The 144,179-nt window shown below is 36.2% G+C and overlaps 1 protein-coding gene and 1 non-coding gene across 6 annotated transcripts; both read right to left on the reverse strand.

Moving 5' to 3' along the window:
* Positions 1-4,682: 4,682 nt before the first annotated feature.
* Positions 4,683-113,130, reverse strand: ZMYM2 (zinc finger MYM-type containing 2). 5 transcript variants are annotated; one of them, XM_045567693.1, is made up of 27 exons: positions 112,831-113,009; positions 111,660-111,728; positions 92,429-92,557; positions 85,747-86,248; positions 85,392-85,485; positions 78,272-78,557; positions 76,737-76,902; positions 75,743-75,955; positions 61,531-61,602; positions 52,506-52,656; positions 51,915-52,030; positions 48,614-48,730; positions 46,318-46,468; positions 43,665-43,837; positions 36,821-36,986; positions 36,122-36,156; positions 28,694-28,823; positions 27,558-27,673; positions 26,875-27,046; positions 25,460-25,585; positions 24,286-24,380; positions 21,417-21,585; positions 21,040-21,191; positions 9,108-9,222; positions 8,217-8,468; positions 7,767-7,887; positions 4,683-5,561 (listed from the first exon to the last, which is right to left on the reverse strand). In XM_045567693.1, exons 4-27 carry the CDS (start codon positions 86,236-86,238, stop codon positions 5,369-5,371), a joined length of 3,873 nt encoding a protein of 1,290 aa, XP_045423649.1. In that variant the 5' UTR covers positions 86,239-86,248; positions 92,429-92,557; positions 111,660-111,728; positions 112,831-113,009; the 3' UTR covers positions 4,683-5,368. The 5 variants fall into 5 exon arrangements, 4 of the variants coding, with proteins under 4 accessions (XP_045423649.1, XP_045423648.1, XP_045423650.1 ...); XM_045567692.1 differs by having other exon boundaries at positions 85,392-86,248; XM_045567694.1 differs by lacking the exons at positions 92,429-92,557; positions 111,660-111,728; positions 112,831-113,009 and adding an exon at positions 86,986-87,153.
* Positions 113,131-120,538: 7,408 nt separating this feature from the next.
* Positions 120,539-120,646, reverse strand: LOC123649544. Its single transcript, XR_006739051.1, has one exon. It is a non-coding gene; the product is annotated as a U6 spliceosomal RNA (small nuclear RNA).
* Positions 120,647-144,179: the final 23,533 nt, after the last annotated feature.

Below are 144,179 nucleotides of genomic sequence, written 5' to 3' on the forward strand. Positions count from 1 at the left end.
GCGGTTTATTATATTTATGTAGAATACTTAAAATGCCACAAATATTGAGGCCACATGGAAAGTAAGTGAAGTTATTTTCAAGTGTTTCAGAATTCAGTGGTTCTAGAACTGCCATTTATATTTGTGCCTATTCTAAGCATCTCATGTATTTTTGTAAAATCTAATATGCCAATTTTACAGAAGAAAGCCGTCAGCAGTTTCCTCTACCAAAACTGAGCAATAAAAAAAGAGAAAAACTAAGTATTTTATTAGAAGGAAAATACTAGATCTGATATTAGTTTTCTTATACAGGTCAGCAAACTCTTATCAGCAATTCTGAGATACAGATCAACTCTGAAAACCTAGTTTTTTCCTAAGTCTGTGACAAAAAATTGACCTCAACTATATAAGGCTATCTAGAGATAGGCTTACATAGCCTATTCTGGTTATGATGAATGTCTAATTTATAACTGCAGAAATATTAACCTTTTTGAATTGTGGGGTGCTGCCCCAGACCCCATTGAGGGTGTTATGTAATCTACAGGATATATGCTATATTATCTTTGAAAAGGAGAAAATTCTGAATTCTAAAACCCCCAAGTGTTTTTAGTATATTTATAAACAAAGAAAAGCAACTGAAGCCTTGTGCTGTATAATATTGCCATCTGCTGACATCAATTTAGAACTACAAACGCATAATCAAAATGGAAAGGTTTCATCTTGCTGATAGGGTTAAGAGTTTTCCCATGACTTGGAAAACAGTTGAGAGATTATGTCTATTTTCAAAAGTTAATTGTTATGAAAAAAAATCCTTAGTGAATTTTTAAAAAACATACAATATATGGTGAACTTTATGTGTTCCATCCATCCTACATAACCCAGAAGCTGGACTACTTGTCGACTTCAATGCAGAAGACCTTATCTCTAATGCAGGGTGAGGGTGCTCTAGCTGCCCCTCTGGGTACTATTTTTAACCACTCCTGTATTGAGTTGGACTGCAAGTCAGGGACAACTGAGGCTATCAAAACCGTAGCATCAAAATATTCAGAAATTGCTCTGCTGACCCTTTCTAACAGAGCTAAAAGCAGTATCAAGGTTACAGGGATCCCATATTTTATACACTGTATAATCACAGATGATAGTAATGCTCTCTATGAAACCTAGTCTGGGCCATACAACCCTTTTGGAGTATTTCTGCGTGTCCACAATTACCTCTATTGTCAACTATTAATAGCATGAATACATTCTCTATACGTTCCCTAGGACTTAAATGTACAGTATACCAGTATCCCAAAAGATGTAAGCTTTGGAACACTAATGTCTTCTTAATCTTTTACTTTCTCTTTCTCCCTAACTACCATGGTTAGCAGTTCTTTGGCACAGAGGAAATATGTAACAAATATTAAGTTTTGTGATAATGAATTTTAGTATGCTGAGTTTACTTCTGAAGAGTTACTTGAATTTGACTTTTAAATATTAGGTATAACATGTTCTCAGTGCTAAGGCTATTTTAGAAAAGATCTTTTCCCTCTTCAAAAAAAACCAAAATGTGCTTCTAAATAAATCAGAAAGATTCAAATATAAGCCTCTATGAAATTTACTATTAACCATGCTCCATTTAAAACTCCAGAATCAGAAATCAAGGTAATGCTTTCATTTTGCAGATAAAGAAACTGAAGTCCAGAAAGGACAAAGTACCTAAAATCCTGAAAGGAGCTATAATTGTTCTTTTCAATGTACAATAGAAACTATACTCATTTAAGATTTACACCTCCTAACTTATGTTCTATTCTTAATATTTTATTTATAAGTTAAATCTTAGCTTCTCTTTTTCAAAATGCCTAAATTCATGAACTTGCTTAACTCAATAATTAATTAGGGCATCACCTGTCCAGACTGTAGTGACAACTGTCTTCTTCCCAGTTCTTTACAAGGCCTAAGACCAGAGCCACTTATTTGGAGTGTCCCTGTAACGTCTAACTTCCAAGGAAAGAAAAAACAGTATTAACTGAGACACTACTTTAGGTGTTTCTATTTTCAGATCCAGACTGATGCAGCTAAGCTCTTCTGCACAGCAACTTCTAAACTGACAAGATTTAGTTAGTAGTATCAAGTACAATACACCCAGAAACAAAAAAAAGTACCTGAATAGTAGAAAACAGCATTAAAACTGGTCTAATCCTAAGAATATAGTAGAATTAAATAAATGAAATTCAAAATCTTCTCTAAAAATGAGTAAAGGACTTATTAAGGGGGAAAATCCAAAAGTACTATAATTTAAAGAAATTTATTCTTTAAAAATATTTTCATGTACATGTTCATGACTATTTCGTTTGAAGGGAACAAGAGAGATTACCCTAACAGTCGGTGTTAGCTTTGAACATAAGTGACATATGTATAACAATACATTTTGGGAATACCTGACAAAATAAAAATGTAAATGTTTATAGTAACTTAAGACTGCAAGATATTTAATATCTCAGATTAAATGGACCCACATTAGAGTATCACAAACCAAAACTTACAATTTTATGACTTCTCCATTACTGTAATCCTAATACTATGCATAAACAAGTTAACCCCATTCCCAAATCACCACTGGCCAGGACACAGGAAAAGTCCATCAGAAAAACAGTGACAAATTTGAATGCATAGTATAATATGATATGCACCCTCCTCCTATTTCAATGCTTAACACACTGGTACAACTCCATTTAATAAAAGGAAAACATGAATTACTATTTAAGCAAAAAGTATTTTATGGGAAAAAAAAAAGTTGAGCTTCTTGCCTAGAAAAATTCTTTAATATCTTATGTTCTCTAATACAGTAAAAAGCCTAAAAAAATGCGTTAATGAAGATTCAATTTTCATGGGAAATCCACTTTCTGCAATATGGATAAATGTTTTTCATTGGATCATTTCAAATGGCAAAATCTTCTTCAGAACAGAAAAATATAGCATCTTAAATAGACAATAAAGACAATAAAGTTGTATTTACAGGATGCTATCTATAATCAGAGATCACCAAGAACCAAAAAAAAATTGCTATCATTTCATTGTCCTTTTTCTCAGCAGTCAGCTATGACATATAAACTAAGAAGATCCAAGAATCAATGAAATGTGTTCTAGGTAAGTTTCACAGAACAAACAATTCTCATAAAATAGTTTTTTTTTCTTTTCCCCCTGAGAATCAAGTTAATCTATCGTTGGACTGCAATCAAGATAAAGACAAGAGCTCTAAATCCTCAATCATGTCAAGATCAGAATTATGTAGACATTTCCGCTTAGAAAAGCCAAAACATACAAATGAAGAAAATGTAAATAGCAAGACAAGGTGCTTAATAGTAGTACTATCGCAGAAACTTATGGTATTTGGTAAAATATACATTAAGTGACATTTGGGAAAAACTTTATTGCTCTTGATGAAATATAGCACCACTTTGAAGAATAAAAGATGGTTAGGATTAACCACCTTTTAATCAACAATAGGCATTAATAGGAAAAGTGCTTAAAGAATTAGTTCTGGAAAAAGGTAAGTTTGAGGAAATTTTTATATTATATATTTTAAATCTTATCCACTTGTCTTCATTAAATAGACAACCGGCAACCGATTTTAGTAATGTAGTATCAGATTTGCTGTCAGTCTGATTATCACTCAACAAATATAAAATCAAGGGACAAAAGTCATTCAAACTTATAAAACAAGTTAGAACATTATAATTTTTTATGCCAAAAACATTTCAGATAATTATTGCTTAAATATACAGTGATCACACCTGTGAAATTTTCTAAATTATGATTGAGAAAATTTCTTTGTGTGCTAACATTTATCCTAAGTGAGAGAGAAATATCTAAAGAATGTGTAGACATTGCCTAACAACTGTGGAAAATAGCCCAATTTCCCCCTGAACAATTTTTAAAAACTAATGTCACCATGACTCAGGAATTAGAAACAAGAAAACATGATTACACACATGCTATATGAAGTCAGCCAAATGATTTATGATAATTTGCAGCTAGCACTTTGCTTAGTCTTCAGGAAGTAGGATTTTAAATAAATTTCCTTATTCTAAAAGAAAAATGTGAATGGATAAATTGCTATGCAGAAGCACAAAGTTTTTTAATGCAATCTTCTATAAGAAGTAATTAAATTTTAAAAGCCAAACAATCTAACATCGAATTCGATTTCCTCTAAGATAGATTTTATCCATCAGTTTCTTTGTCCTTCAATCATCTGAAATATCAGAATTACTACACTGATAATCATCATAATAAAATGTGATACTATCTTATTTAAAGTAGCTTGACTTTCTATAACAACTATTTCAGGAGTGGCATTTCTAAAAATAATTTTATCTAATGTATGCATCAGTCACATTTGGAAGCAGGCACAAGAATTCTAACAAAATTGGTAAAGTTTTAGAGTACTACACAGGTAACATTGCAGCATGATCTGTATCCCTAAGGAGGAAAAATAAATAAATAAAAAAAAAATCAAACCTCTACAAATGAAAGGGATTTCAGATACTTATGGCTGACACAGAAGAAAACAGAATTTTATACTTTCATCAGACATTTTTACAAAGAAAATGTCTTGATGGTCTTGTTTCCAACTTATAGTCATTCTTTATATATATATATACATATATATATATATAATGTTTTTTTTATTTATTAGGGTGATGCAGAAAGCCACAAATGAGAAAAGGACACTAAGGTTTTAATAAGGGAAACAAAAAGTTGTTTTCACCAGTATAGATTCACATTACAGTACACCAATATTGACAGCATTCTCTTGTCTATTTTTGGTACAGAAGATGGTTTCTCTCTACATAACCTTGTAAGGCTTCAGTAACTAAAACGTAAAACAAAACAAACAAACAAAAGAAACCCCAAAACAAAACAAAAACCCCAGCCTATTAGTTTACAGTTTATTTTAAAAATTCTGAAAGACACTGCAAGTTCTAAACTTTTAGTAGTGCTACCCATACACAACCATCTGGTTAAGAACCCAGTAAAACAGCCCCCTTTCGAGGAAGCTTTGCAACAGTAGAGTTGTGCAATATGGATGCTTCTTACTACAAGAAAAAAAAATTATACATGGCACATTCTCATTCATATTTTGTAATGTAAAAAGTTACAAACATACCTAATCAAATAAATAATAATAAAAAAAGAATTTGAATGTATTTGTTAAGTATCCTAAAACCACTACATAGAATAATGGCAACTTTCACTCACAGATTATTTACATGGTAATACCCTGTGTGGGTACACTGCTACAAAACTCGAACAGAAGGAGTAAACTTGAAATGTTTTCCATAATAAAGATCTAGCAGCATGACTATCTAATGCTGTTTTATCCCGATTGCTTCTGAAATGTTCCTTTTTAGTCTGTGTCTTCATCCAGTTCATAATTGTCTTTATCATAAATATCTTTTACTAGAAGAACCCGTACAAGCATATTTTCCAAGGTGTTTCGGTCCAGTGAAGTAGATGTGTACCAGATAGGGCTATCTGTAGACCCAGAACATTCTGGTTGCAAATAAAAAACATCCATTCTCTGATTAAGATTCTGTGGACTTTGGAGGAAAGGAGAGAAAAAGTCAATTTCACAAAACACATACAAAATTTCTCACAACTTTCTTTTTTTCTTTCAAGAACAATTTAGATCCCACTAATCACATTACGTGGCCAGACCCTAGGCCTCATCACCCACATTAAATATTGTCATTAGAATATTCTCAAAAGTTATTTTCTGTAATAAAGAGATTGCTTCCCACCATAATTTAAACTCTCTGTATTTCACTGAATCCAAGACACTATCAAGAGATACACTATTTCTTATTTTAATGTTACCACTAAGCAGGCAAAACACTGCCAATTGTATTTCTTTTTTTTTTTTTTTTCTTTTGAGACAGAGTCTCGCTTTGTTGCCCGGACTAGAGTGAGTGTCATGACATCAGCCTAGCTCACAGCAACCTCAAACTCCTGGGCTTAAGCGATCCTACTGCCTCAGCCTCCCGGGTAGCTGGGACTACAGGCATGCGCCACCATGCCCGGCTAATTTTTTCTATGTATATTTTAGTTGTCCAGATAATTTCTTTCTATTTTTAGTAGAGACGGGGTCTCGCTCTTGCTCAGAGCTGGTCTCGAACTCCTGAGCTCAAACGATCCGTCCGCCTCGGCCTCCCAGAATGCTAGGATTACAGGCATGAGCCACCGCACCTGGCCCCAATTGTAATTTTAAGATGCATCAATTTAAACAGGTATACCAGTTTCAGAAATAGTGAGATGTGAAAAAAAAAACATGTCTTAAAATCGATGAACTATGGCAGCACATAAAAAACCTTACAGCATTACACAACAGAAACTTAATTTTTAAAATACCAATAAGATAATACCAAGATAGGAATTTCCACCTAACAAATAGTTACTATCGTTGGAAGAACCCCGATACTGTTGCAGCCGAATAGGGCTACCCTAAAACCATGGTGAGAAATACAGGTTGAACATACCTAATCCCAAAATCCAAAATCTGAAACTTTTTGAGCACCAACATGACACCACAGTGGAAAATTCCACACATGACTTCATGTGAAACAGTCACAGTCAAAATGCAGGCACATAACACATAGTTTTTTCAGCATCCCCAAGGAAAAAATAAAATTACCTTCAGGCTATAGATATAAGGTATATATGAAACATAAATGAATTCTGTGTTTAAACTTTGGCCCCAGGCAGGCACAGCACAGTGGCTCACACCTATAATCCTAGCACTCTGGGAGGCTGAGGCAGGAGGGTTGCTTAAGCTCAGAAGTTCTAGACCAGCCTGAGCAAAAGGGAAACCCCCCCTGTCTAGAAAAGATAAAAAATGAGCTGGGTGTTGGTAGAGTGCACCTCTAGTCCCAGCTACTTGGGAGGCTGAGGCAGGAGGATCGCTTGAGCCTGGGAGTTGGAGGTTGCAGTGAGCTGTGATGATGCCACTGCTCTCTAGCCAGGGCAACAGAACAAAAGTCTATGTCCCCCCTTCCAAAAAAATCCGTGGCCCCATCCCTGAGATCTCTCATTATGTATATGCAAATGTTCTAAAATCTGAAAAAAATCCAAAATCCAATACACTTCTACTCCCAAGTATTATGGATCATGGACATTCAACCTGTACCACTATCACCCTACAGGTGACAATTATTGTTCTTACAAGTTCTTGAGGGCCATCCTGGGGACCTAATTGTCATTTATAGAATTGTTTATATAAGGAAGTACATTCTGAGTTCATGATAAGCTTTTGAAAATTAGGGAGTGCTTACTTAAAACAATGGACAAGCATAAAATAATCTATGGTCCCTAAACATTTCATTTCATTGGCTTAAATTTTTAACAATGCCTGTTAGTCTCAGATGGGGAAAAACAGCAATGGTAAATTGAAAAGTATAATACTTTCAGTACACTATTGTATCTTTCAGACCTTCTTAAAAGGCTACTTTCTCATGTTTGTGTCCCTGCTTTGCAGAGTCACTGAAACTGCCATAATTTAAAAGAAGATGACAGCAGTAGTAATTTCATTAATAGAGAGTGATTTCTTAGTATATGCTTGAATCCTAAAGTATGAAGTATATGCTAGGTATTTCATATAAAAAGTTATAACTGAATGGACTTGGATATAAGTGAGAAGAGAGAAAAATCTACAAAAAGGATCAGTAAAAAAATGACACCTCTTGCTAGTGTTAAATTCAAATCAACTTTATACTACCATTAGAAAAATTTAAAGTATCATTAATACTCACCTTTTAGACAAGTAGCATTCAAACATTTTCACAGGACATCTAGAAGGATTGGCTGTGTTTTCAATTTGTTCAAATACTGGCTCATCATCTTCATGTTTTCTTTTTCCAGCAGTAATTTTATCTTAAAAAATAAAAATTAAATAAACCTCCTAAAACTAATCTTGAAGAACAAAAGAGAAGCAAACATCCAGATAGTACCATTCGTTCCTAGGATCTGTCATACCAAAAGAATGGGACTAGGTGTCCTTCAGAGTTCTAAGTTACGGCTTTCAGTAATACATAATTTTCCAAACAGAAGGAACTAAGACATCTTAAGAAGACATAGTTTGCCTTATTTTATAAAAATGACAATCCTTAGGCTCTTAACAAGTGACCCAGGTAATCTTTAGTAAGGCAAGATTTGTATATCCCCACCGCATACAATCTGAAAATAAAACATAAACACACTACCTTCATTATCTGTTCCACATAAGGAAGACACTTGGTATCGAAGACACGCTTTGTTTTCCATTGTTAAAGGATTTTTTTTCCAATGCCTAAACACAGTGCCAAAGGAAAGTCTTAAGTGTTGTTCCACTGTTTTCAGGCCAAAATACTTAGTGTTAAAGTAGAACAGTGTATTCAGAAGAGCTACTGGAGAGTGTGATCCTAGTTGTTTTATCCTCCAGAGATAGTCTTCTTCAACTCGAGAGAATATTGACCCTTAAATAGAGAGAACTATTTTTAAAGAATTATAATCAATAAAACAGTTTTCATTCAACCATCTAGAAATAGATAATGTTAACTTAGGAACAAACCTATTATCAATTCTCCATTCACACCAGGTCAACTAGAATGATTTTGGAATTACCTACACAGCTCTTTAACAACACAGAGGGCTAGGAAACACACCAGACTATGGAACTATCATCTCTGGAATAGGGACTAGATGTTTGCTTCTCTTCTTCAGTAGGAGAAGCAGACAATGGTCAGAATGGAATTTAAATCTGTAGAATTCCTGAAAAAACAGGTGATCTCATATACATATACATTTTCTTCACACATCTAAAACAGTGGTTTAAGAGAAATTTACATCAGCATCTCCACTGTAGACCTTAAAACACAACATCCAGTCTCTTACTCCAGATAAAGCAGGTCACATTTCTTACAAAGTTCTTCATAAAGACTAGTTAATAACCACATTCAATTCTAATTCAACAAGAGGTGAACATCAGATGAGCTCATAAGTACTCAGAAAAATAAGCTATCTAATTTAAATGACTTCCTAATTATTTTAACATACTCTCTGTAAAAATAATCCCAGTATCTAGTTAGCAACACCTTTATTTAAAATAGCATTACCATCTGGAAGTATGCTTGGTTGCCAACTTCGGAGTATTTTATTCAATTCTTGCTCAAATGTCTGGTATCCTGGATCAATAAATATGTTGTCTTTTCGATTACTACCACACAAGTACTATAAGAAAAACAAAAAAATTATTGAATGAAAACCAGCCGATTTTAAACAGTGAACATACTATATTCTGTATTTCTTAAGAAAAAAAATAAACGAAGATTTATGTCTAAGAAAACCAAGTATAATAAATAAAACATGAGAGATGACTGGTTTTATGTATGTACCTAGAAATCATAAAGAACCAAACATTACCAACTAATCTGTTGCTCAAAACACTCAAAGCTAAAATATACACTCCAGAATCCAGAATGTAAAAACTGGATGAGAATCTTCAGTCTTTCAGAAAAACAAAATAATATCTGACTCCAATGTTTATTATATAGTGCATGGGGAAAATTTAAAGAGTAATTAACGATTAAAGAAAAACATCAAGTATTAAGGATGGGATGAAACGTCCCTCTGTAGCAATCAGAAGCTCTCTTCTAACACTCTGACTTTGGCTAACGTTTTTTTCTTATTGTCTCTATATGCTTAACTCTCTACCTGTGAGCCTGTACTAATTTATGAATCTTATAATTTACTGTCACAACCTTGAATCTTAACAGTGAAGGCTGTTACAGAGTAATTTAAACACTAAAGTTTAAATACTAGTGGGACTTAAAAATAAAATAATATAGAAGTAAATACTATGGTAACAACAGCACAAAGAATGGGAGACAGAATTGGGAGTATACTGAGTATACTGTTGTAAGGCTCTTTTACTCCATGTGAAGTGGCATAATATTATTTGAAGGTAAATAATGATTAGTTAAATATGTATATTGTAAATCCTAGAGCAACCAATAAAAAAAATTTTAAGAGGTACAAATAATAAACAAGAAGTGGAGATAAATTCAGAAGAAAGCGAAAATGACCAAAAAAAAAGAACAGAGAGAATACAAAACAAGGCCGGGCGCGGTGGCTCACGCCTGTAATCCTAGCACTCTGGGAGGCCAAGGCGGGTGGATCGCTCGAGGTAAGGAGTTCGAGACCAGCCTGAGCGAGACCCCGTCTCTACTAAAAATAGAAATAAATTATCTGGACAACTAGAAAAGTATATATAGAAAAAATTAGCCGGGCATGGTGGCGCATGCCTGTAGTCCCAGCTACTCGGGAGGCTGAGGCAGTAGGATCGCTTAAGCCCAGGAGTTTGAGGTTGCTATGAGCTAGGCTGACGCCACGGCACTCACTCTAGCCCAGGCAGCAAAGTGAGACTCTGTCTCAAAAAAAAAAAAAAGAATACAAAACAACCAGCAGGACAACAGATTTTAATTCAATGACAGCAGTAATTATATTAAATGTAAAAGGTCTAAGCCAGGGTTGGCAAAGTAGAGCTCTTGAGCCACATCTGGCCCACTGTAAATAAACAAAGCTTTCTTGGAATACAGACACACTGGCTCATCTGCTTAGGGTCTATGCAGCTTTCATGCTATAGTGGCAGAGTTGAATGGCTGCACAACACAAACATGGCCTATAAAACCTAAAACATTTACCATTTCGTCTTTTATTTAAAAAGTTTGTTAGTCTCCAGTCTAAACGTATCATTTAAAAGACAGTATCAGGTTGAATTTTTTTTTTTTTTTTTTTGAGACAAGGTCTCACTCTGTTGCCTGGGCTACAGTGCAGTGGCATCATCATAGCTCTCTGCAACCTCAGACACTTGGATTCAAGCAATCCTCCTGCCTCAGCCTTTCAAAGTAGCTGGGACAACAGGTATGTGCTATCACACCTGGTTAATTTTTTTATTTTTCATTTTCTGTCAAGATGAGGTCTTGCCATTGCCTAGGCTGGTCTTGAACTCCTGGCCTCAAGAGATTCTCCTGCCTCAGCTTCCCAAAGTGCTAGGATTACTGGCATGAGCCACCACACCTTGCCCAGATTGGATTATTTTTTTAAAAGTAAGGCTCAAAGTGAAAAGTAAAAGAAAAATATATACCATGTATACATTAATCAAAACCTAGGCCAGGCATGGTGGCTCACACCTGTAATCCTAGCACTCTGGGAGGCCAAGGCGGGAGGATCGCTCAAGGCCAGGAGTTTGAGACCAGCCTTAGCAAGAGTGAGACCCCGTCTCTACTAAAAATAGAAAGAAATTAGCCAGGCAACTAAAAATATATAGAACAAACTAGCCAGGCATGGTGGCACATGCCTGTAGTCCCAGCTACCCGGGAGGCTGAGGCAGGAGGATCACTTGAGCCTAAGAGTTTGAGGTTGCTGTGAGCTGAGCTGACACCACGGCACTCTAGCCCGGGCAACAGAGCGAGACTCCGTCTCAAAAAAACCAACCAAACAAACAAAAAAATCAAAAATCAAAACCTAGACTAGCTGGGTGTGGTGGCTCATGGCTACAACCCCAACACTCTGGGAGGCTGAAGTGGGAGGATCGCTTGAGGCCAAGAGTTCAAGACCAGCCTGGGCAACACAATGAGACCCCCACCTCTATAAAAACAGTAATAATAATAAACCCTAGACCAGAGTTTCATCATCTGGGTTGATCTAATGTTACTCCTACTAGTCAGAAGGAATATTAGCCAGCAAGATTCCAAAATAGAACAAAAACTCCTAATTAATGCCTTTCAAACAGGATGACAGACCAATTGATAAAAGCCTGGCAATCAATGAAGTGATAATGCCAGCTCCCTTCCCTGTTTTTGGGCTAGTCAGAGGGTAGGAGTTCTAAAATACCATTTCCTAAACTCTGGAGATCCTCACTGTTATATGGATAGCACTATTGGTTAAAATACAGTATATCATGATTCAATCTATTTAACGTTGACTAAATTTTTGTAAAGTATCATCTCTAGATTTTTTAAAAATGGAAACTTAATTGCACATTATATAAAACAATCACTAAAGTAAAACCTCCAAGTTTAGAATAGCAATTTATGTGTTGTTCTTACCATAAAGCAAGATAATAAAAAAATGAAATGGTCCAGAAATAATTATTTTCATCTGTGAGTCTAGCAACGAAGGGAAAATAATTTCTATGTATTTTCACAACTTTAGCAATAACAAGCCAAAACCTACTTAGATCACAACTCAACTCTACTAAAAGTAGTTCCTAAACAAAGTGCCTGCCAATACTTATTTATTCTGAAAAGGTTTCTCTAGGCAATCCAGGATAAATTCAATGATCTGCCGCGCTTGTTGTTAACAGAATGGATTACAGTATACTTTATCAGTCACTGTGGTAGTGTGGGGAGCAACGCCATATGATCGTTGCTGTTACCTTCCGTTATAGGCAGTCCCAATTCACAAACACCTCATCTACACATGTATGGCTGCCCTATCACCAAAGCCCTTGTGATCAATGAAAATCTACAGAATAAAAGAGAACCCATGGTTTCAGAAACAGAGGCAAAGGAGAAGCTGTGAAGAACAGCAGCAACTTATAGGAACTAACCCCAAAGAAAACTTCCTGATAGGACAGGCTTGTCTAAACAGCAGCACTCTTAATAAAAACTTATCTTCAAAGAAAATCTTCAGTTACAGAATTATTTGAATAAGTATCTTGTTTTTCAAATACAAATTCCTTTGTAAGAATTACTGAACTCACACTTAGGTTTCTTTGGAGCTATACATGAGAACACTAAAGTTCTCTAGATAATTTTGGAATGACAATATAGAGCAGTATTGAACAATAAAAATATAATGTCAGTTATACATGTAATTTTAAATATTCTAGTAGCCACATTTAAAAAATTAAAAAGAAACAAGTACAATTAAGTTAATATTTTACTTAGCCCAATATATCCAAAACATGCAATTTCAACATATAAAAATAAATGAGATATTTAACATTTTAAAATTCATAAATTTCTTTGAAATCGTGTATGTATTTTATTCTCAGAACACTTCTCATTTCAGGCTAGCCGCATTTCTTTTTTTTTTTTTGAGACAGAGTCTCACTTTGTTGCCCAGGCTAGAGTGAGTGCCGTGGCGTCACCCTAGCTCACAGCAACCTCAAACTCCTGGGCTTAAGCGATCCTACTGCCTCAGCCTCCCGAGTAGCTGGGACTACAAGGCATGCGCCACCATGCCCGGCTAATTTTTTGTATATATATATTTTTAGTTGTCCAGATAATTTTTATTTCTATTTTTAGTAGAGACGAGGTCTCGCTCAGGCTGGTCTCGAACTCTTGACCTTGAGCGATCCTCCCGCCTCGGCCTCCCAGAGGGCTAGGATTACAGGTGTGAGCCACCGCGCCCTCAGGCTAGCCACATTTCAAGGGCCCTGTTTTTTCTGGTTTAATAATGCTTTGTAAGTCAAACTGGCACATTTGATAGATATCTATTTACTTAAATAGAAATGATGGTACTGGTATTTGAGAAGCACAATGGAAGTCCCATATAACATAGCTAATAGGTGAAAAACATGTATTTTAGATAATATGTTCAGACCATTAACATGTTTGTTTAGCCATGTATTGTCACTAATATGACAAATATGTATTATCAAAGAATGTTTTGGAGAGATAGCTAAAGCAAGAAACCAATTATGTCTAAAATATACATAAGAATTTATGAAATTAAAATAAATATTAGGAATATAAGACATTCATAATTTGAGGGCTATTAAGAGATTTTACTTTTAAGATCCTAAAATCAGTTTTAGTTATTTGAACAAAGCTTCATTAAGAACAACGTAAAGTAACCCACCATTACTTTAGCTACAAATCAGTAGTTCTGCACAATAATTTGGGTTTCAATGAAAATATTCCAGCCTTCAGTTGCCTACATCTAAGAAAAAAAAACAAAACCGAGTGTGATCTTTAAAACTATTTAAAACCTTTTCATGTTTCACCCTAGATAAAACATGAAGTCTAAACATCTGATCACGGAATACAGGCCCTCTGTGGTATGACTCTGGCCTACGGTGCTGCCCTCCCCCAATCACCCCAAAGCTCTCTCCACTTCACATTCTACACTCCAGCCATGCCAAGCAGTTCCTGGAAAACATGCCTTTGTTTATATGTTTATCTCTTCTTGTAATGCCATTGTCCTTCCCTCATCCTTTCTGCCTAGAAGATTTCTGTATGTACTTCAAAATTCATTGTTTTCTACATTGCTGTATTTTTTCATATTAGGTACAATTAATCCCAGTTCTGTGCTACCAACATAAAATGTTTAAATATTATTTGTCTATATATACATTTCAAATCCTTTAGTGGAACATATATATTTTTTAAGTCGAACTGCTCACCAGATTCAAAATTTATGAGCTATGTAACTTGGACAAGTTACTTAACTTTACTTCCTTATCAAAAAATGGTGATAATTATAGCAAGGTTGTTGAGAGGATTGACTGACATGTCAATCACGTAGCAGTACACAGAAGGCAATTAACAGTAAATGTAAGACATCAACACACTTATCTCAAAGCATATTCCAATGTCCAGTGTCTAGCATACAACAGTACCTTAATGCTTGCTGAATTAACCAATGAAAGAAGGATTAGCAAAACTCTGAATCTACCTCATCACTGCTATAAAATAAAAGCAACTTCTTAAGACCCTCTGAATACAGAGATTAAATAAGTTTAGAAATGTTCTATGTATTTTAATAGAACTATTTGAAAATTATTCATTTACACACAAATTAACAAGCTACATAAGTGACTTTACTTTTTGAATTTAGTAAATGGAGTTCACTCTTCTTAAAAAACACATTCCTACATTCTTACAAACAAACAAAAAACCCCACATTCCTCCATATAAGAAGTAAAATATAAAAATTCCAGAGAAAAATTTCGGAAAATGACAAAGTTACCATCTATAATAAATAAGAAACTCACACAAACTAAAAAGGATAAACCAACTGGACAATGAGACAACTCACAGAAAAGCAAATGCAAATGGCCAATAATCACAAAAAGCTCCTCAACCTTTCTGGAAAGAAATCTGATGACATCTTTAAAAATCAAAAATACACTTTTCTTGTGATCCAGTAATACCCTTTCCAGAATCACATCTCAGAAATAAAACCATTAGTTCTCTAGGATAATTATACAAGACTTACGGGAGAGAGGAAGGAGAGTATACACTGTCTTTAATAGCAATATTTTATAAAACAAAGGGAATGCTCATTTTGGAAATGACTAAGTTGTGCTATATCATACAATGAAATATTATATACACAGTTAGGTCTGTTCCAGCTGACTTAAAGGAGCTACCACAATGTATAAGAAAGTAGAGGGAAAGTGAGATGTTTAAGTATATAATACGGTCTCATGTTCTTAGATGGAGAAATGTCTTATCTTTTGCCACGTTCATAGAAAACATAGAGAAGTATACACATTTAGCTAACAATGATCAGGTGGGGGGCATCAAGGAAAAAGGGTATGTACATTTTCATTTATGATAAATTTGAAGCGAGGGACACATGTTCACATATGTAAAACAGTGCATGAAAGAATGATATTGAAATCTTAATGATGGTTACTGTAGGATTCTGAGATTTCACATATTTCCTTCTTCCTCAAACATTACTATATTATGTGAACATTTAAGAATAACCATCATTCCAATCAGGGGGAAAATTCAGCTATTTTGTTGTGACGGAGAAAAAAAAAAGCTGTGCTCCCCTTTTATACAGCATCAGTTAAATGTTCACGATCATATTCAGATTTTCAATGTACAAAACAGAAGTAGCTACTTAACTCTTGTATACATTCACAAGACTTAGCCCTTAGAAAAGATGTTATTCTTTCTATAGATGTATTGAAGAAAATCATACTTCCTTTTCAACAGTATGTTAGTTTTATTGTCAGACATGAACAAATATTGCAATAAATGCAACAGACAGAAAAACATGGCGCACTCTTCCAAAAATAGCTTCTATTTCTGTGCACAACCTTGAAGTAACATTAAACAGCACTGATTTCTGGAAAGTATATTTTAGATACCTTATCTTCACACTGAGTTTTAGGATTATTTTTAAAGCTGCTTATAAATACCATAGTCTTTGAAAACAAATCAAGTCTGTGAAAATGTGTCCAATGATGAGAAAAAATAGTATGCCATTTTTAAAAATTGTGGTAAACAGAACATAAAAATTACCATCTTAACCATTAAGTGTAAAATTTTTTTCAGGTAACATTTATCATTATATAACAAACCTATTAAAAAAGGAAGGAAATTCTGACACATGCTACGACATGGATGAATAAGCCAGATGCAAAAGAACAAATACTGTGATTCTATTTTTATGAGGTATTTAGAGTGGTCAAATTCAGGGATAGAAAGTAGAATAGTGGTTGCCGGGGCTTGGTAGAGAAAGAAATGGGAAATTATTGTTTAATGAGTACAGAGTTTCCATTTTACAAGATGAAAAGAGTCCTGGAGATGGATGGTGGGTGAATGTACTTATTGCAACTGAAATGCACACTTAAAAACAGTTAAAACGGTAAATTTTATGTTATGTAGATTTTACAATAACAAAAATGGAGGGAAAACCTATTTAAAGATGTAATTAAAAAAAGATATAATTCATAATCATTCATTAGGCAATCCATTTAGCTCTCAACTCTCTGATACACAGTATTTGGAGCTCAAGATATTTATTAATCCATCCCACAAAAAAACAATCCAAAGATTCAATTTCCTCTGACAGCGTTTTCCTTACTTGAGAGTAAAGGAAAATGAAAACACAACATAAAAAAGTTTGTGGAATACTGGTTATTTTAGAGGAAAATTTATAGCTTTAAATGCTTTCCTAGAAAAGAAAGGTCTAAAACTAATGATCTAAGCTTCCATCTTAAGAAGCTGGAGGGGGAAAGAGCACATTAAGAGAAGAAAAAATAAAGATCAAAGATTAAATAAAAAACAAATAAAAACAATACACCTTTAATTAAGTAAGTGGGCTAGGCAAACTACAGCCCTGGCCCCACTGGGCTCAATCTCACCAGCCACCTGTTTTTCTGTACAGCCTATGAGCTTTGTTTTGTTTTGTTTTGTTTTGTTTTCATTTATAAATGGTTACATTTAAAGCAGATTCTAGATTTTCACCTCTTGTTCTGAAAAGCCTAAATTATTTACTATTTTGCCCTTTAAGAAGAAGTTCCTAAGCTAGACTGTTCAATAAACAAAAGGTACAAATTACCAATACTAGATACAAAAGAAGGATAAAAAGGGGAATACTATCAACTTATGCTAACAAATTTAACAGCTTTAATGAAATGTATAACTTCTCGAAAGACAAAATTGCCAAAACTGGGTCAAGCACAGAAAATCAAAATAGTCGATATCAACTAAAGGAACTGATTTAGTGATTTTAAACCACACCCACTCCCCCACCCACCTACCCCTACACACATACACACACACACCTGCTCCCCAATCCCAGGCCCATGTGGCTTCACTACTGAATTCTATCAAACACTTAAGGAAGAAATAATACCAATCCTTACAAATTCTTTCAGAAAATAGGAGAAAGGAATATTGCTCAATTCATTTTACGAGGCCAGTATTGCCCCAAAACAAAACCCAGATAAAGACAAAAAAATTATGAACTATTATCCCTAATGAACATCTCTAAAAATTATAAACTATATTAGCAAATCTAATCTGGCAATATATAAAAACAATAATATATCAAGTATAATTTACCCAAGGAATGCAAGAAAAATCATATGATCATCTCAATAGATGCAGAAAAAGTAGCTGACAAAATTCAATAACCATTTATGATAAAAATTCAATTCTCAGTCAACTAGGAATAAAAGAGAACTTCCTCCACCTGGTAACAGCTACAAAAAAACCCTAGAGGTAGCATCATACTTAATGGTGAAAGATGGAATACTTCCCTCCTAAGGTTAGAAATAAGGCAAGGGTTTCTGCTCTCACTACTTCCATTTAACACTTACTGGGGGAAACGGACCTTAAGCAATGCAATAAAACAAACGAAAGAAATAAAAGACATGCAGACTAGAAAGAAGACTGTCTTTATTCATAGATGACATATCTGTGTACAAGATACCTAAGATGTAAAAAAAAAAAAAAAAAAAAAAGCACAAAACAAAACCATCTACTAGAACTAACTGTGAATTGGTACACAACAGAAGACAAATATATTTCTAGTGTATTTCTATACATAAATAATGCCAGAACAAATAGCTACAACAACAAAAAGTAAGGCCGGGCATAGTGGCTAACGCCTGTAATTCTAGCACTCTGGGAGGCTGAAGCGGGAGGATCGCTAGACGTCAGGAGCTCGAGACCAGCCTGAGCAAGAGCGAGACCCCATCTCTACTAAAAATAAAAAGAAACTAGCTAGACAACTAAAAATATATAGAAAAAATTAGCCAGGCATGGTGGTACATGCCTGTAGTCCCAGCTATCCGGGAGGCTGAGGCAGGAAGATGGCTTGAGCCTAAGAGTTTGAGGTTGCTGTGAGCTAGGCTTGATGCCACAGCACTCTAGCCCAGGCAACAGAGCGAGACTCTGTCTCAAAAAAAAAAAAAAAAAAAAAAGTATTTGACTTTAGGGAGAACTAGTGGACTAAAGATGGGTAGGACAGAGAAGCCCCCATTTTGTTGTGTTTTGGTACTTGTTGATGTAAAAAGTTATATTATCGAGATACTAAGTTTTTAAGCTATGTTTCTAGCAGAAGCCTTTTTTAAGTGGAATTTTATACAGAACCCCAAAATATAGCAAAAGAGTGGAGTTGAATTACAAGAGGAGGAGCCTAGAACTCAATCTCTCTCTTTCTTACTGAGTAAACTCGGAAGAATCCTAGTACCCTCTATAACATTTTAAAAAATAGTTGAAGCTGATCTAGACAACAGAACTATGTCTAAGATAGAGATACAAATGTTCTTTTTAAAAAACATTGTTCTGGCCAGAGGCAGTGGCTCACACCTGTAATTCTAGCACTCTGGGAGACCAAGCCTGAAGGATCACTTGAGCTCAGGAGTTGGAGACCAGCCTGAGCAAGAGCAAGACCCCGTCTCTACTAAAAAATACAAATATTAGCCAGGCGTCCTGGCACACGTCTGTAGTCCCAGCTACTCAGGAGGCTGAGGCAGGAGGATCGCTTGAGCCCAGGAGTTTGAGGTTGCAGTGAGCTACGACACCACTGAACTCTACATGGGGCGACTGGGCAAGACTCTGCCTCAAAGTAAATAAATAAATAAATAAAAATTTTAAAAAGGTAAGGAAAGGAAAAGAAAATGGGGTTTATAGGTTTGTTGTATAAAAGTCATGACAACCATCAGGCTCAACAAATGCCTGCCTACTATGTGGACAGCCATGGCGCAAGAAAGGGAAGAGTAAGACCTAGTTCCTATTGGCTTTTAAAAGGATGTATATGTAATAAATAACTTGTTCAAAACCAGAGGATTGAGATGACTTCTCTTACACTCAGTACAATATTTATAATAAAAGAGGAAGGGGGGAAATGTACACACAGATATAGAGCTGGGGTCATATGTTTTAGAATTCATAGTATTTTAGATTTTACAGGGGAAATACCAGGGAATATACATAATTACATAATGGTCCCACAGTAGTCTGGGTAAATACCCAGTACTTGTTTAGAAACATAAACAATTTTCTAATAAATTCTGTAGTTCATAGTCTGTGAATGGAAATTAAGTGTAATAAATAAAGATAATAGCTTCACAATTCTTCAAGTCAGGTTTTATTGTCAATGCGTTTTCAGGAAAAAATATGTTTCATGTTTGGAGATTTTAGAATGGTGGACCTATATTACCATCTAAGCCTGAGGCTTAAAGTACATGTAAATCTATCAAAGGGGAATAGGAAAAAGTAAAACCTATTATATTTCTTTGAGGTTGCTACTTAAAATTTGTGGTGGTCCTTGAATACACAGTAATTTACATCCATGCACGATTTCCCTACCACCACTTACATAATCTTAGGCTACTTTCTATCCTGAAGAGAGAGTAAGTAAAATACAAATTAAGACAATTCTAGTTTTCTTCAGTAACTTGTATCATTATTTAACACCTGTTGACAGAATAACATTAAATTTTAGGCATGTAAACAAAACTCTAAAGAGATCTCCCCTGTGATCTACCATATTTCAAAATACATACGATGTGAAGCTGGAGATCCTTTCCGACCTCTGGGCTCAAGCCTACAGAACTTGTTCAGAACTAGAGGTCATTACTTAAAGTTGATCTTCATGTTTGTTGTAGAAAACAGGCTTACTCAGATTCATAGACATGTCAATGAAGTTTATTTAAAACCCCTAAAGAATGACCTATTTTTATGAGATGATTCCAAAGAATTAATGAATAGTTATACTATTTAACAAGTTAGTAACACATCAGAAGCCATATATGGTGAAATAGACCTAATATTCATAGGTAAGACATATTTGTTTACATGTAGATTAGCATGATCTATAGCCAAATGTAGCTACACATCATGTCTAATAATGTGAATTCACTTATTTGCAATTGGTAAGGAAGGAATGATGTCATCATTTATATAGTATCATTCATAATATGGTGGCAAATATACAACTTTGTTAGACCTGTTACAAAAGATGCATGAATTCTGAGTAGCCTGCCCATACCCTATTTTTCCCATAAATTCTTTCTGGTTTTGGTACATCATTTTGGAGAACTTGAAGGTTTTTAGGAATATATATATCTTGCACTATAGCAAAAATACAAAGTAGCTAAGGAAATCCTTTATAACATTCTAGCATTTCCAAATAGATTAAATTCTTTGTTGTCTTTCTTAATAAGCCAATAAAGGTTCCATAAAGTTACCTTAATATTCTGGAAGCACAACATTTTTCTCTCCAAGAACTACCACAACAACTTTTCTTACACATGTTGTATTTGAAAGCAGCCATCAAAATACTAACCTCCTGTATTCCAAGGCAAAGATAATAGATGCTGTCAGGTGCATAATTCTCTCCATTTGGCCGTCGGATCTCATTAACAAAATGAGCTAACCCATAGTTAAGCTCAGCTGTGGTGTGAGAGAGCAGGTCCTCTTTTAACTTTACTGATTTAGCTAAAAAGAATTAAAATAAAAAATCAATAATTGCTATTATTTAATGTCTTAATGTTAAGAAACTTACTGAAATTAATTTATTCTTTATAAGAACTTTAAAGTAAAGTAAAATGCATTTTTAGAATTATTTTAAGCTACATCTTTGTTTTTTAAAATTAAAGGTAGTCCATAACAGAAATCTTGATTTTAAATAGGACTTAAGAGAAACACAATCAAAACACTTACGAGATTTTAGCTCATCTAATACCAGAAGATCTTCATCAAGTTGCCTAGTTTTTACCCAGTGTTTCCATGCATTTACACCATATGTATATTTGAAAGGAAAGCTGCACTCCGAATTGTCAGAACTATCATCATGAGACTGGTATCCTGATACAGCTTTTCTCTTGGCTCCCTGTTAGTAAAACACCACAGTAAATCTTTTTTACTAGCCTACATTATTTCAGGACTTTATGTAAGCCATCTCTCAACAAAGGCAAATTACAGTTGACCCTTAAACAACACAGGTTTGAACTGCATGGGTCCACTTATATGCAGATTTTTTTCAATAAAAGTTACACTGAGTGTGCCTGCCTCTCCTACCTCCTCCACCTGTGCTGCCGGAAGACAGCAAGACCAAGCCGCCTCTTCCTCCTTCTCAGCCTACTCAACATGCAGATGTCAGGAAGAAGGCCGTTATGATGATCCACTTCCACTTAATGAACAGTAAATATATTTTCTCTTCCTTATGATTTTCTTTTTTTTTTTTTTTTGAGACAGAGTCTTGCTCTGTTGCCCAGGTTGGAGTGAGTGCTGTGGCATCAGCCTAGCTCACAGCAACCTGAAACTCCTGGGCTTAAGCGATCCTCCTGCCTCAGCCTCCCAAGTAGCTGGGACTACAGGCATGCGCCACCATGCCTGGCTAATTTTTTCCATATATATTTTAGTTGGCCAGATCATCTCTTTCTATTTTTTAGTAGAGACGGGGTCTCACTCTTGCTCAGGCTGGTCTCAAACTCCTGATCTCAAGCTATCCACCCGCCTCGGCCTCCCAGAGTGCTAGGATTACAGGCGTGAGCCACCGCGCCCAGCCTTCTTGATAACTTTTTCTCTAGCTTACTTTAAGAATACAATATATAAAAAAATACATGTGAATCGACTGTCTATGTTATGGGTAAGGCTTCTAGTTAACAGTAAGCTATTAAGTAGTTAAGTTTTGGGGAAGCCAAAAGTTATATGCAAGTTTGACTGCCTGGGGGTGGTCAGTACTCCTAACCCCCACATTGTTTAACCATCAACTTTAACATTTACTTTCTTAGAATTTGCTGGTATTCCTGAATCTGAGAATAGTCAGTTCCCAATAACATTTCCTGAAATGTATTTCCAGGAATATGATGTTTCTATGCAAATCACTTTGTACAACAAAATCATATTAAATTCTGCTGTGAGAGTCACCAGTGATAAGAAAATAATTACATAGAAGACAATTAACAAACTAATAACCTAAGTATTAATGTAAGAGAGAAAGTGAAGCACTTTTCAACCAACTCCTTTCCACTTTCTTGATGGTATTGTTCGTGTTGCAAAAGTTTCTAATTTTTATATAGTCCAATTTATCTATCTTTTTCCTTTTCTTCTTTGTGCTTTTGGAATTATATCTAAAAAACTATGCCTAATCCAAGGGCATAAAGATTTAAGTCTAGGCCGGGCGCGGTGGCTCACGCCTGTAATCCTAGCACTCTGGGAGGCCGACGCAGGCGGATCGTTGGAGCTCAGGAGTTCGAGACCAGCCTGAGCAAGAGCGAGACCCTGTCTCTACTAAAAATAGAAAGAAATTATATGGACAGCTAAATATATATATAGAAAAAATTAGCCGAGCATGGTGGCACATGCCTGTAGTCCCAGCTACTCGGGAGGCTGAGACAGAAGGATCACTTGAGCCCAGGAGTTTGAGGTTGCTGTGAGCTAGGCTGATGCCACGGCACTCATTCTAGCCTGGGCAACAGAGTGAGACTCTGTCTCAAAAAAAAAAAAAAAAAAGATTTAAGTCTATATTTTCTTTTAAGAATCTTACATTTAGGTCTATGACCCCTCTTAAGTTAATTTTTGTGTACGGTGTTAAGTAGGAATCCACCTTTATTTTATTCCAGGTACTCCTTTTTTAGTTCTCTTTCTTTCTTTTTTGAGAAAATTTGTGAAAGCCATCTTTTCTTTAATAGAAAGGTGTTTTTTGATATTGGTTTATGTTGGAAATTAGAAACAAAAAGTTCTTGATAAAATGTTAATATAATTAAACCTGATAATACATTTAGAAGTGGTCTATCAAAATGATCAAACTGTCTAGCATGTCTATGTGCTGGCATGCTTAAAAGAGACCAGATTTAATAAACTGGGCACCTCAACCTCATTGATTAATCTCATCAAACATAATGATGCAAGGCCAGGCGCGGTGGCTCCCGCCTGTAATCCTAGCACTCTGAGAGGCTGAGGCAGGTGGATTGTTTGAGCTCAGGAGTTCGAGACCAGCCTGAGCAAGAGCGAGACCCCGTCTCTACTAAAAATAGAAAGAAATTATCTGGACAACTAAAAATATATATAGAAAAAATTAGGTGGGCATGGTGGCACATGCCTATAGTCCCAGCTACTCAGGAGGCTAAGGCAGTAGGATCGCTTAAGCCCAGGAGTTTGAAGTTGCTGTGAGCTAGGCTGACGCCACAGCACTCACTCTAGCCCGGGCAACAGAGCAAGACTCAGTCTCAAAAAAAAAAAATAATAATAATAATGATGCAAAAAATAGCTCAAGAAAATAATCTCAATTCTTACCAAAAGAATTGAATTTACTTTGTTAGCAACTATTCTTCTATATATTGAGATAAATTTAAAAAGAAAAACTAAGTAGCAATATTCACTCTTCTATAATGCAACAAGTAAATCTGAGATATTTTTATGACTTAGAAATAAATTAATTCTTAAAATCTTTTTCAACAGAGAAAACTAAATAACTTCCCATATACTCAGGCACACTAAAATAATCGCTGTATCATTCTCAGTAGCTATAGAGATATTGGTATACAGAAGTATTAAGTAAATGCAAGAATACTATTAAATTTTGTACCTTTTTTTTAGATCGAGGTCTAGGCTGTTCCTCATATTCTTCTCCAAAAACAGGTGGTAATAAAAATTCATTTTCCATATCAAGCTCCTCAGCAGCTGACAATCAAATCAGAGAAATTTTTATTTCAACCGTAATAGCACAGGTTTACGTGACATAAACACAGCCAACAAAGAATTAACCACAGAATGTGAAAAAGCATTTGTACATGGGGATAAGCTCGGCTGGGTTGAGGAGTAAATGATGTGCTGTTCCTAACATGATCTGTGAATTCTGATAAGCCCTGTTCAGGCTCCTAAAAGACCATATGTATAATGAATATTAACATGGAATTTTCACAGAAATGTGTTTTATCAGAAAAATTACTATAATCTGAAATTCAATTATTAGACCTAAATGGTCTCAGTGCAAATCTGTTTCCATCTATTAAATTTTTTCCAAAAACAAAATGTTTTACATTCTACTTAACATGCTCACTAGCCATCGACAGATAAAGAAAATCAATAAGGAAAATTCTGACACATTTATTTCACAAAAGACCTGAAAACAGTTTTTGCCTCTGAAGATGAACTTATTTTTCAAAACGATCTTAATGCTAACAATATTTTTAAATTAAAAAAGACACAAACACTTCTTTATTCTTCTAATCTTCAAAACTTTCCATAATGAATTACTTTTAGAAAGTCTAATCCCAGCACTTTGGGAGGCCAAAGTTCAAGGATCACTTGAGCCCAAGAGTTCGAGACCAGACTGGGCAACACAGAGCAAGACCCCATCTCTACAAAAAATAAAAAAATTAGTTAGGCATGGCGGCATGTGCCTGTAGTCCCAACCACTTGGGAGGCTGAGGCAGGGGAATCGCTTGAGCCCAGGAACTGGAGACTGAAGTGAGCTATGATGAAGCCACTACACTCTAGCCTGGGCAATTTCTCTTAAAAAAAAAAAAAAAAAAGATTTTTTGTTTTGAAGGCTCTAAGAAATTCTTAAGTCTGTATAATTCATAATTCAATCCCATGTCTCAATCCAGAAGTTAACTGTTAAATTTTATTTCAGTAAAAAAGAAAAAATAGATATGAACACTGAAGGCCAGTGACATGAACATTAAATGGTAAATGCTCTTAACCATAGTATGACTCCATAACTACATTCTATAACCACAAAGTAGCATTTTGAGTACCTCTGGGAAAATCTATCTCAATATCCAAATCTGGTTCATATGGTACATCAGGCATGTTGGACTGTGTCTCTGGGTCGGGGTTCTTCAAGAGATCTGAACCAATTATATCTGTCTCAATAATTACACCTGTAATCAATCCATAATATCATTAGAAATCAAAATAGAAAACCCCAACAGTATGTACATTTAATCTGACAAAGGGAAGTAATTCAATTGTAAATGCAATAAAAATATAAATACTTACGTCACAAAAGGAAAAGGCATATAGTTATCTGAAAATGTAAACTACTATAAATTTCATAATTATAATTAGATAATTATTAAGTACATGAAAACTTTTAATCCTATAAATGTTGACCACACCCCTTCAAAAGCTAATAGGTGTGCTTTGATAGCAAAACAAGTCCAATATGTAGAGTGTTTCTAAAAGCAATCTCTTGTCAGAAATAAACCAATGAGGGTAGATAACTGCAAATTTCAACACTCTTTTTGAATTCTGATCTAGATTCTCCACATCATTCAATATATGCTTATTCACAACTGCGTTCTAATGTTTTGATCAGTTTCTTTTGAACATTTTTATATTGTAACCATAGTAAGAAATGCATTTTATCCAGTACACACTACAGGGTGATTGAGGGAAACAGAAAGACACATGGGAAACAAGTTTCACAAAACAATACTTACCCTTTCTATGGGGGATTCATGCTGCCTTTTTTCCCCCCTGTTCCACTCCATTTTTTAAAACAACAAAAAACACTAGTAGCAACCCACTAAATTAATTTCACAACTCCTTAACACACTGCTTCAAAAACAATGTCACATTATGAAACACAGAGAAAATTATAGTATTTTGATTGTCCTCTAGGGTAAAGTTGAATAGGACTCTAGGTGTCACCAGAGGGTTAAGGATAAGAATAAATATTCTAGGCAACTGAGAACCATCTACGACACACTCATCGTGCTGTACCATGGAGTAAACACTGCCCAACAGAGGTTAAGATAAACCCTGGTTTAGATAATGCCAATTACTTTATTAGTATAAGCAATAAATCAAAATTGGGAATAACTACTACAAAATAAAGAGTTTGGATCGTTATTAGAACCTACTACAAGTTAGTTTTATGTCTGTGCTATTCCACTGACAAGAGTAATTCTTAGTTGATTTTTTCAGTCAAATCCTGTTAAAATAGGGACCATACACATTTCTGTTGGAGATCAGGCTTGGCTTAAGAGGGCACCCTGGCTACATATAGAGTAGATCTCTTAATACATATTTTTGTTATAATGATTTCCCCCGTTGCCATGTTAAGCTGAAGCACAATGATATGCCCTTGGAAAATACTGTAACAATGACAACACTTACAAAAAACCAATATACACTTATTCACAAGGTATAATATAGCACAGCTCACTATTAACATTGGTGGTCTCTGTTTTCCCCTCATCTTCAGTCATCATATCTGTCATTGTAAGCAACTCTGTATCAAGAGGATCTGAAGAAACTTTGCTTTTAAGCTCCTCAATTGCTGCAGGGATCTTCTCACTGCTATCCAGTGGAGCAGGCAGAAAAACAGGAACCGGCACCTAATTAACCAAAGCATAAAACACAGTATGCACAGAGCAGATACAGATATCTGCTAAACTTCACTCTCAAGAACAAACATACACCTGATTAAAGCCAAAGCAACAACAGAGATTCGACCAAATCTAAATTAACTGCTGGAGTAAAGTTGGTTTTACTAGCTTCAGTAGGCTAGTAATTGCAACTACAGTCTTCCCCCAGTATCTGCGAGGGATTGATTCTAGGACCACCCACAGAGACCAAAATCCAAATCCTTGTATACTCAAGTCCCGCAGTCAGCCCTCCCTGTACACACGTATTTTGCATCCCTCAAATACTGTATTTTCAGTCACGTTTAGCTGTGGCTGTGGAACCCACCAATACAGACAGCCAACCATATTTATTTTTTAAAAATCCATGTATAATTGCACGAGTGAAGTTCAAACCCTTGTTGTTCAAGGGTCAACTGTACGTTGTTTTTCCAACTGTACCTGATAAATCTCAAAATGAAAAAGAACTTAAACTGTGACTTACAGGAACAGGAACTGTAGTAGGAACAGGAATATTCTGGCTGTACATGTGCATAGGTACTGGGATATACACAGGCACAGGGATAGGCACTGGAACATACTCTGTCTTCCAATTATCATCTACAAACACAGAACATGTTTAAGGAGCAATGTTAACCAGCATTTATATATAGCTGCTCAGTGTTAAATAATTTGATAACAAAGAAAATATTTAACTACCTCAGTACCCACTTAAAAGAAATTCCCAGTTTTTAAGTTAGGTAACTTAACAATAAAACAAAACAGAAGGGAGCAGCTGTTCTAACTCATAGAGAACACACAGGATTTAGGCTTTCTTTTTTTAAAGAAAGAAAAACCTCCTTTAAAAACACTGTATAGTTCCAGACATCCTGCCAGACTCCCCTCAACTCCCTCCAAGGCTTTATTTAATCAAGCAGTTAGAATACAGATAACATAAATTATAAATTTGATGAAAATATATATTTGAATTATTCCATCTCTTTCTGATAGGAAAATAATAGAATTATTAACATTATAGACCATGTGTAAAGAGATGATTTTCTCAGAGGGAACACTGTAATTTTTTTAAGAGACCAGGGTCTTGCTCTATTGCCCAGGCTGGAGTGCAGTGGCACAACCATACTTAGCTCAGCCACAGCCTTGAACTCCTGGGCTCAAGCCATCCTCCTGTCTCAGCCTCCCAAATAACTGATATCACAGGCTCGTACCATCAGGCCCAGCTAATATTTTTGTTTTTGTTACCCAGGCTGATCTCAAGCTCCTGGCCACAAGTGATCCTCCTGCCTTAGCATTCCAAAGTGCTGGAATGACAGGTGTGAGCCACTGCACCTGGCCTATTTTAATAGGCCTTAGCCCCAAGGCAATTTCTGATATAGTATTTTTTCACTATTGACATAATTTGTATTCTAGGTCTTTATCAGAGATTGACTGATCATAAATGATTTTAAATGATATGCTGTCTTCAAGGTAATGTCTAAAATTAGATAAGCAAAATCAACAGAAAATGACAAATTGACCAAACAAATCTATTCTGTAGCCTGTCATTTGAGAAAAGCATGTATTTCATTAAGTGAGGTGGTAAGTATAGGGAAGTATGTAAATCAAATTTTCCTAAGTTACCTGTCTGACAAGATTTGGTCTGCATGTGAGGTTTACAATAAGTAGCTTTTGTCATTGTTAAAGGTTTGCAAAGAACTGCTTTGTTCTTCATCTCTTTGTTAGGTGTTGGAGAAGGGGGTGGTGCTGAACCCTATAGAAAAGCAAAGAGAAACATTTTTATTTTTGTCTCTAATTTTCATTATCTCCTAGTGCTACCGAATTTCTGGTTTCTAAGCCCTAAAAAGGTAATACACAAAAGTGGAAGAGTATAACCAAATTATGCTATTTTTTCTATGTTCACCACAGTCTTAATCTAGAAGGATCAATGTGACTCTATTCTAACTACTGGCAAAACAGCAAGAATTATTCATTCTATAAATTTATGTCACATTCAAAGGACACCATCAGAGTGTTTTTATAAAAATATAAACAGACAATTCTGACTTTTAAGTACAAAATCAAGGTTGCAAGCCTGAACTGTGAAAATATTAATAATTAGGCTTTTAAAAATTTATTTTAGAAAAAAATGTCCTTGTAGTTACTAGGATTACCTAATACTCTAGCTTCTACTGGATAAAACAGCCTGAAATGATACTAAATGTGAAAAGACAAGAAAAATGATGCAAAGAATTACCAAAAGTATCACCAAACTTTAAGTTGTGGATTTCCTGCAGCCCAGCAATTGCCATTTCAAAAACCTATCCTACTGATCCAGTCTCTCATATATTTTGTATTAGGTTCACTGCAGCATTATTTACATTGCAAATAAAACAAAAACCAACATAAATAAAATCTGAAATAAGCTGAAATCTGAATACATGGGACGAAAGGTAAAGATGTTCTCCACACTACTTATCGGTATGGGAAAAATGTAGGTACAGAATTCGGGATAGTTATGTTCTACGGTTACCCCAAACACTAAATTAGTGAATAGCGAACCATTGCTGCAAGGGGAAATACAGAGACAGGTTCCTGTGAGCTTCTTCAACTGACCAATACATAACCTTGTTAAAGATGCTTTATGTAGTATTTCTTTATATAATATTATTTCATTATAGCATTTTTGTGTAATATATTCTATTGCGATTATCAATTCTTTAACTCAATCACATGCACAGTACATAGATACGATACTCACACACACTGTATAGCACTCACAAAGACTTAACTACTGTACAATACTCACACAGAACACGCAAACCGTACAGCATTCATAGCACACACTGTTGACGCACACTGTACAGCACTCAGTACACACACACTGTACAGCACTCACACAGTACACGCACACTGTACAGCACTGACACAGTACACACACACTGTACAGCACTCACACAGTACATGCACACTGTACAGCATTCACAGTACACACACTGTACAGCACTCACACAGTACACTGTACAGCACTCACAGTACACACACACTGTACAACACTCACACAGTACACGTACACTGTACAGCACTCACAGTACACACACTGTACAGCACTCACAGTACACACACACTGTACAATACTCACACAGTACACGCACACTGTACAGCATTCACACAGTACACACACTGTACAACAGTCACACAGTACACACACACTGTACAGCACTCAGTACACACACACTGTACAACAGTCACACCATAGACACACACTGTACAGCACTCACAGTACATGCACACTGCACAACAGTCACACAGTACACACACACTGTACAACAGTCACACAGTAGACACACACTGTACAGCACTCACAGTACACACACACTGTACAGCACTCACAGTACACGCACACTGTACAACAGTCACACAGTACACGTACACTGTACAGCACTCATGCAGGACACGCACACTGTACAACAGTCACGCAGTACACACACACTGTATAGCACTGACAGTAGACACACACTGTACAGCACTCACAGTACACGCATACTGTAAAGCACTCACAGTACACACACACTGTACAGCACTCACGCAGTACATGCACACTGTACAACAGTCACGCAATACACACACACTGTACAGCAGTCACAGTAGACACACACTGTACAACAGTCACAGTACACGCATACTGTAAAGCACTCACAGTACACACACACTGTACGGCACTCACAGTACACACACACTGTACAACAGTCACACACTACAGCACTCACAGTAGACACACTATACAGCACTCACAGTACACGCACACTGTACAACAGTCACACAGTACACACACACTGTACAACAGTCACACAGTACACACACACTGTACAGCACTCACAGTAGACACACACTATACAGCACTCACAGTACACGCACACTGTACAACAGTCACACAGTACACATACACTGTACAGCACTCACAGTACACGCACACTGTACAACAGTCACACAGTACACACTGTACAGCACTCACAGTAGCCACACACTGTACAACAGTCACACAGTACACACACACTGTACAGCACTCACAGTACATACACACTGTACAACAGTCACACAGTACACACACACTGTACAACAGTCACACAGTACACACACACTGTACAGCACTCACAGTACATACACACTGTACAACAGTCACACAGTACACACACACTGTACAACAGTCACACAGTATACACACACACTGTACAACAGTCACACAGTACACATACACACTGTACAGCACTCACAGCACACGTATACTATACAGTACTCACAATTAGTACACATGATACTGTGAATACATACTGTACATTAATACAAATAAGGTTTGGGGGAAAAATTAAAGATTAAGCATTTAAAATTTTGTAAAAATATTAACTGGGATTTTACTGTGGATGGAGCTGCAGAATGTGTGGTGGGGCAGTGTACTGTGTGGTTCATGGGCACTTCCCATGAAAACCAAGTTTGGCATAATCGAACAGGCTCTGTGCCTTGTTGACAGGATCAGTGATTTTCCCGCCCAAACTGGCTCCAAAAATGCATCCACCTTGTCTGCTTTTCACCTCAAATCTTTTAAGCATCTCAAGGCACATTCAAAATGGTGCTTAAATTTGAGGCTGTTCTCAAACATAAGGTCACATTTTTCCATGTCATTAACAATTTTTCTCAAGACAGAATTCCATTCCAGTATCATCTTCCTTTATGTCACCAAAGCCTTCTCCGTTCATTTACTGTGTAATTACATAAGTTTTTAACATTGTTCTTTATAACTTCTGTAACTCCTTCAAACCCTTTGAAATTTTTAGTCTGGCCAAACATTTTCCCAATGGTTATTGATAGTACCCAGCTTGATGCTGTCCTCAAACTGTGTCACCATAATCAAGAAGTTGTGTGTTGTGACCGACTTCCAGTAGCCCATCATGGTGGTTTCCTTGTTGGCATCCAGAGTCTCACAAGCCTTCCTAAAAAGCTCTGTCATGTAGTGCGCCTTGAAAGTTTTTAGTATGCCCTGATCAAGGGATTGGAAGAGAGACACAGTGTTTTGGGGGCATGAAAAGAACTCCTATATTGGGGTCGGCATTTTCGAGTTCTTCACAGCAATGATCTAGGTCATCACCTAATAATAAAACCACCGTGAAGACAGTTTTCACCTGGAGATAGTGTTTAACTCCTAAGATGAAGCAGTGGTTGAACCAATCCCAAAAATATTTCAGCTCCCATCCATGTTTTTTTGTCCCATCTCCAATGGAAATAACATAAGCTTCAGGTTTTCCTTTGTAAGAGCTCAAGACTTTTGAGCTTCTGTACATCATCAGGGTTTGCAGTTAAAGCTGCCCTCAGCATTAGTACACAATAGCAAGGCTGCAGTCCTTGAATGAATCATGGGCTTTAGAGACCGTCTGCATTTCATGGGTTCATTTGCCAATGACCTTGTAAAAGTAAGCCAGTCTCACTGATGTTTAAAACTACCTCTTTCATATAACCTTTTTCCTGCATAACACTTCACAGATATTCTTCCATACTGTCCTGATCTGCAAAACCCACCTCACCTTCAAGTTTAACATTTTTCACACCATACTTGCCTTAAAATGTGAGAGCCATGAAGGGGTCAACACTTTCCTAACCCTGGGTAACATGCTGGGAGCTGAAAGCCTCACAACAATGCTGTTCACTATGCTTCTTTAAGATTCGTCATAATCTCATGAATCCACAAACTTTGTCACTATTCCATCTTTTCCATAGATTCACCACATACTATAGATGTTACTTCAGCACTTGGAGGGGCCTCATGTATAGACTGGCAAAATTCCTCCTCCTTTCTTTAGATGTACTGTATTGTTGATTCATTAATATTGAACTCATACCAACAGCACTTACATAACTCATGCCTAAATGAAACTTATCTAACACATATTTTCTCCATGAGGCACATCGAGCTTTCTTGCTCTTCAGTGACACCACACACCACTTCAGCACCATGCTGTGGGCCCTTATAAACAGCAAAACCATCAAAAACGCACAAAAATGCAAAAAACGTGGCACTAATTAGACCATGAATAAGACAATTGTTCCTAGCATGAGACCTGAAATAAGAAAGCACAGCATTGCCTTGCTCTACCTCAAGTGGGAACATTTGCATCAGGTGATTCAAATTTTTCACCACTCTGCATATCTGCAAATGACTGTGAAAGTGTCATAGGTATTGATTTAGGGGTTACAAATAAATTTTGGCAAGTAGGCAAATTCCAAACTCACAAATAATGAAGTTTGACAGTGAAGCTGTCCCTCAGAATCCTTGGGAGACTGGTTCCAGGGCCACACTCATCCCACCCTACCTCCTGCATATAGTAAAATCCACGCGTACTCAATTCCCACAGTCAGCCTTTGTGGAACCAGTTTATACGAAAAGTATACACAGGTTTTGCATCCCACAAATAATGTATTTTCGACCTGCATTTGGTTGAAAAAAATCTGTGTAAGTGGACCCTCACAGTTCAAACCTGTATTGTTCAAGAGCCAACTGTACTTAAAAAAATTTATCTGTGAATTTCTTTAAAGATATGGAAGGGTGTATATTAAAATACTATTTATAGTGAATATCTTACTAGTTACAAATTATACACATGGCCAAAGGGCTGGCACTAGAATAAGCTTATTTCAGATCATCAGGATTTCAAACCACATACTTAACCAGCTGTAAGAGCCAGAGTCCTGAACAAGGAGCTAAGGGACTTGATTCTAACACTATTAATGTGTGACATCTGGCAAGTCACTCAATCCCTTGTGCCTCAATTTCCTCAACTGTATAATGGGCAAAATAACTTAGCAAATGATATCCATTATGTACCAGGTACTAGGTAAGTTTGGTCTAAATTAGAGAATATTCTGATATCCCAGAACACGGGGTCTAAAATCATGTATGTCCTAGGATTGCACAAAGTCGTACCTCTTGCCATTTTGCAAATATTACCTCAAGTCAATTAATTATGCCAACTTCCTGAAAACCTACACTTGACCCCAACCTTTTTGTTTAAGAATACTTTTTACTTTTCTAGTTAACAGGCAGGATCCATAGTTATTTATGTTGAAGACTGAAGTAGGATCCAAAATAATAAAAATTATAATGACAAAAGCCACCATCTGTTGAGTATCTGCTATATGCCAGGGACTGTGTAAAGCACCAAATCTTATTTCACCCTCCAAACACCACAATCCAGAAGTCAGGATTCAAATAAGAGTCATCTTATGTCAAAGCCTATGCTCTTAATACTATACATACTCCCTCTATGAGGTCTGGAAAAAAACAGCTACCTTGTATTTAATACTTACTTTGGGACAACCCTGAGGTAGGTACTATATTCATCCTGAGTTTACAAATAAAGAAACTCACACTAAGAACACTGAAGTAAATTGCCCAAAATTATACAGCTAAGCTCCCATCCTTTGAAGTTTGAATGGAGAATTAGAAGATTCCAAAAGCTTACAAAGGAAAGATGGGGGAGGACTTTATATGACAAAAGGCAACAGCTGCAGTGGCAGCCAGACTTATTCTTCCCTATTAATAATGCTCCCTCTACCCTTCCGTCTGTCATATAATTTGTTTCAAGGCCTGTAGAAGGAGAAAAATATTTAATATTGTGCCGGTAAAAGGGGTTTCTTGAAGCCTTGGTCAAAAGCTTGCCCCTTGGAAACAAGGTTGGGGAGTTGCCTAAGGCTCCAAAAAGATGATACAATAAGGAGTAACCATCTTTATGCTCCTCAGTATGGATAAAAGTGTCTGGTATTAAAAATCAGATAATTCAGCTGAATATTCTATGCACTTCTTAATTATCTAACTTAAAAATGTTATTTCTATGAGGAGGGAATAAAGAAGAGAAAGCAAGGACAACACACTCTTATGTTTCTAGGGTTCTGTACAACTACTAACATCAAAAACAAACATTGAATGGAATAAACATAAAAACACACCAATCTTTCATCTGTACCAGTGATCCTCATTTCTGGTTACATATTAGAATCACATGAGAAACTTTTCAAAAATACAGTATTTCTGGGTTAGGGCCCACGCATTGCAAGGTTTTGAAAACTTGCCAGGTGATTCTAATGTGTAGCCAGAACTAAGAAACACTGATCTACTCTTTCTTACCGTAAGAACAACTACCCAAGAGACTTATTGTGATGCCAATTAATGACTCCTGAAGAGCTTCCCTTGGATAAGGATGCCAGAAATACCAGGACCCACCAATGGGTCAGACACGGCATGCAGAGGGCAAGCAGGCCCCCAAGGCTCTCTCTCCAAGTGTGGCAAAAGCACTGCCTGTTCTCTTCTGAAGTCATTACACATCAATGGGGGCCACTTTCAATGTACAAAACTATTAAAATGCTTACATAAAAGCAGAATTTGATGTATTATTCCAAAACAACAAGACTAAATCAAAAAAAGAAAGAAAAGCCCAGATACACAGACTGCGTTATGTATTCCCAAATTTGAAAACTCATAAATCCTAGACACCAACATAGATCTTCAGATCTCTACTTGCAAAATAAATGCATAATGCAGTTAATAATCTGGCTCAGCCTATTCTTTCAGTCTCATTTCCCATATTCCACCAAAGATCCCCTTCAAGCTAGGCACTCATGAGTAGTTTGCCACATACACATGTGCTTTGCACTTTACTATTCTTTCTACTTTTCATTGCCTATCTACCTGGGAACCTTCTACTCCACTATCAGCTTATTCACATCCTTCAGGGAAAGATGCAATCATTTCAAACATACTATTGCTACTGTCTTGAAGATACATCTATTACGGGAACTTCAACTTAAATACCATTCATATGTCTATCTCCTCACTGTGGGTATATAATTAATTCTCCTTTAGCATGTATAAAAGTCTCTGGTATTAACATAATTTCAGCTGAATACTTCCAACAAATCAAGAAATTAAAAACTCTTTTATTGTTATGATCAGATTAAAATAGCTTCATTTTTCACCCCCACATTACAAAAAATCACAATTTAGCACTCTACTTAAGCAATACATACCGTCATTTTGGTTCGGGATGTCTGACAACCCTGATCTGAAAAAAATAAACAAATTTAAAATTAGACGAAAAAACGTTCTTTCAAATTTTCTAAATCCCTGTTTTTCATTAAATCTCACTGATTTAAAATGTTACTGAAGAAAATATTTTAAACTATTTTAAGTGAAGAATCTCAAATTTGAAAAGTATAGAAATACAAAGCTAAATAAATGGAATTAATCCTTTTCTTATTTCATCCCCTCTGAAAGTATACATTGCTTTGGGGGAAATACTATGTTCTTAGATTTCTCTCTTAAATAAAACACAAAGTCACAGCTTCTAAATGTTTTGTTGTTGTTTCTCCCAACCTACCCTTCCAGAATATACAATTTGCTAAAAATGTACTTCATTTAAAATTGCATATGACACCATAGGTAGATGACTGTTCTTTTAAAGTTTTTGTTACAAATTCTGTTTAGCTTCTCTCCACCCCAAACTAGGCCCTGTTTTCTCAATTAGCATTAAATTTTTAAAAAAGAATAAATAAAAAGTAATACATTTACAAAAATATCATACAGGGTACTTCAGCCCAGAGAATCTATGGAATTTAAGTTGCTGTTAAAATATCTCCCTGACTCACGATCAGTGCTTTGGATTCAAACCTAAGAATATAAAGACTGATGTTCAGAGTTTCCAATTTATCACCTAAATTATTACATACCATAATGTAAGTTTTCGGGTCCTTTCTGAGTTGTCATGTTGGGCTCGTTCTGCTGACAGTAGAAACGTAATAAGCAATGCTGATCACAGAAATGTTTCATTTCCCCACGCCACTGTACTCGCTCTTTCAGAGTTCCTTGAGATTTACAACAGTCACATCTTGCAGCCTTAATAAAAAAATGAAAGTTTCAGACATTTCAAATTAGAAGATTTAAAATAGCAAACATGTGTATGTATTTTTAAAGATTTCTAAAAGTTTATCAGTGATGATTATTGCCAAATGTGATAAAAAAAAAGTCTGATAAAGAAAAAATATCATTTATAAACATTAAAATCCATAATAAAAAGTAATAAAAAAAAAAAACGGAGCAATTTTATCTAATTGAAAAAATTCCTTTGTATACTTACCAGAAGTCAAAGACCAGCATTACAAAGATATTATAACTAAGTGAACACTGGTGGGCCAAACTGATTTTTCAATATTTTAAAATAATAATTTTGAGGGACAGAATGATATACTGCTAGAAGACTCCTACAATCACATTAAACTGAAAATTTCTGATTAATGAACAGACTTTCCAGTTTAGCTGTAGAAGACCAGGGTAATTTTGAAGCAAGCTCTCATGATGGGAAACTTATGGATGTTAACTTGAAGTAATTTAGTTTTTCAATAGTTTAATATAAATTTGAAAAATCTTTAATGAATACATTGCCTTAATTTTAATAACAAGAACTTCAAGTTCATTGAGTTTTAAAACACTCAATGTTTCATTATTAAAAAAAACATATCTTAAGACAACCAATTTGATATATCTAGAAAAGCAATCAGCCCTACTGGTCCATAACTTAACATGCAAAAATAAAAACAAAATCAAACCCATAAAATTCATATATAGAGTTATACTTTATTAAGGGTAAATCAATAATCTAAGGACAGATTTTTGCTTTTCTGAGATCCCATTTTTGCTAGATTTTGCCCATTTTCACTATTTCTCATCTTGATCAATAAGTGTACCAAAAGATACGAATGACTAATTTCAAATACAGTTCAGTTCTTTTCCTAAGTTTCTGATGTAGCAATAAACTACTATAATTTTTAAAATTACCCTTTGGCTTAACTAACAGCTTAGAAATTTTGATGTGAAACAACAAATATTAAATATTTTGCAGTTCATAATTGTAGCTGTGGTTTTCCCTTTATTACTCTAAATAATCTAGAGTTTTATACTGTGGATTTTGAATTCTCTCACTTTGTATCTCAATAGGAATTCTAAGAATAAATATCATGTCAAAATTCCTAGTCAGATGTATTAACAAATGATTGTGCTGGTAAACAGGTCTTATATAACAAATATACTCTAAGGTCAGTACACAGGCTCTTTTTTCTCCATGTCAGGTATTTCCCCTGCTGAATAAATGTTAAATGAATGAAGAGTTGTAGTATACAGTATGACTATCAAGTGATACCAGTATCACATCCCCTGTTCAAAAACTTAGGACCCCAAATTTTACATTGCTGGTACTACTATTATGTGGTAATCTCAGTAACAGTTGCACTTAATACCAACCTAGGTCATATTTTACTGAATAATTAAAAAAAAGTCCCTATGTTAAATTCTCACCAACCAAAAATTATTCTTCAAAATAACCAAAGAAGTGTTCTAGGTTCCAATTTCTTTTCCCTTTCTATAATTCATTCTCAAAGAAAAGAAAAAGCACAAAGGAAGGAAATGGAAGCTTAACAATCTAATTCACAGAGTCTGAACAGGCAAGAATAAAGCGAAAGTGAAGTTCTAGCCTGACTACCTTATCACTGACAGACTGAAATACAAACCCAAAACAGTGTATCTGCTCTCTATAATTTTCACAACAGCCCTGCTAAATGGGTACTGGAAACTTAGACCCAAAAAGATTAAAGGACTTCACTGAGGTCAAATATTAAAAATGCAGAGACAGGATTCAAGCAGACAACCAAGTCAAAATGTGGGCTTCATCCTGACCTCTACTTAGTGGTTAAAGACAAAATGAGTTATTCTAAATGGGAATAAAAATCCTAATATAGTACAAGTAAAATGCTTCAAGAAGATTCTCAATTTAATATCTAAAACCCAAATTAATTTGCATAAAATTTATTCAAATCATTACACATACTACACTGACTGCTAGTATATGGTAATATTTTCATTTATATAATAATTTAGAAGGCCAAGGGCATAAAACAAACACATTCCACCAAAAGAATCCAAACAATGGAATCACTTCATCATTCTGTAATTATAGATGCTTGGGATTTGCAGTACCAATACCTGAAGCTCCTTTCTTCCAGAAGGCTCAAAACAAACTTAGATAATTTCTCCCTATCCAAAGAAAAAATGGGCAATATTAATGCCAATTTACAAATGGAAACAAAATAGGTATGTATTTTTTCAGGCTGCAAGGATAGTGAGAACTTAATACTAATAATTCCAAGCTTAATGCCATAATAAAAATTTGGAGACTGTGAACTCCTTTTTTTGTTTTTTGGGGTTTTTTTACATCCACTCCTGCAAACTCCTAATAAAGTTTTTGGAATTGAGCTAAAATACAACTGCCAATTTCAAAACATTGTTAATGACCATAATTCTTTACCAACACTAACAACACTCCATTCCACACCCCACGGAGCTTATAAGAGAGTACTTTTAGAAAAGTTTAACATAAGAACTGAAATAAGTCTCTGGTTTTAAAAGTACTCCACCATCATCTACTTTGTGTTTTTTCATCATTGTGGTAAATTACAGATGGCATGTTAAGGGTTAAAAAAACCCAAAACCAGTAACGACTTCAAACAATCTAAATAATAGGCAGGTACTAAACTCTAATTCAAAAACCCTAATCCAATCTATCAGCCAAACAGGAATTTTATCTTCTATAATTGACTAAAGGTTACTCAGCCTTAACTGACCCAGTCCCTTATCTTTTGGGGATAGTTTCAACTTCTCATTTTTGGTTGATATATATGTCCTTGTAACTTTCCTATCCACTCATTCCCTATTTCACCAAACAGACCTAATTTTCCAGGGGGGGGAGCATGAATATGAATGAAATAGGGTATTTTACAGACAAAAGGAATTCTTTATGACTTCTGATTATAGCTTTCCAAGCACAATGGAGTGATTCACTAAAAATCAAAGAATGCAGTGATAGAAGGGTAGGTGATTGGGTACTATGGAAAGCATTTAAGTAACAGAAATTCTTCAGTTATTTAAAGCAAGAATATTGAATATTCTTTTTTAAAAATTAATTTACAAAAACAGATGTTATTTTAAAAAATCAATATATCTAGCAGTGTATAGACAAAAATTATACAAGCCCAATATTTTTTATTTAAATCCCATAAGTCATACTGTCAGATTATTACAGGGCACTTGTATTAAAGAATTTAATATTGCTTACCATTCACTACTGGTTTGGAAAACAAATCAAAACCTGTGTTAAAAAACTGTGTAATCTGAAGTAATACAGTTCAAGAAAAAAATTAGTTCTATTAGGAAGTACTGTGACATATTTATGGGAAATAGTGGATTTTCTGAAATGTCATCTTTACCATTTACAAATCCTTCTAACTATTATTCCATCACAATACTAAATCCTCTTCCTTCAAAAATTTTAAACTTACACAGATCAAAAAAATTATCCTCTGATGTGGTTTCACATGATACCCTGGAAACATTTACTTTGAGGAAAAGTAAAATCGACTTCCTCCTAAAAAGCTATCTTCTAAAAGATATTAATTTTATTTTCAGCATTTTTTGGTTGCATGATATCACAGATTTCTTATTCCAATTTAAAAGAAAAAGTATTTAGTAATCTCTATTTTAAATCGAAATGCAAACCATTACACAGACCAGAAAACATAAACCTTTCAAAGTGTGTTGTCAACTAAAAGAAACATAAGCAGAAATTTTAAAAATATAATATTAAATTTAAATAAATAAAAATGTAAAAGTTATTTATACTCTAGGTAGTCTCTTAATCTGAAGCACAAAGATAAGAAAAGGTACAAATACAACATGTGTGCTCCACTGGGTAGGTAGCAAATGTTCATGACTGACCAGGAAATAACTGCCATATCAGCTAGCTGCTGTTTTTGAAGTTTCCTTGATGAGGCACAATTTAAAATTTGCATTAAAGTTTATTTTTCTGATAAGCTGGACTGATTTGTAGAGTCACAGTTGTTCATGGACTAAAATCTAAAATTTTTAGTACTTAAAAAAAGATAAACTGTGAAACGGAAAGACGGTAAAAAAAAAAAACCTTGTAATTAGTGTGAACTCAATTTACCATATTTTCAAGATAATAGTATGATGGGAGTAGTGAATTGAAGGAATTCATGAAAGGTATAATAAAATACAGTTTGACTCAGTAGAAAGCACAGAGGATACAGTTACTGTTTGATTACAGTAATGGCTGCCTGCACAGAAAGGCCAAGGATGAATGAAGAGCAGAGAGACTCTTCACATGTTAAAGGCTGTATTGCATATTGATTGTTTATCAGTCAGTCTCTGTGGCTGATGCCTGTAATCCCAGCACAAAGAGACCAAGGCAGGAGGATCACTTGAGGCCAGGAGTTCAAGACCAGCCTGAGCCACATAGTGAGACCCCCATTTCAGAAAGAAAAGAAAAGAAAAGAAAAGAAAAGAAAAGAAAAGAAAAGAAAAGAAAAGAAAAGAAAAGAAAAGAAAAGAAAAGAAAAGAAAAGAAAAGAAAAGAAGAAAAGAAAAGAAAAGAAAAGAAAAGAAAAGAAAAGAAAAGAAAAGAAAAGAAAAGAAAAGAAAAGCAAAGCAAAGAAAAGAGAAAAGAAAAATCAGCATTGTTATTTACTTTATCAATTCCTACCATGTGACAAAAACACTCTTACCTTTATTCCTCAGATTACTATAATATGTAATAATGCTATTGTGCATATTACACAAAGATTTATTGGGTTTAAAATAAGACAAGGGATATATAATAAAAATGTGTCTAATGTACAGAATATTCATAGTAAACATTAGATAATTATAACTTATTCTGTAATATATTTCTTATATATTCAGAAATATACTATTTTGTTGAATTTCATCACTGAACACTGCATAAATGAAAACAGAAACAATTATCCTTTAAAATAACTAGCAAAATGGAACAAATGACACCTACAATAATATGGTCTTTTGCCAAAGAGCACATCTTTGATTTCCCACAAAAGAAAAAAAGCAAAAGATTTCTCTATTTTAATTTATAAGTAACTTTTTTTTAAATAATGGGAAATATTCAAAGAAGCCAAACAGAGAAATACATTCAGTGTGTACTGTGAATAAAAAACAAAATCCTCCAAGAAAGATCATTCTGAAATATTAATATTTTAGATTCATAATTACATAATTAGGCAAAAATTTATACAAAAAAAAAACCAACAGGGAAATCATCATTATCACATGGTAACAACTTCTGTTCCAAACAATAAGATAAATTATAAAAAGGAAAACAGGCATAAGAATAAAATAGAATCCCCAAATTTATAATCACTAAATGCCTTTATTATTTTGAGAGGTTTTCAAAAATAAAATCTCCTAAACAATGGGGATGAAGGTGCATTTGTGTGTGCTAAACTAAAACTGAGCATTTCAAACCACTCATTTTCTGGATGATTTCTCAAATACACTACTGTCTAAACAAAAGGTTGTTTTAGACTAAAAAAAAAATGCCACGTTTGAGGGTGTTAGTATGTTTGTCCTCTGTGTAATTTCTAAAATTTGAGCCTTAATTTTAAGATCAAAATCATTCAGAAGCAAAAGTAAAATAACAAAGTAACTTTTTTAAAAGTGCACCAAAACTTTTAGTCTCAATTATTTCACCTCCAACAACTTGAAAAGTATCTTCCTCTTTTTATTTATAAAATGCTAGTTAATATGTTGAATTGTAGATATTTAAGAATTGCACCGAGAATTGCTGCAATTCTCCTAGTAGTGTCATTTTAATACTAACCACCTTCACAAAGAACTAAACAGTATTCTCCATATTTCAACTATTTTACTGTTTGTTGCTTTAGAGGTGTCTTACAATTCTGAAGTCATGATGATGTCTGTCTTCAAAAAATGCTTTACAATTGCATCTATAGGAAGTTTTAGCATTGAGATGGTTTTCCATGTTATTGACACAGGAATTAGTAACTTTTTCTTGAGTAATATTTGAATACCCGAACTCCAAATTTACACTCATTTTCTTATCTAGAAAGAAACTAATGCAATGGGCCAAAAAGAGAGTTATCTCAACTATTTAAAAAGTAGATTTTAATAGGACACACACACACACACACACATTTATTTATAGTTTCAAATTAAAAGTTTTTGGTCTCTAGTGTCATTTCAATTTTAAAGTCTCCAAAAATCCACAATTAAAAAGGCAAAAAAGAACAAAATGTTTTTAAAACATATCCCAAGTATCTAAAACAATTTCCTGCTAATGTTCAACAATGATAATGTAGTAAAAAATGTTTCTATTTAGTGAAATAAAGACACAACAAATTTTAGGGAAATAATCTGTTTTGTTAAAAAACTACACTGCTGAATTACAGGTACACCCTAGTCTTTTGGTAATGCCTAAATTATATAAAAACAAAAAAAAGTAAAAATGCAACTTCAAGTTATAAAGAACACACTGAAATGACAAAATAAACTTAATGAACAGTATAATCAGGGCTAGGCCTAAAGTGTGTATATTTTTAAAATAAGTAAGTTGCCATATTTGTAATGGTAACAGCTACACAATATTTTTAAATACCAGTTAAAGTAGCTGCTGTAATAAAAATTGGAGTTACTCGCCTTGTAATACCAATCCTGAAATTTTTTGCAGCAGTCATCACTGCAGAAATCTCTCACAACACCATCAAGTTCTTTAGTTGCTCCCTTCTTACACAGCTGAGAACAATAGTTGCAAGTAACACATCTCAATCCTAAACGTCTTGCAAAATCCTGTTTGTACAATAATTTGCAACCTGAAAAATATAAAGTTTAAATATTAAGACAAAAAAAAAAGAACAACTGTTCAGCTGAGACAGATCTTCTAGGTCAAACAGATTCTTTCTATCCTGAACAAAACTGTAAACCTACTGTAATCAACACCAATCTGTAAAAACTGGAACAGAATATGGAATATTATATAATTATATGTTACATATTATATATTATCTAACATGTGGGTTCAAATAATTAACATTTTAAGACATTAACATCTAGTAAAGTCTCAGAACTATTTTATTTGCTCTATTTAAATAGAATCTTGCTTAAGCATCAGAGTAAGCACACCACAAATGGGAATTTTAGAGAAATGAAACAATGTAGACTACTGAAAGGCTCTGAGCAAATTTATAGAAATGTTCAGCTAAGTTGACATTTTAGCCAAATTTTCAAACTTACCTCTCTTACATGGACCCTTAGGGACATAAAGTGGTTTACGGTCTTGTCCAGAGAAAATACTTTGTTATCTATTCCTTTTATAAAATGTTTTTATTTACTATATAAATTCGTTATTTTAAGTATGTTTACATATTGATCAATCTTATTTATTCCCTATAATATCTCTATAAAGATTAAGTAATTTTCCATATTTCCATTCATACTGTGCCACTTAAGTAGAATGCCTTTCACTCATATGTATCTACTGAAATCCTATCCTAACTTTAATAAGGAGCTCAAAATTACACCTCCACCACAAACTGCCCACATCAACCTCTTTTAAATGATCTTTCCTATCTATAAACATGAAGTGCAACTGTTTTCTATATAATTTATTTGGCAATCATTTTTGTAATGCCTATGACTTCTTTTCTGTTATCTTGAACGAGATTTAAAAACATTTTAAAAATTTACCTTTATTAGCTTTATCTAACTAGACGTTGATGATAGTACTAGGTAGTATGTGTTTTATTTCTGACAGGTTCCAGCAGAGAACTAGGTATAGTAACAGAAAGCAAAAAATATGTCATTTAACAGGAAAAAAAGATCCTTTTTAACCTGTTATTAAATCCTTCTAAATTTATAAATTTCTCCAATTGAAAATTATGTTCTTAAATGTCAATTGCCCATTTGCTAATTGTCTACATTTTAGTAAAGTCCATATAACCTAAATGTACAATATCACTGACATGTGAGCGATCAACATCAATATGTTCTTATGAATCATTAAGACTGAGATTGTACAAAAACCGAAGTGTAAAAAGACAAATTAATTCTGTATCAGTCTTTTCAATGAAACATTTTAAGATCTGTTATTTTTCCTTATAGGCTTTGCTCTTAAATAACAGTAAAAATGGTTACCTTCAATTCCAGGTGAAATGCGTAAAATTAAACTTAGATAGGAATGCCTTGTTTTATAAGCAGTACCCTCTTACAGACATGAGTCTATATTACATATGAAAAGTATAAATGAAGGCACTAGTTTAATGGACTTATAAATCTTCCGATTTTGCTGTCATTCCCTACTGTTGGCATTTAGGACTTTCCAAACTTCCTTTTGCCCCAAACTAGCAGTAGAAATCCATGTAAAAACTAGATCTAAGGAAAACTTTTAAAACCTCAATAAAAAGTAACAGATGAAGATTCCATGCCCTGGGAAAGAACAGAAAGTGAAAAGCCAACTTAGAACAAGAATGTGACGTTCTGGAGAATAGGAGTAATAATAAGAGGCCCAAACCCACAGCTACAACCCTAGTTCCTATCTCTGAAGTAGATTTAGAACTTGAGTTTACTTCTAACTGGGTGCAGTGGTGTGTGCCTGTAATCCCAGCTAATCCTCCAGAGGCTGAGGTGGGAAGATCACTTAAGCCCAGGAGTTCAAGACCAGCCTGGGCAATATAGTGAGACCTCATCTCAAAAAAATAAATAAATAAATAAATAATCATTTGAACTTGAGTTCATTTCTATAATCTGCTGCCTGGCACCAGAACAGCAAAAAGGAGGTAGATGAGAGGAAAGGAAATTTTTCAATATACTGTAACAGAACCCAGTGTTTCCCTGGCATCCTAAATTGAACACCAAAAAGTAGCTTCCCATTGTAGCATGTGATTTTCTTTCGGGAACATTATATTGCAAACCTCTGTAGGCTAGGCAGTAAACGCTGGGCAGGGAAAATGAAGCTAATGGACAACAATTCTAATCCACTTGGAAAACCAACTTTCAGACCAGAATGTGTAGATATAACATGGTATCATAATGCTTTTATTTTATTCTAAAACTTTCTTGTAATGGAATAAGAAATTACCAAATTTTTAGAGATAAAACATCTTAAGACCCAGAGGTCTACAAATACATACAAAATAACAAAGCAAGTCAGCAGAAAAGTGAACTCAATTTTTTTGTTCAGTGACATTAAAATTGTGAGGCTACTCTTGACATATGTAGTTACATATTTTTAAAATATTTCGGCAAAAAAACATTAAATATCAATAAAAGTTATCAACACTGTATATACACTTGCCTTCACTACAGAAAGGTCTCTTAACGCCAGAGAAATTTACTGTTTCATGAAGAGTCTTCTCCTCTTGACAGTATTCGCAATATGTAACTATGCAGTGCAACTTCTTATAGTCATCTGAACAAGTTTTGCTGCAGAACTGATGCACTTTGTTCTAAATGCACAATAGGAACCTTGGTAAGTATATGACAACCACCTCAAGAATAGTTTAAGAAATAAACAATCCACTTTTACAGAAACAAAGTTAAACCATTCACCAATTTCGTGTTACGAGCCTTGGGGATACATTTCCCATAGGACACAGACAACTAGTTTAACCAATTCACTGCTAAATTTAAAAATAGCTCCACAAAATCCAATACCATTAACTACTCCTAAATTACTCAGTTAAAGGGTAAAAATATCACTAAAACAAGATGGCAATCTGGTGCTGCTAATAGGATTGAAGGAATGGGAAGAAGAAAATGAAGATACAACACAGGTAAGCTACAAAAAGATGAGAATTATGACACTAATAACATTTTCAACCAAAAAGAAATATTCTTTGTTGAGGATAGGCAAGTAGGCTCAGTCATATTCCTGTAACACCTTGATAATAACAGATGTATCACAGGTAAAGTATCCTATTTGGTGCCATCACACAGGATGCTGCTAAACTTAAGACAGAGTTATTTCCCTTGAATGGAATATGGTTTGTTATTATTTGGTTATTTACCTTGCCCCCAAACCCAAACTAGCCAGAGCTACTTTTCAAATATCCACCCAAGCAGTTACGAACATGCTAAAACGTAAGGGAGGTAGCTTTTCTGCCCTGTTATTATGGAAGATACAGAATAAGTCTAAACCATCTACTTAATACTTAGCAAAGATACCTGAAGACAAAAATAAGGAAGGTGAAAGAGTCTAGGAAACAATTCAAGTAGTAAGGCGATCATTAGTAGAAAGTTGCCCTGTTATGACTATATAACTTAAAAGAGGAAGAAGGCAACAAAGAAGCCACACTGCCAAGCATGGAGAGAGAAGCAAGAGGTCCCACAATTCCCAATCTCCTAAGGGACAAGCTCAACTCTCACTCAGCATGACAGCTGTCTTTTAGCTGCTTCCAACATTTAACCTCTGTGTAAATAAAAGCAACACAACAACACAACTACAGAAGTGGGTAGCACTGACATGGACATGGTGGAAAGGATCTCACTTTCATCTAGTATTAAATCAAAATTTAATTTATGCAGGATCTTCATTTCCTATATGATACTGTTCTTTGTGCTTGCTAATGGATTTCTTTCCTCATTTCCAAATCATTCCTTTATCTCTTATAAGGCCTTCAACATTCTTACTGTTGTTACTTAAAGAGTATCAGTCACTGAAAACATCACTAGACAATGACGATCTTAAAGACAGCACCAAACAAAATAATAAACTAAAAAAAATTTTCCAGTCACTACACTGTTAAAATAATGAAATTTCAGATTTCCAAAGTATGTTGGAATCACGTAATAAAGATCTGGGTACCACCTTTTGCCTAAGACTTAGATACTGAGTGACTTGCCAATAGTTGCTAATAAATTTCGTCTCAAAAACAGTCTGTTGCTAGTACTACATCTTGTATACCATTTTATTACATACTCCATGCCCTACCTCCCTGACCTACCGCTCCTAAAAAAAATGAAAAGAAAGAACGGCCAAAGGTGTACACTGCTCAAGAAAGCAATGGCCAGCCAGGGCTGCTTTGTCCACCTGGCCATCTCTTACCCCTCATGGAAACAAAAGTCAACAATCAGAGTTGTTGCTAATGGCAAAAAGACATGACGAAGTAAATTAGTAAACTAGTGAAGGTAATAGTGATAAGAAAGGGCAGACAAACTTGTATTAGGATTCACAGGCCTCTCTTCTTTTATTAAAACACAATTATAAAATGTTAAATAACAACATAGTATATAACTAACAAATTCTGATTTTTACAGGTACTGGGTAACACAAGATATTATAGTTCAGATATTATTTTTAAGGACAGGGAGAAAAATAATGTACAGATAGTCGCTCCAGGTATGTAGCTAAACAAAGTGACATTCTGTACACTATTATGAGCATAATATACCCTGAATACGACTTCAACAGTTTTTCTTTGACCTAAAAAGAAAGAAATCCTCTGTTGGTTCCACTCCCACATAAGAGAGCAAATAATCCAATCACCACAAAATCTGAAAAACCAAGAAATAGGTTTCCAGATGGAAATATCATAGTTATACTAGACATTCACTTTAGCACTAGACAATATACATTATAAAATATGACTTGCCTCCCATTCCAGGATTTCTGGTTTTGAACAAAAGGAATTTTTGCAGTAGTTGCATTTCAGCTGAATATCACTTGGCGCTACAAACTGGCCATTTGGAGATGACTGCATACTTAGAGCCTAAAACAAAGAATAGAATACACTGAGCCTGATATGCATTTTAGAGTTTCTATTTATGATCATTGTCAAATATCCACTATGTCCAGAAAGTAATATATACCTTGCTTAAAATTTTTTCAGCATATAAAACTACATTTCTGAATTTTATCTTTAAAAATTATACTAGTATACAAAGTTAGTTTTATGACATTGAAAATGAACTTATTTTTTACCACAGGATTACTGCCATTTACCTAAAATAAGAAAATAATATGAAAAAGAAAAAAATCATACAGTTTAACAATAATTTGTTCACTTAAAGAAAATGTAAGCAAATAGTGAGGTTATTTGCTCAAGTTCTAAACTAGCAAATAAAAGATTAAAAAAAAAAAAAAAACCCAGCTTCTATTGCTCTCTCCAATAACCATCAAATGTCTACTTTACAAATAATCTGTCCAACTAACTGCATTATTGCTATAAATTTCATCCCAAGTCTAGCAGTAAGATCAGCCTACGTTACTTTTAAAAATTGACCATTTCTTCTACAAAGTTAGGGGGAAAAAGATGTACAGATTGGTCTTTGTTTTAAAGTTAGAACAATCTGTAGAATAAGATAGGGATATAAGTATACATGAACTTTAAAAGTTTTTCTTTCTAATTCCTGAGTGCTAAGTACACAGGTATTTAATTATCATTCTTTTTAACCGTATTACACATTATAAATAAGTATATAATCTTCTGAATGTATGAAATAGTTAATTATATATTTAAGGTAAGTGAAGGAGGAAAGAAATTTTTATTATTTTTAAAACTTCTGCATACACTGTACAACACAAACTTTGTGAAAAAAATAAAACATGCAGATTTAAGACTATTCAGGTGAATAAATTTTTTAAATAAAAACCATCATTACCCTACAGTTTCCAAAAAATTGAGCCTCATTAAACCATTCTTCCCAAACAAATGAAATACATTATAGTCTGAATGTCTGTGTTACCCCCAAATTCATATGTTGAAATCCTAGGCCCCAAAGTGATGTTAGCAAGAGGCGGGGCTCCCAGATCCACCCTCACGATCTAACTAGTGCCCTTATAAAAAAGGCCTGAGAGAGCTTGTTTGCCTCTTCCACCATGTGAGGACATGGTGAGGGGGTACCACCAGACAATGAATCTGCCAAAGCCTTATGTTGGACTTCCCAGCCTCCAGAACTATGAGAAATAAATTTCTGTTTATAAGCTACCCAGTCTAAAGTATGTTGTTACAGCAGCCTGAATAGACTAGCATAGTACACTATCCTATTATCTTAACTTTTAAAAGGAAAAACATCTAATAAAGACATACAGTTCAAAATATATGGTTTACTTTGAGATGAAGAAAAAGGACAAAAATGTTGCTTTTCTGCCAACTTTGTATTATTTATATGCAGACAGAGTGATGAGGCTGCCTGTAGCCTTATCCAGATGCATTTCTCAAAATTAAGAGTCTAAATTAAGTACAGTTGGCCCTATGTGTCCATGGATTCAACCAAGGATCAAAAATTTTTTAAAAATTAAAAAAAAAAAAGATGGTTGTGTCTGTATGAACATGGGGAGTCCTTTTTTTCTTTTACCCTTGTCATCATCCCTTAGCAATAGAATATAGCAACTATTTACATAGCATTTACATTGTATTAGAGGTTATCTAGAAATGATTTAAGTATATGGGAAGATATGCACAGGTTATGCAACTGCTATCCATTTTACAACAGGGACATAGGCATCGTGGATTTCTATAGATATGGGAGGTCCTAAAACCAATCTTCCATGGATCCTGAGGGACAATTGTATTTCTTAAAAATATACAATGTATATATATACAGAAGGTCTTACCAGTAATGGGCAAAACAAGTTTCAATTAAATTAAAATGGTACTTAAAAAATTTTCAATTATCAATTCAATTTACCCAACAACATCAAAAAGGAATAAATTTCAAGATCTGACAAACAGCATGCCATAGACACTACCCTTCTCTCTTCTAATTAATCATTATTCCTTAATTTCTCGTTTAAGAAAAGCCAACAAGGCAGAAGCAATATTTATCACTGTAAGGATGTATAATGGCTATGATCCCAACTGCTAAAAATTTAGTCTTGAATGTGGTTTATCATCTGAACTTGGTGAGGATACAACTAATAACAAAAATGACATTCACTTGGTTGAATTTTAAGCCTCTATCTAAATGCTAGTAAGTGTTATAGTAACTATTATAACATACTTTAGAGACTATGTTTTCAGTTCAAATAAATTAACATAAGAGCACAGTACCTGGAACAAAGCAGAATTGTTGGATGAATTAATTCATGAAGCATGGCTTTATGCACGGGTTTGAACCTTTGGGTAATACCCTGAAATTTTCACACACAACAAGTAAACCTAATCGTACCGCCTAACTAATACTTGAATCCCCTCTAAACTATTCCTTCTTAGTGATCAACTATGTTAAGTGTGAACACTTCCAGTAATCTATTTTCTGAGATTATCCATGCTCCAAATTTGAAGAGGTATGTCAGAAAGTTCTTTACATTTACCAAAATGGAAAGTATCTCCCTGAAACTGATATTGTGTTAAATTAAAGCCCACTATAAGAAGTCTAATCCCCTCTTTACATGGCCCATTTCTAACATACGAAGAAAGCATGTATTCTTATCACTTCCAGGCTAAATATACCTACATCCTTCATCCATTTTTCATAGAGTTCCCCTTAAGGGTCACATTCAAAAAAATTTTTTTGGAGACAGGGTCCCACTAGGTTGCTCAGTCTAGTCTCACTCAAACTCCTGGGCTCAAGCAATCTTCCTGCCTCAGGTTCTTGAGTAGCTAGGATGACAGGCACAAGCCAAAGCACCCAGCTAAGATTTATAATTTATTCAAACCATCTAATAAAAAAAATACTACACATTAGGCACTGAGCTCAACTATATTAAAATTTATTTTCCTTCAAAAATCTATATCACAGTAACAATTAAAATGTCAATTAGATTATTTGTGCTAAAAGTAGAGAGCTGATACACCCAGGCATTCTGTGACTCTAGAATCTCCACCCTCCAATTTGACCCTCAACAAACTCTGTAAAAATTAACCGATAAGATAAAGGTAGAGCATATTACACTTTATTTTCTATATGTATTTTATTGGGAACAGGGGTAATTGAAAATAAATAACAAACCTGAAATTTAGCCACACAACTGGAATTGCAAAAGTTATACAGTTTTCCATCAGGCATTGTGGCTTGGTATTGAGGTAAAGAGTTTCGCTTACAAAAATGGCAAATAATTCCCAAACCTAGGAGGAAAAAGGTATATATCTGATTTCATTACAAGGTAATAAGTTTAAAAAAAATCTTAACTGCTGAGGTTATTTTTTAAAATAACCTTCTGTAAACTATTCTTTTATTATCTGCACCTTAAATAGACAAGATTATTTGTACCTTAAAAAATGCTGTCAAAAAAGAAGACTGGTATTGTCCCTAAAACATACCTGATTACATCAAAAAAATCTCAGTTTTAGATAATTTTTTTGGATGGAACAACAATTTTAGCTAAGAACACAAATATAGAAAGAACTTCAAAAAACTAAAAGTAGTACAGAATGATCAAAATAATTACAACAGTTTGCAGTAAGAAAGTTTAGTGTGGTAATAAAAATTTTAAAATAAAAGCAGTTAAAAACAAGGATAAGAGCAAAGTTAAAGGAGTAGTTGCTTGTGCAAAAGGTAATTGTGTTGTAAAGTTTAACTTTTCAAATACCTGAAACTTACTTTGTGATTTTGCATATTTTGTCTTGTGACTGTTCATACAAGCAGTTGAACAATATGGCTCCATATATCCGTTAGGACCTATACACTGAGTCATATCAAAAAACCTGCACTGTGTTCGGCAACCAGTGCAAGTTGTCAGTTTTCCATATTTCTAAAATATGAAACATAAAAAGATAACTTTAAAAATCACAACTTAACTAGAAAAAAATTATCATATTTTTCATTACACTATTTGTCTCTGCAAACAATTGTCTGTTAATCCCTAAACAGGATTAGTCAGAAGTCTGGATGCCAACTCTTAACTACAACAACTGCTAAATTCGGTTCAAAAAAGTAATGACCATCAGCTAAGTCAACTTCAAAAATAACTCTATTTTTCTCTGTTAGCTTCATTGAACAGAAACCCTACATATAGTTAAGTAAGAATTCAAAATCTAGGAAAGGCACAGTATTTTTTGTTTACAATGAGACCACACTTCTTTGTCATTTGGCAGAAGAAATTAAATGGAGCTATGAAATATAAGCCTCAATAATCAAGATTTGATCAAAAGTACATCAAAGGAAGAGTTTAAAGACTTTAAATACTATTTCCATTGAGCTGCTATTGTTCCAAGCACTTTTTAGATCTTCTCTTAATAAATGATTTACTACCTATCTGCTACATTTAAACCTCATTTGACCACAATAAAATACAAATTTTTTTTTTAATTCAAAAAATGTTTAAACTACATTGAAAATGATTTTTGGTTATTAACTAAAGTTAGTAATTAGTCAATAGACAATAATCTTCCTGCCACAAGTGAATACAGTCATGTACCGTATGACGATGTTTCAAAGATGGACCACATATATAATGGTAGATACATAAGGAAATAATACCATATTTTAACTGTACCTTTTCTATGTTTAGATATGTATAGATACACAAATACTTACCATTGTGTTTTAACTGCCTACAGTATTCAGAATAGTACCTTGCTGCACAGATTTGTAGCCTAAGGGGAACAGGCCATACCATACGGCCTACGTGTGTAGTAGGCTACACCATCCAGGTTTGTGTAAGCACACCCTATGATGTTTGCACAATGATGAAATCGCCTACCGATGCATTTCTCAGAATATATCCCCGTCATTAAGTGATGCATGACTGTATTTGCCAACAATGAGGTAATTCAAAGAAATGAGATAAAGACCAAGGAGGGGAGAGGGCGCTTTAAAAATTACAAGGACAAAAGCAGTAGCACTGAAATATGAACAGTCTTGCAAAAATACAATTCAGATGAACTGGTATGTTTATATTAAAAAATTTACCTGATAGTCATAATTAGAAATCAACCATAAGGAAAAGCAAGCCTTCAAGTGCAACTTGTTTTCTGATCCTCTTTCTGAGTGGTTATAGAACTTCTTGTCTTAAGTTAAACCAAATATCACAAATCATGTTACAAAATAATTGTATCTATCTTTCTACCTGAAGTTGCAATGATTTAACTCCATCTTCATACCCAGGAGAATGTAGTACAATATGAAAATATAAGAAAGCCTCAAAGTGTTCCATGGATGGCTGAATAACAGATGTCAGGGAAGATGACAATCAGGCCAAAAATAACACATGAAATGGATAAACTGCATGGGAAAATTTCACAAACATCACAGGATTTCAGAAAATGAAGGTAATAAACTGAAGGTAAAAATAACCAAAAGGAAAAAAAAAAATACAACCAACATCAAAAAAAGAAAACAACTTTCTCAGTTTCCAATAAATAGAACAACCATGAGAAAACATAGCTGTTTATGTGCCAGGAATGTATGTAATATTCACTCTTATACTATAAAAAAAAAATGCATGCTGCCTATTACTCATTTACCCAAATGTAGCCTAAAGGAAACCCTAGATTTTACTCTTCAAAGTGGAAACCAACTCATTCTTCATCTCTACTAGGCCCCCAAAAGAAGTACTTATCAACGGCAAAAGAATGATAACAAGGAACAAATAAAAATGGCTGCAAATATTGCATCTAATTACAACTTTTCCAATGGTACAAGGACAATAGAGGAGAATATTCTAATTTTTTGTGTTCCTGAGATCTATTTGATGACTTAAATTGTCATACTAGAAAAAGGACAAAAGAAAGCAGATCAATAATAGAAGATAAAAGAATGTTTAAAACCTAAAAATACAGTGCAAATTAGTAATATTAAAAAACATCCACGACATCTGCCACCGTGTTGCAGGGTTAGAGAAAAAAATAAACCAGCTCACACTAGATGTATGTATGAGAACACCAGGTATCAGCACCTATAAAGAATTCTTTTACCAATATAAATGAAGCCTAAACATCTACCCAAACCTTGGATTTGATTTTAATCATAAACATTCAAGTTGACAAAGTGAGTCTTATCACTTGGATGTGATTCTGACACTGATTTTATTGGCAGAATGATTAAATAATTATTAACAGTTTTAAGACATCAAGTAAACAAGGAGCTAGGCAACTGGTCCACACTGACAAGTACTTTTACCTGAAGAGAATGAGAAAGTACTATCAGAAAGACAGAATCATTAGTATTGAGATTATTTCAACACCACCACTTTCATAGCTACCACTGCTTCAAAAACCAAAGGACCCATTTAAAGAAAGAGTATTAGCAAAAAAGGAGATATAATTTCATGCCATGTTTGCTCAGCTTCAAATGTATTAAAAATAATCTTTTAAATAATTTCATGCTATGTTTGCTCAGCTTCAAATGTATTAAAAATAATCTTTTAGGCCAGGCAGAGTGGCTCACGCCTGTAATCCTAGCCCTCTGGGAGGCCGAGGCGGGTGGATCGCTCGAGGTCAGGAGTTCAAGACCAACCTGAGCGAGACCCCGTCTCTACTAAAAATAGAAATAAAAAAATTATCTGGACAACTAAAAATATATATAGAAAAAATTAGCCAGGCATGGTGGCGCATGCCTGTAGTCCCAGCTACCTGGGAGGCTGAGGCAGTAGGATCGCTTAAGCTCAGGAGTTTGAGGTTGCTGTGAGCTAGGCTGACACCACGGCACTCACTCTAGCCCGGGCGACAAAGTGAGACTCTGTCTCAAAAAAAAAAAATAATAATAATAATAATAATCTTTTAAATTTCATACAAACTTTCAATGCATCCTATAAATTTGCATTTAATGATATAAATGAAAAAAAATTAAATGGAACAAATTCAGAATTTAAATATTCTCTTTTTAGGCATGGGGGAAAATAAGCCTACATACAACTGTGGTAAAAAAGAATAAGACAGAACTGATTGAAATAAGATGTTGGTAAGGTAAAAGGTAGGTATGATGGGGAGTTTATGGCAAATTGGTTCATTTTCAGTCTACCAATTTAAAAGATGTACCTTATATTTTAGTTTTAACCAATTTCACATGAATATCAAAATTAACCTTCACATGATTTTATGCATTTAACACATTAACTGCCATGTGCATTGTATTTAACTCACTCTAGTTTTGAGCCTGGGGCCTCGTGAAGCATATATAATTCACAGGTCTCTTGACCTTGGGAGCAGCATGGTGCACAGGCAACTCACGCTGCCATGCTGTATCATACATGTTACATGTTGGGTGGCCCCCTGGGCAAAACCCTGCAGTTGGCTCGTGAAAATCTTACTCGTTGATGTTCTTATTGTTACAATTAATGTTGACAATTTAATTCTAAAAATGTGGATTCAATGAATAGAAATCAATAAATTTCATTTTTCTATTTATATTTACCTTTAAATTACACTTAAGCCTCACAAGTGAAGAAAAACACTTTACCTCTATGAACCACTTTTCAAGTTTTCACATTACTTTTTACATTACTAATTTTCAAGTTTTCATATTACTTTTTCATTGATGTATGTTTTAGGAAAAAGCATTCTACACAAAAGTACACATTACATTTGCTGCATTTCCATGCTGTCTGTTTACATCTTTTCATGGCATATTCACGTCCTTTCTCAGCTTGTGTTTTTTCATAACACACAGTACATCTTCTTCTGGCAGAGCCCATGTTCACAAGGGAACAAGTCACAGATGGTGAGGGAAGGGACGGCACCGCAGTAGATGTTTCATCTGTCTGGAGCAGTTTTAGGCAAACTTGTTCTTTGAATTTTGTGATCGAGATCTTCTTTTTGTTCACAACTCTGTAGAGAACGAGTGAGTTCACCAAAGCTGATCCTGTGATTAGCTCTATTGCTAATTTTCTGAACCACTTTATGCCACGTCTCAAAGAACATGAATATGACTTCAGCTGATCTGAGAGGTCAATGAACGCCTTCGAATTATTATAATCTACAATCATATGTGGTTTTTCTACAACACCTTTTCTTGTTTCAACCACTTTAGTGTCTTCGCCATGCATAGTACTCAGCATCAGTACATCTCTTTTATCCTTCCATTTGAGGACGACGACTCCTGTGTCACTTTCTCGAGCAATTACTTCGTTCTTGTTCAGCTTCGCCTTCACTACATCTGGCGGGTTTAGCTTCCTGTTACTTCTTAGTGTGCCCACCAGATACGTAGAGCGCTCAAGGAGTTGATGAGCAAGGTGGATGCTGGTGTAGTAGTTGTCAGTGTATAAAACATGTCCACTATCTAGTAAACCTTCTATCAGCTTCATGACAACTGAGGATGAAACAGGAATGCCAGATCTTGCTTCCTTCCCACAATAAATTTTCACATTCCAGGTGTAACCATCTTTTAGACAAAGTTTGAAAAGTTTTATTCCAAATTTATGGCACTTGTTTTTTACGTACTGTATGAAACTCAAACGTCCACGAAATGGCACCATTGTTTCCTCAATACATATTTCCTTATCTGGAACTACAGCAACCTGAAACCTTTCAAGAAGACGATCAAGAAGTGGCTGGATCTTGAAGAGACGGTCACCAGGAGGACATTCTTCATTGTTAGAGAAATGCCACATTCTCAGAAGCATTTCAAAGCGGTTACGTGATATAAGCTTTTTCACTGAATTGTCATACAAAATATTTTTTGACCAATAGTCCGGAAGTCTTGGCTTCTTGCTAAGGCCCATCCAAAACAATACTCCCAAAAACCGCTCCATTTCTTGAGAAGTAACATCATACCACTTTTTTAGCCGGGAGTGGGGTTTGACATTACCCTTTTGTAAAGTCTGACTTGCGTAGATATTAGTTTCCTTTACCATGTAGTCAATAACATCATCTGTTATGAAGAATTTGAAAAAATCATAAGGTGTTTTTTCATGGAGATTTACCGCAACTTCGGTTGGAACACCAGGGTTACTTTCAACGAAGTCAAAAATCTTCATGTTACTTCCTGACACTGGACCCCAGGTCAGAGAACTTACACTAGTCACTACAGGTTCTTCAGAAACATCTGATGGCGAATCACTCTCACTGAAATCGGCCACAACTGCTTTGACTGTTTCAGTAATAGATTTTGAACAACCTTCCCCACTGGAAAGATCTGTATGTAATGTTCTTCTTCTAGTTTTTCTTGGTGGGCTGCAACTGCTATCAGAACTGTCCCCACTATCTCCACTAGGACGGCACTCCTCTGAATCATCACTAAATAGATCAACATCTTCATCACTCATGTCCAAAACTTCGTTCACCATTTCCTCCAACAATTCCTTACGCTCATTTTCTCTAGACATTTTCTCCTGAGAACGAAAAACGCAAAATAAACTTATGTGATGATCACAGCTCTGGTCACAGAAGCTACACTAAAGTAGAACTGGTGGATAGGCGGGAAGGTCCATAGCAGCCTGCGCGCTGTGAAACCTCTGCTCATTTCGCTGTCAATCGGGACGTCTCCCCCACCTCCTGTCGCCCTGCTCCAGCCGCCCGCCCAGCACACCACGCATGCTGGACTGTGTTCTCCAATTACCATAACTTCCAATTGCGCATTTTCCCTTGAATGTTTGCCTGGCAGCTCTTTGAACGAAATCAATGACAGTATGCGGCGACGTGACATTGTTGCAAATACTTAGGGGATATGGTTCAGAGGTCGTCATCCAGGACCATCCAAGGTCCACTCCAGACACAACTAAATACTTGTAGAATGACCAAAAGACTCAATTCTCAGAAACAAATTCAATAAGTATGTCATGAGTCACATACAACTCACGTGGCATGCGGTGTATAAATTGATTCAAGTGCCGCGTGAGTTAAACATAACCCACACACAGAAAACAATAAAAAATAACAAATTTTTCATTAAGTTAGAAAGGATCATTTTGTTTTCAAAGTTTTTATTCTATTTTCATAATAAAACACTGTGGCCCCAAGGAAAAATTTCTTTTTCTAGTGTGGCAGTCAATGTGTTAATAACATTCTGAGAATGGTCTGTCCATATACACTAAAAAAGTCCAAAGCACGGAAATAGCAAAGAACTCTGATTAGAGGAAGTAGTAATCAAACTTCAATAATGATACATATTGTGCTATTTAAGATTAAGAGATAAATTCAATTAAAAATTATAGTTCATTTATTCAATAAAACCCTGAAATCATCTCTTTATGCTGCAAGATCTGTTTGTATAAAGAAAAAAAGGTCTAAAAATTATTCACCGTTGTGTTTTAGTTTCTTCACTACTGTATCACTTACAATTTTTCTTTTAACACAAATATTCTACTTTTGTAGTTAAAAAAAAATTTGATTGACAATGGATGCTAAAAATAGTGGGTAAAAAGTTTTCTGAAGAGGATATTTATATAGTATCCTATATATACCACCCAATAAAAAAAATTACAGATACAGAGGAAAAAAATAGCAACTTTACCTTAGAGAAACCTGACATTCACTTAACAAAGTTAACATACATTAATGGGACAAAAGAGACACCAAGTATCTCCTGATGTGCACAAAGGACACAATATCACTTATTAGGTATTCATGCCAAAAATGCCTTACCACAATCTAATCTTGAAAAAATACTAAACAAACACAAATTGCGTGGCACTCTAGAAAATGGTCTACATTCAAAAATGTCAAGGTCACAAAAGACAAAGAAAGACTTTGATTACCACTTCCTCTAACTAGGGTTCTTTGCTATTTCCATCTAGATTAAAGCAGAGGGGTCTTCCACTCCTAACCAACAGAGACTACATTTAGCCTTTAACAACTAGAAACTAGACAAAAGATATCAAATAATCGCTTTCAAACTTTGTACACAAGGCAGTACAAGACTGTACACCTAAGAAAAGGAAATAAATCAAGTGAGCTCTACTGCCACCAAAGCTTATTTCCTGGAGGCAACTGCAGGGAAGGGGAAGCTAACAGAGCCTATCAGTTTCACTAAGTTGAGGAAACAGATGGAATTCAGGGCAGCTAGGATTTGGGAAGCTGAGTACTGATGAGGGAACTGCACAAAAAAGAGCTCTGAGTATCTACAGAGAGGTATGCATAAAATAAGTCTTTGGCTGAAAACTGATCTATGCATATGTGAGAAGAAACCGCCTGAGGCCAGAGAAAGAAGCACAAACTCATAAGAAAGCATTAGGCCAAACAATTCATGAAGTACACACAGGCCAGGAGTACTCTGTGTTGCTACGTGTTCAAGAGTGAGAAAATCTTAAAATACAGGGAGATTCAGGTAGAGTAGTCAGAAGGTATCACACTACAGTAGTGGAGATAAACGAGCCCTGGACTAGTCTGCCCTATCAAAGGCTATTTAAAAAGCTTAAAAGCAAGCCTAATAGGGATCCAAATAAAAATAATTCCAAGTAATCTGACAGCATGCCAGAACAAAGTGCAACAACAAAATCCAGTAACCAACAAAGCAAAATTCACAATATTCAAAATCAAGTAAAAAATTACCAGGCATTTTGCAAAACAGCATGAAAATATGACCCATTACCAAGAAGGAAAAAAGAAATTCAAACTGTAAAAACAAACCTAGATGACAGAAACGAAAATAGCAGGCAAAGATATTAAAAGAACTATCACAAATATTCTGATCTATTCAAAAACTAGTAGAGGAAAACATGAATATAGTTTAAGGAATGTATGATATAAAAACACTTAATCAGGCACAGTGGCATGTGCTTATAACCAGCTACTCAGGAGGCTGAGGCAGATCACTTGAGCCCAGGAGTTCAAGACCAGCCTGGGGAACATGGCAAGAACTCATCTCAAGGAAAAAAAAAAAATCCTCAAATGAAACTTTTATAGATTAAAAAAATAGAACATCTGAGATGAAAAATACACTGTATGATATTTACAGTTGATCAATGAACTCAGAAACTCTCCCAAATGGCGCACAGAAGGAAAAAAAAGACTGAGGGAAAAAAACAATAAATAGAATCTCAGTGACTGTTGGACAATAGCAGGAAGTCTAATACATCTGAAATTGGGGTCTCAGAAGAAGAGAGGGAAAGGACTAAAAAAATATTTAAAGAAATAATGCCTATGATCCTGAATTGGACAAGAAACAAGAAATCATGTTTTAATTTGCTATGAGGGACATAAATGGAAAAAATTTGAATAAGAGCCATACATTAACCTGATAACAACAGTTTACAGATGTAAACACCCTTATATAGATTCACAGTACTACAGTTAAAATTATTCCTTATTGCACACATTTATTATCCATATACTAATTTATTCATCTGTATTAACAAGACTATAAACAGAAATTTTTTCAAAAAAAAAGATTTTTGGTTGTTTTTTTAACCTTTCAGTTTGGCACAAAAGACAGGGATTTTTATATCCCATAATTAAATGCCTACTGTATACAAGGTACTATGTACTAAAAAATTATATCCGAAATTAGTTTTCTAAGATTATAAATATCTGAAGGCAAATGAGCATATCACAAGAAAATACATGTGAAATTCAATAAAATTAGAAAATCTATGTCTTGGAGACAAAGAAAATATTCACCATCTGATATATTTTAAATTCAGAAAATTTAATACAGTTCAAAATGCACAAGACCTTTGAGGTACATATTAAAGATTGTAGCAATGCTTGAAAATGTAAAGGCCTTAAATCCCACCTATATTCCTGCTTACCTCAGGCTGCATTAAGAAAGAGTCCTGCATATGATCTCGAACCTCCTTCAGGAAGCTTGGGTGGCTACCTACCTAAAAAAAAAGATTTAAAAAGACTTTAATAAATACACATAAAGAAAGCCTGCTAGACTGAAAGGTAAATAAGCAATATATAAAAGCTGCTTCTCAATTATGTTTTGTGATTTACAGATTCATTCCTACTTTTCAAAATGCCTGTCATGTTCCCACTGCTTTTCCCCAACTTAACACAAGAATATCAAATAATTTTAATTACCCTAGAAAAAATGATATGAAATAATATAATAATGAGGTAAGGAATTAAACATAGACACTTAGATTTGACTCACCTCTAATTAAGAAAAAGCACTTATGTCTCTTAGATGGCTTAGTGAGTTCTAAGATCTCTTTAAAACCCATTAAACTAACACTAATAATGAAATTTCAAAGCTTCCTAAATTAAGTGACTTGGAGATTACACCATCGGCAAAATGGGTTGTTTGGGAAATTCTTTTTAAAGCACATATAACATCTTCCAGCATGTAATACAAATTTACATCCTTACTCCTTGCAGAAAAGTTTTAAAAGGTATGCTTCCTGCTTTCTGTGAAAGTCAAAACACTATGCAAGAAGAGGAAAACTACTGAAAGGCAAGGGGTAAGCATTATATACTCTCCACTAACAGGATCCAGGTTGTTTATTATATGAGTATACTCCAGAAACTAATTGAGCAATGAGGATACAGATAAACAACAAAAGCAGCCAAGTTAAATGTTAGAGACAAAGGTCAAAGTAGGGGAAATAAAGATCACACATCAATTTTAGTTCCCAGGCTGCAGAAAAAGAAAACATTCACTAGAACATCTCATGTAGTGATCTCCGAACATGTCTGATTGGGTCTCTTTATCAGTAAAACGGTATGCATGCGATCCTACTTATTTACTAATGAATTAAGAACATATAGTATGTGAATTATAAACATATGCAAATAATTTTAAAGAATGAAAGATGAATCACTATTTTAAATTAACTTTTATTTAATGAGTACAAAGAACATTTTCTGTTTTCTATATCCACTATAGTAGAATCATTTGGTATCACTGGAGCCTATGTGGGGTGCAGTAACAAGAAACTCCTACTCCCCTAAGTCAGGGTGGTATTAGCCAAAGCCCAAAAAGGAGCCAGAACTCCCACAACACACAGCAATAACAAGGAGCTCCTCCTCCTTCCATGGGCGCACAAAGGCTGGACTTCTATTTTTACCTGGTGATAATGAAGTATAGGCTTCCTTCCTCTTACGAGAACAGTGCCAAATGAAGCCAGCTAAAACAAAAGTTTACAGAGCCTCATAACATAATATCTAAGATGTTCAAATTTCAATTAAAAAAAAATCACTTATAACAAAACCAGGAAAATTACAATTTAAATAAAAAGGACAATCAATAGATGCCAATACCGAAATAACAGAAAAGTTAGAATTCTGACAAAGACTTTAAAGCAGTCTTCATAAAATGCTCCAAGAACCAACACAAATGCAATTAAAAACAAATTAAAAAATGGAAAATCTCAGCAAAGAAACAGAAGATACAAAGAAGAATCAAAGGAAAATCCATGATAGATTAACAAAAACTACCCAATCCAAACAACAAAGAGAAAACAGACTTCGGGGCAGGGAGCGAGGGGACAGCACTTCAGGGATCTGTAGGACTGTAACAAAAAAATGTAACATTCGTGTCATTGGAGTCCCAGAGGACAGGGCTAGAAAAATCCTCAAAGAAATACTGTCTGAAATGTCTCAAGTTAGGCAAAAGACATAAATCTACAGATAGAAGGTTAGCAAAACCTAGAAAGGATAAGGCCAAGTAGGAAACTAGAACTTCTACCCCACCAGGCAGTAGTAGGATACCTTACCACCAACCACCACTCCCCAGTCCCACCCCCACCCCCCACTGAACTAGTAGAAAGTCAGAACCTTTACCAACAACTACCAGTAAAGACTAAAATTGAAATTATAGAGATTATAAAGTCTGAGGAGCATAATGGAAAAGAGAAAGAATGAAGAGTGAGGAAAAGCCTAAGGGGCCTGTGGGACAAGATCAAATAGACCAATAGGCACTCTATGAGAGTTCCAGAACGAGAAAAGGGCAGAAAGATTATTTGAAAAAAACGGCTGAAAACTTCCCAAATTTGATAAATTGTCACAAATCTACAACTATAATAAGCACAAAAGATTACAAGTAGGATAAACTCAAAGAGAAATACAATAACACACATTATAAACAAAATGTTGAAAGACAAAAAGAGAATTTTGAAAGAAGAGAGAAATGACTCTGCACAAGAAATCCTCAAAAAGACTGACCACCAATTTCACAAAAGAAACCATGGAGGTCAAAAAGCAGAGAGATACCATTTAAAATGTTGAAAGAACAAAAGCTTTCAAACAAGAATACTATATCCAGCAAAATCATCATTCAAAAACAAAGGAGAACTAAAGAGATACTCAAATAAATGAAGGCTGGAGGAGTTTGTTATCAGTAGACCTACTCTACAAGAAATGCTAAAGGGAGTCAAAGCTTTTTATTGAAATGAAAGGACACCTGACTCTATCTTTAATAAACATATGGACAAATAGAAAACACAGTATTATTATATTTTGGGGTTTGTAAGTCCACTTTTTATTTCCTACATGATTTTAAAGACAAATACAAAAAAATTTTATCTATCTATGTTAGTAGAAATACAATGTTAAAGATGTAATTTATGATAACACAGGAGGCAGAGATATATAAGAGCAGAGTTTTTAAAAGTTAATTTATCGATTCACATTAGATTGAATTGTAGGGTGTTAAATGTAATGTCCCCATGGTAACCACAAATATCTAAAAATTATACACATAGGAAATGAGATGGGAATCAAAATAGTTCACTACAATCAACTAAATGCAAAAGAAGGTAATAATGGAGAAAATGAGTTACAAAAATAAGACATACAGAAAACAATTAGAAAAATGGCAGAAATAAATCCTTCCCTATCAGTATGTATGTATTTATTTAAGAGACAGGGTCTTGCTCTATCACCCAAGCTGGAGTAGAGTGGCACGATCATAGCTTACTGTACCTTAAACTCCTGGGCTCAAGCAATCCTCCCCACTCTACACATCATCACATCGGCTATTAATTCTCTAAATGTAAATGGATTAAATCTAATCAAGATGCAGAGATTGGTAGAATAGAAAAAATATTCCAATTTTATGATGTCTACAACAGACTCACTTTACATGTAAAGATGCAAATAGGTCAAAAGTAAAAGTATGGAAAAAGATATTCAATGCAAATAGTAACTAAAGGAGAGCTAGAGTTGCTATACTAAGCAACTTAAAGGCAAAAAGAGCCTTAGGTCAAAAACTGATAGAGACAAAGAAAAGCAATACATACTAAACAAAGGGGCAATTTATCAAGAAGACACAACAATTATAAAAATATGTGTACCAAATATCAAAGCCCCCAAATACACTAAGCAAACATTGACATGAGAAGGGAGAAATAAACAATAATTGAAGGTAGAAACAGAAAATTCTACTATAATAGTTGGAGATTTCAATATACCATTTTCAATAGTGGATAGACCATATAGAGAGAATTTCAATTAAGTAAAGTCAGATCTTGAACAAAACTATAAAACAATTAGAGCTCACAGACATATATAAAGTACACAACAAAAGCAGAATAAACTTTCTTCTTTAGTGTACATGGAACATTCTCCATGTTAGGCCACAAAAAGTCTCAATAAATCTATGAAGATTAAAATCACACAGAGTATATTTCCCATCACAATGAAGTGAAACTAGAAATTTGTAACAGAAGGAAAACTAGAAAATTCACAAATATGGGGATATTAAACTACACACTCTTAAACAACATGGCTCTAAGAAGAAACCACAGGAAAATTTAAAAATACTTGGAAATGAATGAAAACCAAAAAAACTACCAAAAGTTATGGGATACAGAACAAGCAGTAATCAGAGCAAAATTTACAATTATAATTACCTATGTTATAAAAGAAGAAAGATCTCAAATCAATAACCTAACTTCATACTACCTTGAGAAAAGAGAAAAGAACACCAAACCAAAGCCAGCGGGAGAAAGGATATAATAAAGATTAAAGCAGAGAAAAATAAAATGGAACAGAAAAACAACAGAGAGAAGTAACAAAACCAAAAGTTGATCATTTAAAAACATCCAGAAAATAGAAAATCCTTTAGCTAACAAAAGACACAAAGAACAAAATACAGAAGCAGGAACATTACTACTGACATTTCTGAAATAAAAAGTATTACAAGAAAATGCTATGAACAATTGTACACCAACAAATCAGAAAACCGTCCTAGATGAAATGGACAAATTGCTAAAAACAAACAAACCACCAAAATTCAAAAAAGAAACAGAAAATGTCAACGGACCTAAAACAAGAGATTGAATCAGTCATCAAAAACCTCCCAACAAACAAAGGCCAAGATCAGATGCCTTCACTGGTAAATTCTACCAAACATTTAAAGAATTGACACCAATTCTTCCAAAAATCAGAAGAGGCAACAACACGTCTGATTCCATTCCATGAGGCCAGCATTACCTTCATTCCAAAGACAAAGTATCAAAAGAAGGAGAATTAGAGATCAGAATCCCTTATAAACAGGGTCAGGTACTGCAGCTCACACCTGTAATCCTAGCACTTTGAGAGGCCGAGGTGGGAGGATAGTCTGAGGTCAGGAGTTCAAGGTCAACATGAACAAAGAGATCACATCTCTATAAAAAATAGAAACATTAGCCATGCGTGGTGGCATGCATCTGTAGTCCCAGCTACTCGAGAGGCTGAGGCAGGAGGATAACTTGAGCCCAGGAGTTTGATGTTGCAGTGAGCTATGATCATGCCACTGCCCTCATGCCTAGGCAACAAAGTGAATCAGAATCCCTTATAAACACGTGCAAAAATCCTCAACAATGTACTACTAAACCGAATTCAACAACGTATTAAAAGGACTATACACCACGATCAATTTATCTCAATAATGGAAGGGTGATTCACTATAAAGAAATCAATCAATATATTATACCACATTAATAGAACAAAGGAAACCACATGATCATCTCAATGCAGAAAAAACATTTGATAAAATTCAACACCTTTTTATGACTTAAAAAAAACCCACTAAATAAATTAGGCACACAAGGAAACTACCACAAAATAATAAAGGCCATACATGAACAACCCATAGCTAACATCATACTTGATCTTAAAAGACAGAAAGCTTTTGCTCTAAGATCAGGAAACAAGACAAAGAAGCCCACTTCCACCACACTTCTTTTTTTAAGAAACGGGGTCTTGCTCTGTCACCCGGACTACAGTACATTGTTGTGATCATAGCTCACTGTAACCTCAAATTCCTAGGCTCAAGCAATCCTCCCACCTCAGCCTCCCCAAGCAGCTAGGAATACAAGCATACACCACCATACCCAGCCAATTTTTAAAAGTTTTTTGTAAAGATGGGGTCTCACTATGCCCAGACTGACCATTTCTAGTCAACATAGTATTGAAAGTTATAGCCAGAACAATTAGAAGGAAAAGGAAATAAAATGTATCCAAATTAAAAAAAAAGAAGTAAAACTACCTCTACTCTCAGATGATAGAGAAAATCCCAAGGAATTCACAATAAAGGTACCAGAGCTAATAAACAAATTCAGCAAAGTTGCAGAGTGCAAGATCAATGCAAAAAAATCAGTTGTATTTGTAAACACTAGCAATGTACAATCTGAAAAAGAAATAAAGTAAGTCCATTAACAATAGCATCTGAAAGAATAAACATCTAAGAATAAATATAACCAAAGAGGTGAAGACTCATACACTGAAAATCACAAAAGACTGCTGAAAAAAAAATTAAAGAGCACCTAAATAAATGAAAAGACATCCCATGTTCACAGATAGGAAGACTTAATATTGCTAAGGTACCAATACCATCCAAAATAATCTACGGATTCAATATAATCTCTGTCAAAATTCCAAACACCAAACTCTTCTACAGAAATGGAAAAGCCAATCCTCAAACTCACGTAAAATTGGAATTGGTCCAGAATATACAAACAATCTTGCAAAACAACATAAGTTGGAAGACTCACATTTCCTGATTTCAAAACTTATTACAAAGATACAGTAATCAAAATGGTGTGGTACGTACATAAGAACAGACATAAAGACTAATGAAACACAAAATTGAGAGAAATCCACAAATCTCTGGCCAATTAATATTTGACAAATGTTCCAAGTCCATCCCATGAAGAAAGAATAATCTCTCCAATAGATGGTGGAGAAAAAAATGAATTTCCACATACAAAAGAATGAAGTTGGACCCCTACCTCACATCATAAATAAAAATTAACCAAAATGGATCAAAGACCTAAATGTAAGAGTTAAAATAATTAGTCTCTTAGAAGAAAAGGTAAAGGTAAACCATTTTGACCTGGGATTTGGCAACAGATTCTTAGATGACACCAAAAGCATAATCAAGAAAAGAAAAAAAATAGATATATTGGACGTCAATCAAAATTTAAAATTATTGTGTATCAAAGGACATTATCAAAAAAGTAAAAGACAACCAACAGGAGACAATATTTGCAAAATATATATAGCTTGAGCATCACAAATCTGAAAATCTGCAATCTGAAATGTTCTAAAACACAAAACTTTGCGAGCAGCAACATGACACTCAAAAGAAATGCTCAATGAAGCATTTCAGATTTCAGATTTTCAGATTTGTAATGTTCAACTGGTTAAGTATAATGCAAATATTCCAAAATCTGAAAAATATTCAAAATGTGAAAACACTTCTTTCCCCAAGCATTTTAGACAAGGCATACTCAACATGTATCTGATAAGAGATTAATATCCAGAATATATACAAAACTCCTACAACTCAAGAACAAAAGTACAAATGAATATAAAATTACAGATAAGCAGGAGGAATAAGTACCAGTATTCTACAGCACTGTAGAGTGAATATGGTTAATAATTATTATGTATGTTTGAAAAAGCTAGAAGAGAAGATTCTGAATGTTCCCAACACAAAGAAATGATGTTTGAGGAGGTGAAATCCTAATTACCCTGATTTGACTACTACACATTGTATACATGTATCAAAATATCATTCTGTACCCTAAAAATATGTATAATTATTATGTGTCAACCAAAAAAGAAACAAAAGTAAAAACAACCAAATTAAAAAACAAGCACAGGACTTGAATAGATACTTTTCCAAAGAAGATATACAAATGGCCAATAAGCACATGAAAAACTGCTCATTGTCATTAGTCCCTAGGGAAATGCAAATCAAAACCAGAGATACCTACTAGGATGACAATAAAAAACAAATAAAAATTTTAAAAACAGAAACAACAAGTGTTGACAAAGATGTAGAGAAAATAGAAGCCTTGTGCATTGGTGGTGGGAATATAAAATGGTACAGCTGCTGTGGAAAATAGCTTGACAATTACTCAAACAGCTAAACACAGAATTATCCTATGACCCAGTAATTCCACTCCTAGTTTTATACTAACCAGATAGGAAAACAAAGATATTATATCAAAAAACTGATACTTATACACCAACATTCACTGCAGCATTATCCACATTAGCTAAAAGTGAAAACAATGCAGTATCCATCATATGGACAATGAACTGATAAACAAAATGTAATATGTACATACAACACATCATCCATGGCTATAGCATGGATGACACTGAAAACATCATGCTGAGCAAAATAAGCCAGACACAACAGGAGAAATATTATATAATTCTACTTGTATGATGTATCTAGAATATGCAAATTCATACAGACAGAAAGTAGATTAGAAGTTACCAAGAACTGACAGTAGGAAGAAATGGGGAGTTATTGGTTAATGTCACAGAGCTTCCGTTTAGAGTGATGAAAAACATTTGTAATGAGGTGATGGTCACACAACACTGTGAATGTAATTCATGCCACTCAATTGTACACTTTAAAATGTTTAAAACTGCAAATTTTATGTTATATTTTGCCACAGTTTTTTTTTTTAATTTTTGAGTTATTTTCTTCCCTTTTTATGCTCTGGAATTGTTTAAATACCATTGAGATTTAATGGTCTAAATTTGATGGAATTGCCCTTTGAAAACATCTGGGCCTGGTTCTTGTTATGGGGTAGCTCTTTGATAATTATTTCTTCTATAGAAATTGTTCTGCTTAATTTTATCTGCTCTGGAGTCAATTTAGAGTAATTATATTGTCACAGAAAATTACTCAATCTAGGTTCAACATTTTTTATATAAGGTTGTATAAATTAGTCCTCATGATTGACTTTTATCAATTTCCTCTGTTTTGATGCTTACATCTACCTCATCATTTCTTATTTTTGTGTATTTGTTTTTAAACCTCTTTTCCTGATTGAATTAACTATTTTTTTTTCTAGTTTTTCCAACACCTGATTTTTCAAAGATTTTATTTATCTATCTCTCTACCTACCTACCTACTTACCTATTTATTTACAAGTAGCTAGGACTACAGGCACACACCACCCTGCCTGGTTAAATTTTTTTTTCTTTTTAATTTCTTTGTAGAGACGAAGTCTCACTATGTTGCCCAGGCTGGTCTCAAACTCCTGTCCTGAAGCGATCCTCCTGCCTCAGCCTCCCAAAGTGCTGGGATTACAGGTGTGAGCCACTGTGCCCAGCCTTTGAATTATTTTAATACTATTTTTATTTCTTAATTTTTACTTTTATCTTTATTCCTTTTCTTCTCTTTTGTTTCAGGTTTTCTTTTTCCAGCTTTTTTAGGTGAATATTTAATTTATTTTCATTTTTACTGCTTTAAGTATGTAAGGATATGAACTTTCCTCTGGACATTTTTATAAAGCAAATGTAACACCAATATCTTAAAGAATGTACCAAAAAAAGAAAATTACAGACCAATCTCACTTGTAAATATCAATGGAAAAGTACTAAATTTTTAAAGTATTGGTAATCAGAATATATGGACATTTAAAAAAAATAATCTGGTACAATTTATTCTAGGAATATAAAGATGGTTCAATGGATTAGGAAATCCATTAATACAGTACTCCCTCCTTATCCTCAGAGGATACATTCCAAGACTCCCCAGTGGATGCCTGAAACCACAGATAGTATTGATCCTTACATATACTATACATACATACCTATGATAAAGTTTAATTTATAAATTAGGCACCATGAGAGATTAACAACAATAAAATAAAATACAATTATAACAATATGCTGCAATAAAAGTTATATGAATTTAGTCTCTCAAAATATTTTATTGTACTATATTCACCTATTTGGATGCAGTGGTTGACCACAAGCAGTAACAGAAACCATGGAAAGCAAAACCTCAGATAAGGGGAAAACTGCTGTATAATACACACATTAATAAATCTAAGGAGTAGGAAAAATATACAATCTCCTCCAAAGATACCGAAAAGACCTTCAAAACTCAACACTCATTTCTGATTAAACACTTAAAATAGAAATCAATAGGCCAGGCATGGTGGCTCACGCCTGTAATCCTAGCACTCTGGGAGGCAGAGGCGGGTGGATCGCTCCAGGTCAGGAGTTCGAGACCAGCCTGAGCAAGAGTGAGACCCTGTCTCTACTAAAAATAGAAAGAAATTATCTGGCCAATTAAAATATATATAGAAAAAATTAGCCGGGCATGGTGGCGCATGCCTGTAGTCCCAGCTACTCGGGAGGCTGAGGCAGGAGGATTGCTTGAGCCCAGGAGTTTGAGGTTGCTGTGAGCTAGGCTGATGCCACGGCACTCACTCTAGCCAGGGCAACAAAGCAAGACTCTTTCTCAAAAAAAACAAACAAAAAAAAGAAATCAATGGATACGTCTTTAATATGATAAAGTATATACACCTCAACGCTAACACTAGCATCTAATTTAACAAGGAAACATTAACAACATTCCTGCTGGAACAAGAAAAAAAAAATCTACTATCTCCACTATTTAAAATTATATTACAGTTATCAGGAAACACCATTAGGCAAGAAAAAACAATAATGGAATGAGAACTAGAAAGGAAAATTTAAACGTTCTCTATTTGCAGATGATATGATGGTAAAGCCAAATAATCTAGGAGAATCAACTAATAATGATGACTTAATTAGGTAGAAGATATTTAAAACCAATAAAAATATACTTGTATGTACACATGAACACAAAATAATGAAAGAACTCATTTAAAATAGCAAAAAAAAAGTAAAGTATTTATGAAAAACCAAGAAAACTGATTTAACAAATGGAGCCAAATATCTTGTTCTTTCACAGGACAGTTTAACATCATAAAGATGTTAACCCTCCTTAATATGTACATTTAAGTTTAATAGAATTTTAATAAAAAATGCAAATGAGGAGGATAACGTAGCCAGACAATTTCATTCTGAAGTTCATATGGAAATAAGAACAAGAATAGCTAGTAAACCCTGAAAAAGAAGTGTAATGAGAACAGCCTTGTTCTACCACATATTAAAATACACAATGAAAAGTCAATTATTAAAATAATGCAGAAAGAACACATGAATAGGCCGGGCGTGGTGGCTCAAGCCTGTAATCCTAGCACTCTGGGAGGCTGAGGTGAGAGGATATGAGCTCAGGAGTTCCAGACCAGCCTGATTAAGAGAGAGACCCCATCTCTACTAAAAATAAAAAAATTAGCCAGGAGTCATGGAGCGTGCCTATAGTCCCAGCTACTTGGGAGGCTGAGACAAGAGGATCACTTCAGCCCAGGAGTTTGAGGTTGCAGATGACACCACTGCACTCCACCCAGGGCAACAGAGCAAGACTCTGCCTCAAAAAAAAAAAAAAAAGGGACACACGAATATAGTGATAAAACAATGGAAAAGACTAGAAGGCCCAGAAGATATGCATAGAAATTTAAAATATGATTTTATATATGATCAAGATGACATCTCAAATCCCTAGGCAAAGGGTTAGGTAATTTTTAATTAATGATTTTCAAAAAAGGACAGTCATTTGGAAGCAGATAAAATTTGATCCATAATGCAAACATACAACAGAATAAACTGCAAATGGACTAAAAATTTAAAGATTAAGTTGAATACTTACAAATATTAGAAGAAAATATGGAAAGCATTCATTTACAACCTAGGAGAGGAGAAAGTCTACAAAGCAAAATCCAGAAGCAACACAACTATTAAAGTAGACTATACTAAAATTAAAAACTTTACATGACCAAAAAGCAACAATGACAACAACACTATAAGCAACCAGTTATATACAATAACAAGGATGATTCTAATGCCATATTAACGCCATGTATATAAAGTTTATAAACAAGTCACAAGTCAAAATGTGATGTCAGAAGTCAAAATATTGAGTATCTTTGAGAAGGTTAGGAGATGGTAATTAGGAGAGAGCACAAAGGAGGTGATGGAAAACTGGTATTTTCAGTTTCTTGAACTAGGTTCTTAAAAATCAAGATGAAAGGCACAGATTTCATCTTTATAATAACACTGAGATAAGGATTAATATTTTCCCAACTTCAGAGATGATGAAAGGCAAGCACAAGGAGGTTAAGTAATCTGCCCAGAGCACACAGCTGCTAACTGCTGGGACCGTGATTTTAACCTGGGCCAACTAACCCTAAAGCTAGCACTCTTAACCTTCTAGGTATCGAAGATAAATACAACATAAGCAACAATATTAAACAGCATGATCAGTCTTGGGAATTATAAATAGTCTAATCCTTTTCATCACCCTATAGCCTTCCTTATTTACAAGAATTTGAGTATGTCACTCCAATGTAAACCCGATGAAGGTAGGAACTATGTCTTCTTTACCACTCACTGTATTATATCCTGTGCAACTAGCACAGTGCCTGGAACATACTACTTGGTGAATAAATAATTGTTTCATAAACAAATTACAGATTCATTTTGCACATTAAATAAATGTTCAGGCTAATGGGGAAAAAATTAAGATCAAAGCCCCAACAGAAAAATTGATGTAGGAGAGAAACAAACAGTTCCCATAAAAGGAAAGACAGCTTTGCAACATGAAAATCTGCTCATCATCATTCCTAATGAAAGGAATACAAATTAAAGCTACCATTTTCACCTATCATAATGAGGTGTTAATATTCTCTGTTGGTGGGGCTACAGGGAAACAGAAATTTCCACGTATTACTGAAAGGAATACTAACTGGTAGGACTCCAACAGAGGGGAATTTAATGATACATAACAAACTAACGTATGCATTTAACGTTAGCCAAACAATGTTACCTCAAAGAATCTACCCTGAAACCATACTTCCATAAATACAGAGTAAAGCAGATGGCAGTTTGTTCATGATCAATTATTTGTAACAGTAAAAGACTGGAAATAACCCAAATGCCATGAAAACCAGCTGATCAAATAAACTACCATACAGACCAGTGTTGATTCATACATGGTCAACCACCAGCTCCTGGGGAGTGAGGGGAGGGCCAGTATTTGTAGCCTTTGCTGTGAAAATACTCCCACTATGGCTACCTCCAGGCTACAGACATGGAACTGAACATGAAATTGGAACAAGATGCACAGAAGCACATCATTATATATATAGTATTTCTACCATACAAATATAATGAATGTATAACCTTAAGAGATATTAAAATGTAGTAAAATAGTTAGAAAGTAATGAGTTTTGAGTATCTTTACTTTTAATATTGTTATGGCCTGAACTATGTCCCCTCCAAAATAGTATCTTAAAGCCCTAACCTCCAATGTAACTATTTGGAGATAGGGCCTTTAGGGAGATAATTAAGGTTAAATAAAGTTATAAGGGCAGGGCTCTAATCCAACAGGACTGGTGTCCTTATAAGAGGAAGAGACACCAGAAATCCATAAATACAGAGTAAAGCAGATACCAGTTTATTCATGATCCAGAGATCTCCCTTTCCTTTTCCCATCTGTACACAGAGGAACGGTCAGGTAAGTACACAGCAAGAAGGCAGCGGTGTCTAAGTTAGGAGAGGCCTCACCAGAAATCAATCCTGATGGCACCTTGATCTTACACTTACAGCCTCCAAAACTATGAGAATATAAGTTTCTGATGTTTAAGCCACCCAATCTGTGGTATTTTCTTACAGGAATTATAGCAGACTAATATAAATACAATTTACCTATAAGTTTCTATAATTTAATTTTTAAAAATGGATCTTTTTAACAGCCCGTTCACAAAATTCCTGAAAATTTAACTATGCAGCCACAAAAAAAAAATGAAGAAGTCTATGTATGTAGATAGATGGGGAATGATTTCCAAGATATACCATGAAGTAAAAAATGGAAGATGCAGAGCAATACATACCATTATGCTGCCTTTTGTATGAAAAAAGAGAAACTAACAATGAAGTATTTCCTTAATTTAAAAAAAAAACAGGAAACAAAACAGTAAGAATTGAAGTGATAGCTATATACGATGCGTAAGAACCAAGAGGAGAAAATAAAAATCAGAGCTAAACTTCTGAGTGTATCATTTAATGTACATTTTACTTTTGTGCCATATGTATAAATTCAAAAATAAACTAAATAAAAGATTTTAAAATTGAAATTAACCTTAAAATTATATATAAACAAGAGAACCATTTCTAAGCTAAGAGTTAACAGTTTGAAAAATCATATCTGAAACCCCTCTCCAACTCCCAAAGAAGAAGAAAATTCAAAAGAGGAATCATTCTGGTAGCACTTACCATTATATATAAAATCATAAGTTTATTTCCAATAATCTACATATACAGATGCTCTTCAACTTACCATGGGGTTATCCCAATAAATTTTTAACTTAAGGATACTTAAAAGTATCCTAAGTCAAAAGTGCTTTTTAAGATGATTTAAAGTTAGGATGGTTTACCGAGACTGAACCCCATCATAATTAGAGGAACTCACTGAATGAGTATTGCTTCTGCACCATTGTAAAGCTGAGCCAAGTCAGGGACAATCTGTATTTCAGAATTCATTTGAGGAAGGTCATCTACATGATATGATGACAATAATGGAATTAAAAGCGATTCCAAGATAAATCTGGTTAATAAATGCTGTTAGAGTAAAACTATTCCAGCACTTTCAAATATATTCTAAGAATACCGAATTTTGATTAGAACATGAATTACCTGTTTGTATTCACTGACACAACTTTGACAGCAAAATCTTTTCTGCTGACCGTCAATCACCAGAACATTATTTCCAGCACCTTTACTGGGCAAGTACTCTCCACACTGTTCACAGCAATTCATTATTAGACCATTGGCCATTCTGTATCTATTAAAGCAGTGGTCACTGCACAGTTTATGAGTCATATTTTTAAAGCTAACTTCATGGCGAATCTAAAAGAAAAATAATAAGCAAATATTAAAAACCAAATCAAGCTGACATAGGTGTTCCAACAGAAACAAAAATGCCTCAACAAGCCTTGTTTGGGGAAAAGGAAAAACAAAGTACATTTCATAATTCTTTAAACTGTTTTTACACAGACAGGAACACATGTATGGCACTGAAAAAAGAAAAAAGCCCATCAGTGATATCACTACAAACTTTTCCAGAGGTATCAAAAACTGATAGAAAACAACCAACCTTGGATGGTAGTTATATTGAACTTCATAAACAAACTGACTGAAAATCTTTAGACAAATTCAACAAAAACTATAAATAAAGTGCATTAGAAAAAGGAGAAGGAGAACCAATATTATAAATAATTCAAATGAGGTATGTTTAAACAGATTACTTTTTAATACCGTATTAATGATGTAAAAATATTCCCTCTACAGGTTCTACTTCTCAGAAAGATTATTTGTAGTATTTCTTGTATAGTCAGCCTATTTGCTTAAATAAACACATTACCAGACAAAAATTAATGACAATACTATGGTTTTGTCCGTGAGTGCTCTCAAACTCAGGAGGAAAAAAAAGGCATTTCACACAATAATTTTCCTAAATTATCCTACCTACAGGAGAATGGGATTACATAATAGGATATATATGAGATAATTTTTATATATCTTCACTTTTAAGGAAATATATACTGATAAGAATATGTAATACCATTTATTAAATAAAGTTTAAAATATTCCTATTAGAACTAAATGATAAAAGTACAAAAATACAAACCTCTGTTAGTTTACCACAGATTGTACATCTTGATTTATTTAGAGCTCCTTTAGTAGGATTCTGTTTGTCTTCATAGAGAGACAAACAAGATGTACTACAGAATTCCTGGAAGGACTCACTTGAATCCACTTGAGCAACAATGGTTCCTTTCATTGTAGTTATATCTCTGAAAAATAAGAGATACAAGTTAATGTAAAATTCAATTTTAAAGGTAATCAAATATAAGACTAGTAAGTGACAATTTTCATTTCTACAGATTGAATCCTGGAAATCAAACACCATTTTCGGATCTAGTTAAATCACTTCTAATATTTAGAACACTCTTGACAATAAAATATGAACTCTTATAAAAAAAGATGGAGAAGCAAAAATATTTTATACTATTCAATCCTTGCCACCACCTATCTTCAAATTCAGTAAAAAGGATTTCAGATATTGAAATCACTAAAATAAAGAAAAGCTATTATTAATCATATAGAATTAATCTCAAGGACTAATTCGTTGAAGTATAAATTTATAACACCTATTCAGTAACCATTCCCCAAGTAAGTAGAAAACATGAGATATCTAGGTCACAAGAATACGACATCTGTTCTAAAAGGGTAACTGAACTTAAATACACCTCCTACCCACCTTACCATCCCCAAATAACCTCCCTTACCCATCATTCTACATGGCTGTCCAATTACAGTCAGAAATTTTAGGAAATGATAATATTGATGACCCATGAAGTTTTCCTTTAATCCTGAATTTCAAGATTCTATGTTAACAGTATTTAAATTTGCTACTATAAAGCAATCTAAAAACTGTAATAATTGTTCTAATATTTGAATTTATTAAAACCTGTACAGAACACTAAGCCCTTTCCAGAGTTCCAAGCTCTAATTTCACAGACTTGGGCTGCTCCAAGATATGGTACAGAAAGTCCACCTGGTTTGACCTTACATATAAATATACCATATTCCAGCTATTTTTAACCAGTGAAGTCAGACCTTAAAAATGGCAGAAGATGCTGTCTTTCCAAGGCTGTGAAAAAATGGTACAGGAGTCTTGAAACAGTATTTCTAATGACTGAATAATGTTCAAAACAAACATATATATAATCCAAAGACTTGCCAGTTTTTAATAATCTCAATCTGAAGATAGTATAAAATTTGACCTATTTTAATACAAAATTAGTTATAACGGCTTAACATTTTTATCTGACTAGAAGAACTAAATTCTTACAATAAGTATACATTGTTACAAATACAAGGAATCTAATGGAGATTACAGACAAAATTAATTACAAGGGCCTATCTTAATCAATCCCAAAGTCTATCCAAACAGGAAGCCTTCTATCCATAAGCTACCTGGACTTGACAGAGGAACTTCCAAAGCCATTACAAATTTGAGTTTGGCTTCAAGATTCAAACTAGCTTACCAATTTTTAAAATATAGTAATTCTCCTCTGTAACTCTTTATTAACAATCTTCTTAAAATTTTACACCACCAATATTCAACTTTACAGAATGATGTTGAAAGGTAAACCTTACTTTTTACACATAACACAGAGTTTCTTTGGAGCAGGCTTATGAGAGAAGGAAGAAAGGCAGGTGGTAGAACAAAAGAGGTGAGCTGATCCTTTTCGTTGATAAGCTGTCTGTCCCTTCTGTAAAGGTTTTTTGCAGTTTGCACAAGTGACTTTAACTGGTTTAGTGGGTTGCTGCTGGGCAGAAGGCTGGAAAATCTGTTTAGGAAGTGAGGCCACTGGTGATAAAGAATCCACCCCGGGTTGTTTCTGATTACGGGGAAATGAAGCTGACTGGGAGATCCAAGAATCTTAAAAACAAAACACACAAGAAAGAGTAATTGTTTAAACACACTGAAAATTATATCAGAGAAATAATTTAAACTTCCCATTTTGTACAAGTTTAAGATGCTAACGAAGCAGCAATATGGCACACAGGTATATAGAGGTATATAGCACAAGTTTTAGAGTAAGAACATCTGTCATAATAATGACATATTGTATTTTTGAAAATTGTTTACAGAGAAGATTTTAAGTGCTCTCACCACAAAAAAAGATAAGTACAGGAGATAAAGCATATGCTAATTAGCTAAATTTAGCCATTCCATAATGTATACATATTATAAAACATGTTATATATAATAAATACATATGATTGTCAATTTTTTAAAAATTAATTTTAAAAAATAGAATGTCTGATTCTAGCTAGCTTCATCACTTAACAAGACTGGGAAGCTACTTAAACTGTGCCTTACACTTCTTTAAACTGGAAATGGTACCAACCTCATACAAATAGTAAACATTAAATGAGATAATACATGTAATAAAGCATAGAAATAGCATACAGGAGGCATTAAATATTAGTCATTAGTTATTAAGCAATATGTAGTCATGTATTTACAGAATTACTTTAAGCAAGGAACACATATATCAACATAAAAGTAAAATAAAATCCTGACCAACTAGAACCTTTGACAAACGTTAACACAAATCTGAAAGTTTATATAAAATTATTTCTAAAACATCTTAAGATTTTCCATATATATGTTTAGTTTATAGCCTCTAAATATACCACATAATCTCACAAAAGTAGAGTGTAACACAGAAATTATTTAGTTAAGCCAACGTAAGGTAAGCATACCCTCAGAGATATTTCAGATTCAGTTCCAGACCACCGCAATAAAGCAAGTAACACAATAAAGCAGGTCACACAATTTTTTTGTTTCCCAGGAAATTTAAAAGTTATGTTTACCATATTGTAGTCTATTAAATAAGCAACAGCACTATCTTTTAAAAATTCTACATACAGTAATTAAAACATACTTCATTTCTAAAAAATGCTAGCAATCATATGAGCCTTCAGAAAGTCATAATCTTTTTGTTGGTGGAGGGTCTTTCCTCAATGTTGATGGCTGCTGATTGATCAGACTGGTGGCCACTGAAGGTTGGGAAGGTTCTTGCAATTCCTCAAAATAAGACAACAATGAAGTTTGTCAACTGATTAGCTCTTTCTTTCATGAAAGATTTCTCTACAGTGTGCAATGCCGTTTGATAGGGTTTTACTTAAATAAAACAGCTTTCAAAATTGGAGTTAATCCTCTCAAACCCTACCACTGCTTGGTCAACTAAGTTTATGTAATATTCTAAATCCTTTGTTGTCATTTCAACAGTTCACAGCATCTTCACCAAGAGTAGATTCCATCTAACGAAACCACTTTCTTTGCTCATCCGTAAGAAACAGCACTTCATTGTTTAAGTTTTATCATGAGACTGCAGCAATCCAATCACATATTCAGACTCCACTTCTAATTCTGGTTCTTCCGCTACTTACACATTTGCAATTACTTCTTCCACAGAAGTCTTGAACCCCCTCAAAAGTCATCCATGGAGAGTTGGATTAATTCCTGTTAATGTTAATATTTTTGACCTCTTCCCATGAAACAGGAATGTTCCTAATGGCATCTAGAAAGGTGAATGCTTTCCAGAAGGTTTTCAACTTACTTTGCCCAGATACATCAGAGGAATCACTCTCTATAGCAGCTATGACCTTATGAAATATATTTCTTAAATAATAAGACTTAAAAGTCAAAATCATGCCTTGATCCACAGGCTGCAGAACTTTTTTGTTTAGCAGGCATGAAAACAACATTCATCTCCTCGTACATCTCCCTCAGAGCTCTTGGCACTGTCAATGAGCAGTAATATTTTCAATGTAATCTTTTTTGCTGAGCAGTAGGTCTCAAAATGGGCTTAAAATATTCGGTAAACTATGCTATAAACCAATGTGCTGTCATCCAAGCTTTGCTGTTCCATTAATACAGCATAGGCAGAGCACATCTGGCATAATTCTTAAGGGCCCTAGGATTTTTGGAATGGTAAATGAGCATTGGCTTCAACTTTAAATGACCAGCTGCATTAGTCCTGACAAGAGAATTTGAAGCTTTGAAGCCAGGCATTGACTTCTCCTCTCTAGGTACGAAAGTCTTAGATGGTATCTTCTTCCAGTAGACGGCTATTTCATATACATTAAGAATCTGTTGTTTTGTGTAGCCATCTTCATCAGTTATCTTCGCTAGATCTTCTGGATAACTGGCTGCAGCTTCCACATCAGCACTTGCTGCTTCAACTTGCACTTTCATAATACGGAGATGGTCACCTTCATCAACCTCATGAACCGACCTCTGCTAAGTTTTCTTCTGCAGTTTCTTCACCTCTCTCAGGCTTCACAGAATTGAAGAGAGTTAGGGCCTTGCTGTGGATCAGGCTTTGGCTTAAGGGAATGTTGTGGCTGGTTTGAACTTCTATGTAGACCACTCAAACTTTCTCTATATCAGCAATAAGGCTGTTTCACTTTCTTTTCATTTCTGCGTTCACTGGAATAGCACTTTTAATTTCCTTCAAGAATTTTTCCTTTGCATTCACAACTTTGCTACTTGTTTGGCCCAAGAGGCCTAGCTTTCAACCTGTCTTGGGTTTTGACATGCCTTCCTTAATTAATCATTTCTAGCTTTTGATTTACAGTGAGAGACATTCAACTCTGCCTTTCACTTGAACAATTCCAGGTCTTTATAGGGTTACTAATTGGCCTAATTTCAATATTGTTGCATTTCAGGGAATAAGGAGGCCCAAGGAGCGGTAGAGAGATAGAGGAATGGCCAATCAATGAAGGAGTCAGAACACACACAATTATCAATTAAGTTCGCCATCTGATATGGGTGCAATTTCGTGGCGCCCCAAAACAATTACAACAGTAACATCAAAGATCACCTACCATAGATCACCATAACAGAGAAAATAATGAAAATGTTTGAAATATTGTGGGAATTACCACAATGTGACATAAAGATATGAAGTAAGCACATGCTGTTGGAAAAACGGTGCAGACAGAGTTGCTCAACTCAAGGTTGTCAGAAATTCAATTTGTATAAAATGCAGTTATCTGTGAAGTGCAACAAAACAAGGTATGCCTACAATGATTGAGTAATCCTGCATCAAATTACTCTACCACCGCAAAGATTCAGCACAGCACAGAACAGCACTGAGGTATGTTTAACTATTAATGCTACAATGTATCTTCTCTCTTCCATACTAAGGTCTTTAGTACTCAGCAGGAAGTCTCCTGCCTGCTGCGTGAGTTCCTGCTCCCCAGGTCTCTCAGGACACTACCAATACCATCACCTATCTTCATTTTGAAACTTTTAGGCCACTGCTTCTAATTTCTCCTACTTTGGTCTCATAAATTTCTTTTTCCCTTCCAATTTCTTCTCAATTTTCATGTTCCATACATAAAAGCTGCCCTTCCATAGGAAAGACAAATAAAACAAGAGGTTTTACTTACTACCAAAATCATAAAGAGGATGATTTCTTAGTTCTGACCCATTCCATCACCCTAATGGTTTCAAGGGGCTACATGCGCTCACTGTCATTCCGATTTTATCTGATTGTGTAATATCTCTCAATTATTAAAAAAAAAAACTTTATACATAAACAGAGAGTTCATTCTGGAATCCTGTTATCTTGCTATCTTGACCAGTTTTAACAAATAGGTAAAAATACTAAACAAGAAGAAAGAAAATCACTAAAACTCCTGGGAATTTCATCTCATGAAGCAAACAAAGGCCTTCAATCAAAAATTATGCTTGAACATATGCTAGAAGGAATAGCTCCTTTGGAATAAATAATAATGGTTCCTCAGAATTTTCAATTTTGTAGGCTTATCATTTGAATGCATACTTACAGAAGCCTATTTAAACTTAAGGCTATCTATTGCCTTGATATTGAAAAAACGGTGTTTTTTTTTTCTATTTAGCTTTAAGTCCTGTATAAATAATGTAATGGTTCCCTTTATATTTCAGCTCTTACATTTCCCTTATTCTCATATTTTCACTTCCCCTAAACATCAAACCAAATTCTTAGGAATAGAAGAGACCTCATCATTTACACCCTCAGTATCATACAAGGGACATCAAAGGATAGTAGTTAAAATTTGCCCAAGTCACAATTAGTCCAAGAAGCAGTATAAACAGCCAAGATTTTATAACTCTTGATCTATTACCCTCTATTGCAAATAAAAACAGCATATAAACACAAGAGCTAATTCATACATGCAAAAGGAACAGCTATATCTGTTTGTTTACAGTTTTTCTGATGAGTAGTTTATACTCCCTCGTGTAAGAGTTTAACTAAAGAGAAACACAGTTCCTATGATGATATGGTCCCTTTGACCCAGCTATATTCCTAAAGAAATAAGTATATAACACTATGCTTAATGAGAGTTATTTAAATAGGAAAAACTAGAACTGAAGTTGAAGATCTACTATTAAGTATTTAAAGGAGTGGCAGAAGAGAAGTTTCAAAACTAGACCTATGCTATGATCTCAGGTTATATTAATAATTTATGTACCATTAATTAACTGATTTTCTTCTTCATATTCTTTTTTTTTTTTTTTTTTTTTGAGACAGAGTGTCACTTTGTTGCCCGGGCTAGAGTGAGTGCCGTGGCATCAGCCTAGCTCACAGCAACCTCAAACTCCTGGGCTTAAGCGATCCTACTGCCTCAGCCTCCCTAGTAGCTGGGACTACAGGCATGAGCCACCATGCCCGGCTAATTTTTTTTGTATATATATTTTTTAGTTGGCCAGATAATTTCTTTCTATTTTTAGTAGAGACGGGGTCTCACTCTTGCTCAGGCTGGTCTCGAACTCCTGACCTCGAGCGATCCACCCGCCTCGGCCTCCCAGAGCTAGGATTACAGGCGTGAGCCACCGCGCCCGGCCTTCATATTCTTATGTATTTAATATATTTATAACAAGAAATACAAAATAGCCATTTTAAAATTTGAGCACTATCTTTTTTAAACTTTTACGTAAGCTGCAAGACTGTGATGAAGACTAATATACAGAAAGACAGTATGAACTGCTAAGAGCTTTCTAAAAAGCAATATGACAATATATTTCTACAAGTTAAAAATGCTCAAACTCACACATACACCTATACACACATACACACAGCCCTACCTACCTACAAATATATATACATATTGGGGGAAGAGGTCTTAGAGGGGACAAGAAATTTCAAAACTGAGTAATAAGGAACATATTTCTTTTAAAACCACCATAAACCAGATATATATATTTCTAAACCAAAAATCTTTGGGGGTATGGAGGTAAATCATATCCTTTGGCTCAGTAACTTCACTTCTAGGAATATACTCTAAGGAAATAATCAGAAATGTGAACAAAGATGTTCATCATAGTTCTACAACAGCAAAATATAGGAAACTGTGTAAAAGCCAAATATGGGAATAGTACATCAAAATGCATTGTACAGCCATTAAAACTTGCATAAGCAATGTTAATGGTATGAGAAAATACAGTGTAATATTAAGTGAGCAAAAAACAGGAAGCAAAACTATACAGAACTGCATTTCAACTTGGTTAAAACAAACAAGCAAAGAATGAAAGACAACCACCCAAAACATTGGTCATTGGTTATCTTTAGTTAGTAGGACTATCAAGGATTTTTTTTTCTTTTGAAAGAGACAGTGTCTGGCTGTGTTGCCCAGGCTGGCCTTGCATTCCTAGGCTCAAGCAATCCTCCCACCTCAGCCTTCCGATTAGCTGGGACTACAACTACAGGCCTTGCTCTCATATTTAATTATAGATTTTCCAAATGTTCTTCAATAATCAGATATTTCTTTCCAGATGAATAGAAAAAAATAACTAGCAGTTCACAGAGTATTCTATACTGCCTAGGTGTTAGTTACTCCATACTATTCTCCACAATTCCTAGGCTAATAAAGTTGTTAATGAGCCTAAAATGATGAAAGAATGAAACAGACACAGGTGGAGAGGTAAAAGACAGAGACATACATAGACGTGTCATGCAAAAACCAGAGTGCTTGTAACTTCCATGTTTTAATGTTTTCACAGAGTAAAGCTGCCCACAGAAAAAATTTTCTTTACTAGAAACGACCAACTTCCAAAATTAAAAAAAATTAATAAAATGCTAACTAAAACCTAACATCAGATAGGTATTCAAAAATAAACACCGAGACACATCAAGTTGTATACATTAAATATGTACCGCCTTTTGCATGTCTATCATACCTTTAAAGTGTTTTTTTCCCCCCTGTCCCTCACCCTTATAAAGTGGTTTTAAAAAAGAAAAGAAAGGAGGACATGTGTTTGGCTCTCTTCAAAAGTTTGATAGAAAATAAAAGAAAACCTTAGCTCTTAAGTAAAAAGTAAAACACAGGGCAAGTAGAAACAAATCTAAATGCAACTATTATATAACATTACATTGTTATTTAAGTGTGCTATTCATCTTTTTGTTCTCAATTTACACATTAAAACAATACTAGTAAAAATCTATTAGCAAAACATAATATATGACAAATAAAATGACAAATTATCAGATTTTGGTGGTAAATGTAATCACTTTGTGATTAATTTTCTAACAATCCACAGAGAAATACTACACATGGTTTCATGATTCTTTTCTTAAAATTCCAAACTTAAGATAAAAGTCAATAGAATTAACATATTCCACATGAAACTAACAAAGGTAACACCAATTACTACAACGAAAAAAAGAATCAGCCAAAAGCTTAAATTCATTTACATGAGGTAACACTTACTGCTTACCAGGATTATGATGAGTTGCAGATTCTCCATTCTGAAATACGTCTCCTGCCACATTCATTCTACCAGGATTAAAAGGTCCTACTCCAGTCTTGGTCTGTGAAGTTAAAGATGGGGTGTATGTTTGCATATTAACACCAAAATTACTTGACTGCAGTCCGTTAGAGACATCTCCCAAGTTGGCATTCTGCAGTGATGTTACATGTGTAATCATTAAGTTCATATCTCGCCCGTCAGTATTTTCTAATTGGCCATCATTCACAGAGCTTACACCTGTTTCTAAGGTTGTAACATTAGCAATCTGAATTTCAGAGTCTGGTTCTGTGGTGATACCACTATTACCCATTCCTGCATTTACCTTACTTCTTGAAAAACTGGAAGTGGAGAAATCCACATCATTGGTTCTGTTTTTAGTCTCAGAAGGTCTCCGTTCAATAAAATTGGAAGAATTTTTCTCTTGCCCTTGATTTGTTTCCATGTCCTCTTCATCATCAATGACAATTGTCTCACTTACACTTCCCTTCTGAGATGCCAACTCTTTTGAGGAAGGGAGAATTTTGGAATCATTCCCTTGTAGTTCTTCGTTTTTTGATGATGTAAATGTTATGGTTCTTTGATCAGATACCACTGGTGCAAAAGGTGGGGGAGGTTGTACAGGTTCGATAAAAACAACATCATCATCATCTTCCACAGATGAGTTTTGAAATTTATTAGATCTAGACACCAAAGGATTAGTCGAACCACTAAATGAATTTCCTACATTTGTGAGACTAGTTGCCATGGCCGTACTCCCTAATAAAACAGGAGTCTGATCAGTCAATTCTAATCCTCCCACTGAACTTGTGTCCATGCCAAAGAACCTGTTAAGGGATTGGAAAAAAAATAAAAATGTCAGCATATGACTTTTAATGTTACTATAACTGAAACCAATTTTTAAAGGTACTTTTACTTTTTATTCTAAATGAGAATGATTATTATCTAACATTCAGGAAAATATGTGATATCCATTCTGTGATCTTCTCATTTGTTAATCATTTCACATAGCTTACATGTTAACTTTTATAGGATAATGAGGAAGACAATTATCCAATTTTTAGTAATCATATGCAATATATTCCCAAAACCACCACATCCTTTCCAGGGTACACATACTATGTACTATATAAACTACCTAAAAATATAGATAAATCCTCCCACAGATTTGAATAGGAAAATATTCAAAATGTGACAATAAAAATCATCTTCAATATAAATTTATCCCATTTTATTCACTGTATTAAATAAAATGATATGATCGAATCCCTAATTTACTCTATCTCATCTCTTTTTAATCCCTTTTTTTCGTATTGTCTGGCTCCAACGTAACTATGATTAAATCTTTCCGAAAATTTGAAATCTTTCTTGATCCTATCCAGAAAGCAGAAGTTCTTCTTTGCCAGGCACTATGCTGTGTGTTTTACATTTAACTAGCAGGCTGAACAATGGCTGCCAAATATATCAGGTCCCAATCCCTGGAACCTATACACATTAGCTACCTCAGATGGAAAAGCAGTCTTTGCAGATACGATTTAGGTTAAGGATTTTAGAGTGAGATTACCTGGGATTATCTGGGTAGGTCCTAAATGCAGTCACAAGTATCCTAATCAAAGGGAGGTGGGGGAGGTTACAGACAGAAGAGGAGAAGGCAATGTGACCATTAAGGCAGATCAGAAAACACTGAAGTGATGCAGCCAAGGAATGCTGGCCATCACCAGAACATAGACAAGGCAACGAAGGGATCCTCTCCTAGAGCCTCCAAAGGAAGGGTGGCCCTGCTGACATCTTCATTTGATCCCAGTGAAACTGATTTCAGACTTCTGGCCTCCCGAACCCTGAGAGAATAAATTCCTGCTGTTTTAAGTCAGCAAATTTGTGGTAAATTGTTACAATAGCCAAGAAAGCTAATACAACCCACTTTTTAGTTAAATCTCCCAAACAACCATTTATATCAGTATGATTTTTTTTTTTTTTTTTTTTTTGGAGACAGAGGCTCATTCTGTCACCCTAGGTAGAGTGCAGTGGTGTCATTGTAGCTCACTGCAACCTCAAACTCCTGGGCTCAAATGATCCTCCTGCCTCAGCCTTCCAAGTAGCTCAGACTGCAGGCACACATCACCATACCTTGCTTATTTTTCTATTTTTTGTAGATACAGGGTCTCACTCTCTTGCTCAGGCTACTCTGAAACTCCTAGCCTAAAGCAATCCCCCTGCCTTGGCCTCCAACTAGGATTATAGGCATGAGCCACGGCATCCTGCCTATATAGGTATGATTTTTGTCCCACTTTAATGATTAAGAAGTTGTGGCTTAGAGATGCTAACTTGCCCAAGTCACCCAGCTAGAATATCCAGATTTGTAAAACTGAGGAATTCAAACTCTTCATCATTCTGCTAAATTCAACTAATATTTTCTGAGCATCTACCACATGCCAGGCTCTCCTGAAGCCATTGACAGCAGAGTTAAGAAAATAATTTCTAGAAAAAGTTCTTCAGCAAATGGAGAAGATGAGTTCATAGGCACAGGTGGTAATATCACTAATTCTGAACAGGAATCATTTTGATCTCATGGGTCAAAATGGGAAGAAAAAAAAAAAACTAGAAGGGGGAAAATGAAGTGTGAGTATAGACTGTAGGCAACTTTGTAGAATGGGAAGTTGAAATAGTTTATACATGGTAGCCTCATTTTCATAGTTACCTGAAAAGGTGAGGAGACAGTCATTGTATAGGTCTTAAAGACTAGTTTAAGAACACTTACTCCAGGCCGGGCGCGGTGGCTCACACCTGTAATCCTAGCCCTCTGGGAGGCCGAGGCGGGTGGATTGCTCAAGGTCAGGAGTTCAAGACCAGCCTGAGCAAGACCTCGTCTCTACTAAAAATAGAAATAAAAATTATCTGGACAACTAAAAATATATAAAGAAAAAAAATTAGCCAGGCATGGTGGCGCATGTCTGTAGTCCCAGCTACTCGGGAGGCTGAGGCAGTAGGATCGCTTAAGCCCAGGAGTTTGAGGTTGCTGTGAGCTAGGCTGATGCCACGGCACTCACTCTAGCCCAGGCAACAAAGCGAGACTCTGTCTCAAAAAAAAAAAAAAAAAAAAAGAACACTTACTCCAGCCTGGGCAACATAGTATGACCCTATCTCGATAAAAAATTTAAAAATTAGCCAGGTGTGGTGGCATACGCCTGCAGTCCCAGGTACTCAGGAGGCTGAGGCGAGAGGATTGCTTGAGCTTGGGAGTTCCAACTATGACCACACAACTGCACTCCAGCCTGGGTGACAGAACAAGAACCTGTCTCTAAAAAATTAAAAATTTACTGGAAAGAGCTTCTGTAAGGACAAAGAAGAGACTATGGGTGACAGAGTGGAGAAACTGTTCACTATATACCTTGTAAAATTTTCTTAATTTTTAGACTACATGATTTATCACTTATTTTTTTAAACTAAATTTAATTTTTTTTAAATGGGACGATGACAGAGAGTAAAAAGGTAACTACTTCAGTTTGGTGATCAGAGAATTGAGGAAGTGACATTTACACTGAAATATGAAATAACAAGAAAGATCCAGCCATGAGGAAACTGAGGAAAGGACATTCTAAGCAAAGAACACAGCTTCTGCAAAGCCTAGAGGGAATGAGGCTGGCCAATTCAAGCAACAGAATAAAGCCAATGCAGCTGGAACAAAATAGGAAGGGAAGAGGAGGATGAGATGAAATAAATTAGCACAGAACAACTCATCAAAGCCAACAAGTCAATTCATTAATTATATTCAACAGATTTACAAAGCACCTAGTATGCACAAGACACTGTTTTAGTATCTTGTAAAAAAAAAAAATCAGTAATCAAAACAGGTAAACATCTCTGCCCTTAGAAAGCATTAATTCTCAAGGTAAGAGTTTGGATTTTGCTGTAACAGGAAACATTGCTGTGTTTTCAGCAAAGAGCTGACATAATCTCAGGTTTTAAATAGATCACTCTGGATGCTATGTGAGAAGTAGATTATAAGTGAGCAAAAACTGGAAGCAAATAAACCAACTAGATGATCACTGGAATGTCCAAGTGAAAGATGACAGTAACCGAAACAAGGGTGATGATGGGAGATGGAAAAAGTGAACAGATAGGATATTTTAATAGGTAAATCTTACTGACATGAAAAAACCTACAAGATATACTGTTGACTAAAAAAAGTTACACAACACAAAAAGTATCACTACTACAATGTTACATATACCCCAAAAGCCTATGTACATTTTTGCTGAAGTGTATATATAAATCTGTACATAAATTCATGAGGGAAAAAAACACCTCTGGAAAGATCACATCATACTGACAAGTACTTTACTAACGGGGACAGGAAGTTTAGGTAAGTGAAGTGATCAGTAAGATACACTTTAGATTCTGCTTCAATCTAGAATTTGGCACAGCTAAGCACATGACTGAATAAAAGGGAGAGAGGGGAGTCAGTAACGGAGTTGAGAAAACTCTAGTCAAAGATGAAGGGACTATCAATCTCTAGATACAAAAACAGAGATATAGAATAAGCACTTTTCACAGACATCAAATAAAGATATACCGACTCTTCAATGAAACACTGTATAGAGACTGTAAGAAACTTGTCTTCTCAATTTATCTCTAAGATCTAACATAGTGCTTGGGCATAGAGTAGACGCTGAATTGTCCCAAATATTTGTGTAAACACCAGAAGGCAAAACCAATTATGTTCACTTTAACTATCAGAGCTATTCTTTAGTAATACCATTATTTATTTAAGTACACAATCTCACCCTTTAATTTATATATAATGTGTTATTCTCTGACCATTAAGCATCTTCGTCAAACCAAGTTCTAGTGTTGGGAGGGTACTTTTTCCACTCAACACAGTAATGAAAATGAAGTATTTGCAATAACTTATACAATATTTTATAGAATACAAAGATTTTTATTCTCACTTAACTGTGATGAGTTAAGTAAAACAGATATTAACTTTTTTCTATAATAAAACAGCAGCTCACATAAATGAATTAAAACTGCCCAAGGTCCCAAGACAATGCAGGATTCAAACACTACACCCAGAGCTCAATTTCAAAACCAATCTCCAATCCTCTAAGAATAAGAGCTGTGTGTCTGTGTCAGGATGAAATACATGCTGAGGTTGAAAAATGGCAAAAGATACATTTATACCTGCTTTAAAGAAAATGGATAATTCTATTTGAAAATTTAAACCAGGTGCCAACTGTGCCTGTAGTCCCAGCTACTCAGGTGGATCACTTGAGCCCAGGAGTTCAAGTCCATGCTGGACAACATAGAGAGACACCATCTGGGCGAGGGGAGGACTTAAGGGGTGATTATTTGTTTTACTCAAAGATCTGTAAGTTGCTACTTTATATCCTAAGGCAGTATTTTAAAAAACAAAAATATAAGCACCATTACTCTAAAATAGCTTGTTAATAAGGAAAACTTCCTTATAGTAAAATAGTTAAGATATGCTAAGGGGAAAGCTTCAAATTTTAAATAAACCTGAAAAAATGTTTAACATTATCATTACTGAAAGTTTTAAAAATTGAAATATGACAAATAACATTTCATTCAAAAATTTCACAACTAATTCAATCAAAATTTTTTTTGAAAGGCAAGTACAGCCATTCAGTAATAGTTAACATTTACTTAATGCTTATTATGGGCCAAATATACATGTCAAATATTACAGCAACCCCCTGAAGTACAATCATTATCATCTCCATTTTTTAGATTTAAAAAAAAAAAAAATTCTTTCACGCCTGTAATCCTAGCACTCTGGGAGGCCGAGGCGGGTGGATTGTTTGAGCTCAGGAGTTCGAAACCAGCCTGAGCAAGAGCTAGACCCCATCTCTACTAAAAATAGAAAGAAATTATCTGGCCAACTAAAATATATATATAGAAAAAATTAGCCGGGCATGGTGGCGCATGCCTGTAGTCCCAGCTACTCGGGAGGCTGAGGCAGTAGGATCGTTTAAGCCCAGGAGTTTGAGGTTGCTGTGAGCTAGGCTGACGCCACGGCACTCACTGTAGCCCGGTCAACAAAGTGAGACTCTGTCTCAAAAAAAAAAAAAAAAAAAATTCTTGGCCGGGCGCTGTGGCTCACGCCTGTAATCCTAGCACTCTGGGAGGCCGAGGCGGGTGGATCGCTCGAGGTCAGGAGTTTGAGACCAGCCTGAGCAAGAGCGAGACCCCCATCTCTACTAAAAATAGAAAGAAATTATACAGACAGCTAAAAATATATATATAGAAAAAATTAGCCGGGCATGGTGGCACATGCCTGTAGTCCCAGCTACTCAGGAGGCTGAGGCAGGAGGATTGCTTGAGCCCAGGAGTTTGAGGTTGCTGTGAGCTAGGCTGATGCCACAGCACTCTAGCCCGGGCAACAGAATGAGACTCTGTCTCAAAAAAAATTAAATTAAATTAAATTAAAATTAAAAAAAAAAATTCTCAAAATTTAAGTAAGCTGTCCAAGAACACAGCTAGGAAGTGGCTAAGATCAGCATTTAAATATTCATAACTACTAAACAATGATATTAAGTATTATAAAATAACATAAATAAATAATGCAGCTATTATTTTAAAACTCAGGCATTCAATAAAACAATAACCACATCAGTACTGAAAATACTTAGGCTTCAAAAGGAAGAAATATCATCTCAAAGTGTCAGGCTAAAAGGGGACTTAAAAAAAAAATGAAGTTAAACCTGTAGTTAACATTCACTTGTCCTAAGGTAGGAAGTATCCTGATCAACACAATGATTTTCTGAGAAATGAGGCAACATAAATCCACTAATGTTATAAAATGTGTGGGTTTTTAATTTGTAATTTCTTTGGATCTTTTCTATGTTTTAACATACCCAACACAGAAGAAAACAATTTCTGGGACAGAAAAGTTAAAACTGACTTCATATTACCCTCTGGGGGCTGCTAGGAGTCAATTCAGTCTCCTCAGAAGATAATAATGTGGCACAGAATAGGATTTTCCTTACCAGTTAGTTCTCTGCAGTAATCTACTTCTCAAAACAGAGTAACAGCTATTTTCAAATCTTAGAGTGTAAATAAATTTAGTCACTTCTACACGTCATTGAGAATATGTTTCAATCACAAAACACTTCATCCTGTAAAGAAAAACAATCCAATTAAAAGTTGACCACCTTCTCCATTATCCAAATAAAATCTGCTCCATTTAGCCACTTTTCTAGCTCAAGTCAATTCTAATTAGCTATTTAACATGGAGCTTCACTTCTCCAAGCTTCAATTTTCCCTACAGCAAATGATATAAAAATGGTTCACAGGGCTTTTCTTGGAATTCAGAGAGATAAAATGGACGTGAAAGCCATTTAGCCCACTGCTAAACACTTACCTAACTCCTAAATAATGACCAGGGAATTTCTGCCTGTACCTCAGGATTTCAGTAAATGTCCAATTAATTTTTAAGTTTCATTGTGATCATCATAAATCATAAATAATCAGCATAAATCATAAATGCTTTCACAGTTTTATCTGGTCTTTACTTTGAATCAATGAGAATCAATTAACACAATAGTTGATGCTCTCATGAAAAAACAATGAAAAGGTGATAGTTAAAACATAAATACTAACATATAAGAAAATATCAATACTTGCTGAAAAAAGGTGATGAGGCTTCAAAAAATAAAATCACAAAGGAAGCAAATTGAAGTGCTTCAACAAAAACATTCATCATTCTCTCACTTAAAAGCTTTCCAGGTACCAAAAGAATTACAAAGAAAGCTAAGGTGAATTCTTCTCTACAGCAAAGGGTATTAGTGTTCATGGCACTTGTAATAGTTCTAAGGCAATATGACAAATTTAAAATTTTAAGAATAAAAATTCCTAGTAAAATAGGAATAGATGGATTTATTTATAAATATTTATAAAAAATATCAAACCAAAATACATCAAACTTAAAGGGAAGGCCGGGCGCGGTGGCTCACGCCTGTAATCCTAGCACTCTGAGAGGCCGAGGCGGGTGGATTGTTTGAGCTCAGGAGTTTGAGACCAGCCTGAGCAAGAGGGAGACCCCCACCTCTACCAAAAATAGAAAGAAATGATTTGGACAGCTAAAAATATATATAGAAAAATTAGCCAGGCATGGTGGTGCCTGCCTGTAGTCCCAGCTACTCAGGAGGCTGAGGCAGGAGGATGGCTTGCCCCCAGGAGTTTGAGGTTGCTGTGAGCTAGGCTGACACCACAGCACTCTAGCCTGGGCAACAGAGTGAGACTCTGTCTCAAAAAAATAAATAAATAAAATAAAAACTTAAAGGGAAATGTTAAAAGCATTAATATTAACATCAAGAATCAGACAAGGACATTCTTTTTTTTACTACCATACAGCACTATTCTGAAAATCCTAGCCAACACAATTATACAAAAAAGAAATAAATATAAAAATTTGAAAGGAAAAATATCATTATATAATATGATTCTTTACCTCAAAATATTCACCCAAAATATTTAAGTGAAAAACTAATCTTCACCCAAATACAAATCTTCACCCAAAATATTTAAGTGAAAAACTAATACAAATAGTGAGATAACTTAGTAAAGTTACTGGTAACAAATTAAAATGTAGAAATTAGTCAACTGGATTACAATTGAAGACAGATACAATTTTGCTCCCATCCAAAGATCAACTAAAACTACATTAAGGAAATTAAAAAAAAAAGAAGAAGAAAGAAAGAAAGATAGCCCTACAATGAAGGGAAATAGGGCAGAATTCAAGAGCACCAAAATTTTGGAAGAGGAAACGCAAGTAAGCATGTATTAGCTGTAACTGACCTAACAGGCCTTTAAAAGGTTAAATACTGAACCCACACTAAAGAAAGTTCTGAAATGAACAAATTACAAATTAAATTGAACTTGTAGTTAACATTCACCTGTCATAAAGTAGGAAGCATTCTCATCAATACAATTTTCAGAGGAATGAGGTAACAGCTCAAAATAGAATCCTCAAAAGGTTCAGGAACCAACAGAACCACACCACCTTTTCTGCAAAGGGGATAGTATATGTGCGATAGCTTAACTAAGAGAACTGAATGAAATCTACTTGAGCAGTTAGATACCTATACTTCCTTTCCCATCCAAATAAGGCTAGAGGTTTAATCTGCAGAAAAAGTACAAGACTGACATTAGACAGGAGGATGCCAGGCACAATTTAAGGTCAAGCACCTTACTTCATCTGAATCTGAGGTATAAAATAAACCTATACATACTTAATGCTGATGTTGAGACTTAACCCTCACCTTAAATCCCAGGTCACATATCTCTCCTCTCAAGGAACGGAGCACTTTTTCTAGGAAACATGATTTCATTAAAAAGAAAGACTTAAAGATACCAACAATGGGGATTTCCCAACAAACACCCACCCAGATCATCCATAGTAGAGTGTGACACCAACAGTACCTTGATTGCCAAGGGCTGAACATATCCAAACAACTTTTAGACAATCATCTTAATCATGAACAGCCACCCAAGGATTACCTGACAGCTGAGAAAAGATACAAAGGCTCATGCCTGTAATTCCAGTACTTTGGGAGGAGTATCACTTAAGGCCAGGAGCTCGAAACCAGCCTGGGCAGCAAAATGGTGAGACCTCGTCTCTACAAAAAATTAAAAAACGAGCCAGGCATGGTGGCACACGCCTCTAGTCCCAGCTACTAGGGAGGCTGTGGCAGGAGGAACCCTTGAACCCAGGAGTTGTAAACTGCAGTGAGCTGGGACATCACTGCACTCCAGCCCAGGCGACAGAGCAAGACCTTGTCATTCATTCATTCATTAATAAATAAATAAGACAGTATGGTACAGAATAAGAACAGCCAGACAAACAGAAAAGAGAGTCTAAAATTGATCCAATAGATCAAGAAATTTAGTATACAATGAAGATTTCAATAAGGGATACGAATTTTTCAGTAAAATAGTATGAAACAACTAGAAAGCAACTGAGAAATATTATTTGAATCCCTGTCTCACACCAAAAGAAATTCCAGTATTAAAAATTTTAATGTGAAAATGTATAAAATATTGAAAATTTTTTATTTTTACTAATTTTGGAGTTGCAAGGTCCTTGTAAATCTGACATAAAAAACAGATGAAGACAGACTTAAGGCAAAAATGATCATTCATAAGTGAATAGCTCAAACTAGCCACCATCACCCATTCCAAATCCCAACTCAGCTGTGGGGATAGCATACTACATTCCCAGAGCAGCTAGCTGGGCACAGGGCTGGCAGTGAGGAAGTTTTTTTTGTTTGTTTGTTTGTTTGTTTTTGAGACAGAGTCTCCCTCTGTTGCCCGGGCTAGAGTGAGTGCCGTGGCATCAGCCTAGCTCACAGCAACCTCAAACTCCTGGGCTCAAGCAATCCTCCTGCAATCCTCCTGCCTCAGCCTCCCGAGTAGCTGGGACTACAGGCATGCGCCACCATGCCTGGCTAATTTTTTTTTTTATATATATATTTTAGTTGGCCAGATAATTTCTTTCTATTTTTAGTAGAGACCGGGTTTCACTCTTGCTCAGGCTGGTCTCGAACTCCTGACCTCAAGCGATCCACCCGCCTCAGCCTCCCAGAGTGCTAGGAATATAGGTGTGAGCCACTGCGCCCGGCCGGAAGTTTTATCAAAATTTGGGATTATGTGTTTGGGTTGGTCTGGAGCAGGTGATACTTTTAGTTTCAGCCTTCTGGACAACAGCAACAGCTTTCCCTGAGGCATCTATCAGAAGATTTAATGAGATATGATCCTTTTTTTCATTTTTTTCTTCCAGACATTTAAGGAAATCTTCAACAGACCACTACCTCACCATAATAATAACAGAAGTGTCAGAGACCACAAACAATAAGATATAAACTGTGCAAAAAGGGTCGGGCATGGTGGCTCAAAATCCTAGCACTTTGGGAAGCCGAGGCAGAAGGATCACTTGAGGCCAGAAGTTTCAGACCAGCCTGAGCAATACAGCAAGACCCCATCTCTACAAAAATAGAAAATTTAGCTAGGCATGATGGTACACACCTATAGTCCCAGTAACTCAGGAGGCTGAGGCAGGAGGATCATTTGAGCCCAGGAGTTGCTTGTAAGTGAGCTATGATGACCCCACTGCACTCTAGCTTCGGCAACAGAGCAAGATCCTATCTCCAAAAATAAAAAAATAAAAATAAATAAACTGTGCATTAAAAAATGTTTTAAAAAAGTAACATTGAATGGCTCTATCCCTTAACAAGTAAAAATAAGCAAACTATTATAAAGACTAAGTTACCAAATCATTTGAACAAAAGTGGCCAAAACCTTCCCAAATATGAAGATATATATACACATCCAAGAAGCTCCATGAACTCCAAAATCAGGATAAACTCAAAGATATTTGTATCAAGACACACTGTGGACCCCAAAGATAGCAGGAATTTTGAAAGCAGCAAGAGAAGTGATTCATCATTTACAAGGGATCCTCAATAAGATTATTCAGATTACCAGCTTATTTCCCATCAGTAACTAAAGAAGCCAGCAGCCAGTGCTCTTAGCACTTACTAAAAGAAAAAAAAAAATCTGTCAACCAAGAATTTTATAGCCAGCAAAAATTTCTCAAAAAATAAGGAGAAATTAAGACATTTCCAGATAAGCAAAAACAGAAGTTCATTTCTTGCAGACTTGCCCAACGTGAAATGCTAAAGACAGTCCTTCAAGCAAAAATGAAAATACCCTAGACAGTAACTCAATATCATAAGAAGAAATAAAGAATACAAGTGAAAGTAACTACAACGGTAACTGAAAAGCCAGTGTTAATGTACTTTAGGTTTGTAATTACTTTTTTCTTATAATTTAAAAGACAAAGGCATAAAATGATCATTATAAATTGATATTAATAAGCACACAATGTATAAAGATGTACTCTGTGACAATAATACAAAGGAAAAGGTCATAGATGTATAGAGTAGAGCGTTTCTATAATGTTGAAACTAAATTATTTGCAATATGTTGTTATAAATCCAAGATAACCATTTTAAGCCCCAAGGTAACTTCCAAGAAAATAATTTTAAAATATACAGAAAAGGGAAAACAAGAATCAAGATGGTATACTAGAAAAAAACTTAACACAAAAGGCAATAATAGAGGAAATGGAAAAACATATGAGACATACAGAAAACAAATAGCAGAATTAATTCTCTTATCAATTACCTTAAATATAAATGGATTAAATTGTTCAATTATAAGAAAGGGATTAGCAGTTTGAATTTAAAAAACAAGATCCATCTATGTACTGTCTACAAGAGACTCACTTTAGATACAAAGACAAAGTGGTTGAGCATACAAGGATGGAAAAGAAATTATATGGAAATATTAACCAATTAGAGTGGCTATACTACTATCAGACAAAATTAACTTTAAGTCAAAGTTACAAGAGACAAAGAAATTATATATTGACAAAAGGTTCATTCCAGCAAGAAGACACAGCAATTCTAAACATATAGACACCTAACAACTGAGCCCCAAAATAGACAAAAGCAAAAATTACCAGAATTAAAAGGAGAAATAGACAGTTCTATGGTAATAGTTGGAGACTTCAATATAACACTTTAAAAAATGGATAGAATAACAAACAGAAGATCAGTAATGACAAAGGAGGGACTTGAACAACACTATAAACCACCTACCTAATAGATATATACAGACATATGGATATACAAACACACACACAATGGGATATTATTCAGCCCTAAAAAGAAAATTCTGACACATACTACAACTTATTAATAGAAGAACTGTGAGAACATTATACTACATGAAAAAAGCCAGTCACAAAAAGCCAAATACTGCTCCACTTATATGAGGTATCTAAAGTAGTCAAATTCATAGAAACATAGATACAAAGGAAGTAAAATGGTAGTTACTAGGGGGTGAGGGGGAATTGTTTAATAGGCAGAGTTTGGGTTTTGCAAAATGAAAAATTTCTGGACATCTGTTGCATGACAATGTGAATATACTTACTACTGAGCTGTACACTTAGAAGTGCTTAAGATGGTAAATATGTTTATATGTTTTTTTCAACACAATTAAAAATAAAAAAATAAAGGAAAAACGAAATACCACTGTATACCCATTAGAATAGATATTAAGGGAAAAAATAAAGAAAATAGGTGCCAACAAGGATCTCCAGAAATTGGAACCCTGTGCATTGCTGGTGAGAATGTAAAATGGTACAGCACTGTGGAAAACAGTTTGACAGTTCCTCAAAAAGTCATACATAGAATTAACATATGACCCATCCACTTCACTGTGAGGCATACACCCAATAGAATAGAAAGCAAGGACTCACATATCATAGCAGCATTTTTCACAATGGCCAAAAGATAGAAACCATGTAAGTGTCCATCAACTAATGAATGGTAAACAAAAAAAAATTGTTATACATATACAATAGAATATTTCTCAGCATTAACAATGAATGAAATTCTGATACATACTACAGCATAGGTGAACCTTGAAAACATTATGCTAAGTGAAATAAGCCAAACACAAAAGGACAAATACTGTGATTCCACTTATGAGGTACTTATATGTAACAGGCAAATTCATAAAGACAGAAGGTAGGATGGGGGAGTAGAGACTGGCTTTGTTTTATGAGTACAGAGCTTCTGTGATGATGAAAATGTCCTGGAAATGGATAATGGTGATTTCTGCAAAACACTGTGAGTGTACTTAATGCCATGAAATTGTGTACACTTAAAAATGGCCAATTTTGTTATTATATTTAACATTTTTTTTTTAGAAAATAAAAAAATAGATGATGCTGTATAGGGAAAAAAAATACCAAAAACACAATGATAAACAATGAAAAAAAAATTGCAACTCATATCCTTAAAAATTGAAGACACAGAGCCCCTACAATCAAGTAGATAAATCAACAATCAAATAGAATAAAGGACAAAAAAAGAACATAGTTCCCAAGAAAAGGAAATATGGCTCTTAAAAATATATAATACAGGCCGGGTGCGGTGGCTCACGCCTGTAATCCTAGCACTCTGGGAGGCCGAGGCGGGTGGATCGCTCGAGGTCAGGAGTTCAAGACCAGCCTGAGCGAGACCCCGTCTCTACTAAAAATAGAAATAAAAATTATCTGGACAACTAAAAATATATATACAAAAAATTAGCCGGGCATGGTGGCACATGCCTGTAGTCCCAGCTACTCGGGAGGCTGAGGCAGTAGGATTGCTTAAGCCCAGAAGTTTGAGGTTGCTGTGAGCTAGGCTGACGCCACGGCACTCACTCTAGCCCGGGCAACAGAGCAAGACTCTGTCTCAAAAAAAAAAAAAAAAATATATATATATATATATATATATATATAAAATACAAATTAAGAAAAATATAAATTTAAAGTCTAAAGGGTCACCAATTTTCTCTTATACTGACAAAGATCAAAAGGTTTAACAATGTCCTACGTAATAAGAATCCCATACTGTAAATTGGTGCAACCTCTATTGAGGGCAACTCAAAAAAATATTTCCCTGACCAAGCAATTCCACTTCTAGGCATCTATCCTACAAATATTAATATATTATTTCATATTCTAAAGAACAAGATATAGAAGGATATTCATGGTTAAAAGCAAAAGATATATGGTAAAATTAATAATGACAAACACATACAATGAAATACTAAGCAACCTTGGAAACACGGAGCAACTCTAAATGTACTTACATGCTGATAATGAACAACCTCACATATAAATTAAGAGCAAACAATGAGGTGCAGGACACTGCACGCACGCGCGCGCACACACACACACACACACACACAATATCTATGGATACATACCTAAGAAAATGACAACAGTGGTTTGCCTCTAGGGAAGAAAATTTTCTGGATGAATCAAAGGGAAGAGTGAGTCTTTCTTGTTTCCTCTCTTTTACCTTTTAAAGCTGGTACTATATGCATATACTGGGATTAGGGTTTCATTAAATTTACAGATTAAATTATTGAATTCTTCCCATTCCAACATATGCATATATTTCCACTTAGGTTTTCTCGTATATCTTATGGTACTATTTTACAGTTTTCTTCGTAAAAGTCTTGTATATTTACTGTTACAGATATCCCTATTTCTAGCAATAATGAAATGGATTCCCATTACATTAAAAATGTTTACATAGCAGAAGCCATAAATAAGATTTTAAATATGCAAATTGAAAAGAATTGGTATCTATACTTTAGAAAAAACACTGAGAAAAATTTAGCTATTAGATAATAGCTTTCCCAATGGTGAAAAGAACGTAGAGAAACTGATAGAAATGCAGTCAGTATAGTGAAACAGTAGAGGGCAATTTGGCAGTATCTATCAAAATATATACTATGCATACACTGACTCAGCAATTCCTATTCTCAGACTCTTCCCTACAGAAAATACATATGAATGCAAAGAAACTACAAGTATATTCTTGGCAGCATTATCTATAACAAAAAATTGGGAATAGACTAAATGTCCACCAAATAGAATATCTAAACTATATTAAATCCATGCTATAAAATCCTACAGGACAGTTAAAAAAGATCCTTCGGTACTAACTCCAAAAGTTTTCTAAGATACAACCCACTAAGTGAAAAAAAGAAGTTGCAGAAAGATATAGTATACATTTTTAAAACGCACACACAAGATTACTATATGATTCTTATGGGTACATGTTAGTATAAGCCCAGAAACGGGTCTGGAGTAACACACACTAAATTGATAATCCTAAGAAGTGGGGAAAGACACCAGGAATCAATGACAGATGACCTAACATATATATTATGCTTTCATGTTGCTTACAATCTAGCCACAAAATCTTTTTAACCTATCTTTATCAGATATCTAAAACAATACTACTCTGGCTTTAAAAGCTGATAGGAATCATTTAATTCATGTACTCAGCCACTAAAAATCTATTCAAGGGTTATGACAGAGTCTAAAAAATCCCTTTTGATATAATAAATAAATGAATAATCAATTAATTCATTCAGGTATCTCTAGGGTGCATACTCTCTAGGGCTAAGAAATAATACCTTCTCTCTAATAGAACCAAAATATAACTACAAGGTACTTTCAAGTAATTTTAACTTTCTTTAGGGATCTCATCCACTAACATTATTTTAAATAATAGCTTAGTACCCCAGACTCCTTAATCTATCTCAATCAAGATGTTTCACAGTGGCAGGCGTGGTGGTTCACACCTGTAATCCTAGCACTTTGGGAGGTCAAGGTGGGAGGATCGCTCAAGGCCAGGAGTTTGAGACCAGCCTGAGCAAGAGAGAGACCTGTCTCTACAAAAACTAAAAAAATTAGCTGGGCATGGTGGCACACACCTGTAGTTCCAGCTACTGGAGAGGCTGAGGCAGGAGGATTGCCTGAGCCCAGGAGTTGGAGGTTGTAGTGAGTTATGGTAACACCACTGCACTCTACCCCAGGTGACAGAGCAAGACCCTGTCTCAAAAAAATAAAATAAAATAAAAAATCAACTTTTTTTAACTTGCTCTTTCCTCCTGTATCTGCACTTCTTGCAGTTGTTGCCATTTCAGGAAGTCTAGCTACTCATACCAGAAATCTGGAAGTCATTCTTAATTTCTTTTTTCTTCACCTACAGCCTGCTATCACTGAGTCCTATCCTACTTCCACAATAAACCTTAAAAATATCCACTTTCACCCATCTCTGTTGGTAACTCTCTAGCACTTACAGTCCATTATTTCATTTTTCTGCTGACATTACCTACTATATTCCCCAGAATATCCAAAGATGTTTTTAAAAATTAAATCAAACTACACTATTCACTTCTTACATGGCTTTTCAGTATACTTAAGAAAAAACGTACAATTCTTTCCCTGACTTGTAAGATTGCTGCCTATAATCCAGGCTCACTTTCAGCCCTACTCTTCCCCACCCACCTTGCTCATTAAGCTTCAGCTAAACTAAGCCTTCTTTTGGTTCATCGAAGCTCCTCATCTCAGGATCTTCCTCTGCCTAAAAGACTCCTTTCTGCACTTCTCTTTCTAGTCTGAGCTTAAATGTCACTCTCTCAAAGGTCCTTCTGTGTCAAACACTCCACTAATTCATTGCTGGTCTAAATCAGGTCTCCCTTGTTACACTCTCAGATCATCATACACACTTCCTCAGCTGTATTTATCCAATTGTTAAGTATGCTTACTTATTTATTTGTAATCCATTAGACTACATGCTCCATGAGGGCAAAGACCTATGTTCTTATTGCCTCTCACTTTATCCCCTGAACTTAACACAGTACCTAGCCAATAATTTACTGAATGAATACCTTTCTTTAATAAAGAGAGATAACAAATAACCATTCTGCATTTTGGGGTTGGTTTGGACGTATTTTTTTTTTTTTTTTTTTTTACTCTTCCCTAACCCCACTGAATTCTGGCTCTTTCCCTTCCTGTGTATCACTTCTTCACCCCTGAGCCTCAGTTTCGTTGTTATAAAACAGGAAATTAGAATAACTTCCTCAAAAGATTCAACAAGCTAAAATAAAAATATCTCTGCCTGATGTCTTTGGTCATGATTTTTTATCACTTCTCTATTCATCTACATAATTACAGTAAATTGACATGACCTGATCTTAGTCCCTTATAAAACGTTATCATATCCTATCCCTATGTTCCCCTTAACCAAAGTTGTTAAATAAACCCACACTTCTTTCTCCAAGCATAGTTTTAAAAATACAATAACATAACTAAACTTCAACTACATGTTGATTTGGAAACGGTATTCCAAATCTATGATCTGGTGTAATGACTGTTTTTGATAACCAATTTTCCATAATGTTTACACATGATGGAGTAGAGGGCTTTGAAAAAAATTACCTTCTTTATGTGACTTCAAATGTTCCACAATTAAGACCTCATCTGACCTAAAGAAACAACAATACTTGCATCAATAAGCAAATGAGACCAGAGATTCAAAAAGGCTACACTTCAAGTACTAAGAACCAATTTCTCCAATACCAATTACTATTAAATAAAAATCTATTGCTTCTGTTCCATAAGATTCAAAACTCATGACAATTTTTACCAACATTTTTTCCTTGAGATATACTCTTCAGATGATTCACTGATTGCTTTTAAAAATCGAAGGAATACAAATAGAATATGGAGTATACCAAAGAAAATCTGTTCTCTCCATTAATAAACAAATTTCAGAAAGTAAACAGAAAATCCTATCATGCACAATTCAATGTAGTTTTTATTTTTTACATTATCTAGTAAATATTTAAATCTCTTTTAAATGAGCCCAAAGCAAAGGCACTCAAGTCTTATTTCACTTTCTTTTTTTAAATCCCTTCATGCCTGAGTTCTATTGTTTCTGAATCTCCTCACACATCTCATATGATAAAAACTACCAATTATAAAACATACTTGATACAACTCTCATCACAACTACCTTGAAATCTGTCTTTTTTCTTTTTTTTTGAGACAGAGTCTCGCTCTGTTGCCCGGGCTAGAGTGCCGTGCTATCAGCCTAGCTCACAGCAACCTCAAACTCTTAGGCTCAAGCGATCCTCCTGCCTCAGCCTCCCGAGTAGCTGGGACTACAGGCATGCGCCACCATGCCTGGCTAATTTTTTTTTTCTATATATATTTTTAGTTGTCCAGCTAATTTCTTTCTATTTTTAGTAGAGACGGGGGTCTTGCTCTTGCTCAGGCTGGTCTCGAACTCCTGACCTCGAGCAATCCACCCCCCTCGGCCTCCCAGAGTGCTAGGATTACAGGCGTGAGCCACCGCGCCCGGCCTTATATCTATCTTATAACCGATCTATCTTATAATAGATCATAAATATATTATTATCCCATTTTGCAGATGGGATATCATTCTGTATAATCAAGTAAATTTCCTGCAGCACATAGCTGTTAAGTGACAAACCCAAAGCTTAGAGTCCACATACTTCTCATTACACCACCTTATCTCCCAATCAAATGGAACTAAGAATTGTGACCCGGTCTAATACACTGACCACTGGAATTCAAACCACCAGCTAAAGACTTTTGCAACGTAAGAATAGGGAAGGAACTACAAGAATGTCAGACTGTGTTAAATATGTCAATTGTTGATAGTACCAGTATTTATGCAAAATGTTAGTACGATGATCAGGAAAAACAATCATAAAAATATACTTAAAAAGTTAAGTATTGGTCTCAAGGGGAATGGGATTACAGCGGAACTTTCATTTTCTATGTCATATATTTTACTGCTTAAAGATTTTAAGGGCATGTTTTATTTTTATAACCAAAATATTCTTTTAAAACTGTCCTTTCTGATATGCCTATGAGTATTCTTTATTACATATTGCCTATTACACTTCATTGTTTATATTTATTCATTTACATGACTATCTCTCTAAACTGAACAGTGAGAACCTACCTAAAAATCACACATAACACGATTGATTCCTAGTCGATTTCTCCTTTTCCAAGGTTTTAAAGTCCAGGCTTAGTTTTTATTTTGTTTCACGTATCAACAGAAATCCTCATGATTTTGGAAAATGAGAGATGTGATCAAACTGAGCTTTAGGAAAAGCTCTGGCTGTAGCCCAAAGAATAGGAAGAAATTGCCTTAAAAATAAATTCCCTAATACAATGGACTACGGTGAAAGTGCAAAGCAAAACAAGAGAGCACTAAGGATGGTATCTTAGGCAATAAGGACACTTAAAGGTCTCAACATCTGACAGTCTAACGTGGGGAAGAGAAGGGGATGGTCCTACGTATGAGACCATGGTAAGTCCCAGAGAGCTTCAAGAAATAAACATTAAATTTCAAATGTTACAGAATTAAGACTAAAAAGAAACAAAGATTGGCAGTTAGTCACTAGTGACCTCAAAAAAGCAGATCTGGTGTAGCACTGACAGTGCAAATTAAATAGTGGTTTTCTTTTCAAATAGTACAAGAAAAAGAAGAAATACATAGTAGTTTGAAAAGGATGCAGAGATTCTGGGAGATAGAGCACTTAGTATACTTGTAGACTAATGAAAGAGTTAACAAAAGGAAGTTGATGAAAAAGAAGATATAAATCCTTCTAGCCACTATCAAATAAGCACACAGTGAGTTTAGCATACCAGTGGTGGTAACAAATTCATGTTTGGTCCATACAGACAGAAAGCTTAAGAACTGTAGTTGCTATTAACTGAGCACCTACTATTGGCCAGTAGCATACCCTACATTATTCTTAATCCTCGCCTCAGCAATCTCAGGAAAGTAGGCATGACTATACTCATTAGTCAAATGAGTAAACTACAGCTCAGAGGTTAAGTGACTTGCCTGAGATCACAAATTGGAAAATATTAGACAGAAACTGTTTTTTAACAGTTTTATTGAGGCACAATATACATACATTAAAACTTATTTTTGTAAAAAGTTTGATAAATTTTAGTAAATGTATACACTTCTACAACCACAACTACAATCCGGTTTTAGAATGTTCCATCATTCCAAAAGTCCCTTCACGGGCAGGGCGAATTTAAACCTGAATCTGTCTGATTCCCAATTCATGTCATGCTACAAATCTCCTAGGCAACATTCAGGTGAGAAAAATAGCCCTTTTAGGTAGAAAACCTAAAAAATTAAGTTATTATCCTTCCAAATTCTTAGTCCTCACTAGTTAGTTCCCTTTCCACAGGAGGCCCCAACACACCTCTATCCACACCCATATCACATGATGTCACCAAATTTACAAGTTTACTAAAATTTGGAAATGTGACCCCAAAAGCACAGCATAATTAGACTTACAACACAGGATACTATAGGACTTAGGATACTATGTGGTCTTTTTAAAATATGCAAAAAAAAGAGTTCAGATAGGGAAAGCCAAATGAACACTTAAGTCCAAGAGGAACACAGAATGAAAACAGCCAGGTAAGGCCATTAAGGATAGAAAAATGTGACATACATATGGAAAGAACATGGAATAAAGGAAGTCAGAGTTTGTGTCATGGAAGACAGAATAACCCAATCAGAAGCTTCTCTTCTATGAGCAATGCAAAACTGTTTGGAGATACAAAATGAAATGACTTCCTCAGCAGGAGGTAACACTTGTTTGGATAAGAAACAGGACTATACAAGATTAAAACAAACAAAAATAAAAGTAGAAAGTGAGACAATATTCACAGTAATCAAAGCTGTAAACCTAAAACTAGTTAAATTTATGATTTTATATAACTAAAACAAGGGCAAATTTTTTCATTACTTAAATAGAATAGAATCACGAACAAATAAGAATTCAGCTACCACACTGGGGGTCACAATTAAAGTAACTTAAAATATGACAAGCTTGGAAGTAAAAATGTACAAATCTAAAATAAGAGAATAAAATAAAAATCTCATTTAATCTACATTTTCACTTCTACTCAAATCGTTCCTTAGTTCTATAGAACTGGAAACACAATTCACTAATCTGATCATTACCAGGCCTAACCAAAAACTTACAAATTTCAAGTTAGGATCCTGGAGGATAGTATCAGAAGTTTAGATAAAATGCTCTTCCAAGCAAAGAGCCAAAGAAACTGCTAGCCCACTATTAACAGAATACATCTTTTGTGACTACCTGATTTATAGTAAGTATTATAATGTCCAATTTGTTGAATAAATGACTTCTACAGTACCCTGATAATTACCCTGAACATTCGTAGTCTCATCCACTTCAATATTCCAAGAAACACTACTCTTCCTAGACAAAAGATGTGCCTCTTTGAAATGAATGATTATAAAACTGTTCCAGTATTACAAGAAAAAGTCCTTTTTTAATGTTAAGTAACCCCAATCCAAAATTTTAGTTCCAAATCTTCTACTAATAAGTCCAGACAAGGTATCTTGGTGAATACAGCAAAAAGTAATATATGTATGCATTGCTAAGTAAAAGGACTGAAGAATCTGTCTCACTGTATTATAGTCAGATAGTCACAACTTATAAACATTCTTCTGTCCACAACTTCTAATCGTACATCAAAATTTTACTAAAATAGCTATTTAAGTATTTTTGTTATGCAATCTAAACGTATGGTTAGAAATAAGTTTACTGCAGAAGTTATAACAGATATTTCCCAATGGTTTTATATGAAGTTGCAATAATTAATTCTACTCCTAGTAAATCTATTTTGAAAGATTACAATGATTTTAACTAAATCAGAATCAAACTTAAAATATTTAATAAAAAATTTTAAACTCTTTAGACTAATTCATAAATTCACAAAAATAAATTTTATCTTCAAATTCACTAAGACCACTAGAGAAGAAAAACAAAATCTAGAACCCTCTGGAGAGTGAAAGAAAACCTGATCCTTGGCAGCCCATTGGTACTAAAGAGATGGGTCTAAATTGTCTAGCAATAATTTGGTAATATTTCAAGAAGAATAAGCAAAAACAAGATAACCTGTACTACTGAAACAAATGTACAAAAGTTTTTTTTTTTAAAAACCAGACATAATAAACATTCATTACCTATTTCTCCTAATATACAAAGTTTACTCTCAAATCACTTATTGAAATAGCAAACATGAATACTTATAGAACATTAATCAAACCAGTAAAAATAAAACCCAGTTAAAATCCTTCTTTAAAATTAAACACCATTAAATTTTCCTAAAGTTCATTACTTCTAATTTTCAATGGGCTGTTATAAAATTAAAAATAGAATAAATCCCAAAATACTCATTATATCAAGTGATTTTGCTAACCTCTGCACATTGTTTTTTAAACTACAAAACAGATTTTTCAACCATTTACAAAAATTCATTCTGCAGCTCCACAGATATGCTTAAAGCATTGTGTAAAAATTGATCCAAAAAATATACTTTAAAATACACAATAAAACAGGTATGTTTAAATGCATTGTAAAAATCCAAATTTTAACACTCTTTAAGATGACCAACACATCTTGTTGCCAAGTATTTAGTGCTGGCCTCCATGAAGATGATCCTCTTCTCTATTTTAATAAGAGAAATCTAAGATTACAAAGTGACTTGTTTAAAAAACAGACTGCAAACATAAAAATCTGCAACTCCAACTATGTAAAACAGACTTGTTGATATACAACCAAAATAAAATATAAAAATATGCCGAAATTGTTACCTGAATCCCTGTATTCAAATTTATGGATCTATCCAACAGCAATTTTTCTCAGTGACAACTTTGTAAGTCTTACATATTAGAGTTCTGCATAAGAACTTTTAGATCTGAATACTTCCAAAGTGCTGTTTAACTTAAAAATTCTAATTTTATGCTCTGACAAGAATATAAGAAAATTAACCAACTGAAATTTTAAAAAAGGAATATGCATGGAGTCCAATCTATTTCTTTCCTAATTTGAAATGCCCTACATAAAATACTGTTTGAGAATCCAAGTGTTTTGAGAAAAACACACTCGAGTTTGAGCTCTCCTTGCATTCCCTCAAAAAAAAAAAAATGCAAGTTGAATAAATGTCATTTAATGAGATATATGTTAATAATACTGTCAAATGGGATGGAGACAGATAGTAATGCTTAGAAAAACAGAAAATATAAAATCTCTGATTATATCACACCTTTTGACAACAAAGATAGAGTTCCAGCATTTCATACATATTCTTCCCATCACAGTAATACCACAGTATCTAACGACAAAGATTCACTTTGTCTCAAATGCATTAAGTTTGTGCACTTTTGTACCTCAAATAAGGGCAAAATACAATGAAACCTTTAAAATATGAACACTGTTGTACAAAGATGGTATGACAAGCTCCATATCCACACAAAAATCTGAAACACTCATGTGTTAGCATCTGTGTGATACCTGAGTGATTCCCGGTTGACTCACATGAGGTACAAAAGCCTACCTAGCCCATGGTTACATAAAACTAGAACACAGGAAAGTAAGGACTACCTTTTATCTTTCCCCCAAAAGTTTAAAAGTATAGGTGGGAGGAAGTACATACTATTAAGGGTGCACTAGAAAGATACCATAAATATGCAAAGTATTTTCAACTGTCAAAGTACTTCATAAATACATCTAAATGCACTTATAAATGTCAGTATTATATAATAAAAGAATTTATTTAGTCAAGGTCAATTAAAAAGTGTCAGGTTTTCTTCTTCTTGCTATCTAGCACATTATAGCACCACTAGTTGGTGTTTTTGAGTAAAGAAATTTTTAATTCTGAGCTAAATCACTAAGCAAAATAACACATGTTGGTATTATTTAAAAGAACCACTGCTTTCCATTAGTATACATGTGTTGACATTACATAAAAGTCCTGATTGCACATTTTTTTATGTTCCTCATCTGCAAATATCTACTAAATGTAATCAATTACCAAGCTTCCCTTTCAACATCACAAGAACAAAGAAAAAAAATCTTAGAAAAGTAAATCTTTTGTGAAAATACGTGATGATCCTTGATGCATTATATTTGAATGATATAATGCCTGAAGAAAGCTTTAACCTCACTAGAGAAGTGATATTCATTTAAGTTACAGTATGTAGTAAACAATTAGACTATTAATTGTATAGACACATTGAAAAAGAGAGTATGTTAATTCTGCTCCAAACAGACACTATCAGTTTTGAAACAAGGCAGTATAAAAATCTAATTGATAACTGTGGTTCTCTCACTTAAAAAAAAGGTGGGGGTACTCAATACGGTAAAAGCATTTTCCATTTCTTTACAAACTGTTCTCTAAGCAGGAAAAGAGCACAGGCTAAGACTCTAATCTTAGATGTTTTCCACTGTCTCAATTTCTAGATTTGTAAAATGATATATTATGTACTTTAAAGCAGAATAGCCTAGCTGCTGAACTTGGGCTCTGTAATCAAACCGCTTAAGTTCAAATCCTTGCTTTACCAAATACTACTAGCTGGGTATCTTCCTATGCCTGTTTCCTCTTCTACAAATCAGGAATAAAAAACAGTATCTACATCACTGGATTTCCATGGGATCAAATTACTTAACACATGTTAAAAATTAGTTTGGACATGTATTGATAATTTTAGAATGTAAATGATGGGTACATCAAGGTTCAGTAAACTATCCTTAGTCATGAAATTTAAAGATTCCATAACAAGCATTTTTTTTAAACTCAGAATTAGGCTGGCATACAGTAAGGGTTCAACACATGCTATTTTTATTATCCTGTAGACTACTTGCTATTATTAAAGGAACTACTACATTAAAGTATCCTGCACTGCGCCTAGAATGGTGTGTATTTAATAATGTTCCCATTCTCACTTCATCCTTCACAATCCATACTCAACAAATCCTTATCATTAATGAACTACCTTTTGACCCATATGGACTTAATACTTAAAACATAAGCTACTACACTTAAGACCCTCCTCTGACAGAGATCTACAAATTACAATATCAACTATCAATGGGCTGAAGAGATATGGTGTGTCCACAGCACTGACTTCACTGATATCTTGTAACCAGTTTCAATTGAAGGGAAATTGGACTGGTTATCTTTATCTCACTTTCTAACACATTACAAGACTGCCTTGAAACCAAATAAATTTCAAGTGTTAAATGACAATTCTCATGTAACACATTCAAGAATGATCTTAGGTAGAGACTGATCAACATGGAAGATGGGAGACTAAAAGAGTAACTAGAGCAGTACACTGGTCTGATCAGCATACTAGTTGGTGAACTAAGATAGTACCGGCGGAGGACTCCATCCCCTTCCTAAGCAAAGACATGAAAAAGGCCTAGCAACTCATGAACTATAAGAAGAGTCCAGATTTGTGTTTTAGATTAGACATAAACAAAAAAGTAAAGGGTTCTATGTTTCCAATCACTTCAATCAATTATCCATTGTTAAGGAAGAAAAAATTAAAGATGGTTGCATGCATAGATTTTAAAACGAAATAACTTTAATTCCCACTTGGGAACTCTAGAGGGCACCAGAAATATGCCCTCCTTCCCACCACCCCTCCTCTCCGGTAACGTGAGCAGCTGCAGAAGCCCGTCGTCTGGTTGCTGAGGTTGGTATTGCAGCAGCAGGAGCGATGTCTGCAGCGGTGGAAACAGCAGCGCCCACTCCCAGCTGCCTCACCAACCATTACCCAGGCTTCGCCCTGGGGGCAGCTGCCACCCAAGGGAAAGATCCTCCCCCTCAGAACAACGGGGAGGGCCAAGTCCCAAGGCTGAACCCCTACAACCTGACAATGTCCTCTATTAGCAAAAAATTAGGAGCAAAGGACTCACAACGGGGGTGTTTTCCTCCTCACTTTCTGCCAAAGACGCACCAGATGGGGTTGAAGGCAATTCCTGGTCCTGGGATAAGAGGAAAAATGAAAAATGGATCAAGAAAACCCAAGCTGGTGGGAGAACCAAACCCTTTCCACCAGAAGGAGGCAGAGAAGGGAGTGAGAGGTCAAGGAGGTTCGGTCCTTCTATTATTACCCCACCATGCGCACAACAGCCCCCTCCTGCGTAAGTGGAGCAAAACAGCGCAAAACATATATTTGGGGCCAAAACCCAGGTGAAAAGCAAAATCTGGAAGGGAGAGGGGCCTGAGGGCACCAAGCCTGCTCCCGGGAACGGAGGGGGGGAAGGGCAAACGTTGCCTCGACGCCAGCAAGGGATTTGTATTCCCTCCTAAATTTACCCACCCAGCGTCATCCCCGTCACTCTCAGCACCAATTCAGAGGTAAGGGGCGGCTCACGTCACCGCTGGGCCGATACCGTCCATATTTGCCCCAAGCAGTTGCCCTGGGCCCGAGGTTTGCCCCCCCCCCCGCAGTCGGCGACCGGCAGCGCTGCCTCCCCGTCCGCCATTAGAGACCCAGCCAAACAATACGTGAGGAGCAAGAGCCGCGCAGCGCTGCGCGGGGGAAGAGAAGAGCGAAGAAGGGGACCTGGCCGGGCAGAGGCAGCAACCCTCACCCCGAAAAACTTGGGGACCTCGGCTCCGGCGGACAAGGTGGGAGCGCAGCCCCGAGAGCGCGAGAGCCGACCGGGGCGCCCCTCCCCCCCACACCCCCGCAGGAGAGAAAGGAAAATGCCCCGCGACCTCCCCCGGCCGGCCGGCCCCCGCGCCCCGCCGGCCCCCGGCGACCCTCGCCTCGGGGGCCCGCCTCACCCAGCCCTCCCGGCCTCGCCCGCACTCTTGCAGCCCTTCGGGCCGCACGCGAAGGCGCCTGTGACATGAGCGCAGCCCAGAGCAGCCCCCGAGGCCCCGACGCGGCAGCGGCGACGGCGGCCGCGCCGCGGGGTATTAATCCCGGGTCGGTGGGAGGCTCCGGAGGCTGCCCTCACCCATCTCCGCCTCCCCAGTCGCCTCCGCCTCCGCCTCCTCCTCCAGAGGCTGCGCTGCTCCCAGCCACCCCCACTCTCGGCGGCCCTGGACTGGAAAGACAGCGGGGATAAGCCTCACCCGGTTCTGGCTGCGGCTCCGCGGAACGAACCTCCCCTCCCCCGACCCACCCCCCTTCGGCGACACGCACAACTCCGCTCGGTCCAGTCCCGGCTTTAGCGCTGAGGAGGAGGAGGAGGAGGCAGCGGCGGAGGAGGCGGCGGCGGCGCGGCCGAGCCCGAGGAGACCCCGCCCTCCGCGCGCTCATTGGCAGGCGGGGAAGGCGGGCCGAGGTGCCTCGGGCACGTCCATTGGCTGCGTCGGCCTTCTTTCAGGACCCCCCTTGGTAGGGTGGTCCGCGGGGCTGTCCGTCAGGGCGGGCCACACCCCCGGCCCTGCCGTTCCACTCCCCCCTCCGCCGGCCCTGGGCTCCCGGCCGCATCCCCTCCCCGCTGATCCCCCGCCCCAACCCGCCGGGTCCGCCGGGGTCAGGAGCCCGAGTTTCGGGGCCCACCGCTCCGGCCTCCGCTCGGCCCCTGGGGCAGGGGGCTCTACGGGCCCGGGACAGCGCGAGATACTGGGGCGGGGCCGCCTGCCCTCGCCCGGGCCTGGGCGCACAGGCCGCTGCAGCGGCTCCCCACGACTCTGCCCGAGGAGAGGCGCGGCCTCGATGCCCCAACGCCCTCCCTGTCCAGTTGTTTGAAGCCCCCCGCGAGGGCCGAGACCGGGGAGGGGCTGGAACGGGGCCCAGTGGGCAGTCGGGGCCGCGGGTGAAGTGGGACCCTCGGGCGCTCTGAGGGCGGTGGAGGCACTTCCAGCCTCGCCGCGCCCCCGTGGGGAATAGTCCCCCCCACCTCCCGTCATGGCTGCAGCAGGAGGAGACAACGTCCTCCATTTTGTCGGAACTGCTGTGGGAACTTGGGACCCATTCAAAACCAAACCCCGTGGGGCCAGGAGACTCGTCCCCGAGAAGCCCCGACTGGGCTCTGCCATTCGGCCGAGGGAACGGCCCCAGCTTCCGGCGTCTGCGTCCGCCGGGCCGCGGGGGACAGGCGCGACGGTGGGGAGCCCCAGACGCCGCTCCCCGCCTCCACAACCAAGATGGAGGGAGCTGCGGGCTCCCCCGGAGCTGGGCTCCCGCCCGTTGGAGGGACCGGGGCGCCCCGCGGCGCCGCCGTCCTTCCCGTTCGCAGCCCCGGGCGCTTGCCCTGCCCCAGCCTCCCCCGGCCTCTCCACCGCCCGCCACGGGCTCCTGGTCCTCAACGGTTGATGGAGGCTCCGCTCTACAGCCCGCTCCATCGCTTCGCCCACCCGGGGCGGCCCCCGCGGGGAGAGGCCCCGCGCCCGGGAGCCGAGCCAGGTGCGGACGGCGCCCTGCGCCCCGGGGAGGGCGCGCCCCAGGCCGCCTCCTCGAGGGCCTCGTCTTTTGTTCCTAGTCTACACCTACGTCTTCGGCGGACGTCATGGTGCTGAACGATTTCCAAGACTCCACGTAAAGATGAAGCGATGCCTCTTTCGTCTCGCCCTGGCGGCTGTCAGTGGGATTACAACGGATGGTGTTGGGTTATTTTCCCACCCAAATGGATGGGTGACTTAGACGTCTCAATTTCACGATTATCTGACACCACTGCCTATTAATAAATAGACATGTGATGTTACAGTTTAAAGTTCAACACAATGGTGAACATGAAGTTTTTTAATGAAGCTAATCATTCACGAAGGACTCCGTAAAGACTGATGTGTACATTGTAATAGATGCCACTTACAGAGGATAATCTAGTAGAAATTGAGATTCATTCACTCATTATCAATAAAAATTAAATCAAATAGACTTTCCACCTGGGACTAAATGTTTAAATATACTTCTGTCTTTTTTTTTAATACAAAAACGTTCACAACATGTATTTGCTCCAGCCTTTGAAAAAAATACCACTTATTTTCCAGGAAACTTTTTATTTCATAATTGTTAACATTTTTCTTTTTTCAGTAGACTAAAATATCTTCGTAAGATTTTATATTACACCGTACTGTTTAATATCAACATGTTTGATGTCACTATCACAACAGAAACATCCTCTGTTACCAAATTGTAGTAATTCAGTGAAAATTTACACCATCCCTTTTCTGCTACCATGTCTTATTGCAATAGCTTATTGTGCTTATATTTAGAAGAGCTGAGTAAAGGTACTTTCAAATAAGCTCCGTCTTAAACTGAAATGATAGATTGGGTTGCCACATGCTATTCAATTGGAGGAAGCTCTATGCTGCTACTGATTCCCTGGCATGATTATCGTTTTATAATTAATTCACTACAATAATAATCACAATAGTATTTATTATTCACAAAAAAGTTTCTGTCATAATTTCTATAAAAATTATACTTAATTTTACATAGAAGTACTTTTAAAAATAAATATATGAATGTTCATGACACCATTAGTAATAATTTCCAACAACCCAAAATGTCCATCAACTGATGAATGGTTAAACAAAATGTGGTATATCCATACAGTGGAATATTATTCACCTGTGAAGAGCAATAAAGTTATTTTTTGTTTTTAGAAGGATATCTGACTGTTCTGTCCAGGCTTGTCTCAAACTCATGGCCTCAAGCCATCCTCCAGCTTCAGCCTTGTGAGTAGCTAGGATTTCACGCTGGAGCTACTGCACCCAGCTAGGAATGAAGTTCTGATACATGCTACAACATTGACAAACGTTGAAGATATTATGCTAAGTGAGTTAAACCAGACATAAAAGACCACATGATATATAATTCCATTTATGTGAAATGTCCAGAATACGCATATCTGTAGAGACAGAAAGTAGATTAGTTGTTGCCCAGGGCTGGGAAGGTGGACTGTAGGGAATGACTGTAAAAGTTATGGGTTTTTTTTAAATGTAGTTATGAAAATGATCTAAATTTATTGAAGTGATGATTACACAACTCTGAATGTACTAAAAACTTTTGAATTATATACCTTAAATGGATGACTTGTATATACGTGAATTATATCTCAATAAATCTACAACTAAAATTGTGTGTGTATGTGTAGTTATTCTATACCAATAGCAAAAACATACTAAACATTGCTGAGAGGCAACATGAAACCTCTCAGCCTTGAGTAGAAGGCTTGTATTTCAAATATTTGTTTGGCCACTGAAAACCTCAGAAAGTTACCTTCTCTCTCAGCTTTGGTTTCTTCATTTGTAAAATGAAGTAATATAGAGTTATTGTAAGGACCAAATGACTTCTGTGAAAGTAATATAAAAATGTTAGATATAATTGCATTTTGAAAACCAAGAGCTCATTATTAATTTAGATGTACTATAACAGTATTTCTGAGCACAGCTTAGGAGCTAGACTGCGCCAGTCCTAATTCTGGCATTACTAACAACTAGCTAGGTTATGGTAGGTATGTGTTAACTTCTCTAAGCCTCAGATTCATCATGTGTAAAACGTAGATAATAATTCCTTTCTCATAGAGTTTGGGGGGGATTACATGAGCATACACACATAAAACTTGTACCTCACTTGGTAGCTCAATAAGCTTTTGTTGTTTTATTCATAACTGACTCAATGGAATATTAGAAAAATTTTTTATAATATTTTGTGAGGACCATATTGATATCTCTACTACCAATAGTGTCCTAGTGCATAATCCAACTAGCAACAATACGAATTGCAATAATCAGATTAAACTGAGTAGTCTAGGAAGAAATGTACTTCAGATCAAAGTGGAGTTTTGTTTGTTTTTTGAAAGGACCTTAGTATAATCAGTCTCATCTTCCCAATATGAATACTAGGAGACCAAAAGTTCAGATCAAAGAATTGTTTGGGGCTGAAGATTGGACAGCTATTGTAGACTAGCATTTTAACTTTTACCATTGAAAAGGGAAAAAAGCAATATTTTAGTAATTGAAATACTGAGGAAAATTTTCTATGGGAGAAGGAACAGAAACCAAAACAAGCTTCGCATGGATGATTACTATATAAAAATAGTACACCTGAGTAGGGTGCTACTCATAGAATTAAAAAAATAAAAATCTTAAAACAAAACTTAGTTTTAGCATGTTTAACATTTATTAATTTGTTTACACTGAACAATGTTTGGTATTATAGTAATCAAAAATCATAATTTTGTTTGACCATTGTGGAGAAAGTGTGAAGTTCTGATAAAATATGGGTCAATTATGCAATTTTATTTAACAAACTACTTGTATAATACTTATCAGGTGCCATGAATTATTCTGTGTTCATTGTGAGTAATAACTCATTACCCTCTCAACATATCATCTTCAATAATTTAAAGCACAACAATAAATAATACATTCTACAGCAGTGGCTTATAAACTTTTTTTGACCACAACAACTAGTACACTATACATTGTACATCAAGACCCAGTACAGGCCGGGCATGGTGGCTCATGCCTGTAATACTAGCACTCTGGGAGGCCCAGGCGGGAGGATCACTCAAGGTCAGGAGTTCGAGACCAGCCTGAGCAAGAGGGAGACCCCGTCTCTACTAAAAATAGAAAGAAATTATCTGGCCAACTAAAAATATATATAGAAGAAATTAGCCAGTCATGGTGGCACATGCCTGTAGTCCCAGCTACTCGGGAGGCTGAGGCAGGAGGATCGCTTAAGCCCAGGAGTTTGAGGTTGCTGTGAGCTAGGCTGATGCCATGGCACTCTAGCCCGGGCAACAGAGTGAGATTCTGTCTCAAAAAAAAAAAAAGACCCAGTACAAATCCCCCAGGTACATAACTATTTAATTGAAACACAACATTCATATAAGAATTATTTCCTTCACTACCTTAGATGCATTTGAATATTATTTATTCTATTCTATTTAAATCTAGTCTATCTAGTTTTATTCCTTCTTTTAAAAAAAAATGGTGGTTGCAGCCCACCAAATTGATTTCATGGCTTACAAATTGTGGTTTGAAAAACACTAGAGAAAGCAAATCATGGACAAGTTTAAGTCCTAAATCAGAAGAGAAAACACAAAAATGATCATGGGAACTGAGAGTGATCTGAAATGAACTATAGGTTGAAAATGTTAAAAATAGAGATTTAAGTTGCCGTTCTTCCCAAATACATGAAATATTTATTCCTTCCAAGCAACATGTTTTACACTTTAGCAAACTGTAAAGCAGCTGATTAGCAGTGCCTCTGGGGAAGCAACGTGATGACTGGAAAAGTATGCAGAGTTGACGTTGATGCTGATTCTACCACTCCTTAGCTATGTGACTGTCTAAGTCCATTTTGTGCTGCTATAATAATACCTGAGACTGAGTAATTTATAAACAAGAAAAATTTATTGGCTCACAATTCTGGAGGCTGGGAAGTCCCATATCAATGTGTTGGCATCTGGAAAGAACCTTTTTGCTGCATCATAACATTGTGGACGGCATCACATGGCTGAAGGACTGAGAGGACAAGACAGAGCAGGAGGGGACGATCTATTCCTGCGATAAGGAGCCCACTCCCAGGATATCAGCATTAATCCATTTGTGAGGCAGAGCCCTCTGACCTAAACATCTCTTGAAGGTCTCACCTACTAATACTATCAGATCAATTACATTTCAGCATAAGTTTTTCTGGGGACATTCAAATCAATGACCCTAGACCTTTTTGAGCTTTTCAGTTTCTTCTTCAATACAATGAGGAAATTGTACATTCTATGCCCTTGAAGAAAAATCTTCTTTATTCTCCTTTTACTCTTCTCATCCTTTGGGATCCCAATGCCTCTAACCAAGCCTTTCTCATTTTTCCAATTTATTATGAATATTCCCTCCCTCTGAGTTCCTGTGTCTTTATTATTGAGTAATAAAATTATTTGCCACTCTATACTTCACTACTCCTTAGTTCACACTGAAATATGAGTCCCATCATGTTGCTCATTTTTGTTTTATTGAATTCATTTATTTTAATTACCAAAAAAAATTGAATATATTTATTGTGTACAACATGACTTTTTTTTTTTGAGACAGAGTCTCGCTTTGTTGCCCGGGCTAGAGTGAGTGCCGTGGCATCAGCCTAGCTCACAGCAACCTCAAACTCCTGGGCTTAAGCGATCCTACTGCCTCAGCCTCCCGAGTAGCTGGGACTACAGGCATGCGCCACCATGCCCGGCTAATTTTTTCTCTATATATTTTTAGTTGTCCAGATAATTTCTTTCTATTTTTAGTAGAGACAGGGTCTCACTCTTGCTCAGGCTGGTCTCGAACTCCTGACCTCGAGCGATCCACTCGCCTCGGCCTCCCAGAGTGCTAGGATTACAGGCGTGAGCCACCACGCCCGGCCACAACATGACATTTTGAAATATGTATACATCATGCAATGGCTACATCAAACTAAATAACATGCATAACTTCACATACTTATTATTTTGTGGTGAGAACACTTAAAATCTACTCTTTTAGCAATTTTGAAGAACACAATAGACTGTTATTAACCATAGTCACCACGTTGTACAATAGATTTCTGGCACTTATTTCTCCTATCTAACTGAAATTTTGTATCCTTTGATCAACATCTCCCTAATCCGTCTACCCCCACCCACCAGCCCAGCCCCTGGTAACCACAATTCTACTGTATGCTTCTATGAGTTCAACTTTTTTTAGATTCTTCATGTGAGATCATGTGCTATTTGTCTTTCTATGCCTGGCTTATTTCACTTAATATAATGTCCTCCAGGTTCATCCATATCGTCACAAATGACAGGATTTCCTTCTTTTTAAAGGCTGAATAGCATTCCATTGTGTGTATATACCACATTTTCTTTATCCATTTATCTGTTGATGGACACTTAGGTTGATTCTATTGTGAATAGTGCTACAATGAACATGAGAGTACAGATATTTCTTCGAGGTACTTATTTCATTTCCTTTGAGTATAAACTCAGTAGTGGGATTACTGGATCATAAAGTAGTCTAATTTTTTTTTCTTGAGAAACCGCCATACTCTTTCCCATAATGACTGTACTAATTTATATTCCCAACAACAGTGAGCAAGGGATCCTTTTTCTCCACATCCTTGCTGACATCCTTGCCATTCCAACATGTGTGAGGTGATTAATTTGCATCCCCTTGATTATTAGTGATGTTGAGCATTTTTTCATGTACCTGCTGGCCATTTCTGACTTCTTTTGAGAAACGTTTATTCAGGCATTTTTAAATTGGGTTATTTGTTTTCTTGCCATTTAGTTATTTGAATTCCTAATATATTTTGGATATTAACCCCTTCTCAGATGTGTGGTCTGCAAACATTTTTTCCCATTCTGTAGATTGTCTCTTCACTCTGTTGGTTATTTCATTTCCTGTGCAAAAGCTTTTTAGTTTGACATAATCCCATTTATCTATTTTCACTTTTGTTTGCTGTGCTTTCATGTTCTTCGTTTTATCTCCCAGAAGCATAGCCCACCCACGTACCATCTAAGCTTTAGAGGTACCCATCAGAGGACAGAAGCAAATTTTAAACAAGAAGGTCATATTAGATTATTTCAGAAATACTTTTCAACAATAAAATTCTATGAGCTTATAAAATAATAAGCTGAAAATAATTATTTTAAGGCTTAAATTTTGCCCACTTAAGTGTTCCTTGTATTGTCTACCAGTATTTATTGAGTTTCTGTGCTGGGTAGCTATTCTCCAGTCTCTAAGACACTAAACTTAAAATTAAGCACATCTAAAAGTTTTGAATCACAGCATACTTATATTTTTAAACACTTTTTCCTACCTTCAAAGTTAATAAATACACATTTAGTGATTTTTTTCTTTTGTTTTCTAAAATATGAAACACTTCACAAATTTGCACATCATCTTTACACAGGGCCCAGGCTAATCTTCTCTGTATCTTTCACAATTTTAGTACATGGGCTGCCAAAGCAAGCACTCAGTAATTTTTTAAAAAAACAAAAAACAACCCGCGAAAACCTTAAAAGTACAGAGAAAAAAATGACCAATAACTCTTACATCTGAGGATAATCATTGTTAACACTTTTTATTTATTTATTTATTTATTTATTTTTAGAGAAAGTGTCTTGCTATGTTGCCCAGGCTTGTCCCATCTCCTGGGCTCAAGAGATCCTCCCACCTTGTACTCACAAAGTGCTGGGAGTATAGGCATGAGCCACTGTGCCTGATCCATTTTAAATAGACTTTATTTTTAAGAACAGTTTTAGGTTCATAGCAAGATTAAGAGAAAATACAGGGTTTCCATGTAACCCATGCCACTACACATGCATAGCCTTCCCTACTACCTACGTCCCCCACCAGAGTGGTACATTTGTTACAACTGATGGCCCTATATTGACACATCAGTTCATACTTTATATTATATTTTACTCTTTGCCATGCAAAGGGGCTCATGCCTATAATCCTAGCGCTCTGGGAGGCCAAGGCAGGAGGACCACTTGAGCCCAGGAGTTTGAGGTTGCAGTGAGCTACAATGACACCACTGCACTCTACCTGGGACAACAGAGTGAAATTCTGTCTCAAAAAAATTAAAATTAAAAGTACTCTTGATTTTATATCCTCCTGTTGTTCGCCTCTCCTTTCTTCACTTCCTCCCCTGTAACCTCCAGCAACCACTGATCTTTTTACTGTCTCCATAATTTTGCCTTTTCCAGAATGTCAGAGTTGGAATCATACAGGATTTTCAGTTCAGTTTCTTTCATTTAGTAATATGCATTTGAGATTCCTCCATGTCTTTTCAAGGCTTGATAGCTCATTTCTTTTTAGCACTGAATAATATTGCATTGCCTGGATGTACCAGTCTATTTATCCATTCACCTACTGAAGGACATCTTGGTTGCTTCCAAGTTTTAGCAGTTATGAATAATGTTCCCATAGCCATGTGCAGACTTTTGTGTAGACACAAGTTTTGAACTCTTCTGGGTAAATAAAATATGAAGGAGTACAAATTCTGGATTGTATGGTAACAGTATGCTTTTTTTTTTTTTTTTTTTGAGACAGAGTCTCGCTTTGTTGCCCTTGGTGGCGTGCAGGCATCATCATAGCTCATAGCAATCTCAAACTTCTGTGCTCAAGCAATATTCCTGCCTCAGCCTCCTGAGTCGCTGGGACTATAGGCATTCACCATCACACCTGGCTAATTTTTCTATTTTTCAGCAGGAAAAAATTGACCAATAACTCTTGCATCCAAGGATAATCATTGTTAACACTTTTTTTTTTTAGAGATGGGGTCTTGCTATGTTGCTCAGGCTGGTCTCCAACTCCTGAGCTCAAGCAATCCTCCCCCTTCGGCTTCACAGAGTGCTAGGATTACAAGCATGAGCCACCATGCCCAACCAGTATGCTTAGTTTTATAAGAAACTACCAAACTGTCTTCCAAAGTGGAATTTTACATTCCCACCAGTAATGAATGAGAATTCCTGTTGCTCCACGTCCTTGTCAGGATTTGGTATTGTAAATGTTTTAGATTTTTATAATTCTAATATGTGTATAGTGGCATCTCATTGTTGTTTTCATTATAAATATTTTGATGTAACAATACTTTCTATTTACAGAATGTTTTTTAAAAGTTTACATTGCCCAACAAGAACTATTTCCCTCTCCAAGCAGGGAAAAAGAAAAATATAGAACTATGTCTTGCTAATTTATTTTTATTACATGGTACAGAATGAAGAAGAGATTCTATAAAGAACTGGTGATGTCTAGAAAATGGAGTTGTCATCTTCATTTTACTGTTGTCAAAAGGATTTTAAGAAGAGATACATACACGGTGAGCTACACAAAAGCTTGTACTTTGGCTTTCTTCTACTCCTAAAACAAGGATAAGAAATCAAACCTAAGGATCCAACCATGGAAAAGTGACATTCTTGGGATAGGCAGCACACTCATAATAGGTAAGGAGATAAAAACATTAGACATACTTATTTATAATATTATGTGATGTAATGTAAAATGGTTTTGTGGAAAATGCTTTGAGACACCACCTCTATAGTGGTAAGGAACTAATCATCATTCTTTAAATGTATACTTTGTGGTGGAAGCAAAAATTAGCCATTATTATTAATATTGTGTGGAACTTTTATTTAGGATCTTCACTGTTCATTCATCCCCCAAATATTATTATAAATGAGAGTCTAAGTTATGCCAGACACTATGATAAGCACTAGGGCTATAACGGGGAATCATGCAGATGTAGTCGCTACCCTCATGGAATGTATAGTCTGTACTAGACCAGAAAGAGCCAATAAACAAGGAATCAACAAAATGAATAAAACAATTACAGCTGAGTGCTACGACGGAAACAAACAGAGCTCTGTTCCAGAGAATAACAGTGCAGCCCTATGCTAATGGTCACGGAAGACCTTTCTGAAGAAATAACATTTATACTGAGATCTGCCAAAGGAGCAGCCATTAGAAGAACCAGAGGAATAATGTTCTGGACAGCAGGAAAATCAAGAATTCAATTTGTTTTAGCAAGCGGCAGAAGGTCAGTGGGGTTGGGAGCACTCGGTCAAGGGGAAGAGCCGTGGGAACGGGGGTTCCTGGGGGGCTTGGAGGCCACGCTAAGGAGGCAAGATGTTACTGTAGTGCGTGCAGAAGCCATAAACGGGAGTTTTCAGTGAAAAAGTGACACAATATAATGCAAATTTTAAGCAGATAACTCTGGCCGTTTGGTGGGGAATGTTTGCAGAGTAGCAAGAGTAGAATTTGGGAAGCTGTTGAGTAGTCTGGGCAAGAGCTGACATTGGCACTCGTGCAGGGTGGTGGCAGTGCAGGTGGGGGAAGTGAGTCGACTGGACTTGCTGATGGGAGGATACGGGGTATAGAAAGACATCTCTAAAATTTGGAGCTAATTGAAAATTAAGACAAAGAAAAGTTTCCGATATTAAATTGTTAGCAAATCTGATCAATTTTGTACAAGAAAAAATGAGAAACTTCACAAAAGTTTGCAGCTAATTTTCAAGATGGGTGGCTAATAGGGACCATGTTACATAAACCAATAAATTAATACTATTTTGAATTGACTGGATTTTTGAAAGAAATTAGTCTAAAAATTTATAAGCAAAACAGTACTGAGTGTTCTAATGATTGCTTTTCACTCCTTTTCCAACAAACTTGGGAACACAGCTGAATGCTTCTGAATATAAATAAATAACTATTGATTATTTGTAACTAACTTCAAATTTGTCCAAGTTCTGGATTTTTTTTTGGGGGGGGGCTTGTTTTATTTGTTTTGAGACAGGGTCTTGCTCTGCTGCCTGAGCTAGAGTGCAGTGTCATCACCATAGCTCACTGCAACCTCAAACTCCTGGGCTCAACCTATCCTCTTGCCTCCCAAGTAGCTGGGACTACAGGCAAGCCCCACTATGCCCAGCTAATGTTTTATTTTTTGTAGAGATGGGGTGTCACTATTGCCCAGGCTGTTCTCAAACTCCTGGGCTCAAGCAATCCTCCTGCCTCAGCTTCCCAAAGTGCTGGGATTATAGGCATAAGCCACCACACCCGGCCTCCAAGTTCTGTTTTCTAATTTAATTATATTGCTATTCCACCACAATGGTTGTTTAAAATATTAGTGAATAACGTTGGTGGTGTTTGGGGGTTTTTTTTTTTCCATTTTGGTCTTGTTTTGTTTGTTTTTATTAATTTTTTTCCAAATGAAAAATGAGGACGTGGAAGAAGGAGAGGTGATTTCCTTGAAGGAGAGAAGAGGAAAAAATTGACAGGAAAAGTAAGTCTTCCCTGCCTCCACTACCCTCCAGGCTTCCAGGCTTCCTCTCCACAGACAGGCACTCTTACCAGTTCCTTGTAACTCTTTCCAGAAAGGTTCTCTCATGGAAAAGCGTATATTTTTCCCTACAACTTGATTTTTTCCCATTCAACAATATATCTTGGCCGAGCGTGGTGGCTCATGCCTGTAATCCTAGCACTCTGGGAGGCCGAGGAGGGTGAATTGCTCAAGGTCAGGAGTTCGAGACCAGCCTGAGTGAGACCCCGTCTCTACTAAAAATAGAAATAAAAATTATCTGGCCAACTAAAAATATATAGAGAAAAAATTAACCGGGCATGGTGGCGCATGCCTGTAGTCCCAGCTACTCAGGAGGCTGAGGCAGTAGGATCGCTTAAGCCCAGGAGTTTGAGGTTGCTGTGAGCTAGGCTGACTCCACGACACTCACTCTAGCCCGGGCAACAAAGTGAGACTCTGTCTCAAAAAAAAAAAAAACAAAAAAAACAAAAAACCAATATATCTTAAAGCTGAGTCCACATCAACATGCAGAGACACACCACATTCTTTTTCAGGGCTGCATAATTTTCCATTGCACTATAATTTATTTAAACTATGTCAGTCATTGACAGAGTCAGATTACAGTCACCATCAGTCATTCCATTATCCTGTCCTTAATATCAAATCTGATAATTGGAGGTTATTTGCTCATTACCTGTTACTTTTTAAAATCAAACAACCCAAAACACCTTTTGAAAATTATTTTATGCTGAGCAAGGAGTAATGTTTTGAGTACTAAGTAACTGTGTGGCAATTATTCTTTTTTTTATATGTTCACTATAAAACCACGTACAGACCCCTCTGTTGTAACAAAAAGGGCCTGTGGCAATTATTCTTGACTCTTTCCTACTATTGTTTTAGATATTTAAAGAGTCTTTCCAGATGTGCATTATCAAAGAGAAGTAGCTAAGAAAGATTTGTACCTACCAAGGTTGCCTAATGGTCCCCATTTGCCTAAAGAATGAATTCCAAAGCCGGGCACGGTGGCTCACGCCTGTAATCCTAGCACTCCGGGAGGATGAGGCGGGAGGATTGCTTGAGGTCAGGAGTTCGAGACCAGCCTGAGCAAGAGCAAGACCCCCATCTCTGCTAAAAATAGAAAGAAATTGTGTGGACAGCTAAAAATATATATATAGAAAAAAATTAGCCAGGCATGATGGCAAATGTCTGTAGTCCCAGCTACTCGGGAGGCTGAGGCAGAAGGATTGCTTAAGCCCAGGAGTTTGAGGTTGCTGTGAGCTTGACACCATGGCACTCTAGCCCGGGCAATAGAGCAAGACTCTGTCTCACAAAAAAAAAAAAAAAAAGAATCAATTCCAGCTTTTTATGGTCCCAAATATTTCAAAGTTAGGCGCACCAATGCAGCCCTATCTCCCTTCTCCTCCCCTCAAACAGCCCATACTCTAGACACACCGGGTGATTTATTCCACCTCAACAATCCTGCACTTTCCACAGACTGCCTTTGTGCTATTTCCTTAAACTAGTAAAAACTTGCCTTCCATCCAGTCTAGTGAACTACATCATCTTTAAGGCAGAAAATTTCACACTTGGGTATACATACCCACCGTCTGGGGCAAGAACCCTCTTAGAATGATCAGTTTCCAGATCCTCGAATTCATCTGTACTGTTTCCCAAAGTTGACCTGTCCTTTTCACATCCATCCTTCTCCCATTTTGAAACGAAAGGCAGGCATCTCACCCTAGAATCTCATTAAGGCCAGGTGACTCCTCGTGAAAAAGCGTTCAGAATGTCCAACAAAAGGACAATTTGAAATACTGGTGTAAATTTGAATGGAAATGAATGACTCTGATGACTGGATGACAAATTCTTTTGAACATCAAGTGGTTTGTAATTCTTTATTTTCAATGAAATTGAACAAAGACCTAATTGGGATGTCAACTGATTGGTCCTTGAAAGAATTCTGGACCAATTATAAAAGACACAAACATGGTGTCACAGATTTATTAATAATTGTGCTCCCAACACCCCAGAATATATGTTGAAGTCCTCATTTCCACTACTTTAGAATATGACGTTATTAGGAAGTAGGGTCTCTACTGAGGTAATCAAGTTACAAAGAGGTCATTGGATGAGCCCTAATATAGTACCACTGGTCTCTTCATAAAAAAGGGAATATTTGTAGAGATACCTCAAGGAGATACAAGTAGAACTACCATTTGATCCAGCAATCCCGTTACTGGGCATCTACCCAAAAGAACAAAAGACATTCTCTAAAAAAGACATCTACACTAGAATGTTTATAGCAGCACAACTCACAGTTACAAAGATGTGGAAACAACCTAAGTGCCCATCAATATATGAGTGGATTAATAAAATGTGATATATGTATACCATAGAGTTCCATTCAGCCATAAAAAAAAAATGGTGATCTAGCACCTCTTGTATTATCCTGGATAGAGCTGGAACCCATTCTACTAAGTGAAGTATCCCAAGAATGGAAACACAAGCACCACTTCTACTCACCATCAAACTGGTATTAAGTGATCAACACTTAAGTGCACATATAAGTAGTAACATTCATTGGGTGCTGGGCAGATGGGAGGGGGGAGGAGGAGATGGATATATTCACACCTAATGGGTGCGGTGCGCACCGTCTAGGGGATTGACACACTTGAAGCTCTGACTCTGGTGGGGCAAGGGCAATATATGTAACCTAAACACTTGTACCCCCATAATATGCTGAAATAAAAAAAAAGTATTTTAAAAAGGGGGATATTTGGACACAGAGACACACATGCACAAAGGGAAGTCCTGAGAAACACCAGAAAGGAAGGCCGTGCTACTGGAGTGTCACATCTACCAGCCAAGGAACTCCTGTGACTGCTGGCAAAGGGAAAAGCTGGAAGAGGCAGTAAAGTGTTCACACCTAGAGCTGTCAGAGAGAGCGTGGCCTGGCTAACACCTTGACTTCAGACTTCCGGACTCCGGAACTGTTAGGACAATAAATCTGCACCGCTGTAAGCCACCCGGTTTGCAGGACTTTGTTACGGCAGCCCTAGGAAACTCATACAAATACCTGTATAACTTTTAGCACACAGTTCCCAAACAGTTCAAAATAATTCCGAGATACATTAAACAAAACATTATATTTTCATCTACTTATCTGTGAACCAGTTTTCTCATCACTTACATACATAAAACTAAAAAGGTGGGGAATAAAATCTGTGCCATCTTAGCAAAAAAATAATATTCACCCAAAGACTTAAGAGCTATTTTAAAAATTACTTTCTATATCAAGTGAGGTATTTCTATAAAATTCTACTACTCATAATTATTAGTCAAAATGTATATTATGTTGATTTATTGAAAGAGTTTTATCTAATAGCTTTATCCTTCATAAGAAAGTTTCAACATTTAGCTTCATGGGTCTAGAAATTTATAATTTTTTTTTTAGAGAGATGGGGGGGTCTAGCTCTGTCTAGCTCAGAAATTTATAAATTTTTAATTTTTCATTTATTTACATATTTCTGTTGCAGAGTAATATACTAGGATGATCACTAAAATTCCCAGGCTGGAATGCAGTGGCATAATCATAGTTCACCGGAGCCTCAAACTCCTGGGCTCAAGTGATCCTCCCACCTCAGCCTCCTAGTACCTGGGACTACAGGCATGCGCCACATGCCCAGCTGATTTTTTTAAATTTTTTGTAGAGATGAGGTCTCACTATGTTGTCCAGGCTGGTCTCAAAACCCTGGCCTCAAGCAATCCTCCTACCTGTCTCCCAAAGTGCTGGGATTACAGCTGTGAGCTGCCACACCCAGCCAGAAATTTATAAATTTTTAATTTTTCATTTATTTACATATTTCTGTCGCAGCATAATATATTAGGATGATCACTAAAAGACTTTTCAGAATAAATATATATTACACTGGGATAAAATTCTGTGGGAAAAGTGGAATGGACATACAAGTTCAAATGAGAAAAGGGAAGCACATAAAATTTCCTACTACTAAAGAATTTCTTGTTCACATACTTTTTAAAAGAATGCGGGTAACTACCAAATCCATAAAGTATTTAGATTCCATAGGATACAGTAATAACAGTGATTTAAGGTTTATATTTGCACTGTGCAGAAATTATATTAGATGTCACTTTAAATTGTAAATGGATTTATAGTTAATCAAAATCATTTTATAGGGTATGTGAGGAAAAGAAGTTTGAAGATTTTTTTTATTTTTGGATAATTTCTGAATCTTAATGAAGACCATTGTTTTAAGGTCCAGCTGACATACTACCTCTTCTGTAAAGTCTCCCTTGTCCTTCCTCTCTCCTCTTCCTCAGACCTCAATGCAGCTTTCAACTGTTTGTTAAAGCAAAATGAGCCTTAGGTCCTTTGCCTAGAGTTGTTTCTTCACCCAGAACCCTTACACAAGCAAGCCAAAACTTAACTAGAAAGCATTCCTTGTATCTGATTAATTTTTAATCCAGCTTCAACCAAACAGAAAGCCAACTAGCCAATTGTTTATATAATTAGGGACCTCCCATTGAACCATACCCAAATAAAGTAATCACCTAGCTGTAGCTGACCAAGTAATTTCTTTACTTTGCTTCCATCTTCAGCCTATAAAAGCTTGCTGTTCACACCACTAGAGTGGAGCTATCTGAACCTTTTCCAGTTTCGAGTGATGCCCAATTCATGAATCCTTTAATGCTCAAATAAATTCTGTTAACTTTATTTTGTCTTTTAAACACTACAGTATATAAAATATTGTAATACAGATTTAAACAATACAATCTCATTGTTTCCAACTCTTTCCCTAATCTCTTGGATGGCAGAAGCAATGTGTTATGTATCTTTGCATTCCCACACCTGGCATAACTACACGTGCAGAGTATAGATTTACTAATCCATTTCTGTTATATAGTTCATGAAATTTTTCTGACATAGGTCCTGTCCTATAGTTTACAGTGGGAATAAGCTATAGCATTTCCCTAGAAAAACACACATTTTAGTCCCATAGAGCACTGAGAAAATATCTGACTCTACCTAGAGAAATTGAATTGTAGTCAAGTAAATGGTTGAAGGCCATTTGAAATATAGTCTGGTGGGTTTAGTTGGATTTCTCTTACAGAAACTCCAGGAAAGCTAAGTAAAGATGTAAGAGAGTTATTTGAGAATAATTTACTTAATAAACAAAATCTTTTTTGCTGCTGTTTTCAGGAAAAAACCTGAAAGCTAGGATTACAATCTCTGAAAGTAGAGAATAAGAAAGGAAGTTGGCATGGTAGTTACCAATTTTACATCTTAAACAGCAAATTTGAAGAAAACTTAGTGATTTTGTTTAAATAGATCCTGAATTAACTGTAAACTATGGGAAAGAGTTTGCTACTAATGCATCCAAATTCTAAGCAGATTAATAACATCTTTTTTCTCCATCACTGGGTGGAAGCAGAGAAATACTTAGCATATTCCTGAGCCACATATTTTGATTCACCATTAAAGATGAACTCTATTTCACTTCTTTATTTTAATTTTTTCTTTTCCTGCCATCTTTTTTTCTTTATTTTAAAATTAAGTATTAGACAGCAATGGGAGCCTTCCTTATAACTCTTCCAGTTCCAAACTATTAACGAAGTATCATTCTGTATTGGAGTCAATAATTACACAGATATGTTTGCTCAAACATTATATTTTAAAACAAAATGGAATTGTATCACATTGCTATCAATTTTACCTTATTAATTAACAATGTGTTATAGACATTGATCCAGATCAGTACATAAGTCCACCTCATTCTTTTTCACTGCTGCATAGTAGTGATATACCATCCTGCCTTGGTTCCTTCAATTGTGAGATAGATACAAGAATATAATTCTCATTACAACCCTAGTTATGAGAACCTAGGGTTGTAATGAGAATAAGATATGTTCATATGTATAAAGTACTTAACATAGTTTTTTTAATATAAGTGTTTAAGGAAATATATATCCTCACCTCATTCTTTTGCATGGTTAATAGTAAATATTCCATAATAAGTATATTCCCCAACTTGGAATTATTTGTATATTGATTAATATTTAGAGAGTATTTTTAAATTTTTGCTATCACAAAATCAGCCATGATAAACATCCTAAAACAAAAATTAAATACCATATTCCACTCATTAAATAGCCCAAAAAAAGAAAAGAAGAAAAATTGTTAGCAACCAATGTGAATGAATCATGGAAAAAGAGTTACTTTCACTTATTGATAGTTGTAGGATAAATTAATAAATTAGTAGAAATATTTACTAAACTTTAAATTTAAATCATATACTATAACCTGTCATTTTAACTTTAGGACTATAATTTACAGAAACACTAATTTTTTAACATTTAGATAAGTATTAGATCTCATGAACTGTCAAAAAGACAAAATTACTATAAATTTAGTTATGGATCTAATTGGCTTTTATTCATGATTCACGAATTGGGGCAGCCTCCATTCTGCAAAGTGGAAGGAGGGCTCCCGCTGGGCAATGGCAGAACTGGGTGTTATGAGGTGGGAACAAAGAAATGGAAAAATAGGAAAAAAGAGATTGGTTAACATCAGGTTACTCCAGGTTGCTTTTTCATACAGTTAAAGCAAAGGGAACTTCCTTATTACACTGATTCAGGTAGACTCGAATCTCCTGTTTTCAGGAAAAACTGGTCTCTCTGGGAATCTGCTTCCTTAACGATTTGGTTGGATTATGTACCACCTTAGCACGAGTGACTCCATTTTGGTTTTGTCTGTTCTGTTGGAGCCTAATGCAGGAGCTCAGTCCACAACAATGGACTCCCATCGTTTTAACACTACTAAGTTAAAATACTTGTGATAAAACTTTTTAAACCTAATCCAAATACATCTTTATTTCTTTTCAAAGTGAAATACTAACTTAGGTCATTTGTAGCCATGTATATTTTTAATTTTTAAGATGTTGATTTTTTGAAAATTTAATCAAATTTAATATCACTAAAGCTACATACTAACTTATAACAACTTATTAAAAGACTCAGATGAAAAATTATTTAAATTAGAAAAAAAAATTTTTTTTGAGATACAGTCTCACTCTGTCACCCAAGGTAGAGTGCAGTGGTGTCATCATAGCTCACTGCAACCTCACACTCCTGGGCTCAAGCAATCCTTCTGCCCCAGCCTCCTGAGTAGCTGGGACTACAGGCCCACACCACCACACCCAGCTTATTTTTTCTATTTTTAGTCAGACAATCTTAACAATGTTAGTAATATTCTCTGAATGAAAACCAAATTCTAATTCAGTTCATTTGTAATTTAGTGTACTATGAAAACTAAAATCCAGAAATACCATCTACTTTTTAACAGAACATTCACCAACTCATTTTGTGTATTTTAGCAAATCCATGACATTGTAGCAATTAGTAGTTATTATAATAAAAGGAAAGAAACTGAAGGAAAACCTCTCATAATTGACTACTAATTGTTTTTTTTTAAGTTTTATTCTCTTCTTTTGAAAAAATTATGTACCTTCTCCTGATGTCTAAAAATAGGTCCCATCATCTCTAAAAATATGCTTCCAGATAGTTCCATCCATGGTTAAGTGAGCAGATAGGAATAATATATTTTATGTAGCAAAGCCTCAAAATGTGGTCTTGAAGGGCCATGCTATGAGATGAGAAAATTACCATATAACACAAGCCTTTAATTCTGCAAAATCTGAAACAAGCCCTCCTCATGATAACATCTACTCTTTAGAAAATAGTATTAGAGAGAGGTTCTTACATATTCATATATTATACCATTTACATGCTGGACTTTGAGTATTAATTAAAAGGTCTAGAAGAGACAAAGATTTTCAAAAATCTTATTGTTGCTAGCTAGAGACTTCACCATTCCAGCTAACAAATACAACTCATGCTCAGATTTTTAAAGACTCTTGAAACTCTCGTCTTAATGTTTTTTGATTACTACTACAGAAACTGAAAAGGATTGCAGAGAAGTTAAAACTCTTGCAGGTCATATAGCTAATTGGTGTTTGCATATCCACTCTAATAGAGTCATTTTTTTATTTTCATAAAAAGGAACTCCAGGACAGATAATCGAGACTAGCAGATTATTTGATAACCCTTCCTAGGATGTTACGCTGTATTCTATATCAGGAAAAGTTGCTGCAGGTCATTGAGCAGTGATTCTGCCCCAGAGGAATGGTAAGGAAAACCTCAGTCTAGCAGCTATTGTTTGTATAATAGCTGAGTGGGAGACAAGGTGACTTAGGGACCAGGGGGTACAGAAACAATGTAGACAGATTTCACTCATAGCAGAGATGCCTTTCATTCATCTAGGACCCTCTACAACTATTGAGGGAAGTACCACATGCCTGACAAAATTTAGTAAGCTAGTATCTTGTTAGCCAGCAGTGTCTCAAAATGAATAAAAATAATTTATATTGCAGATGATCAGCATTTGGAGAAACAGAAGTTGTTTGCACTTGATGCTGCTTTCTTGATGAAAAGCAGCTAGAAAACAAAATAATCTGAGGGAAAAAAACAAAACTCAAAGTGCTTTTTCTATACTCTTACTGAACAATAACTAACACAGAAGACTTCTGTGACCATATATGTGGGCGTTTTTCCCCACTTACAAGCAAGGAATCATTTCTGATTGGACACCAGCTGGAAGTCCTCTAATTCAGTTCAATTCCAAGCCTATCTACCAGGAGATAGGGTCAGATCCCACAGATTGGGGGCTCAGTGCCACAGGACTGCCCCCCTCCCACTCCGGATGCCAACTGCAAGCTCCAGGTTGCTGCACCCGGCTCCTGATCTCCTGGCTATAAATGAGTTTTCCATGATCTCCTCCTTGAGTTCCATTAATTTGCTAGAGTGGCTCACAGAACTCAGGGAAACAATTACTTACATTTACCAGCTTATTATAAAAGATATGACAAAGGATACAGAGGAAGAGAGGCACAGGGCGAGGTGTGGGTGGAGTTTCGTGGAGCTTCCACACCCTCCCAGGGCCCACCATCCTCCAGGAACCTCCACATGTTAAGTTATCCAGAAGCTCTTGGAATCCAGTCCTTTGGGTTTTTTATGACAGCTTCATTACATAGGCACGACTGATTAAATCACTGGCCATTGATGAGGAACCTTCGGCTCCTCTCCCCTCCCCAGAGGTTGAAGGATGGGGCTGGAAGTCCCAACCCGCTAATGGTGCCTCGGTCCTTCGGGTAATCAGCCCTCATCCTGTATGCTGCCAGGAGCATACAAAAACATCACCTTGGAGATTCTAATGATCTTAGAATTTGTATGTCAGGAAACAGGTTAGAGACCAAATATATATTTCACAATATCACACAAACATACTTGGGTTTCTGTTAAGATGGTAAACTAGCACAGGATACTGGCTTCTCTCCCCACCAAAAGTAATCTTGGAAGAATTTATAAGTCACCAAAATTGTGTTTAAAAGCTACCAGTGCCAGGTGCCTACCTGTAGTCCCAGCTACTCTAGAGGTTGAGGCCTAAGGATCACTTGAGCCCAGGAGTTCAAGTTCAGCCTGGGAAACACAGTGAGACCATGTCTCTAAAAATAAAAAAATAATAATAACTTAAAAAATATATAGGATGCTCTTGGCACCTTTATAAAAAATCAGATGACCATGTTGGTGAGGATTTATTTCTGGGCTCTGTTTATTATTCCATTCATCTTTTTTTTAATTTTAGAATATTAAGGGGGTATAAATGTTTTAGGTTACATGAATCATTTTTGGAATGCTTGAGACCTGGATATAGGTGTGCCTACCACCCAAATAGTGTTTATAGTACCCATTAGGTTGGTTTCTTCCCCTCCCCTCTTCCCCACTCCCCTTGGTTTCTTTCCACTGAGTTTTACTTCTCTTTGTGTACTTGTGTGCTCATCAGTTAGTTTCAATTTAATAGTGAGTACATGTGGTGTTTGTTTTTCCATTCTTGTGATACTTCACTTAGAAGAATGATCTCCAGTTCCACCCAGATTGTTGCAAAAGGTATCAATTCATCTTTTTATGGCCAAGTAGCACTCCATAGTGTACATCTCATTTACTACATTTTATTAATCCACTCATGAATTGATGGGTACTTGGGTTGATGCCACATCTTTGCAATTGTGTATTCTGCTGCAATAAATATTTGCACACAGGTGTCTTTTTGGTAAAATGACTTCTTTCACTTTGGGTAGATACCCCGTAGTGGGATTGCTGGATTTAATGGTAGGCTTCCTTTTAGTTCTCTGAGAAATCTCCATATTGTTTTCCATAGAAGTTGTATTAATTTGCAGTCTCACCAACAGTGTAATAAGCATTCCTTTCTCTCTGCATCCACGCCAGCATCTATTGTTTTGGGGCTTTTAAATAAAAGCCATTCTAACTGGCATAAGGTGCTATCTTATCATGGTTTTGATTGGCATTTCCCTGATGATTAGTGACATTGAACATTTTTTCATATGTTTCTTGGTCATTTGTCTCTTTTCCTTTGAGAAGCATCTGTTTGTGTCTTTTCCCCACTTTTTAATAAGGCTGCTTGTTTTTTTCTTGCTGATTTGTTTGAGTTCTTTTTAAGTTCTGGTTATTAGTCCTTTGTCGGATACGTAGCTTGTGAATATTTTATCCCATTCTGTAGGTTGTCTATTTGCTCTTCTGATTGTTTCCTTAGCTGTGCAGAAGTTTATTAGTTTAATCAAATCCCATTTATTAATTTTTGTTGTTGCCATGATTGCCATTGGGGTCTTTTTCATAAATTCTTTGCCTAGGCCCATATCTAGAAGAGTTTTTCCTCCATTTTCCTCTTGAATTCTTATGGTTTCATGCCTTAGATCTAAGTTTTTTATCCCTCTGAATTAATTTTTGTGAGTGGTGAGAGGTAGGGGTCCTGTTTCATTTTTCTGCATGTGGCTATCCAATTTTCCCAGCACCATTTATTGAATAGGACTTTTTTTTCCCCAGTGTTCCATTCATCTTTATTTCTGTATTTGTACCCATAGTACATTGTTTTAATTACTGTAGCTTTGTACTAAGGTTTGAAAGTGACAGTGTGAGTCCTCCAAATATGTTCTTCTTTTTCAAAAATTTTTTTGGTTATTTGGAGTCCCTTGAGATTCCATATGAATTTTAGGATGGGTTTTCTATTTCTGTAAAAATATCACTGGGAATTTGATAGAGAATGAATTGAAATTGTAGATCACACTGGGTAATATTGTCACCTTGACAATATGAAATCTTCCAATCCATAAACATGGCATGTCTTTCCATTTATTTGTGTCTTCCTTAATTTCTTTCAGCAATGTTTTACAGTTTTTAGCATACAAGACTTTTGCCTATTTGGTTAAATTTATTTCTATTTTTTAAATTTTTATTGTAAATGGATTGTTTTCTTAATTTCCTGTTAAGAGTGTTCATTGTTAGTGTTTAGAAATGTAGTTGATTTTTGTGTGTTGATTTTGTATTCTGCTACCTTGCTGAATCCATTTATTAACCTTGTTCCTGATCCAAGAGGAAAAGCATTGAGTCTTTTATCATTGAGTTTCACGCTGGCCCGGGCAACAGAGTGACACTCTGTCTCAAAAAAAAAAAAGAAAGTCTGAGATGGAAAATTAAAAGTCCAAAACCATCAATAAGCATGATAAACCCAAAATATTATATAAAAAAGACATTGCAGCCAGGTGCAGTGGCTCATGCCTGTAATCACAGCAGTTTGGGAGGCTGAGGCAGGAGGATTATTTGAGGCCAGGAGTTCAAGACTAGCCTGGGCAACGTAGTGAGACCCTGTCCGCACAAAAAATTAAAAAATTAGCTGGGCATGGTGGTGCATACCTGTAGTTCTAGCTACTTGGGAGTCTGAAGCAGGAGGATCACTTGAGCCCAGGAGTCTGAGATTACATATGATTGGGCCACTGTCCTCTAGCCTGGCAACAGAGTGAGACCATGTCTACAAAACAAAACAAAACAAAAAGACATTGCGTCATGATAAATTTTGTTTTATGCAGGAATGCTAAAATGGCTTAAGGTTGGAAAAATTTTTAAATGTTAATCACCACATTAAGCATAAAAGGAGAAAAATTATATAATATAATCTGTACAACAATAAAAAATTAAAGGCATAAAATTGGAAAGGGAAAAAGCTGTCATTTACAGAGATCTGATTGTCTTAGTCCATTTGTGTTGCTACAAAGGAATACCTTGAGGCTGGGTAATTTACAAAGAAAAGAGAATTACATTCCTTGCAGTTCTACAGGCTGTGCAAGAAGCACTGTGCCAGCGTGTTTCTGGCGAGGGACTCAGACTGCTTCCACTCATGGTGGAAGGGGAACAGTCATCACATTTCAAGAGAAGAGGTAAGAGAGAAGGGAAAGAGGTGCCAGACTCTTTTAAACAACTAGCTATCTTGGGAACTAATAGAGCAAGAATTCACCACTCAAGAATGGCGCCAAGCCCATCATGAGAGATACCACCAGCGATCCAAATGCCTCCCCTCAGGCCCCGCCTCCAAAACTGCGGCTCGAATTTCAACATGACACTTGGCAGGGCCAAACAAACCGTATCCAAACCATAGCAATTATTATCTATATAGAAAGCCTAGAAGAATCTAAAGAGACATCATTATAAATAATAAAAAAATTTCATAAAGTGGTTGACTACAATATTAATATAAAAATATGAGTTGCATTTTTATACACCAGCAAAAGTTGGATGTAATTTTTAAAGACACTATAATCTCAACGAAAGCTATAAATTGCCTAGATTAAATCTAACAAAAGACACATAAGATCAATATGTAGAAAATTAATACAATTGTTTCAAACACATTATGTCCTATTCATTCACAGGAAGACTCGATTTGGTAAAGAAATCATTTCCATTCCAATTCATTCATAGATTCAGTACCATACAATTCTACTTTTAAAAAAGGCTTTTTTGTAGAACTTGCTAAATTAAATCTAATACGTATAATAAAAAAATTCCAAGAATAGTCAAGACAATACTAAGAATAAGGTAGGAGAGAGACTCAGCCATTTGCAATTTTATTTTAAAGTCATAATAATTAAAGCTGTGTGATAATGGCAAAGGGATTGATAAACCGACCAGATGAACAGAAGAAAGATTTCAGAAACAGACCCAGCTTTATCAGGAAAGTTGATAGCTGCAGAGATGGCAGGCCAGAAGAAAGGAGTGTCTGTTTCAAACTGGCACCGAACGGGCAGGTGGAGGTGAGGCAGCGGTTCTTCGCGGAGCTTCGCAATGTCGGGGTCAGAGAAACGGGGCTGTGTCCGCGGCCAGAATTCTGCCTTCCTGGTCGCCGCCCCCGGGGAGCCGCAGTCGGCGCTCAGCATCCAGCCCTCCGCAGACTCTTCCGGAAGGGTGGAAACCACCTGCGGAAAGCAAGGCTCTGTCCTCGCTGCCCCCGGCGGGAGATCCGAGGCTGTCCCCGGTAGACCCTGCGGACCGGTTCAGCGACAGTCCGGATGAAGCTCTCAGGACGTCCGTGGCCCCGCACCGGCCGCTCCGGCCCCCGCGCGTTCCGGCCGAGCTTCGCGCTCGCCGGGCAGCGAGTCGGTCACCTGCGGCCCTGCCCTGCCCTCGACGGGACGCTGTGCGGGCTGGCACCGCCCGCCGGCCGCGCCCCGCCACCCGCACGCGGTCACCACGCGCGAGGCCCCGGGGCGCTGGGACAGCGAGGCTCTGGCCCCTTCTCCGCACCCTCTCCGCGCGGAGGGACAGGCGCGTGTGGAGCACCTGCGCGACAGAGCACTTGTCCACGTGGCGCGGTGGCGCCCTGCGGGCCCGGAGGTGGGCACCGCAACGGCAGGTGCGCGGTTCCCCGTGGGCGGCGCTGGGAGACCCGGGCGACCCGCCGGGCCTGGGCGCGCCGCGAGCGGAGGGAGAAAACCTCCGCGGGAAAGCACCGCCCGCGCCCGCCCCCACCAGCTCCTCCGTCCCGGCGACATTTCACCCTCCGGGGCCGCGGGCGTGGGCGGTTCCAGGCGCCCCGGGAGCCGAACGAGGCTCGGAGCTGGAGGAGGCCGCGGCCGGGCGGAGGGGCGCGGGCAGGGCTCACGGCAGCCGCGGGAGGGCGAGGAGGGCGGGCTGCGTCCCGCGAACAGACGGCGCTGCAGGGAGAGGCCCGACGCGGACGGACGGCCCCTCATCGCCCTTCCCTGGCATTTTGGGACTTAGTGTTTGACCCCTGCTCGCCTCAGGAGTGCCCAGAAACACTCGGCTCTTCCAGCGGCCTGGGCTCCACTGGCGAGGTCGGCCGGCACCGGCAGGGGGCGGCGTAGCTGGGACACGCCCCTGCGCTCCGAAGGCTTTTACCGCGACGAAGGTTTGGGGGAGGTAAGGAAATGGCCTTCGGGCCGGGCCGGTGGCTCTCGCCTGTAATCCCGGCGCTCTGGGAGGCCCAGGCGGGAGGGTCATTTGAGGTCAGGAGTTGGAGACCAGCCTGAGCAAGAGCGAGACTCCCGCCACCCCCGTCTCTACTAAAAAAATAGAAAGAAATGATCTGGACAACTAAAAATACATAGAAAAGCTTAGCCAGGCATGGTGGCGCATGCCTGTAGTCCCAGCTACTCGGGAGGCTGAGGCAGGAGGATTGCTTGAGCCCAGGAGTTTGAGGCTGCTGTGAGCTAGGCTGACGCCACCGCACTCTACCAAGGGCCACAGAGCAAGACTGTCTCAAGAAAAAAAAAAGAAAGAAAGAAAAGACTCAATAAAAAACATGAATCACAACCTGAGAAAAGATATTTTTAACACACATACCTGACACAGAAATGTATGGGTTTTTTTGTCTTTTTAAAAAAATTTTTATTTTTTTAGAGACAGGGTCTCTCTCACTCTATCACCCAGGCTGGAGTTCAGTAGCACCTGCAGCCTCAAACTCCTGGTCTCAAGAGATTCCCCCACCTCAGCCTCCTGAATAGCCAGCACTATAGGTACACCACTACCTCCAGCTAATTTTGGGGGATTTTGTAGAGGTGAGGGTCTCACTATGTTGTCCAGCCTGGTCTTGAACTCCTGGCCTCAAGTAATCATCCTGGGATTAGAGGTATGAGCCACTGTGCCTGGCTTACAGTACTTGTCTTTTATTTCACTTAGTATAATGTCCTCAAGGTTCATCCATGTTGTAGTGTGTGTCAGCATTTTCTTCTTCTATAAGATTGAATAATATTCCATTGTATGTATGCACCACATTTTGTTTATCCATTCTTCTATCCATGGGCATTCAGGTTGCTCCCACCTCTTGACTATTATGAATAGTGCTGCTATGAACATGGGTGTACAAATATGTCTTCAAGATCCTTCTCTCAATTTTGGGGGATATATACCCAGAAGTGGGACTGTCATATGATAGTTCTATTTTTAATTTTTTGAGGAAACTCCATACTCTTTTCCATAGTGGTTGCACCAATCCCACCACCAGTGGTGTGTGTTTATCTTGCATTTATTTGATGATCAATGATGTTGAGTACTTGTTCACATGTTTCTTGTTCATTTAGACCTCTATCTTTGTAAGGTGTCTGTTCTGTTCTTTTGCCAGATTTTCTAATGGCTTGCTGGAAGAGTTCTTTATATATTCTAGATATGAGCTCTTTATTGGTTATATTTGTTGCAAATATCTTCTCCCACTACGCTATGGCTTCCTGATTTGGGATCAGCAAGCTTTCCAGTGGCCATGGGAGGAGGGCCCAGAAGGCCAGAGCAGCAGTAGATGGTGCATTTTTCATTTGGGCACCATGGCTGCAGTGATGGAATGTATTTTAAATACTCCTAAAAATCAATAAGAAAAAGGCTCACAGCCAGGCGCAGTGGCTCACGCCTGAAATCCTAGCACTATGGGAGGAGTTCGAGACCAGCCTGAGCAAAATCGAAACTCCATCTCTACCAAAAACAGAAAAATTCTCTCTCAAAGCTAAGCTTTCACAAATCTGTAGCCAAGCAATCTCATTCCCAAATATTATACAAACCCAAAAGAAATGTATGTGTATATGTACACAAGGAAAGATTACAAGAATATTCATAGCAGCCACGTCCTTAATAAAAAACAACTCAACATCCATCAACAAAATAATTGACAAATAATTGTGGTGTATTCAGGCCAGGCGCGGTGGCTCATACCAGTAATCCCAGCACTTTGGGAGGCTGAGGCAGGAAGATCACTGAGACCAGGAGTTTGGGGCTGCAGTGACCTATGATTGTGCCACTGTACTCTAGCCTGGGCAACAGAGCAGACCCTTTCTTTAAAATAGTAATAATAATAATTGTGGTATATTCACACAATGGACTGGACAACGGATACAGCAATGAAAATGAATGAACTATAATGAACGCTATGGTGTAGATGAATCATGGAAGCATTATATTTAGTAAAAATAGGAAGTCTCAGAAGACCACACAGAGTATCATAAGTTTTTTATGATAACTAACAAAAATAAGCAACCAATTACATGTGTTTGTGTGTGTCTTTGGGATAAAAGTTATCTATTTAAATATAAATTTCAAGATAATGGCTACCTCTAGTGGGCAAACAGAGATATGGGACAAAGGAGGTAAATAGGTAAATACATGTTATTGGGACTAGTCTAGTTCTTATTTGGGAGGTTGGATCACAAGTATTCGTTATACTATGATATTTTTATGACAAATGCATATGTTATCAAGAAAAAGAGAGAAACTCTACCTAAATAAATAAAAAAGAGATCTAACTATAAATACTGTAGAGGTCTTCTTAAGAGGATATAACTTATACCAATAGATTGGAAACTTTAGACAAATGAACTGCCTAGAAAATAAAAAGTATCAAAACTAATTCAATAATAATTAGAAAATCTTAGTAGTTTAATAAAGAAATAAGCAGCCCTAACTCCACCCACTCACCCCCAAAAGCAATATGTCCTTTATTGTTTGAAGCAAATTAGAAAGATCCTTTTAAAAAATGGTACTCCTTGTCTTACACAAATTTATGCACAGGATAGAAAGGAAAAAATCCCCAGTCCCTTTTCATGAAGGTATTGTAACTTTGATAACAAAATGGGACAAAGCAAAAAGTATTCCAAATACAATAACATTTTTAAAATATACGTGCATATCATAAGCAATTGGGGTTACCTCAGAAATTCAAAAAAGTGTAATATTTAAAATATGTTAATATAATAAATTTAAGGAGAAAAACCATATTATACTCTATAACCTCAATAAATGCAGAAGAAGCATTTGATAAATTCAAGACCTATTCAGGCTAAAGAAAAGTTAGCAATTAGGCTATAAATGAAGTCCTTTAACCAGATAAAGAGAATTTACTGAATAAAAAAAATCTATAGCAAATAGCACTGTTGGTGGAAATATAAAATGGTGCAGCCACTATGGAAAATAGTATGGAAGTTCCTCAAACAATTAAAAATAGAATTACCATATGATCCAGCAATCCCATCTCAGCGTATATATCCAAGAGAATTGAAAGCAGATCTCAAAGAGATATCTGTACACCCCTGTTCCTAGAATCATTATTCACAATTGCCAAGAGATGGAAGTAACTTAAGTGTCCATCCACAGATGAGTGGATAAAGAAAATGTGGGATATATTAATATATAGAGTAGAACATTATTCAACCTTAAAAGGGTAAGAAATCCTGACACAAGCTATACCATGGATGAACCTTGAGGACATTAATAAGGCAGTCACAAAAAGACAGTGTATGATTCCACTTATATGAGGTATTCAACATAGTGAAACTCATTGAAAGTGGAGTGGTGGTTACTGGGGCAGGGGGAGGAAGAAACAGCGAGTTGTTCAATGAATATAGTTTCAGTTTGCAAGATTAAAAAGGTCTAGAGATCTGTTGTGCAACAATGTGCATATAGTTAACATTACTGAACACTTAAAAATGGTTAAGATGCTTTTTTAAAAAAGGGGGAGAGAGAAAATTAAGACCATGTGATAGGGCACAGGAATATGTCAGTGGCACACCCCAAAAAGACCCCAAATAGATCCACATAGACATATATATGAGGGGAAACTTCCATACAGCATACAAGGGGAATTACAAATCAATGAAGAAAGGGTAAACGAGTCACTAAAAAGAAATGAGACCACTGGATTTTCATATAGGGGAAAAAATTAAATCTTTATCACATACCACACACAAAATTTGGTCAAGTTGGGTTAAATACCTAAATTTGTAAAGAAAAACATTATAGTTCTCTGAAGAACATAGTGAGATGTTCAGGAATGTTGATAACTTTGGGATTGGAAGAATTTCTTTTAAAAAATATTTTTTAAAATCTGTAGCAAATATCATGGATTAATGGCAAAAATTAAAAATCATTTGAATTAAATTCATAAGCGTCACCAATAATGTTGCTAATCAATTTGGTACTAGAATGGCTAGGCAATGCAAAAGCAAAGCAAAACAAACAATAAATAAATAAAAGAAATAAGAGATCAAAGAACCAGAAAGGAAGAGTCAAAACACATCCACCGTTGGGCCAGGCGTGGTGGCTCACGCCTGTGATCCCACCACTCTGGGGGGCCCGAGGTGCGAGGATCACTTGAGGCCAGGAGTTCCCGGCTACAGTGAGCCATGATCGTGCCACTGCACTCTAGCCTGGGTGACAGAAGCATATACATGTTCATGGTAGTAATGTTACTTTTACCAAAGTAAGCAGCTGGCTTCACTGCTTGGGTGATTATCCTGAACTCCCTGGGCCGAGTCAGCGCTGGCTGCGCCCCGGGGACCGGCCTTCCACACAGCTCACACTGCGAGCAAAGGTGCCGAGCTGCAGGAAAAGACTGATTGCCGTTCTGCTAAGAAGATGGAAGATGGCCTTAAATTCTTGACATCCAGTGATGCTGCCATTATTGAGAAGGTTCCTGGCAAGCCCCTGTGTGCTGAGAGCTTCTTTGACTATCCTCCTCTGGGTCACTTTAATATTGGTGATCTGACACAGACAGTTGCTGTGGGTGTCATCAGAGCAGTAGACAAGAAGCCTGCTGGAGCTGTCGAGGTCACCACGTCTGCCCAGAAAGCTCAGAAGGCTGAATGGTCATCCCTAGTGCTGTCTCCCGAGTGTTATTCAGCGAGGAAGGACGGTCTCAGAATTGTTTATTTCAATTGGCAACTAAAGTTTAATAGAACTGATAACAATGTATTGGAAAACCTGCAGAAGGAAAGGAGAATGTTTTGTGGACCACTTGGGAGTTTTTATTCATGTGTCAGTTTCAAGTTATTAGTTTTTAAAATAAGTACTTTTTTTAATCAGCTGACTTTAAGTTCCAAAAATCAGTACTTTTTTTTTTTTTTTTCCTTTGGAGACAGAGTCTCACTGTGTTGCCTGGGCTAGAGTGAGTGCCATGGCGTCAGCTTAGCTCACAGCGACCTCAAACTCCTGGGCTTAAGCGAGCCTACTGCCTCAGCCTCCCCAGTAGCTGGGACTACAGGCATGCGCCACCATGCCTGGCTAATTTTTTCTATATATATTTTTTTAGTTGGCCAGATAATTTCTTTCTATTTTTTAGTAGAGACGGGGGTCTCGCTCTTGCTGAGGCTGGTCTCGAACTCCTGACCTTGAGCAATCCACCCACCTCAGCCTCCCAGAGTGCTAGGATTACAGGCGTGAGCCACCGCACCTGGCTCCAAAAATCAGTACTTTTTAATGGAAACAACTTGACCAAAAATCTGCCACA

This window comes from Lemur catta, chromosome 13 (assembly GCF_020740605.2).
Source record: "Lemur catta isolate mLemCat1 chromosome 13, mLemCat1.pri, whole genome shotgun sequence".
In the NCBI taxonomy this organism is placed as follows: Eukaryota; Metazoa; Chordata; class Mammalia; order Primates; family Lemuridae; genus Lemur; species Lemur catta.

Bases quoted from the DNA above. Each gene is read 5' to 3' on its own strand.
- ZMYM2 (XM_045567692.1), bottom strand. From the start codon at position 86,238: ATGGACACAAGTTCAGTGGGAGGATTAGAATTGACTGATCAGACTCCT. The intron at 61,603-75,742 runs GTAATTCATGTT...CTTTTTTTTTAG, and splicing joins GTGTCAGTGAATACAAACAG to GTAGGTAGCCACCCAAGCTT. The intron at 5,562-7,766 runs GTGAGTATTAAT...TTTCCTCCAAAG, and splicing joins GAATGCTACTTGTCTAAAAG to TCCACAGAATCTTAATCAGA.